The 125,855-nt window shown below is 38.5% G+C and overlaps 6 protein-coding genes across 9 annotated transcripts in view; 3 read left to right on the forward strand and 3 right to left on the reverse strand.

The window, feature by feature from the left end:
- Positions 1–299: 299 nt before the first annotated feature.
- Positions 300–7,172, reverse strand: LOC139137164 (putative methyltransferase DDB_G0268948). The gene is made up of 6 exons (XM_070705143.1): positions 6,748–7,172; positions 4,100–4,260; positions 2,412–2,622; positions 2,047–2,138; positions 1,377–1,508; positions 300–418 (listed from the first exon to the last, which is right to left on the reverse strand). Exons 1-6 carry the CDS (start codon positions 6,859–6,861, stop codon positions 316–318), a joined length of 813 nt encoding a protein of 270 aa, XP_070561244.1. The 5' UTR covers positions 6,862–7,172; the 3' UTR covers positions 300–315.
- A 9,044-nt stretch (positions 7,173–16,216) lies between these two features.
- Positions 16,217–18,493, reverse strand: LOC139137168 (cdc42 homolog). Its single transcript, XM_070705147.1, is given in 5 exon segments — positions 16,217–16,443; positions 16,446–16,515; positions 17,070–17,128; positions 17,408–17,487; positions 18,450–18,493. Coding segments are annotated over 5 exon segments (480 nt in total).
- Positions 18,494–18,720: 227 nt separating this feature from the next.
- LOC139137160 (circularly permutated Ras protein 1-like) lies at positions 18,721–78,139 on the forward strand. 2 transcript variants are annotated; one of them, XM_070705136.1, is made up of 18 exons: positions 18,721–18,797; positions 33,710–33,887; positions 34,827–34,889; positions 36,804–36,926; positions 40,716–40,901; positions 41,940–42,093; positions 42,966–43,218; positions 44,510–44,558; positions 44,902–45,058; positions 45,719–45,803; positions 46,725–46,928; positions 48,297–48,492; positions 49,008–49,250; positions 49,749–49,868; positions 55,212–55,307; positions 55,759–55,850; positions 56,847–57,003; positions 75,588–78,139. In XM_070705136.1, the coding sequence occupies exons 2-18, from the start codon at positions 33,732–33,734 to the stop codon at positions 75,834–75,836; spliced, it is 2,583 nt and encodes an 860-aa protein (XP_070561237.1). In that variant the 5' UTR covers positions 18,721–18,797; positions 33,710–33,731; the 3' UTR covers positions 75,837–78,139. The 2 variants fall into 2 exon arrangements, with proteins under 2 accessions (XP_070561237.1, XP_070561238.1); XM_070705137.1 differs by having other exon boundaries at positions 36,858–36,926.
- Positions 78,140–86,246: 8,107 nt separating this feature from the next.
- On the reverse strand, positions 86,247–106,558 carry LOC139137162 (putative methyltransferase DDB_G0268948). Of its 3 annotated transcripts, none has more exons than XM_070705141.1 (6): positions 106,428–106,557; positions 91,292–91,452; positions 89,704–89,914; positions 89,116–89,213; positions 88,656–88,790; positions 86,247–87,178 (listed from the first exon to the last, which is right to left on the reverse strand). In XM_070705141.1, exons 1-6 carry the CDS (start codon positions 106,539–106,541, stop codon positions 87,076–87,078), a joined length of 822 nt encoding a protein of 273 aa, XP_070561242.1. In that variant the 5' UTR covers positions 106,542–106,557; the 3' UTR covers positions 86,247–87,075. The 3 variants fall into 3 exon arrangements, with proteins under 3 accessions (XP_070561242.1, XP_070561240.1, XP_070561241.1); XM_070705139.1 differs by lacking the exon at positions 106,428–106,557 and adding an exon at positions 92,679–92,838 and having other exon boundaries at positions 86,252–87,178; XM_070705140.1 differs by lacking the exons at positions 86,247–87,178; positions 88,656–88,790; positions 89,116–89,213; positions 89,704–89,914; positions 91,292–91,452 and adding exons at positions 100,921–101,378; positions 101,794–101,928; positions 102,472–102,569; positions 103,619–103,829; positions 104,977–105,137 and having other exon boundaries at positions 106,428–106,558.
- LOC139137158 (uncharacterized) lies at positions 92,886–98,591 on the forward strand. The gene is made up of 3 exons (XM_070705133.1): positions 92,886–94,231; positions 94,767–94,954; positions 95,288–98,591. The coding sequence occupies exons 1-3, from the start codon at positions 93,630–93,632 to the stop codon at positions 96,409–96,411; spliced, it is 1,914 nt and encodes a 637-aa protein (XP_070561234.1). The 5' UTR covers positions 92,886–93,629; the 3' UTR covers positions 96,412–98,591.
- Positions 106,559–118,951: 12,393 nt separating the features above from the next.
- The window catches only part of LOC139137172 (cytochrome P450 10-like), a 20,794-nt gene continuing 13,890 nt past the window's right edge, over positions 118,952–125,855 (forward strand). Inside the window, exons 1-3 of the mRNA XM_070705149.1 lie at positions 118,952–119,295; positions 123,116–123,226; positions 124,110–124,340. Of these exons, the coding sequence (XP_070561250.1) occupies positions 124,121–124,340 (220 nt within the window). The 5' untranslated portion in view covers positions 118,952–119,295; positions 123,116–123,226; positions 124,110–124,120. The remainder of the gene's footprint in view (positions 119,296–123,115; positions 123,227–124,109; positions 124,341–125,855) is intronic.

Genomic DNA, 125,855 nt, shown 5'->3' on the forward strand with positions numbered 1-125,855 from the left:
CTAATATTCTTATGAGATTTACGCCGGCTGCTTAAATTTCGACATATATGCATAAACAGTAAAAGTTCATTTCTTTCTATTAAAGGATTGGTGAAACCAAGAACTTCTTTGTAAATAATGCATAATTTATTTAGTTAGTGAAATTAACACAAATTTCATATTTAGTATAAACTCTTAAGTCAACAATACTGTGAGAGTGGGATGTATCCTGAGTTTGATAGAGATGCTGAATATCACCATACTGCTTGCAGTCACATGATTATTACCAAAGATTACATCATCATTCAATATGGTATGAGTTACTTATCATAGCTGCTAATTATTGGGCTTTCTACCGAGGAGGAGGAAGATTGGATAGGAGACATTCATTGTTGTGAGGTCAGCTGACTTGGCATCTTTGCCAAAGGCTCTTGTAAATCTGGAATGGAAAAAGAGCATTGAAAATTGAGATTAAAGCTTGTATGTTTCACTTGAAATGGTGCAAAAAGGGTGCTGAAGCAATTTTATTAATGCTGAAGATAAGAGGAACCTCAAAAACAAAAATTTTAAAATGTAATATTACTTCCTTTCTAAATAAACTTCATTAAAGTTTATAATTACTAAACATATAGAGGTCAGCTTAATTGAAATTTTGGGTATGAGAATATCAAATCAAACTATTTGATACTTATATTTATGAATCCAAATGGCCACAATTCTCCATGTTAACTCAGTTTTGAACAATATTTTTTTTAGTTTTTCACAGTAACGAGACGAAGCAGAGTAAATCTTTCTGTACAAGTTTCAAACTGTGTCCACAAAAGCCATAGTAAGCACATATTTAAGGTAGCTTGCACCTCGAAAATGAGAGATTTAAACTTTTGCTCAAATCTTCGTCAAGAAAACTTTCAACCATTCTCTTTAAAAATCAAGGATCAAAAGTAGGGTTCACCATGCAAATTTTGGTACTAGAGAAACAAAATACCCAATATTTACCAACATTTGAAATTCAAAACTGCAGTGATTATGTGTTATCTCTATGGAGTAAAATAAAATTACTTATTGTAACAAAGTATGGTGGTGGAACCTTCGTTTAATCCACAAACTTCAAATTGAGCCCCCACAAGTGAAGACCAAAAGAATATTGTAAAAATTTGAGAGACTGAATATCTGTCCCCAAGGCACATTCTATTTTAAAGTCCAAATACTCCGTTCCCATCACACCCCGGCCTGAGATGTAAATGAGGCAAGTATAGGACTGTGCCAAAGAACGACAAATATTTAAATGAAACATGGAAAGAATTGCAAACTGTATGGGAATGGACAACAACAAAAAAGTGGTGAATGCGGACAGAAAAAAGTTGTGAAAAAGACATTGTTTTCATCTTTTTTCTTACTTTTCAAGTACTGTTTGCAGGGTGTCTTCTTCTGGGTGAAGTCTCTTGTATTCATGAAATGCTGACCATGAACTGAGGAAGCCAACAAAGCCAGATACTGTATACTCCATTTCAATGGCCATTGAGTGATCTCTGGAAATTGAGAGAAGGAACAAAGTTTGTTGGTCTGAGAATATTATTAGCATTCCGTAGAAATGGTCTCTGTGTACATGTAGATACTGCAGCACTCAAGGGGCATTTGCAGCTTGAACCCTAGATTGGCCTAACTGTGGCATTTACTTCGGTGTGTGCACGTAATTGGATGTGCGCAAAATACCACAAACTGCTATGAATTCTGTCAAGATTCATATTCATTATTCATGAGGTAAGATGTCATCACGACCATGCCCTAAAAAAAAAAAAAATATATATATATATATATATATATATATATATATATATATATATATATATATATATATATATTTTATGTATATATATATATATATATATATATATTTATATATATATATATATATATATATATATATATATATATATATATATATATATATATATATAACAGTCACATATGCACATCATTCATATGTATTTATTCATAAATATACTTGTATGTGTGTTATGTGTTTCTGAGTATATCTGTTTCATGTGTGGCGCTAGCTATCCTAACCTTATAGCATCACTGTATGGCAAATGGATATCAGCGTACAGATCGTCAACATACTTCCGTCTGCCTTCCCAGTATCCTTTGAGAGAGTAAAACTGGATGAGAAATGTGGAAAAAAATCAGAAAGGGAGATAGAGCCAATTATGATAGTTTATGTTGCCAACTGATTGTGAAGTGTAGAGCTCGGCAGAATTCATGACATGTAGTCTACAATTTGAGCCTGTAACTTTACATTAATTATTAATCTTTTTCGGAATGTACTTTTGTTAGAGTACACTCTGATTCTGCATACTTGAACAAGTTATCAAATATCAATTCATTAATCAAGAGGTATGTGTGACTTCACAGCACTGTGAGACAAGAAGTACCTCGTTACAAACTTTCTGAAGTTCTGCTGCATTGGAATTTTGATGAAAATCTGCATTTCCATATCCATAGAGGGCTAAACAGCCTCCTGGCTTGAGTATCCTGTCAACCTCAGAGTAAAATGTTTTGAGATTGAACCAGTGAGCAGCTTGGGCAGCAGTTACCAGGTCAACTGATCTGTCTTCAGCTGGGAGTGTCTCGTCATTACCAATCCTGCAAATCGAGGCGACATTTGATAATATTTTCATTCTTTTGGTTTATGAGAACAACGACCTTTAATTCTTCTCCTTTGAAGGGCCAGTAGCCGTAACTTTTGATGATTGTTTTTCACTATTTTTGTTTTTTTTATGTCAACTACAGTTTCTTGCTTACTCCCCAAAACATGTTGAGGTATCCAGTATTCAGCCTATCAAGTCAGCTGGTACATGTGTAGACCACATTGTATTTGTTGACAAGTGACTTCTCCTCTCGACTAGAATTCGAATGTAAACAATAATAACACATGCTGACAAGCTAAATAATCAGGGTTTAAAGGGGAAGTTACAGGACCGTGGGTGCACAATAGGGGGATTACTCATGACACAGCCATTTGCATACACTGGGCGGGAGTTTTTTTAATTCTCATAGCATCGCTTTGACTGTATGATAAATTTGAATAATTATGATAAGTACGTTCGTGACATATGCAAATAGGGGTTAACTTGACACAGGAAACACAATTTGCGACACATATGCGCTCTCCGACAAAAACCGGAACAATTTTTCTGTTTATTTTCGACTCAAGTTTAGTCGCTATATATTCACAGACATCACATGCAAGATTCAATGACAATGAAAGCCTAAAACATGACAAAATTCTGGGATTCTGGAACCAAACATGGCACATCCGATAAGCAGCGTGGCTTTTTTTACATTTGCATAAATTTACGATGATCCGGCTTTTATAGGGGAAGTTCCTGTTTAAACATGCTTTGAGGAGTAGAACAAGAAACTATATTTGACATTAAAAACAAAACTAGTGAAGAAATCATAACAAAATACAGCTACCAGCCCTTAAGTGTGTCGAAACAATGGAGCATTAGAATTGGAAGCATCACACTGCTCAATGCAATGTAACTTTTGAGAAATAAATTCTGGTCTGAAAGTTGCCATTTTGGCAATTGTCATGATTTTGGAAGTCAAATAAAAAATTGTATATACAAACAGGACATAAATAACGGAAAGTAAATCATATGTCACAGCTGATGTAATTTTAAAGTAGGCATGCAAATGAAAAAAGGTTTTGTTTGATATAAATACGGCAACTGATTTATGACATGTCTTGAGAATGGTGATAGACTGGAGATACAGCAGCTGCTTGTTGAGCTGTTTTCACCTCAAACTTGACAAACTTTCCCGTAAAGTTTGAAAAACTAGCCCTACACCAAGCTATGAGAAAATTCACCATTGGAACACTCTGAGCTACCATTTGTACTACCCATGTTTTGTCATAACAAACTATTACACTAGTCTGAACAAATAATGAAGTTCAAGGGTCTGTGGATTACGTATTGGCTCAAGAACAGAGTACGCTGATCAGGATAAAAGTATTTTTTTATCAGCTGCCAGTTTCGCAAGACTATGACAAAACAAAAGTCTGTGGGACATTGGGCAGATGGACGAAAAGATAGAAAATTTAGGCGTACCTCACCTGTATTCAATATTAGCAAGCTTCTCTGTCTCTGTCGCCTTATTAATCTGAGTTTCACTGACATCACAACCAATTACTTTCTCAAAGTGTGGTGATAGATTTCTGGTGCTCTGGCCTGAGCCACATCCCACATCAATGGCTAGAGTAAGTGGCGATTTATGCTGATGGGGAAAATGGCTAAAATGAAATCCTAAAGATTTTGTGGTTTTATTGAAAAATGCGACTACGAATCAAAAATGGGAGTTGGACTTTTGTCTTGATTACGCACCATGGGGGGGGGGGACAAAAGGACACTTTTTCCGACAAATGAAAATGGAAAGAGATTATCACCGAGTGATTTAGGAGAGACTTTTTCGGTAGCTGAAAGAAATTGTCGATAACTTTTCGGTAGCAGACATGGTAACGAGTTATTTATACTACAGCGCCTTCAAAGGCACTTGACCCGTCGCTTTTCGATCGGCACTGATTCACAGTAAACAGCGAGAAAAAGCTCTGTTTACTGTGAATCAGTGCCGATCGCGAAGCGACGGGTCAAGTGCCTGTGAGCGCCTTTGCCTAAGCCAGTTGAGCATTGCACGTTCTACAGACGCGTTTGCCAGGTGCCGCCAACTGGTAAATTTCATCAATTTCGCAAAATTATCACAAAACATGTTTTGAAGGCTGATATACTGATTTTACTTATTTTTGACCTTGACCTTAAATTTGGAGGGGAAAGTAGAGCTGTTCGTAACTGCCCTCCCACTGGCATAAACGGAAAATGTGCCCTCCCACTGAATTTTGATGCCCACTGCCCTCCAGTATCTATGGTCTGCCCGCTCCCCACTCCCAACAACAATGCAAGCTCCCCACTGCCCTCTCCCCACTACTGAAGTTCCCCAATGCCCACTAGATGCCCACTAGGCAACTCAGATCAACGCAAAACCGTGCGAGCAGCTAGCAGTATACCTTGGAACATTGTTCCCCTCTGAGTAAGGGACCGTTCAGTTTTTATGGCCTGGGGGCCGGCAAAATCTTGTGGCCGGTGTTCAAAAAAATATAGACCCCCCTGCATTTTTTGTGAAAAAAAGATAACCCCCCCTTTGTCAGAAGAAAAAAATTGATGACCCCCCCCCCCGCTGAAAAATAAGCAAAACTCATATGTCAAATTTACCTGCACAGTTTGGATTTGAACTCCGGTACGCGGCGCACTTTATTCATGCAGCAGGGATGCCAGTGCACAAATTTCCCAGCCACATCCATGCAAACGTCTGTTAATTAGGACAACTGTAAGGCAATTTTTAACTTCATTTCCATAGACAACTTATATACATGGACATTGTACAAAGTAAACTTTATTGGAGTGGTTCACCAAAGGCAGCCCTCCGGTTAAGAGGGTCATGGGCCATTACGTAAAGTCAACTTTATTCTAGTGGGCCACCAAAGGTGGCCCGCCGGTAAAGAGGGTCGATCATGGCCATTGCATAAAGTAAACTTTACTGGACAGGGCCGCTAAAGGCGTCCGGCCCTTAAGATGGTCATGGGCTATTACATAAAGTCAATTTATTGTAGTGGGCGGCCACAGGCGGCCCGCCGGTAAAGAGGGTTGATCATGGCCATTGCATAAAGTCAACCTAATTGGAGTGGGCCACCAAAGGCGTCCGCCCATTAAGAGGGTCATGGGCTATTACATAAAGTATATTTATTGTAGTGGGCCGCCGAAGGTGGCATGCCGGTAAAGAGGGTCGATCATGGCCGTTGCACGAAGTAAACCCAATTGGAGTGGGCCGTCAAAGACGTCTGCCCATTAAGAGGGTCATTGGTAATATATAAAGTATATTTATTGTAGTGGGCAGCCGATGGCGGCCCGCCGGTAAAGAGGGTCAATCATGGCCATGGCATAAAGTGAACTTTATTGTAGGTATTGTGTTTTTGAAAATGTGGTGACCCCCCTTTTCCTACCAGTGAAAAAGCGATGACCCCCCCCCTTCGCGGATTCCAAAATCACGATTACCCCCCCCCCCTGGATTTTACCGCCCCCCCCCCCGGCCGTAAAACTGTACGGTCCCTAAGGCGCTCTATCCCCCCCTCAAGTTCTATCGACCACGGCTTTCCCCTCCCTCTACGTATTTTTAGGTACCAACTGTCAAAAATTTTCTCCCCGCCCACTGAAAATAATGAAATTTCTTCCCCGCCCACTGTAAATATCGATTTTTCCTCCCCGCCCGCTGATTAGTTTTTAAATTTACCCGCCCGCTGAAGAACTGCGCACGAACACCTTTTTGCACGAACAGCTCAATAATTGGCGGCACCTGGTTTGCATAAATGTATAAGGTCAACTTTTTCGACTATAAAGTTCAAGTTCAAGTACACAAGTTGCTGCAGTTCCGTGGCCCTGCCACTCCCTGGCTGTTTGTATGGAGGAGTGGGGGTTATCCCACAGTCACCTATGGTCTATTCGTTTCCGCTATGCGTCTATGCGCCCAATAGCTACAGTACAGTAGCTCGAGGTTTTGCCTGGGTATTTGTGCCGTCCGACCCAAATACCCAGGCAAAACCTCTAGGTAGGTGGAGGCCGTATAAGGCCGGGAACACACAGACCTGTACGCAGGGCTATACAATGTTCATGAACACAACTGGTGTTCATGCCGCGTACAAACAGTAGACCCTACCTTTTCTTGTAAATACTTGACGATTCTGTCGACAACTTCTATGGGGTAGGTAGGCCTAAACTTTTGGTAGGCTTCGGATATCGCCGCATTGACGAACAACTTAGTGAAAGACATGATAATATTATAAGGGCTCAGCCCTTGGTGTCGCGCCAGGGGTTAAGATTGGCAATGTTATTTGTATTGATTCATGATAAACTGTAATTGTTACTTCATAAACGTTTATATGACAACTATGCCCAGTTTCCCTCTGATGAAAGCAGTTCACGTACTAAGTTACACGACGTCAAACCCTGCAGCAGGGCAGGTATAGATTTTCTGTAGCGTGTAAAAATTTTGGACAAAATTGGCAATTTTTACAATGATAACAGCCTATGGCGTTAAACAAGGGACGTATTATGCAATAATTATCATTGCAATGGTAACCGCACTACCCACCTTCCACTTGCAACTGAAAACTATAGCGTTCCGTCTAAAAACTTGCAATTTTTGAATCTAATTATTGACACAGGGGGCGCTCTTCTATAATTCAATCCCAGCATTCTTTGCGTATGCCCCCGTTCATGTGCACGACAGTTTTCTCCGTTTTATCTATATCAACGATACTTTGTATCAGCGACAAGGTGTATAATAACATTTACTGGCTAATAAAAGAGGTATATTTTATAAAAGGCATGTTATATCATGGTAATTTGTTTCGTATTTGTTTATTTACGAGTGCTCAAAAAAAAGCATGGCGGCGCCCATCATGAGAAAGAAGGGTACACTTCCGGTTACTCGCATAGTATATTATGAATAAGCGCATGCGTAGTCAGTAAGCCGCTGGCGCGACTAATAACAAATTTCAGCGAGCAGACGCTGTTGACGCTGTACAAACGCAATACGCATGCGCCACAATCAGTTGTTGGCAGCATCTTGTCTGGTTCAATGCCCCTTTCTACCGCTGGCTGCGCTACACTCACGAAAAGGGTCAGGTATGCGGCACTGGTTTGAAAAACCTTTCCTTTTCTCCTTCACTTATTATAATTATATAATTGTATAATTTCACGTATTTTGTCCTTTCGCAATCTCACGCGAACTTTTATCACATTATCGCGTCTATTAATCATTATCCGGTGTGTTTGATTGTCTAATTACTCCAAGCAAGAGCGTAGGGGTTGCCTGCGTGTCCGTTCCCAGGGCTGGGTAGGTGTTTAGCTCTGCATGGCAGGGCTGTGTGTTACCGGCGTTATATGGCCTCCCACCAGGCCGTATAACGCCGGTAACACACAGCCCTGCCATGCAGAGCTTGGTAGGTGTTTTGTTGTATTGCTAATAAAGGTTTATTCTGCCAACCTTTGGTGTTTTGGTCTTGCACTACCCTTAAAGCCGCACTTTCAATCCCAGGTTCTCGCATTAGTGGAGTTCTCCCCCCAGTCAAACACATGGCCAGCATGACGTTTGATTTCTATATCATTAATTACACAAACTGATCTCAACCTTTTGTCACATTTTGCTAATCCTGCAAACATAGTTTATGCAAGCTTTTGATTGACGGTCGGTTCAAATCGCCAACGGTCATTGATTCCCCACCACAAACGCTTGAATTTCCTAAAAAATTGTCTTCCAGTCGCGTTAGACTTTGAATATAACCGCAGAGTTCGATCGGCAGCAACTTCACGCTGACCGCTTGGCAGTCTGTCTGTGTTTTTGCGGCCGGGGAAAACTAAAAAGTGGCATTTTCTGGAGCGTGTGCCCGCGTGTTGCCTGTTTGGTGTCCACTTACACGATGAACGCCGCCATATCTTGGCGTCCTTTTAAAGGGAGGCTCCGCCTTTAACAATCTTGCGTAAACATTTTGTCAGCATACCGCAACTATTATCTGAAGAGTTTGAGTGCCTAATTCGCCAAAGTAAGCAAGGGTAAATTACTAATCTGTGGACGCTGTCACCAGATTACCATTGGATTAACTTTGACAAAGACAACAACGAACGCGCCAGCAAGGTATAACACCTTGCTGGTGCGTTCGTTGTTGAACTTGTCAAATTTAATCCGGTGATAATCTGGTGACAGAGTCCACAGATTAGTAACTTACCTTGGCTTACTACCCTTGCTTGCTTTGGCGAATTAGGCAATCAAACTTGTCAGATTATAGACTCAACACAGTGACAAAACTTCGCTTAAGATTGTCAAAGGACAAATACGGAAAAAGAAATCGTTACAAAACCAGTGCTAACATAAGACAAAGACACCAAAGCTGCTAAGAAAGGTTGGTGGTATACATCTTTATTGGCAATGTATATCATAGTCAAATGTATTAAAATAAAATAAACCATAGCAAGAAGAACCTTGTCCTGAGACGAAGACACCCCTACCCCTGGGGACGGACTTTGGTGCAATTCCCTATTGCAAGAGTATGCCTGAGTTACTAAGAGAGCGCTCAGTTATTATGGTCGGGATGGGCCGGCATTTTCTTCGTGTGCATCAGTCAATATAAGTGACCGCCCCCTACCCACTGCACGAAAAAATTGATGGACCCCCCCTTTATGATTACAGGATTCATGACCCTCCCCATTTGCTTGAGTAAAGCTGCACTCACAAACAGTTCTGGAGAAGGTGAGATAGAATAAAAAAAAAAATTCTCAGATTTTTTTTTAATTACCCCCTAACAAACTCACAATGAGTTCACATTCAAATCTCCCTTTTTGCTATAATTTTTAAATCCCCCTCAAAGGAATGGGGCAGAAACTACATGTTGTTTGCAATTTTTTGCGCAAGTATTTTTGAAGGGTCATGAAATTTTGTGCATGCCTTTTGGGCAGGGTCACTATTTTGCGAAACTATTAGAAGGCAAAATGCGGCTGATATAGTGCGTCATCCTAAAATATCAAATCATAATGCGTGGGAGTGTATCGGGCAAACGATTAACATTTTCCCATAAAAACAATCTATATCTGTACATTTACTTATAAGATGATTTATATAAATGTACTTTGCTTGCAGTAGCAGGTAAAAAGTACGTGCGTGTACTAAAATATTTGGATTTAATTGATATAATGTTGATTCCCTATACTTGGTAGTCTATGAGAAAACTATGAATACTTTTTTACAATGCTAAACTAGCTAAATTTGTGCTGTTATGGGTGTTCGACAATTGCTACAAAATGTACTAGCTTCAGATAGGGTGTTTGAAAGTTCAAATGTGGACAAATAACGATATTGGAATTTCATCTAAAAGTATTATTTTACTTTCAATGGTAGTCAGATCTAGATAATTGTACTTTTATTAAGATTTACGGTTAAATGACGCAGGGAATCATTTTTATTTCCCAGAATATTTTTGGATTCTGAAACTGCCTTTTGACGGGACGGATACTTATGAAAATTATAAACTATTTGCAATACATATCAAAGCCAAACATATTAAGATAAACAGTGTCAACGAGAAACCTGTGACTAGACTGAGACACCTCTGTCCCAACACCTAACTCTGGGGACGGACATGTAGACTACCTCCTTTGCCTAAATTTATAAGGTCAATGCAATTGTAAGGGGTCGTTGATAATTAAAGCATGCGCACGGTAAACGAAACTAAGTGCGTTTGGCCTCAACCCCCTCCCCTCCTTCTAAACGAAAGTTTGGAAGTGCGAAAATCCAACTCAGCCTCATTCTGTAAGCTTATCATACCTATAATCGGTTGTTACGTGGCTATGAATATACGGTGTTTTCAATCGGGTTCGAACCCACAACATAGAGCATCCAGTCACCTAGTGGAGAAGCAACAGATATACTCGGCCAAATCGCGCATCACGCATACGCGCTCCCACCACCACTGGTATACCCCTCTAAAATCAATCTTTGTTCAGCGCCAACTCGACAATAACGCAATATATCCAAAATGGTTGTTACGTTATTTTATTTTTACACTGAACTGCATGTCAAAAGAATGGTGTGGCGCAGGTACACGCCAAACAGAATATTTTGCGATACAGTAAAACGTGCAGCAAGATGTTGACAAGAAAACATGTAGTGAAAAACAAATAAATAAATAAACAAACAAACAAACAAACAAACAAAAAATAAACAAAACAAAAAATAACCAAACATACAAACAGGCATACAAATACATAAATAAATAATAAACAGACAGACAAACAAATAGATAAACAAACAAACAAACATACAATATTCTAGAACGTTGAATAAATAACAAACATACAAACAAATAAACAAAAATGCATACACAAGTGCACGTATACAAATAAATAAATATATAATGTATATATATATATATATATATATATATATAATATAATGTATATATGTGTGAGTCGTAAGAGACAACAGCGTATTGAAAAAACGATTTAAATGATTGACTGAACAGCTCATGCAACATATTCAAGATGCGACGACAGTACCACTACTTCCCAAAGGGATGTAGGGATGTGACTTATAATGGTTGCTTACGCCAAGACATTGCCGGTGACATAATTTTTCCTACCGCATATAAAATGACCGTCTAATCGCAAATGAGTAAAAATCCATACCAGTTAGGAAGGACATGAATTGGGCTCTCATGTTCAAAAATTGCTTTCTTTTTGATCGCACATTCATTTTAAATGTTTAACATGAGAGCCCCATTGACCTCAACTATACGTATATGCCTACAAAACTAACTCCAAGACTCTTTGCCTGACTTTGAACTTATTTGAATTTCACCGAAATGTTGATTCACTATACATTGTAGTCTATAAGAAAACCATGAATAATATGTTTCCAATACAAAATTAGCTAAATTTGTGTATTTATAGCTGCTTGATTGTTGATATTAATGTACTTGATTAGACTAGAGTGGTTCCTGAGGTGCACATGCCAGGAAATCCTAAGAGGATTTGACCGGTTGACCTCGATGTTAATTTTATGCAGGAAATTACAATAACAATGCTCGGTCGAATGACGCAGTGCCTTGAGGGTGGGATCGCCAGTGGTATAGGGGGAGGAGTACCTTCCCGATAGTGATAAGTGGTGCAGATTACCGTAGCCTAAGTGACTGGCGTATACGCGTGCCAAAAGACACCTATGGTTGATTTCCTGTTGACCAGTCGGATGGCAGATAGAGTCGCCTTTTGACGCTTGCGTTTCGAAACCCGAGTGTGGTTTCTCATCAGTCGCAGTGTAGATTCTTTCCTTAGTTTGTGTTTGTGAAAATTTATTTTAATGCATTTTAGTGGTCTTGCTTTCCGATCAGCGAGGCAAGTATATTAATTTTGATCACGTTGTGAGTCCGTTTGGTGGTTCGGTTTGTTTGTTCTATATTTCTTTACTTCGGTAAATTTTGTTTTGACTGGTGTGTCTTTTAGATTTTTGCGGAGGTTTGTGAATTTTTAGGCAATAAGTACCACTGCGGGGTACGGATTTTATGTTTATTGGATCAAGATACTTACAAGTATCCTGGTTGATGTGCTTGTTCTCGTACATTTTGATTAATAGTTCGTTTACTTTGTTTACTGTTTGTTCTGGCTTGTTGTGTATAATACTGAGTGTTGCGTAATTGCCTTTCGCATTCGAGTACGTCATCGTTTGTGTGGACAATAACGAAAAACCGACCCTTGTCGAAGGGTTATTTTCCCGAAATTTGTCCATTGTTTGCAAGCTGGTTTATCGCGATTCTTTTGGCACGCGACATGTTTTGTTTCCTTGTTTGAAAGGGTATCTCCAGAAGTGCGAGTTTAGCAGCTTCAGATAGCTTTCAAGTTTTTGTTTTTTTGTTGTTCGTGGAGTCCAATTTGACTTTTCTTTGAATTGGTGTTGCAATTGTTTGTGTCTCACGATGTAGCGTTGTCACATTATATTTGTTGAAATCGTGAGGTGGTTTTATTCTGTTTGGTTTTGTTGGTGTCCGAATGAATTTTAAGGCTTTTGCCTAGTACTATTTTTCGGAGTTTCATAGTTTGAGCGATGATAGGTTGTTGTTGAAATTCATGTTGTTGTCGGCTTTTCTTTGGAAATAGGTGATTTATTTCCACGGCCATGTTTTCTGTTACGTTACGGTGATTGTTTATTTTGTATTTAATGTTGTGTTTCAGTTGTTTGTTATGTGTACGATTTTTGTTATTTCTTTTAAGTGTTTGTGTGTTCTATGTCATTTTATGGGGTTTTTTTGGTAGTTCTCTTTTTTGAGTATTTGAAAAGGGCCGCTTGGTATGGGTTTTTGTTAGCGCTTGGCGCGTTTTTTTTGGCGATGAGCCTAGCTTTTTTATGCTTCTTTTCGCCGATTCGATGAGCTTGGTGAGTAGGTGTTTGCCGCCTTCTTGTCACTGTGTGTGCGTACATGGACAGTCTGCATAGCCCTTGAATGTGGTCTCGATTTTGATCAAACTTACAATTTAGGAGTATATATCAAAACTGATAAATTATTATGTGATTACTGTAGCTATAGATTGGCTACATTCAGGACGGGCAGCGACAGGCAGTAATTAGTGGGCAAAACAGGTGGTTTTCACCGTGGGCAGAACTCGGTGCAATGATACTGAACATTAATAGTAAGCGGTAATGCTGTAGGTGAAACAAGGACTTCAAACGCACGATGGTACAAACAACACCACAATTGCTACTACCTCCATGCGTACACATAGAAATACACGCGTTCCTACGTTGTGCCCACCCGGGCCACGCGATTAAAATATGACTGATACTGCTGGATAGTGTTAATTGGGTCGGTAAACAGTCAATTAATAGTTTAATTGACTACCTGGGTGATTGGCAGGTCGTGTCCAACGACGCATATGCAAAGCAGGCCAAAAGACAAAAGCCCCCAAAGATATTGACAGCTGGCCAGGGGTCACCATGAATACGTAATGACGCTTCACTACGCAGAAACTGCGTAGTCAAGCCCTTCTTAACCGGTCAAATCCTCTTGGCATTTTCCCTCATGCAAGAAATTTGATTTTAGAATTTCACTGAAATGTTGATTCCCTGTACATGGTACCGTAGTGTTTGAGAAAAGTATGACTAATTTTTTTCCAATACAAAACTAGCTAAATCTATGTTTTTATAGGCTATGGATTATTGATATTAATGTACTTGATTAGACTAGGGTGCTTACAGGTGGCTGTATGTGTAAAAAATTTGATTTCTGAATTTCACCCAAATGTTGATTCATTATACATTGTAGTCTAGTAGGAAACTATGACTATTTTATTTCCAATACAAAACTAGCTAAATCTGTATATTTAAAAATGCTTGATTGTTGATATTTAATGTACTTGATCAGACTAGAGTGATTACAGGTGCATACGTGTGCAAGAAATTTGATTTTAGAATTTCACTGAAATGTTGATTCCCTATGTCTATGAGAAAAAGTACGAATCATTTTTTTGCAATGCAAAACTAGCTAAATCTCTGCTTTAATTAATGTTTGACAATTGATGTATGTGATGATGAGAATAGGGTGTTTGAAAGAGCAGATGTGAACAACAAATATGATATTGGAATTTCACCCAAGTGATGAATTGTAAAGTGCAACAAGGATTCATTGAAAGTTCAAATGTCAAACGAGAAATTATATGTCAATTAAGATATTGTCAATGCAGACTGACATCTGAGGGAGGGTCACTGTTTTTGTGCATGAACATTGGGGAGGGTCACTCTGTTTCTTGCAAACACTTTTGAAGGGTCACTATTTTTCACCCGTGGGCCTTACGGTGCAAAGGGTTAATGAATCAAATCTGATGATTTTTTTTTTTTTTTTTGGGGGGGGGGGAAGAGTCACATTTTACAATTGATGAATTCATGGGGGGTTCCCATGTTAGAAATTTCATTTGGAGGGGTTGCTTGTATTTTTAATTTGTAGCTTACGTTCCACTGAACCCCTCCCCGCAAAATAACCCCGAATGCTCCCTTAGGTATCTGCTCTATCATTTTAATTCAGACACTGTATATTTACCGGTTTTCCTTAGCTTGGGTATCCTTTCCTTCTTCAAATTAGTTCTAGTAAGTTCTTGTTCATTATTTATTGTGACTTATGGTTAATGCTGTCTTATTCCATGCCGCTCGTTTTTGGTAAATACTAAACATGTTGTAGACGGCAGGATTTTCACTACTGGTGAGAATTGCATGTTGTAGATAAATTTATGGATAGATCATAGTTTTGGCTTGTTATTGGCCCGTTTCATCTAGTTCAAGCTCATTATTGTCCATTACTTTAAAGTTCAATATTGCACTCTGTTGACAGCTTCTTGTAACAGTCTAAAAAATGAACATTAAACAAAGTCTGTCACAGCGGACCCTTAGTATAGTTAATTGCACGAATAAGTGTGGTGTTTAGAACTGTAACAGCACACCAACGAGGTGTGATTAATGACTTATACCAACACAAGCAGGCCAATCTTGTCTAAAATTTGAAAATTACTGTCAATAAATTGCCGAGATTTGATTTGAAAACCCACAATAAAATTGGATGACCCATTGTACCAAAAGGTTCACAGAGGCCATTTATGCACCTGGCATGTAAGTTTGGGAGTTTGACCTATCCTAGACAAGTATGTAGGAGAAGGGCTCCAATCAACTGCAAATCTGCATATGAATAAGGGATGTATATATATATATATATATATATATTTATACATATATATATATTATATATATATATATATATATATATATATATATATATATATTTATACATATACGTCTTACTATGTTGTATCGGCTATTGGCCAGGGAGAAGGCGTTCAATCTTAGTATAGATGCATGTTATTGGTCGAAAGCGACTCAGTTGGCGCATATTTTGATGATGTACTTGCCTCGTGGATGGCTCTCCGTGTCTTTTTTGTGTCTTCGACTGGTCAATATGGACGTTGTCAACTTCTCTGATCTGATCATCATGGTGACTTCTTACAGTTCCATGGACGGCCATGTAAAATCAACAAGTGTGGATTTTACACGGGCAAACTGCCTTATTAGAACATCCACCACTACAGAAGAGCATCAAATCCACGACGTGTAGTTCAACTTAGAAAAAAGTACTCTGCGGTGATACCACCAACAGAGCCGTTCTATCGACGATCCTTGCCAATTATAAAAAAGGGATAATAAAGTTCTCCCAGAAAGTAAGTGTGAATACTCTTCGTCTTTACACAAAAGCAAATGTGCAAGGTGGCTGGGATAGAAGGCTATCACACTGGAGGTTCTGGCAAGGTAATTTATTCTTTTAAGATTTTTATACAAAAACGAATTTTTTAAAGTTATAAAATTTATTCCATTGATCAATATGTTTTGTTGTAGGTGAGGCAATATCACAGAATTTGTTTCGATTATTCCATGGGTGTAGTAAAAAGGCTTTACTTATTTTCATGCTATTTGTGACATATTTTTGTGCTTGGGAATTTCAGGTGACTGCGGCAACATATCTCTACAATCTGGGATTCGATGAGCAGCTTATCAAAGAACGGAAAGGTCGTCACAGGTCAGATGATAGTTTACGAGCCTCCACCTAAGTGAGCGCTGAGCATTCAACGTACAGCTCCGCTCCCAGCTCGTTTGCAGCCCGCATACCTTGTGCATGCGTCACCGGCTTGTCCACACCTTTTACGCTTTGTTTGCCATAGTCGTTTCGCCGAAGGTTAGTTTGTAGTCCCACCAACAAGAATGGCGTGTTCGGGTTGTACAGTTTTATTTCGGGGATCCCTTTTCCATAGACGTTCTCCAGCGAGGACGGCTCACGACAGAGAAACACACAAGGAAGATGCCGGTCATCGTATAAAATAAGATTCTGAGGCGATCACATTCCTCCTGGGGAAATCGAGAATGTAGAAAGTGTTAAAACATCATGGGAAGTTATCCACAGTATCACCGCAGCAGGTATTTTCTTGGCTGAAATGAGACCAAAGCGAAAGGGAACCGACATCCGGCTTTCGAAATCTTCAAGTTAAATTATTCGAACTTGACTAATTTTGTAACAGTTTAACAAAAATTGGCATCTTCCGTCTCATTGATGTGAAGAGAGAATTCTTTCCAGTAACGTAATAATGGGGAAATTGGCAATCAAATTGTAGTACAATATTAAATTTGTGATCTTTGGCTTTTCGAAATATTACACAGTGACTCTTGGTCGATTTACTTTCTCCATCAGTGGAATGTTTGAAGGTTTTTCACATTGTCAGCTAAAATGTTTGTCAGTGTCAGCTAAAATTTTCGAGGTGCGCACTATCTTAAACTCTATCAATCTTTTGTTTCGAGGTAAGCCGTCTATTAACTTCATGGTTTCCACTAGTTGCTAGTCGGTCTTAAATTATTCACGTATAAATTGACGTAGAATTTCCTTTTCGCTTTAATTTTTCGCTCACCTGTCCAGCTGTATCGAAAAGTTGAAGAGTACGGTGCTTTCCTGCGGTCGTTATGGATACTGTTTAAAAAACGGTAGCGTGGCGATTGTACAACACCAAACTTGAACATCGCGAGTCAGCAGTCATCCTCGATTGGCCACGCAACTTTTAAAAGTCTGTCTGTCTGTCTGTCTGTCTGTCTGTCTCTCTCTCAAACCACTCGTCACAAATGAAAATAATGCTGAACTTGAAAGCAAATGGTCGCCGAGAACTTTGATATGTAAAAGTTAAAGACTTCATTTTGCTGATAATTCAAGTGGTGACAGTAGAGAACTTAATCTGCAATTTTAAAATCTTACCTGCATAATTATCAAAAACAGTTGGTATGTGGTCAACGGGGAATCTGTTTGTAGCGTAGCTGATAAGCATACACGTCTTAGGGACGAACCATTAGATCTTGGGAGGGGGTGGTCAAAAACAAAAACAAAAAAAATTCAGCAGAAAGTTAGGAAAAAAAATCTTCAAACTAGTTTGCACAATATAAAGTAAGAATACAAATGCGTAAAAAAAATCTGCAAAAGTCTTAAAATCTTGATTTTTTTTTTAGATTTTACCGATAGGAAGCAGCTTTCTGTATTTTTAGTACATCCTCCAGGCACATTTTTAATTCTATTGTATACATTTAGAGTGACTGTATCCCTTATACTGGAAGTTGCGATCATCTTATCTTTTCAGGACTTTTGTATTCTGATCACTTGAAAATTATAAAATTATAGAGCCTGTTTTCTACTTGTGTCCTGCGTACAAACCATGCAGGTACACTAGTTAAAACATTGAAACTATGGTATGGTTGTCAAGATAGAAAGTTATATTTGCCTTTTAAGATCAAGGTGAACAGATGCAGGCCACATCAGGTTCATTTTTTTCACAGCATTTTATTGCAATGATGAATGCAAGAACGGGTGAACAAGATAAATGTATGTCTGTCGCTATGTTTTCGTTTAAAAAAAATGTAATCTTCATTGAAATCAGTGAACTGGAATAAAAGTTATGGAACACTGTCTCAGATTTCTTTTCCTTTGAGTTTTTTATAGGAAAAAAGCTGAAAAAATACTCCCCAAGTGCCACCAAATAACACCAGTTTAATCTCTGTTTTTCAAAAGCTCCAACGGTAGGAGGGGGGACACCACCCTCCTGACCTCTCCCTGCGACCGCTTACGCGGTCACTTGTGGTTCTTCGCACCACGTCTTTGCCCTCTTATAAAAAAATTCCTGGGGAGAACACTGTTTCTCTATACCAAATACTGAATAAATCTTTTTAGAAATTTACAATTGAAAAAAAAAAATGTTCACAATTTCATTGTGACCATCCCCTCCCAAGATCTAATGGTCCGTCCCTTACCAACGGCACCGTCGCCGACAACTAAACGCTTAATAAGATACATGGTATCGAATTGGAACCCCTTCATGGCTTTTTTCGAGGGAGAGAGGTTGTAGGTGTGAGAATATTTACGTGTATACACTCAGCCCACGTACTTGACACAAATATAGATAATACGTCACCGAAAACTCTTAGCCAATCATAAAACGCGACCTGTGGGGTCACGCCAAATCGACCAATCAAGCGCTCGTTCTAAAAATAGCCGGTGAGTCCAATATAAAAAATGCGCAGCGGTGTTTACATACACTGAGTGAAAGCGACATTCGACGTCTGAGAAGCGAATGTAAATATATGTGCTCGCTAATCTGGTAAGTGTTTTTTGAATCTGTTGCTCCCCAAACAATTCTTCTGCATTGCATCATATCTCACGTGGGAACTGGACAAGGGTCAAAATGGAGGGAAAATTTCAGGAACGAGACGGCAAGTTCTTGGAACGCAGGTAGAAAATAAGGCAAAGTGATCCATTGCGAGCGCTGATTGTCAAAGTTTGTCGTTTCCGCAGCTTGTAGTGAAAGTGGGTGGGTGCTTGTAAAACATATTTCCCATGGTAAGGCGAAACAAAAAACCTGTGCTGTCCCGATAACCCGACCTACCCTATTTTTACCTGCAGACCCTAGACTTTTTAGAGCTATGTAGACGCGGAAGTAAAAAAGAAAGAAAAAACCTGCAAAATCACGCAGGCAAGAAATAAAGAGAAAATCACTAGCGCGAAACCCATTCATCATTGCACATACGTTACAAACGGCGGCCAGCGATATGCACAACGTATACTGTATAACGTACGTTTTGCAAATGCGATCTCGACAAGGAAAGATTGTTGTCTGCTGTAAATCGGAAACGGACTTTCGAACAAATTCTTGAGGAAAACGACCAAGGTTTTTCTCAATCTAAAACATACTCCACTCGAGTTCAATTTGCCAGTCTTGCGGCCGGGCCGTGGTTTGAAATCCAGCAGATAAATATCCAAGTTGGTGACCCGAATTACGAGAGCCAAGAAAACTGTTGATACATTTAAACTAATGGCGGGCGACCGGCAGTTTGCACCACCCATGGACGTAACCACGCACCACCGAAGACAGGCAGGTCTGAAACCGGAATGTGTACAATTTGCTGTCAAAGAATTATACTTCAGACAGTTCAGTTTCTATGACATTCAAACAAGCAAACATGTCAACCATTAATCCAATCTGATAATGGAACTGTTAACAGCTACAGGGTTTGAACCCCTGAAAAAAATGCATATTAAAATATAAAAGTATTTTGAAAAAAAGATCCCTACCGACCTACCTATCCTAATTTTGAAATCCATGTTAGCGGAACAGCACAATTTATCTGTTTTGGCCTATCATCGGATGCAATTATTGCCTAGTACCATAGACCACTTCTGTTGGCATGGCGACGACCGCACCGATTAAGTCGCAAGTTAATTAAAATAAATAAATAAATAAATAAATAAATAAATAAATAAATAAATAAATAAGTAAATAAGCAAACACTTTTGTCAGTTTTTCAATACTCTACTGCGTTGTGTACGTTTTATCGAAGCAGATTTGACATGTCAGCGCATTTGCTAACTCGCCTTTCCCATGATATATACTTTTGACGAGTGCCTTCGTAAAAGAAGTTCGAATGAGCGTGAAAAGTTCCGAAGACAGGAATAATCGCGCGCTGGCATACTGCAACGTATAGCTGCAGTACCATACCTCTGGGTTTTGCCTGAGTATTCTGGTCGGAAAACAAAACCAGATTTTCCGCAAAACCGGATTTTTCTGGTTTTGCCGCCCGACCAGAATACCCAGGCGAAACCTCGAGCTACTCAGCTGGAACGGATTTAATGGACATGGTCACATGACGTGCACCATTCTACCCGTTTCTGCATGTTATTTTATTCGCTCGATTAACGAATGAAAAATGGTTGTTTAAAGTTCAAAGTTCATGCCAGTCTTTTCCAACAAACTTGTTTTTATGGCGACTGTCGTATTAGACTCTACATGTTTTCTCCGCTCTTTTACGAGAGCTTATTTTCAAAGGTCGGCGTCAGGATGTGAAAGGTCAACGTACTATTCAGCCAAAAATGCTAAATTTGCGATGAGGCATTTGTTTCTAGCTGACTTTCTGTATTATAAATTAAACTATACACAAAATACGATTTCATGTGTCTCTGTCTTGTAATAGGGAAATGCGCTCTTTCAACATTGTATTTTTCAGAAGCCTTGGGATCCCTAGAATACGAAATGGAATTTTATCAGAAAAAATATAGGGATGGAATAGCTGTTATGGTCATGTTTTGAAGGGTACCGCAAAATCACAATTTTGCAACCCAATTGCATTTTCGTCAAATCTGTCTTCTTGTAAGTCATCTGCTGAGCTTATTTTTTAACATAACCTCACTTGTTTGGTATCATTAGAAAGGCAATTTATTCCTCTTTAAGATGACATATTGCAACAAGCAATATATTCTACAATTTTTGTGAAATATGACCAAAACTTACCCCATACCCCAAAGTTTAACATTGCAAATTACAGTAAATCTCAAATTCTACCAATTTTTTAGCTAGGCATAATAAAAAATACAATGCTTTGTATGAAATTGGTTTTATTTGGTACAAGGATATGTCAGAAATATTAAATAGACTTTTAACAGAAAAAATATTGGGTCTATACAGCTGTAACAGTCATATTTTGAAGGGTACCGCAATATCACAGTGTTGCAGATTTGCATGCATTTTTGTTAAACCTGTCTTCCTATAAGTCATCTGCTGAGCTTTTTTTTTAATATAATCTAATTTGTTAGACACCATTAGAAAGGTAATTTATTTTTCTCTAAGATAACATATTGTAACATGCAATATCTTGTATAGTATTCATGAAATATGACCAAAACTTACCCCATACCCCAAAGTTTACGTTGAAAATTACAAAGCAAATTACAGTGAATCTGAAACTCTACCATTTTTTTTCCAATTTATTAACTTTGTATACAAAGGGCAATGCCTGTATGCAACCTATGAAATCTGTGATTTTGTTAAAAAAGTATGTAACAAATATGAAATTAACTTTAAACAGGAATATAATATGATTTTGTAGCCTTTTGGATCATATTTGGAAGGGTACCCAGGTATCATGGCAAATTTGCCGAAACACATACATTTGCTATATATGGGTTCCCCCTCCAAAAATGATCCAAATGGCTACTAAATAGTATCATCTTCCCGTTAAAAGTTTATTTCGTACTTTTGACATACTTTTGTAACAAACAAATCAGATTTCATACAAGAATTGCCGTTTGTATTATGTGTAGCAAAAATGGTAGAATTTAAGATAAGCTGTAATTTGCCATTTGAACTTTTGGGGTATGGGGTAAAGTTTGACCATATTTCAGGAAAACTATGAAGGCCATTGCATATTACAATATGTCATCTTGAAGACGAATAAATTGCCTTATTATGATACCCCACAAGCCAGGTTATGTTACAAAATAAGCTCGGCAGATGACTTACAAGAAGAATAATTTAACAAAAAAGGTGCCAGTCTGCGGTACTGCAATTTTGCGTTACCCTTCAAAATATGGCTGTTACAACTATACAATCCAAATTTTTTTTTGTTAAAAGTCTATTTCACATTTCTGACATAACCCAGTACCAAATACAACAGATTTAATACCAAAACAGTGCCCTTTTTATCATGTCTAGCTAAAAATTTGCGGAATTTGATCACGTTAGCTATGACAGTACTTTCTATATAAACTATGGGGTATGGGGTAAGTTTTGGTCATATGTCATGAAAATTATACAAGATATTGCATGTTACTATATTTTATTTTAAAGGTGAGTAAATTACCTTTTTAATGATACCTAACATACCATGTTGTATTCAAAAACAAGCTCAGCAGACAACTTACAAGAAGACAGGTTTAACAAAAAATCATGCGAGTCAGCAATATTGTGATTTTGTAGTATACTTCAAAAATGACTGTTACAGCTATAACATCCCAATATTTTTTCTGTTAAAATATTATTTTATATTTCTAACATGTTTCAGTACCAAGTAAAACAGATTTAATACAAAACATTGCTGTTTTTATTATGTGTAGGTAAAAACTCTGTAGAGTTTAACGTTAGCTATGACAGTATCTTTGGATATACACTTTGGGGTATGGGGAAAGTTTTTGTCATATTTCATGAAAACTATACAAGATATTGCATATTACAATATGTCATTTAAAACACTACTTAATTACCTTTCTAATGATACCAATCAAGCCAGGTTATAATCAATAACAAGTTCAGCAGACGACTTATAGGAAGACGGATTTAACAAAAACGCATGCGGGTCAGTAATACTGAGATTTTGCTGTACCCTTAAAAATATGACTGTTACAGCTATATAATCCCAATATTTTTTCTGTTAAAAGTCTACTTCATATTCTCAACATGTCCCCGTACCAAATAAAACAGATTTAATACAAAACATTGCCCAATTTTTTTATGTCAGCGTAAAAAATTGTTAGAATTTGATTTTAGCTATGACTGCAATTGTCAATGTAAACTTTGGGGTATGGGGTAAGTTTTGGTCATATTTCATAAAAACTATACAAGATATTGCATGTTACAATATGTCATTTTAAAGACTAGTAAATTATCTTTTCAATGATACCTAACAACTTACATTATATTCAATGAAAAGCTCAGCAGATGACTTATAAGAAGAGAGTTTCAACAAAAATGCATGCAAGTCAGGAATACGGAGATGATGCCGTACCTTTCAAAATCTGACTGTTACAACTACAGAATTCCAATATTTTTTCTGTTAAAAGTCTATTTCATATATCTGACATATCCCTGTACCAAATAAAACAGATTTAATAGCAAAAATGGCCAGATTTTTTGTGTCTAGCTAAACATTTGTAGAATTTGATTTTAGCTATGACTGCGATTGTCAATGTAAACTTTGGGGTATGGGGTAAGTTTTGGTCATATGTCATGAATACTGTACAAGATGGTGCACGTTACAATATGTCATTTTAAAGACTAGTAAAGTATCTTTTTAATGATACCTAACAAGTTAGATTATATTCAAATACAAGCTCAGCAGATGACTTATAGGAAGACAGCTTTAACAAAAATGCATGCAAATCTGCAACACTGTGATATTGCGGTACCCTCCAAAATATGACTGTTACAGCTTTAGAGTCCCAATATTTTTTCTGTTAAAAGTCTATTTCATATTTCTGACATGTCCCTGTACCAAATAAAACCAATTTCATATGAAGCATTGCATTTTGTATTATGCCTAGCTAAAAAATTGGTAGAATGTGAGATTTACTGTAATTTGCAATGTTAAACTTTGGGGTATAGGGTAAGTTTTGGTCATATTTCACAAAAATTGTAGAATATATTGCTTGTTGCAATATGTCATTTTAAAGAAGAATGAATTGCCTCTCTAATTATATCAAACAAGTGAGGTTATGTTAAAAAATAAGCTCAGCAGATGACTTACAAGAAGACAGATTTGACGAAAATACAATTGGGTTGCAAAATTGTGATTTTGCGGTACCCTTCAAAACATGACCATAACAGCTATTCCATCCCTATATTTTTTCTGTTAAAATTCCATTTTGTATTCTAGGGATCCCAAGGCTTCTGAAAAATACAGGTTTGTTATCCTGTGGGAGGGGTGCACGTAGACCCCCTCTAGCCCACGGCCTACACGTACGTACTTGCTTTTTGGATCTGGCATAGTGATCGCATAAAGAACTCAGTATGACCACGTCCCTGAATAGATTGCGGAATAAAATGAGACTAACGAATTCCAGTGAAGCAAACAGCTGTTTAGGCCGAACAAAAAAAGTGTACTGTTCCGATAACCCGACCTACCCTATTTTTTTACCTGCCGACCCTAAACTTTTTAGAGCTACGTTAACACGGAAGTTAAAAAAAGGAAAGGAAAAAACCGTAAAATCACGCGTTCGTTACTTGGCATTTGAGATTTTGCTTGAACGAGGATGTCCATTATGTTTTTTCCCCTTTGCTATGTATGATACATTTTTCTGGAAAAGTTGTGGCCAGTGTTTGAACGCCCTGAACCCCGAAAAATGCATATTTAAAAATATAAATATTTTGGAAAAAAAATTTCTGCCGATCTACCTTCTCTATTTTTGAAAACCATGTTATCGGAACAGCACAATCTATTTATTTTTTGGCCTTATGCAACCAACTTCCTTGTCTGCGGACGACGCCCGGGACGGCGCTGTTGAAAATGTGAAAGTTCCCACCAAATTTCCAATTAGGCTACCGTACAGTCTCTTCCAATTCAAAAGTAAGCAAGTGTACCTCATAGATGTCACACAAATGAACTTTCAGCAATGCCACAAGGCTTGATAGCACACTGTGACAACCGTTGGCACCAGACCATCTAAAAAGCAGTGAATCGCCGTGAAAAAGCGCGACAGTCGAAGTTGCTTACGCACACACAATACTGCCTCCGCTGAAATGAGGTCGATGCTGAAATTATTTTCGTATTCGTTTTCGTATTCGTTTTCGTATTCGTATGGGAGTCGCTGACAGTATTTTTTTATTTTTAGTCCAAATTTCGAACCTTTATATAAAAGTTCTGTCTTTGTAGAACATTATGGTCTTTTATGATAATATATCAGTACAGTATATGAGAATGTAAGTTGAAAAAAGATCTAATCTTTTTAGGCCCTAGATCGAAAAATATCGTTGCTATCATTAGAGGAGATATTTTAAAAACAAACGGCCAGTTTTCTTTGGAGGAGAGATTTTTTAAACAAACATCATTTTCGTATTCGTATTCGCATTCGTTTTCGTATTAACTTCTATCACAACAAACAACTTCAACATTCTGTTGACATCGTTAGTATCGATAATGGAAATTTAGCTGACCCTCCCAATTTGTCGAGCTGTAAAGGTAATTTTCTTGTTTTAAACTGATATCTCTAAAGTGATCGTCATAAAGACAGTGAATGCAGGGCTCAAAGATAACATTTTCAGTTGGTCACATGCCCCAAAGTCGAAACCTTAGTGGGAAGCCTTAAAAAAATTAGGGGCATTTTGTATTTTCACGAAAACCGTAAAAATAAATATGACATGCTATATTTTGACTGCTGTCGCAAAGAAAATATCATTTCATGTGATGTGGGAAAGCGTCATAAAAAAACACGACGAATAAAATGGTATCATATATTCGGATCGGTAGGCCTACATTTGTTTACATAATAAAGATTGAATGAATGTATGAGCTTTTGGCTTTATCAAGTGTACTTCCCATCTCTTTTTCTTTCCTTGTGTCAACTGTCATTTCTAGTACACGTCGATCAACTGACGTATGGAGAAATGTGTTGGAAAAAGTTCAGTCGCAAAATGCGACTATCGCAATATCTCTAAAGTGATCGTCATAATGACAGTGAATGCAGGGCTCAAAGTAAGCTGACTGATGACCTGTTGAGGTTAAACTGCAAACAGCAGACCAGCTGAGATTCTCGGATGTTGTAATGAACGGGGGCCAATCGTCTGAGAAACTGCATTTTCGGACTTTGCACAACATTTTAAGAGCAAAAGCTTCACAAGGCAACAATTAAGAAGGGCCTAATAAGGCAGATCTGATGGCTAGCTTATCAACCATCAATAATGCAGTGGAGATACAGCGATTTAAATGGTAGGAGCAAGTAAAATAGAAGGTTTTCAGAGCCGTGTAGAGCGGATTGGCTGTGTAAGCTGTCCACCTTCCCCTTTTATATACTCCTAGTATATTGGACACCGCGGCCGGTCACCCATGTCATACATAACTCATACTCATACAGCGATTTTATCGAGTGCTGCTCTGCAGAAAGGAGGCTCAATCCTGAAGAAATACTAACTCGCTTATGTGATAACAATATTTCATAATTACGATTTATTATTTTTAATAATTATGAAAAAATATCATATTTTAGACTATTGATTTCCAGTTGGCCTGTGGTATTACGTCTGGCCATATGTGAATGGGGCAGTGTTGAAGTAATAAGGCCTCGGCGACTATGAGCAAAAACAGTATTTTGCGTTCACACAGTCTAAACATGCTGATAACTGTCTAAAAATTGTACGGGGTAAATTACCTCATTAAGGACACCGGCAATTCCATTTTTTAGGGTGAATGACATCCGAATTCGACAAAATTAACAAAGATTCAATGGTCACTCTCTGTATGGCTAGGGCGCCCTTCGTTTGAAATAATTTAGCATTTAAATATTCAAATAAGGGTGGCGAGAGTAAGACTGAACGGTGGGAAGCATACACACGTATGACTGAAAAGAATTGCTGCCTCAGCAATAACCGTTGAACGTCGCTTTCCTCGGAGCATTACCACCTATCATATGGAAGCTGATATTATACAGTAATTCTGGTTGCTCTTTAGTATTTACAGAGGTGCTCGCAATCAAATTGTAGAGAGAACAAACTAAAACATTACTTAGCTGAGTATCCGAGAGAACGAAGTATAATAATTAATATAATATTATAATAATAATAAGTATTATAGAAATAATAACGCGAATAATAACGCGAATAATAATAGGTTCAATTTCCGTGAAAATTTCAGCATAAGGGTATTTTGGGTCGAAAAGACCAAATATGATATCGATTTCACTGCCCCATGTTTCCATGGTAACGATTTTAGGGGTTGAAATTTTCAGTTTTTCTAATATCCAATGAAAAGTTACTTTGATTGATATGAAAATTATCTAGCGGGGGGAATTCGGGTCAGAGAACACAAAAACCAGACTTGTTTTAAGGTTTTGAGTTGCCATGGTAACTATTCTGGGATTTAAATGTTACTTTTTCCCTAATTCCTATTAAAGAACTATTGATTGATGTAAAAATTGATAATAACGGTTTTTGTGGTTAGCGCACAAAAAAAATCACACTCATTTTAATGTGAGATGTTTCCATGGCAACCGTTCAGGATTAAAAATTACCAGTTTTTCAAAGATTCCATCTAAAATCCAGGAATCAACAGAATGTGTTATATCAAAGGGATATTTTGGGTGAGAAAGACCAAATATCCAGTGTAAAAATCCAGTAATCAACAAAAATATTATACAAAAGGGTTATTTCGGGTTAGAATGACAAAATATGATATCCATTTTTACTGCCCTGTGTTTCCATAGTAACCTATTTGCGCTTTAAAATGAATTTTTTTTTTCCTAAGTCCATTATAAAAAATCCCAGTTACTATGCAAATGTTCTCCTAAGTGTATTTATAACAGCATGAACTCCATGTTCATTTCTGTTTTATGTTGCCATAGTAACCATTTCGGTAACCACAGTTTTTTTATTTAAAACCATAGACCCTCGAGAGGGTCTATGTTAAAACATAATTCACCGTTTTTTATTTATTTTATTGATTTCTAAGTAACAACTTTAACATTTGTTCTCTAATAATAATAATAATAATAATTGTAATTTCTTTGCCTTCATTCTAGAAAGAAAAATAAAGATAATGTATATTGGGGCCATTTTGGTCAAAATTCTGTTTTCCGTTAATTTTAGTGTGTTAGAATTAATTTTACATGGACAAGAAATAATTTTTCAAGCATTTTTAATTGTGTTTTCATGCAGTCATCCCAAATAAGTGTTATGTAGTATATTACTAACTTATTATGCATTTATCGAATTAAGTTTATGCCTTCAAATTAATTTTATGTGCTGAAATTAATTCTACTAGTATCCGAACCCAATCTTCCTATCACCCAATGTACCAGTATATTTATAACAAGCAGTAACAGTAGCGCACATTTTTTTTGTTTTATTTAAAACATTATTCACTGGTACTTATTTATTTTATGGATTTATAATTAACGACGTCTAATAATGTTCATTTTATAATAATTTATTTTGATTTCTTTGCCTCATTCCAGGAAGAATAATGAAGACAAATTATTTCTGATTGTTTAACTAAAGTAAAATTATGGCCATGTAGTGGTGCATTATTTTTGTGTGACCTGGCATGACCCCATAAACTCTATGATTCTGATGATTAGCTAGATCTCCCCTTTCCATGGTAGCAATGGCTAAATTTGAACATGGTCCCTGTATACCGGTAAACATTGTTTTAAAACCCAGCAGGCCAAGACAATGGGAAATATTACAAGTTAAATGTTTCATGTTTAATATTGCCAAGGGCTCGAAATTAACTTTTCCCCCTGGTAGTCCACTTGGGCAACCATATTCTGAAGTTGGTAGTCCGGTGACACTGGCTGGTAGTCCATGCATATTTTAGATCAGGGGTATCTAAGAAAGGGCTATTTTACAAGGTTCTGCCCATGAAGTGAATTTTCTAGTCTTTCGATGTGTATACATGCACACCTTTAATGCCCAAGGAAACAGGTGTAATGGACGACAGTGGGACTCAAAAGTTTTGTGACCTGTAAACAACCCGTTTCACTCTCACAGTTGTTTGCAAATTTTAAAAGTCGCCATGACAACATGACAACAATATGGCCTTTAGCAGGGCTAAAAATAGACCATGGCCCTTCTGTTGGGAGGAGGCATAATTTCCGTGTCATTGTGATTGATACATTATTATTAAAATGCAACGAGAATGCGTTTTTATTGGCCATCGTTTCCTGTGCCTGTTATTCAAGTACGTCAGTTTAGATATGGAAACTTTGTTGCAAAGTTCCACCGCGGTCGTCCCAAAGTGACGGACGCATCTTTCAACCTTTCAGCTTGGTGAAAAACGCATTTATTGATTCGCCAAAGGCCTGTGGACTCGCTTATTTTTGCACAAGTGGTACATGGACGTAGGAAAAAGTTGTTGAATACTCACTGTTTCAGTGAATCTGCCATGATGAGAGTTCTCAAATCAAAAATGTTGCCGAGCTCGAATACAAATGTCTTCTAATTAAATTACGTCATTGTTATACAAGAGTTAGCATTCAAAAGTCTGTCACCCTGATTTTTTCAAAGTTTGGAGAAGGCCGGCATTTCCATCTGAATAATTGAACGACGTGAAACGCAAAATTCCATCGCATATTATCTGGCAATATGTACAGTAGAAATACTGTATACCGTCGCTCCAGGTACGTATAAGCTTATACTCCACAAAATGGCCACAGGCGGCGTGAACTTTCTGAAAGGATTTCCTAAACCTCCTACTTGTTACCTTAGGGACTCACTTGGGATGTCCTGAAAAGTATTTTCTGCAGTAATTCCAGTTTCTGTCAACATGCAAAGCTCAACGACAAAATTTATAGCACGAGACGTAGTGTATAGACTACACATTCACGCGCAGGTAAATTCAATTGCGCATGCTCATATTGGCAGACTACACTGGCAAACGAGTGCGCATGCGTGAAGGTATATTTGCAGCAAATACACTGGCATAGACTCTCCACAGTCGCTATGCCTTGTTTTGTGCGCGCCAACGACTGCCACGATGGGCCTGCATTCGAACCTCTTTTTCAGAATTCCCACAGCTTCAATGAACTATTAGATTTCTATATAATACTTATAGCCCCTAAACTTGTAATAATAATAATAATAATAATAATAATAATAATAATAATAATTATTGTTATTATTATTATTATTATTATTATTATTATTATTATTATTATTACATATGTACCACAGATTACCAATCTGTTGGCAGCGAAATAAAGTTGGTTTTTTCACAGACAGAGATAATGTAGTCCCTGTATATTTTTTGCATTTTCTGAAAACTGTGACACTTTCCTCATTATTTTAGCATTTGATTGAGCTAATTATCACTGCTTTTAAATATTTTACTAATTGTTTGCTTTAAGCAAAATATTTTACGTGTTTTGCCAACTGCAAAGCATTTTGAAAACAGGTCATGTGTCATTAAATAATGTTTACATAGAAAACCATGGTTAAGAAATCATTTCACGGTAAATTATGCAAATTAGTTATCATCCCGTACTACTTTCTATTTCCTTAAAAGTTCATAGGCACTTTACATGACACTAAAAATCGCAGTACAATGCCCGCAAAAAAATAGTCAAAACCACGTAGACAAAATTTCAAAAGCTAAACTCTGATATTAAGCCACTTTCAAAAGATAGCTCTTCAGTTTTGTCTTAAAAGTCACCAGTGTATCACATTGTCTAATATCTAGAGGGAGCTGATTCCATAAACAAGGTGCAGCCTTTGCAAAGGCACATGTACCATAAGACAACTTAGAGGGTAAAGTTCAAGAAGAAATTTTGATTTTGAGCGGGGATTTTGTGTTGGTTTGAACAGATGAAGCAACTGTCAGAGATATGGCGGTGCCTGATCATTTATCGCGTTATATGTAATAAGTAGTAACTTGTATTTAATCCGCTCAGATATTGGAAGCCAATGGAGATTCTGTAAAAATCCTGTGATATGATCGTATTTTCTGGTTTTAGAGATCAAGCGAGATGCAGTATTTTGTACTTGTTGATTTTTTCGGACACTATTAATTGGAATGCCATAGGCTACAGTAAACTGTTCCCATAGTCAAGCCTCGATGTTACAAATGCATGGACCAATAACTTGACTGTATTCTCAGTGAGATATTTTCTTATTTTGCTAATGTTTCTTATGTGAAAATACGCTGATTTGCAGACTTGTGTCACATGATTCTCCATGTCCATTCGCATATCAAGTGTAGTGCCAAGGTTCCTGGCTGTTGTTGCTGGTGTGATGACATTTCCATTCATCTGCAGCTGCACGGATGGCACGGTCAAGGCAGACAAGTTTTGACGAGACCCAAACAATAGCGGTTCGGTCTTATTATATCCGCATTGAGTTTCAAGAGATTATCTGTCATCCAACTATATACATGTTTCCATGTGTGAACAACTGTAACCAATGTTTGCTATTTCAAATAAACTCAGGTACAATTAGGTACATTACATTAGGTAGCCGACCAGAACCCTGGCCCAATCCTATAACAAAAGGCAATATCCTTGAGCGAAGTGATAAGGCTTAAAATATTAAGTTCGTCATCCCCATCGTCCCATGCAAGTTCCTATGTGGCTCAGCTGCATGTGTTCTGACATATTTCTACGGATCCCGTACAGAACTTTCACCGCATGACTGGAGATCCTTTCACCTGCCTTCTCTAATGCCCTCTCGATTCCAAAAGCGAGGAGGGTCCTCTATTTTGACCTGTTTCCAATTAATTAAGCTTCAAAATGACAACAGACGGAAGAAAACCCGTGCAGTTTGACTGACATATAAAATGAGTGGTGTCGATGAAACACAAGAGGCCTTGGGCCCTCCCTCTATGGCATTGTTTGTGACGAGACTCGAGAAAACCTTCGGCCTCATCTTTCGCGTTGATTTCATGACTACTCAAGATCGTAATAGGCGTTTTGTTTCAGATTTTGAGCAGAAATCAAAATGTAATGAAAAAATGACCTATGAAATGACAAAAACATGATAATCCAGAATATTCAGGTAAAGAATTAGCCCCCACTTCAACCTGCACGACATGCATATGGCTTGGAATCCACATGCACCAACGTAAACGTGACATGCACAGGGCATGGTGTACCGGGTATATTTCGAACCCTGATTAGCTCACGTGTACTTATGTCGAAGCGATGTCTGTCTCTGTGTGTGTGTGTTTACCTGTCTGTCTCTCTGTGGGCTCGATATCTCAAAACGGCCCATCAGATCAAAATCAAATATGTACATATATTCAGCTTGGAAACAGCAAGAACCGTTTTTGGGGGATTTGGCTTGCTTACTTTTTGCTCATTTGCATAACTAATGGTTTTAGAAAAACAGACATACATTGAGAACGACTGCACACAATTTGATGAGATTTATTACAAATGATGATCACAACAAGATATATCAGCCATAAAAGGTATTAAGGGATGACATGAAAGATAATTGCTAAAGTGCATATTTAATGAACTTTCCTTATTAGGGATATATATCTGAATAGGCCGGATCAAAATTGACGAAACTTGGCATGTTTATGGAAGATACTATGATTTAACATTATTGAAGGTCATTAAGCATTTTTACTTCAGCCAATTCCTAATTTGCATATTTAATGAACTTTCCTAATTAGGGATATATATCTGAACTGACTGGAATAAAGTTGACGGAACTTGCTACATATATTGAAGGTACTATGATACAACATTCTTTAAGTTCATTAAGCATTTTTACATCAGCCAATTCCTAATTTGCATGTGTAATTAACTTTCCCATTAGGGATATATATCTTAATTGACTCGACCAAAGTTGATGAAACTTGCTACGTACATTAAAGATACTATGATACAACATTATTGAAAGTCATTAAACATTTTCACTTCAGCTAACTCCTAATTGCATATTTAATAAACTTTCCTAATTAGGAATATATACCGGGATTTACTAGACCAAAGTTGGCAAAACATGCTATGTACGTTGATGATACCAGGTTAAAACAATATTGAAAGTCATTTCGCATTTTCATGTCAGCTAATTTATCATTTTTTATATCTAATGAGCTTTCACAGTTTGGCATATACAGCTTGAAGGACTCGTCAAAAGGCAGTTACACTTGCTATATAAAGTGGTGATACAATCACAGCAGTTAGAGAAATTTACTATTTTCATTTCAGCTAATTCCATATTTGTATACCTAATGATCTTTAGATTTAATTTATGGTGATTATTGTTAATGTTGTTGATCATGACACGTGTAATGAAGTTGCAAACATGTGGCAAAAGTTTAAATTTACACACAACTGCAATATATCATGAAACACGTGAACATTTTCAGTTCATATCTGGATTTATGACTAGAGGCAGCGTATTCAAGTGACAAGGCAGACAATGGACCACTCTTCATTTTGTTGTAAGAGTTGTTGTTATTGTGTTTGAGAATCTGCGGCTATCTGGAATGAAGTGCACAACGTTCAAAAACAAAATATATTTTAGGTCAAAAGTCCTGTTACAGTGTGGTACATTTGTAAGAAAACAACACAACACACAACAAAATCCATTTATACAGCTACTGTTTATTGGATAAAAAAAATACATTGATATTCTACAGAATATGTGGTATCCTTAGTCCTTGAATGTTGGCATGCAGTGTCTTCATCGCAGAGCTGTACAAGTCTTTGTGTTTTATATAAAGCTATCCTATAAAAGCCCTGGTGGGATCCAGTGACTCATTGGAATGTGGCTTGACCTGAATGAACTTGACCTTGTCTGCTCCATTACAGAAGACTTATTGGCAAGTATACCATGAACTTTGGGAGTGAGTGTATCTACCTCCTTCCGGATGGGGAAGAGGAGTTGGAGACTATTCCCGACGACGAATACAGGTCACCTATCCAGTACCGGAACATCTCAACTCGAAGGACAACATCGGCCAGTGAAATTGATGCTGATAATGAAGAGGTATTTCGTAGAAATATTACAGAATCCAAGATATGTGGTGTATACTTAAAGGGATTTATGAAATTTAAAGCAAATGTGGTCTACTGTAAAAGCATCAATTATTCACAATTTTCGTTGAAACATCAAATCTGCCAAATTAAATCCCAGTGAAAATGTTAAATAACAATACAGTGGAATTTGACTGAGTGCCCGGTTTGCCTTGCAGAGCTCGGCAAGTCTAAATGTTGCTTATCAAAAGAAAATAAACATTCGCAGCAAATTGAGTCTTTGGTGTTACCGACTGTATGCTGAAGAGACTATTGTCGTGATTGCTGACATCGAGAGCAGAAGAAAAGTTTTCTTTTGAAAAGAATTTACTTTCATAAAGTTCCCAAATAAAAATAAACACCTATAAGAAATCTTTGATGATGTGTATGTAGTCAGCAACGTTAAGCTTGTTGTGAGTGACACGCTGAAATGATTGTCGTGATTGCAGACCAGACAGTGTGTGGGAAACGTTCGCTGCCCGCTGTAATCTAACACCAAAGACTCAATTTATTGCAAATGTTTACTTTTCTAATGATAAGCAACATGTAGACTTGCCGAGCTCTGCAAGGCAAACCGTACACTCTGTCAAATTCCACTGTAGAATGTACCATTTTACTGGCCAAAAAGTGAACTTAAAATCCTGGTGAAATTTCTCAAAAATCAAAACAGTGAAATTAAATCCCTGAGAAAATTAAGGATTTTACAGTATATTCAAATTTGGTATCGACAAATTTAATTTACTGTTGAGTTTTGTACAACTTCTGCGCTGATGAAAGATCTACAGATGGTTTTAGAATTTTTCAATTTGCAAGTGAAGATTTAGGTAATGTACAAAATAGTTATGAAAGTATATTCCCTTTGTTGTTGAAATGCTAAATATTTACTTTTCATGGTATTTCCTCTGTATTCCAGGTGTACCTGTTGGATATCTTGGACACTGCTGGCCAGGAGGAATTCTCTGCTCTCAGGGAACAGGTAGGCTGTAAACTCTTTCATCACCATGATTTGGCCCAAAACCGCTGTTACCATCGGTGAATGTGGATCTGTTCACTGGGCATTAGGGATGAGCAGGTTGTAACCCTTTAATGACCACACTTTGGTATGGCCCTATTATTTTTTATGGAAAAGCTGAATCTTTGAATTGGGAAATGGGAATGAAAGAGTTATAGAGACATAGGAAGCAAGAGAGAAAGTGGAAAGGGATATTCAGCTCTGATATATTTGAACAACCAAACTGCTGTTGCCGTGCTAGTTCATTCACATTTGGCCCTCAAAATATCTTGCCTTATCCCACTTTGCATTTTCTTATGGAAGGTTCCACACATACCAAATACGAAAGTAATTGTCTGTAATATAATATCATATAGGGCTCAGCCCTTTGTGTCGTGCCAGGGGTTAAGATTAGAAATTTTATTTGTATTGATTCATGATAAGTAATAGTGAAGGATGAAATAGAATCATTTGTTAAGTTTGATATAAATTGCAGTTTTTCCCATGATAACTACCTATTGTGTTTAATAAGGGACGTATTGTGTCATCATTATCGTTGCTATGGTAACTGCACTGCCCAACTTCCAATAGCAAGCTGAAACACAGGGTTCCGTCTAAACACGAGCAATTTTTGCATCTAGTTATTGACACAGAGGGCACTTTTTTTAAAACTCAATCCCAGCATTCTTTGCACATGTCCTCGTTCATATGCACGACAGTTTTCTCTCGTGTTTTATTTTTTAGGTGTGATAGGACGCTTTGTATCATTAGCAATGTGAAAAATGATAATTACTGGCTAATAAAAGAGACATATTTTATTAATGAAATGCTATAAAATTAGTCATTACACGTTTCGTGTTTGTTTATTTACGAGTACTCAAAAAAACAAGGTGGCGCCCATGGATGAAGCCGGGTACACTTCCGGTTACTCGCATAGTATATTATAAACCTACGCATGCATAGTCAGTAAGCCGCTGGTGCGACTATAAGGCGCTTTAAATAAAATCTGTGTTTGCCGTCCGCGTGCTGAAAGGTTTTCAGAGAAAATTACGAATACAAACACAATATTAACATTATTACAAATAAAAATATTATTTCCAACATAAACCAAAGAAAAACTGAGCTCCTATACATACCGTTGTGTATTTTGTCTGAATTTTTTTCCCCTGGCTGGCTGGTAGGTTTTTCAAAAATCCAAGGATGGCGAACAAAGAATTTTTTTTAATGGCCTAATAATTTTTAAGTACCTAGAAAATGGGTAACAGATATTAAACAGAGAAAAGAGCTTTATGAGAGCATTGGGTTTTGTTAAGTACCATCTTTATTTTGGAATGGGCCTGGAGTTAGTTGGTGATATACTGAACGGTTTCCATACTTACCCAGTCCTGTGAAGCCCTTCAACTTTTGCGACGTAAAAGTATATATATATATATATATATATATATATATATATATATTATATATATATATATATATATATATATATATATATATATATATATAAATATATATATATATATATTATAAATAAAATATATATATATACATATTTTATATATATATATATATATATATATAGTTATTTGTGTATATATATGTATATACATTTGTATATATTTTATTTAAAATGTATATATATATATATATATATATATATATATATATATATATATATATTTGTATACATATTTTTTCACTTTAGGTATATATAATTACATATGTATCTATATTATGTTTATTTGTATACAGAATTTTCATATAACATATATAAAATATATTCATATATATATGTGTGTGTAAACTGAAATGCATTTTTTATTTGCATTGTGAATGTTTGCTTTGATAAGAACATAAATATCTCATATTGTAAAATCATGAAAATGATTGCTTGCTTTGCAATATGTTAGAACAGCAGAATCCTTTCTGATTGTGTATTCTATCACATCTCACCAGTCATTGGATGAAGCCTCTGCAATATACACCTGGATTTTGCGAGTCAATAATGTGGAGAGAGCATCAGCAGTGAGTATATGCAGTTGGATTGCACAGCATGTTTATGCTTCTCAAAACAAACATTTTTTCATTCATTTTTAGCTCACGTGTTCACACACGTGAGCTAATGTCATAGCGATGTCTCTGTGTGTGTGTGTGTGTGTGTGAGAGAGTGTGTGTGTGAGTGTGCGTGTGTGTGTCTGTCTGTCTGTCTGTTTACACGTCCCTCAAAAACGCCTGAACAGATTCAAGTCAGATTTTGTAGACAGGTACCATATGCTAATTGCAAGAGCTGAATAAATTTTGGTTATTGTGGCTTGCATATTAATGAAGTTATGACATATCATTTTTTTCATATAATGGTTTCCCTATGGAGACAGTAATGACAGTGTCGACATATATCAAGAAATATTGCACAAAATTTCATGAAACTTTTTACGGACGAGAATCTCAGAATATTATGATGATACTGTGAGTGTCATGTCAATTATCTGCTCATTTGCATATATATGAACTTCTGTAATTAGTGACATAATTCTGAAAGTCTATCACCAAATTTGATGATACATGCAACAAATATTGATCTGATATATATCTAATTGTACGGAGAAGCATTGGGCAGAGTCAAGTTAATAAATAGCTCATTTGCATATTTTATGAAAATTTGTAATTGGTCATATAACTCTGAAATAAATGCACCCAATTTGATGAAATCTGCTGCAGATACTGATCGGACAGATATCCGACTGTGTTGTAAAGCATTTAGTAGTGTGAAGTTAATTAAGGGTTCATCTACATATTTAATGAACTTTGTAATTAGGTATATAACTCTGAAATTAGGCCACCAAATATGGTGAAACCTGCTACAAATATTGATCTGATTAATATCTAATTGTGCTGTGAAACATTGACCAGTGTCAAGTCAATTAATGGTTCATTTGCATATTTAATGAACTAAGTGATACTACTCTAAAATTAGAGCATTAAATTTGATGAAATGTTCTACATATTTTGATCTGATAGATATCTAATTGTCCCATGAAGCATCGAGCAGACGTGTCAAGTTAATAAACAGATCATTTGCATATGAAATAAAGTTTTGTAATTTGTGATTTAACTCTGAGAGTACTGTACATTTTGAAAACAGGTCATGTGTCATTAAATAATGTTTACATAGAAAACCATGGTTAAGAAATCATTTCACGGTAAATTATGCAAATTAGTTATCATCCCGTACTACTTTCTATTTCCTTAAAAGTTCATAGGCACTTTACATGACACTAAAAATCGCAGTACAATGCCCGCAAAAAAATAGTCAAAACCACGTAGACAAAATTTCAAAAGCTAAACTCTGATATTGTAAGCCACTTTCAAAAGATAGCTCTTCAGTTTTGTCTTAAAAGTGACCAGTGTATCACATTGTCTAATATCTAGAGGGAGCTGATTCCATAAACAAGGGTGCAGCCTTTGCAAAGGCACATGTACCATAAGACAACTTAGAGGGTAAAGTTCAAGAAGAAATTTTGATTTTGAGCGGGGATTTTGTGTTGGTTTGAACAGATGAAGCAACTGTCAGAGATATGGCGGTGCCTGATCATTTATCGCGTTATATGTAATAAGTAGTAACTTGTATTTAATCCGCTCAGATATTGGAAGCCAATGGAGATTCTGTAAAAATCCTGTGATATGATCGTATTTTCTGGTTTTAGAGATCAAGCGAGATGCAGTATTTTGTACTTGTTGATTTTTTCGGACACTATTAATTGGAATGCCATAGGCTACAGTAAACTGTTCCCATAGTCAAGCCTCGATGTTACAAATGCATGGACCAATAACTTGACTGTATTCTCAGTGAGATATTTTCTTATTTTGCTAATGTTTCTTATGTGAAAATACGCTGATTTGCAGACTTGTGTCACATGATTCTCCATGTCCATTCGCATATCAAGTGTAGTGCCAAGGTTCCTGGCTGTTGTTGCTGGTGTGATGACATTTCCATTCAGCAGACGTGTCAAGTTAATAAACAGATCATTTGCATATGAAACAAGTCATCGTTGATGACACAGTCCCCACTTGTTAATGGGTACTTTGATTACAAGTCCTCAGAGAGGATAGAGTCCTCTTCATTAATTAGGTCTGTGATAAAAATACTTTGATACAGATGGCGCTCAATGGCCAAGAATGAGTTCCATGGTGATGAAAACATAAAACCAATGCAGGTCACCATCCTAAAGGTCATTAAATGAGTCAACTAGGAATTAATCAACAGGATGTTGCAAAACATTTTTGCATCCTATCATAACACTGATAGATTATCACCAGTACCATATTTTATAAAGTTTGATGCAGTGCTTCCGGACATTCACCCTAAAAACAAAAGTTCATCATGTAAATGCAAATTGGCAATTAATTTAATTTATTGGATCGTATCACAAAACTCAGTACATGAAAAAATCGTAACAAAATGGTCGCACAGCAGCCATATTGGATTGTATCACAAAACAAATTGACGTGCATATCTATGACATTGGTCAATGTCCTTGTACCAACTTTGAATAAAATGGGTTGAAACCTGTCTGAGTTTAATGGCTCCGTACATGAAAAAATCGTAATAAAATGGCCGCCTGGCGGCCATATTGGATCATATCACAAAACAAATTGACGTGCATATGTATGACATAGGTCAATGTCCTTGTACCAACTTTGAATAAAATCGGTTGAGATATGCCTGAGTTATGGCTCAGTACATGAAAAAATCGTAATAAAATGGTCGCACAGCAGCCATATTGGATTGTATCACAAAACAAATTGACGTGCATATCTATGACATTGGTCAATGTCCTTGTACCAACTTTGAATAAAATGGGTTGAAACCTGTCTGAGTTTAATGGCTCCGTACATGAAAAAATCGTAATAAAATGGCCGCCTGGCGGCCATATTGGATCGTATCACAAAACAAATTGACGTGCACATGTACGACATAGGACAATGTCATTGTACCAATTTTGAATAAAATCGGTTGAGATATGCCCGAGTTATGGCTTTGTACATGAAAAAATCATAACAAAATGGTCGCACAGCAGCCATATTGGATCGTATCACAAAACAAATTAACGTGCATATCTATGATATTGGTCAATGTCCTTGTACCAACTTTGAATAAAATCGGTTGAAACACGTCTGAGTTATGGCTCTGTACATGAAAAAATCGTAATAAAATGGCCACCTGGCGGCCATATTGGATCGTATCACAAAACAAATCTACGTGCATATGTATGACATATGAAGTAATCCTTGTACCAAGTTTGAATGAAATCGCTCCAGGCATCTCTGAGATATCTGCGTGAACGGACGGACGCACGGACGGACGGACGCACACACGGACATGACCAAACCTATAAGTCCCCCCGGACGGTGTCCGTGGGGACTAATAAAGTTTTGTAATTTGTGATTTAACTCTGAGAGTACTGTGCGAATGTTGATGAAACCTGCTACTTATAATGATATAACAGTTATGTGATGGTTCTGTGATGCGTACGACTATTAATGAACCTGTTGTAAAACACGTGAGCACATTCAGTTCACATCTGGTCTGTGCTAGAAATGATGTCTGACTTGGCCATCACTGTGTCTTTTGAAAGGAACATAGAATCAGTGTACAGAATCACCATGACGTAACCCAAATATCCTTCCCAGTTCATATGTCACCATCAGGTCAAGTTCGTTCAAACACTTTCAAGTGAGGCATAACATGTCCCAAATGTTACACTTGAAAAAAGACTAAAATTTGAAAGCATCTTTTCTCCGTATACTCTCCAGATTCTTGTTGGCAATAAGATTGATTTAGAATCAGAACGCCAAGTGTCCACTGCAGACGGACAGGCTGTGGCTAAGAAACATAACATTCCGTTCATGGAAGTCTCTGCTAAGACAGGTGCCAACGTCAATCAGTGTTTTGAAGAACTGGTGAAGCATACCCCCGAAACTGATTCTGACATGTACAAGGTATTTTAGATGTTTGAATATGGGATGTCATTTTCTCTGTAAGGACTGCACATCAGTAAAGTTTTTGGTATTTTTGTCATTCAGAGTTTCGGTTAAGTATTCTGAAACAATAATATTTACAGGGACAGTCTGTAACTTTTGACAATATTTTCATTATTTTTGTTCTGGAGAAACGTTTTTATTTTCTTCTTCCCAAAGTGCATTGACAGAAGAATCATAGTCTGGGCTACATAGTTGTTGTCAATGATAATGGCTGACAGTGAGTTCCATATTTATAGGCTGTCTCGCCAAGTTTGATCATATGCACTTTTACAAGAGTAGAGGAAAAAGCTGTATTTTACAAATGGAACAAAAAGGCAGAAAAATAAATAATGTAGATGGCTAGAATTATCTGAATGATGCTGAATAAAAGTATGTTTTCAGCAATCCAAGCTGCTTTAACTCATGCCTGCCATTCCTGAACTTTTTTCTTCCCTACTGAGCAAATCCCTTGATATTTTGGAGTACTTACGGTAGTATGTGCCTTGAAAGTGAAAGACTTAAACTTTTACTCAAACTTTCCGTAATGAAACTTTTAACCTTTCTGTCACTAAATAAAGAATAAAAATCAGGGGTCACTGAGCAAAGTTTGGTACAACAGAAACCTGTTAAAATATATCTATATCTGAAATTCAAAATGGCCGCCATCAGTGTGTTAATAACTCTACAAAGAAAAATTAAATTTTTGATTTTTACTACAGCTAGACCTTTAAAATGACCCCTCACAAGTGGTAGATCAGAGGAGAATTGTAACAATTTGAGAGTCCAAATATCTGTCCTAGAGGCGCATTCTACAGTAAACACATTACACAAGCCCAGGTTCAGAAGCAAGAAATGGCTCGGTAGAACATGAAAAATGCATTTACCTTCCTGAATGCTGACAGGAATAGTCTGAGAACCTGATACTTTTAGAACAATACAATCGTGTTTTTACTAAAAGCTACTCTGAAGACGTGTTACCATTAAACATTTGATTTGTTGATATTGACAATCCAACAGGTGGTCGTTCTTGGCAGTGGTGGTGTTGGAAAATCCTCCATCACAATAAGGTTTGTACAGGATGTGTTTGTTGATTGCTATGACCCAACTATTGAAGACAGCTATAGGAAGGAGATCAAGGTCAAGGGTCAGGCCAGGAAACAATCAAAGAAAGGTAATATGCACTTTATGCATATTATAGATGCCAATTTTGTTCAGTAGTGCAGGTGCAGCTTATATTAGCTTCTTGCTTGATTAATGTATTTTTTTCCGCCAAATGTTTAGTGGAACTTTTACCAATTTTTACAATTTTTTTGTGATTCTCTTGATAATTTTAGATCAAATGTACATAACTTTTCATTGGCTACAGTTTTTGATCAAAACAGGGAGAAAAATCTAAAAAAAAATTCTAAAAAAGTTGCTCACGTTAAATTTTTTTAAAGGTCACAAAAATTTACTCTATCATTCAAAGGATTAACTGTCACTGCTAATCTGTATTGAAGTCTATCATACTTTGTTTTGGAAATTTATTGTGTGACTGTACAAATTATGAATGCAAGCCTGTGCTTTGCTATTACTCTTTTAAAAAAATGTTCATTTTTTAATATGTATTCACTGCAATTTTACAAAACATATCTTCATTTTTGTAACTTTAACAGTAGTGTTTTGCAGTTTTACAGGGAAAGCTTCACCTGTTATCAGACAACATTACAAGCATATGGGGAATAATTATGAAACCGGTTCATTTTGTGACCCTTTTTTTAAATCTCTCAAATTCCATCATATTTAGGTCAAACTGCACTTCAGAAGATGACAATGTTTTTGATCGAAATTATTGGGTGGGGATAAAAGGGTTTGGCCCTTATGTCACTGAATTCTTTCTCTATTTATGAAAAGATGGCTGTATGAAATCAGGAAACTTATTGTGATGCAAATTGACATCACACTTCTGTGACGTATCAGTGACATAGTGACCGGTGAAAATTATCTGCTGAACTTTCCTTCTCAAGTAGTTATTGATCATATGTTCATCTCATCACTTGTTAGACGCCAAAGGTTCAAAGAAGACCAATCAAGCAGCCGACTTCGAGCAGACTTCAAGCAGAGTTGTGTCAAGTGGAGTCGTGAAATGCCCCAAAGGTGACGGCAACGTTCTGGTGTTGAGTCTTGGCACTCTGGAGAAAGAACCCAAGATAGTGACGGGGGATCCAACTCTCTGTCAGCAGTGTGGTGCTATCTTCTCGGCTCTATCAGAACTGATGGATCAAGACATTGCAGATTCCTTGCCATCATGGAAGTGGCAAGTAGTATATATTAAAGGGTTTTTTTTATAGTTTTTACAAATCATCCATCAAGTATTGTAATACTAAAGTCTGACAGAGAATATAACATAATTTGGTGATGGAAGGATCACAAGGGTAAATCAGATTCACTTTTCCACCTACCAATAGTCAACAGCAAAAGTAATTTCCAATTTTTGCCAATTTCTGAACAAGTTTTTATTTTTTTTAAAATTGGGCTTGTAGGTGAGTATTTCATTACACTATACATAGCAAATACGTCCAGTTGAATTTTTACTGTGTGTCCTTGCACCATGCTCCATCTGGATTACTCAAATACCAGTTCCAATTAACCTCTCCTGAAGACAACCAAAAAAGAAATTGAAATTGAAAAGTGAAAGTGTAAGTGTCCCTATTCTTTCCTCTCAGATGCATGGAAATATACATGTGAGACTCTATACAGACAGCCCCTGAATACACAAAAAATCATTGATCTCTTTGTTCAAGATATGGATTTTTATTATACATCTACCATCGAGAACAATAGAATTTTGCGTGTGCTAAAAAGGCCACACGGAACGCCCGTTCCATAACACGTACTGTTTCAAGTCACCCCATCCCCTACGGCTGTATCAGTTGAACGCGGACTCAATGGACGAGTGCCAGAACATGTCTCCCGCGCACTCTGTATGTATGTACGTGTGTAGTGCACACACACTATCAAGAACTTGCAGAAGTGCGTCCGAGCACAGTCCCTAGCGGTCTATTCCGCTCTGCATCTATGTGCCCCATAGACGTGTGTACATATGCCTCAGGCATATGTACACATGTCTATGGGGCACAGAGACGCAGAGCAGAATAGACCACAGGGGACTGTGGTCCAAGATAGCGTTCCACACTTGCGCTATAAATCAGAAGAAAAATTGTTGCTATTGCACGAAAACGGTCATTACTCTGACAATTTGATGCCCCAGTCACAAATTATTACGAAAATACTGCAAAGGATGCACTGGGACATTGGCATTACACATCGCCCTCCGCTCTGCGTCGGGCGATACGCTGCACCAATGTCCTTGTGCATCATTTGCGGTATTTTCGTAATAACCTCATAATATTTAACATATCTATGAGACAACTGTCATACCATGATGTAAAAAATCAAAAACAATACCTGTATTTTATCTGCTGATTGTATTTCTAAAAAATTAAATCCAAATAAGCGGGAAAAAGTTGATTCAATAAATTATTTACTGGAGTTGAAAGTCAAAAATCTTCAAATACCTAATTCTTTGTACTTTTTGCCGAACACAGTGAATTTTGCGAGCATGAAAACAAAGACATTGACATTCAGAAGGAAGAGGTAAGTGAATTTCTTGTCAATTTCTCTTCACTGTGAATGTCTGGTGAAATATTGAGTAGTGTTATTCCTGTGTCATTCCACAGATCTGTCTCTAAGCAAAAGTGTTATTTCCACCGATCCGTTTCAAAGGATTGAGATATTGTCTAAGTATGGGGCTCGCGCCACAATCGCAATTGTAGGTTTACAGTCATCCTTTTCACCACCACGACTTTTCCCAAATCAATTGTTATCCATTGTGAGTATGGACCTGTTTACAGGAAAATGTAGCAAATACAGTGAAAGCTGGTGATTAACTGTCCCAAATACAGCTGACTGGATTCCTTTAATACGGTACTTCACGCAGATTCCAAAGACCGATCAAGTGGATTTTGTCCTGGCACCACCCGTGGCTGTTGAAAGTGACCAAACTGAAGCACCAATGACAAGCCAGGGTATCGTTGTGTACTGCATGGATGTCAGTGGCTCTATGGACACCACCATCAAGGTACCAGATTTGCAAGGTATAACTTAACACCCCCCCCCCCCCCCCCCCCACACACACACACGCCAGTCCAGGAATGTCGGTTGAACTTTGTATTGATTTCAGTGTACATGTAAACTACTTAACAGGGTTTAACAGAGTGTGATTGAGTGAATGGCAATTACTGCAACATCATCAATTAGGTAATTAACAGATTTGAGGACAGATGCGTAATAGAATGGAAACATAGCAATCTGTCAAATATTGTATTTACTGTTGTTTCTTTGTTTCCTCTTTTTTTAAGTTGCTCAAGCATTCTTGGTATGTGTCCAATTTTTAACCCATGAAACATTTTTGCTCTCTCTCTATGTAAGCATGGTTGAAAATCTTTTGTGAACTGCTTTTTCAACTTATATGTGACATCACAATATACTTTGACAGACATGATGCTGAAAATAAGCCAATGCCTTGGTTTGACTATTGTTTATTGTCTCTTTTTTCACCCAGATACAATTATTACATACATGTACATGACAGAATATATATTGTAAAAGTACTCTATGAGGAGATGATGTATTGTAGGTCAGGTTGAAGTGACTGGAGCTTGGGCACTGGTAGTCAGCTGCTTGACAATTGCGAAGTTTGAATTCTTGTCAGTATTTCATAAAAAATTATCACTCCTCATTGACTTTCTTTTCAGCACATTGGACTGCACTCAGAAGTGATGGCATCAGGAGACGGAGGGACATCACAATACTGGAGTGTGTTCAGAGTGCAGTAACAAGGTAAGAAAAAAGCTTACACTCATTATTTGTGTTCGTAAAGTCTCTCAGTGTATATCAGTTGTATTCCAAGTGAGCTACATCAAGCACAGATAGACAAGGAGGGAGCCTAGAATAACCCTGGTTAGGTGTACATAGGCATTGTGCAATATTTGTAGTATAAAACCTAATTGTTTAACAAAAAGTTTTGCAATTGAGGCACCAAATGAATTTGTTGAAGTATCAAATTTTTAGCTCCCATTTGACCATATGTATATATGGCGATGTAGGAGTGAAAGGCTAGAAAAACGTCTGTCTGTCTGTCTGTCTGTCTGTCTGTATTTATGTTTGTAATTGTATGTATGGATGTATGTATATATGTATGTATGTATGTATGTATGTATGTATGTGCGTATGTATGTATGTACGTATGTATGTATGTATGTATGTATGTATGTATGTTTGTCCGCTCGTCCACATAAAAAGTTAAAACCGCTTTACCTACTCTCTTAGTATTTGATGTGCAGGTGCATCCTAGGGTGGAGATGTAAATTTCTTCAAATGGGATGTAGTGTGTGTTTGAATCTGCTTTCTTTCCCTCTTTGGCTGCTCTTTAATATGCATGTAACCCTTAATGTCTCTCTTTTCGTTACACCAAAATTGAATTGATATTAATTACAGGGATAAAGTAATGGAACAATTGATGGAATTGAGGGCAAGTAAAATTGAAAATTCACTTTCCCCATGGTTATTGATTAACAAAACTTGAGGCCTGAACTGCTACAGAAAAATAAACATAATTGTAAAACCTTTTGGCCATATAGTTTTTCTGGCTTTCACAGAAGGAAATCTGGTGCGTGCGATGGATTTCTAGAAATCTTCTGACTAAGCCTCTGAAAACAGAAGTTATACTACATTTTGTACATTTTCTCTACCCAATCACAGACAACTCGAGAGATTACAGCTGGAATGCCAAGACAAGCAAGTTGTGCTGGTCACGTTTTCCAACATCATCACAATCTATGGAGACGGGCATGGCTGTCCAGTGAAAGTGCCAGAAGATCAGTTGAAGGATTACGATGCCCTGTTTCAAACTGGACAGTCAGAAGCCAGAAAGTGGAACTTGACGGCAATCAAAGATTCATTTGGGTGGGTGAAAAATTACGTCTTAAGATCATTGTGGGTTTGTGTTGCTGTAATATTGAACGTCACTGCCTGAGCCAGTTCATCCCTCATTGCTTAACATTCTTCATTCAGAGAACAACTGGCACAAGATCGCTAATTCACTCCAGAGACCAGCTCTGGAACTGTTAGTTTTTGCTCACTTTCCTTCTTTCTTTCTTTCTTTCTTTCTTTCTTTCTCTATTTCCGGTATTACTATCATAGAACATGCTATACACAAATTTTACCTTAATTACCCAGAATGCATTGCGACACGCTTATGACGTCATCGCTCAGCTCGGACGGGTTTTACGGGCATTTCTTGTGTGTTTATTTATTTATTTTTTATTCTGCATTGCTCAACTATCATATTGCGTTCAGCTATTAATAATTCTAGCTTTCTTTCGCTTTGTTTTTTGTTGCTTTTTGATTTTATTTTTCTCTAAAAATCGCCGTACGTGGCGCTATACTGTTTCGCCCGAATGTTCATGAGATAACAATGGCGGATAAAATCGCTTCGCTCACATGGAGATAGAAAAGTAGGCTTTCCGTTAGTTTACAAGCGCGGCTGGGCACATCATGTACCTAGGCGAGGTGGGTGTACTCGAAAACGAAGATCAATGCAAAATTTGGATTCAAAATCGGCTGTTTTGGCGGAGAAACTGCCCGCCGTATTTCTGAGGAGCCACCAGCAGTTTTTCCTATATCAGTCTGCGAGGTCGTTTAAAGCCGGTAACACACAGCCCTGTCACGGCAACGGCACCGGCATGCGTTGGCTGCACGTAAAAGCAGCTCAACTTTCCAAGATCAAACGGTCAGTATCTTGTGAAAACAGCGACATTGCAATGAAAATTGTTTTAGTCTATGCTTTAATCAAATGAAAATGAATGTGGCCTCGGTTTTCAATTTCAACGGTCTAGGTCCGATGTTTCCTCTCGTCTGATCATCGTCGTAATACACGCGCCTCTTTACGGCAACAACTCAGCGCTACCCGTCAAGCGATTGATTTTTGCGTAGGTCAGCGGAGGGAAAATATTTGCTCTGGCTCGCGAGAATGTCGTCTGATATACATTTCCGTGCGTTGTCGCCCCCATATGTATCTGTTGCGTTTTTACCGTACATGTAGGCATTTGTAATCTGTGGACTGCCTTGCTTTTAGTTGTATTATGGTGTTTACTGCTAGCAGCCCTAACTGTTGGCATGCATCACGTGTAACAAACATACAATAGATGATTTTTTGTAACAAACATACAATAGATGAGATGAACTCTAGCTTATTTTGTCACATATTATATATATTGTAGTGAAAACAATGTTCAAATTTGATGATGTGACGTTTTTAACTTTCCAAAACAGATTACTTCGTGATAACATCTCCACCCTGGAAGAAGGTGGACGCACAGCTCTTGGGCCTGCATTGGCAGTGTGTGTAGGATTGACATCGGAGAGATCAGGTGCTGAGATTGTCCTCTGCACAGATGGACTTCCTAATGTTGGTATTGGGACGCTGGAAGGAAGCATGAGCAGAGCTGACCCTGAATACTATGCCAAGGTAATTTGAACTAGAGTCACATGCACCAGACTCTTAAATCTTGATGCTGCATGTATGGCCAAATTTACATATCTGCAGTTAGTTACATCCAAATTTACATTACAGCAGTAACACTATTAAAGTTGTTATTTTCTCTGAGCAACTTTCGAATAGACATAAAATACACTTTACTAGTGCAATGGTAGGATTTCTACCAAGGGCTGTCCTTGATACATATTCTAATGAAAGCTTTTCAGAAATTCCTTGCAGCAGTTTTTTTAGCCATACCTGGTTCTGGTGTATTTATTTTATGTATTATCTCATAAACTTTGGCTTAATTAAACAATTTCAGTTCTTTAAAACATTTCAAATATTAAATAAATAAATAAATAAATAAATAAATAAATAAATAAATAAATAAATAGATGATTGGGATCTGCATTTGCCCTTACTAATTAATTTAGATCTGCATCTGCCCAGATTGATTAATTAATTGGGATCTGCAATTACCCTGTATATCACTACGGTACTTTCAGGTTGGTGAATTTGCCAAAAATCAAAACACCACTGTCTCCATCATTGGTATCGAAGGTGAAGCTTGTTTGATGCACCACATAAAGCAGTGTGCCAAAATTTCTGGTGGCACCATCAACATTCTGCACCCGCTGGAGCTGGCGAGAGAGATCCGACGGATTCACCAGAACCCTGTCGTGGCAACAGAGGTTGAAATGACGGTCATGTGTCATCCTGCATTGTACATTATGCAAGAAGATTCAGAGGTAAACAGTGCAGAATTTATGTATATCATAAGAAAGCAAACATGGGGGATCAGGAATTTTATATGACAGAAATATTTCACAGCTTTTCGCATAATAAGTAGTCTTCAGTCTTTTCTCGGCCCTTATGTCCTAATCCCATTGTATCTGTCTTCCTAAGAGTACTTTAACCAATTAGAGAAGACTTTATTAATTGCCGCTCTGGTATTAAAGGAATACAGTCACCTGTAATCTAAATATGCCCATATATGGTCAAAGGGGTGTTCCTTGGTATTCAAAATGCCCATGTGAGGGCGCTGTTTTAAAAGCGGCCACCCACTTAAAATCTGTGATTGGTTAGCTTTTCTCTTTCCATGGTTACTGTGGCAAAATTGGAACAGGTGACAGTATACCTTTAACCCTGTCACCACCAGACAGTGTTTTTTGATTGGGTGGTTAGGACTACCTGCCTACAGGAAAAGTGGTTAGATTGTTAAGGCAACTTCGCTTTTTCTTTTCCAGGAACAGAGCAGTAAGATTACAAGGAATGTTGGAACTGTCACCAGAGAACATGACGTCTCATTCAGAATCAAGTTACGACCGGGACAAGATGAAAAACATCTAAAAAAGTTGCCATTCCAGGTTAGTCTTGGAATTATTGAATTCTCCAACCTAGCGTTTTTGATGAGTAAATGTACAATCAAAAACTGCTGCTTCCACTGTGAGGCCCCTTAGCTGCAGTTGCATCAATAAGGGCCTGGTTATGTTACAGACCTGGTTATGTTACAGGTCTTGTTTTTGTCATGTTTTAGGTTGTAAGCACCTCAGAACTGAAAGCACAGGGAACCCAGAAATCTGGTTGTTGTTGTTTGCATTGTTGTTTATGTTTATGTTAGTCATTTTGTTGTTGTTGACCTATAAAATTCAACAAACATAACTATTGCTTTGTTTTTTCAAAGTTAATGTAGATGTCGTAAGAAATACTATCACTATTTGATATCCGTGGCGGGGTTGACCTTTGACCCACATAAAGACGCACGCAACCCCGCCAACAGATAGCTGCGTTTCCACAGCTATCACTATTTGACCCAATTTATTCCTCTCCCAAAGTACACTCTCTGCACGTAATTAGACAAGAGGTGCACACTAAGCTAGCTTTCATCTAACCCATCCAACTTTCCAAGTGCTAGAATAACACTCTATTCACGAGCAATCAAGTGAAAAGTAGCATGAACAGAGCTCGAGATTAACTTTTTTCTCTGTGAGTCCACTTGGGCTACCATTTTCTGAAGTTGGTAGCCAGTGACAATGGCTGGTAGCCCATGCATATTTTAGTATAGGGTTTTTGTCTTTCATTAACCAGACAAGAAAAAGTAATTTTTCAAGATTCTGCCTATGAGGTGAATTCTGTAGTCATTTAATGCGAATACTTGCACACCTAATACCCAAAGGAAACAGGTATAAAGCCCCCCCCCCCCAAAAAAAAATGTTTCTGGTCCATGACATTCAGCAAAAGAGATGTGGCAACGTGGTTTTTTATTCCTACAGCAAAAAACAGGATGGTTGGACAGTCTCATATACATTACGTTTACTTTTTTGTACGTGACACACAATTTTGTAGATAACATTGTAGATAAAAATAACCGACTCATTTGAGTGTCTGGATAGAACACACAAGGGAATTGCTAAATTACTAAGCTACTGCAATAAAACTGCTTACACTAATTAGTTTCAGCTGTAGCCAGCTGGCAGATTGGCGTGTAGTGTGTTATATTATAAACTGGGCAGTTTCTGTTTCACCCGTGGCCACTTTAGTGTTGACCAAGGTTACTTGATACAGACAAAAAAATTCTACTTGTCCAAAGGCAAAACTAGCTCTGTCTGGGGTTGTAAATGGAAGTTTACGATTGTCACCCTGTGTTCAAGATTAAGATACAATGTAACATTACCATCACTGGTCCATGTACAAATCTTGTTTATTTCAACTTCCCCAGACAAACTGTCTGCATGGGACATACAATGTTGTCGACTTTGCCAGCTGGATACAGCTGAAACTAATTAATGTGAGCAGTTTTATTGCAGTTCACTGCAGTAGCTTAGTAATCTAGCAATTCCTTGTGTGTTCTATCCAGACACTCAAATGAGTCGGTTCTTTTTATCTACAATGTTATCTACAAAACTTGTGTGCCACGTACAAAAAAGTAAACGTAATGTATATGAGACTGTCCAACCATCCTGTTTTTTGCTGTAACAATGCTGGTTTGGCACTATTGATGCAAAAGTCATGTCTTTTATCACTGGCTGCATAATACTTCCGTTTTCTTTTTAGCATTTTTGGGACATGCAAACAGGGATGTCAAGGATAGCTGTACTTATGAGTATGTAACCCCTAAAATTGCAATGACGCGCAGGTTCTGAAACCTAATGGACTAAGTGATACTCACAAGTTTGGTGACCTATTGACAACTCGTTCACTCTAAAAGTTGTACGCAAATTTTGACAGCCATCGTGACAATTACCGCGACCTTCTCAGCATGACTAGACATACCGTAGCAGGGCTTAAATAGACCATGGGCTTTCTGAAGGGAGGAGGCATATTGACTGTGATTGATACATTATGATCAAATGCAATGAAAATGCGTTTTCATTGGCCATCATTTCCTGTGCCTGTCATCCAAGTACATCAGTTGAGATACTGAAACTCTGTTGCAAAGTTTCACTGCACGCTTGTCTTTGTAATTTGCATAACAAAGGCACAGTCTGGTCTTACTCATGTTACTGTGTCCACGGTCCGACCGCGTGCTGCGTCCAACTGGATTTGACAGCAATTTAGCTCGTTTCAAAGTGACAGACCAGATATACCACGCCAAGTACTGACTGAATTTTATGTCCCGGTCTTTGGTAGTCCGTGCGGGCTACCATTTCATGGAAAGTTGGTAGTGTATGGATGCGGGACTACTGCTATTTTTCGAGTCCTGATGAAGTTTAGTCATCAAATTAAAACAAAGGTGATCAGCACAAATGTTTAATTTGAAGACTAATACTGTATTTTCCCAGGAGGCCAATGTTCGTGCGCTGATTGTAGAGAGATTTTACATTGTCTACGTAAATGCTTAATTCATTCAGGGTATTTTAGGGAAGAATGACATGGTATACCTCGGTAGCCCCGTAAACATCATGTTTCTACATTAAAATTTTGAATGAAGTCGAACAAGGATATCGTAGTGAAGAAATGCAAACCTACAAGAATGTTTGTTGGGACGAGCCTTGTCATGAATTTGTAATAATCATTACATCATAGCTGGCCACTGGGTTTCCTTTACAGGCAACGTGATTTGCTTAAATTTCAAAAGCCCAGCGACATCTGAACTGCATCAGCAGCCAGGAGATTCAAACTGAGTAAATTTGTCATAGTACAACGTGAAAATTGCCTAAATTAGCTTTGTTATATCTATTTCACGTCTTGTCATGCTACTTTTCACTTGATTGCTTGTGAATGGAATATTATTCTAGTGCTAAGAATGTTGGATGCGCGAGCTGGAAGCCAGCTTAGGTTGCACCCCTTGTCTAATCAAGGCAGAGAGTGTACGTTGGGAGAGAGTTGCATTGAGTCAAATGATGATAGTATCATAGTATTTCTTGTGAATTATCTACATTACGTTTGAAACAAGAACAACACAATAGTTATATTTGTTGAATGTTATTGGTCAACAACAACAACGACTCATATGAACATAAACGAAAATACAAACAACAACAACCAGATTTCTAGGTTCCCTTTATTGAAAGACCTAAACTTTTGCTCACACTTTCCTCAAAGAAATTGTCAACCATTCTCTTACTAAATCAAGAATGAAAATCAGGGGACACGGGGTAACCATACAAAGATTGGTACTGAAGGAACACATTACCTAACATCATTGTTATGACACCCATCAGGATGAAATTAAAATTGCCCAAAAAGTACACATAACAGGATGAATTTAATATTGCCCAAAAAGTACACATGTAATACAGTCGGCAATTTCGTACATGGGTGCTCAATTATCGAACTCATCGCCTTATGTCATCAAAGAACACACTTCCAGGTGTAGTTTCACAAAAGCATTGAGAGGGTATCTGTTACAGGAATACCTTACTATGAAATAATTAAGTCACAATAATTGTTACACAATTTAGTGATCGATCGTTAAAGCAATTTGACTGGCCCCCAGTCACCTGGCTTTTCTCAGTAGCTGAGTTACTAGCTAGACAAGCGTCTGTGGGCCAAGGCGTTTACCCCGTGATCTACGCAACAACCTACCATTAGCATCTCGGTCTGCTGATGTTTCGTCCTTCAATTTATTATATGTTTTGATACTTATATGCCCACAGACTTGGAGCAAGTGTATACAAAGGTGTAAGGTCTCAGAATAATAAAATTGTTTTACAGGAATAATTTACTCTGGTATCGAACTTTATCTCATAAACATGCAAAAAATACCGCAATTATACAGTGTCGCTCAAATTTGATCAGAATTGGTACATACCAAAGATCAACAATAAGTGTTGTTTCTATCTGTTCAGTGCAGGAAAATTCTACGTTGATGTCATGACAATGATTTCTGGACAGTACAACCAGAAAAACAACAACAAATATTTAAACCAGAAAAACAAGAATGACAAAAGTAAATAAGGTCTCAAACTTTAGTTACTGGAGGTCAACTTAGCAACATGCATAGCAGAGAATGTTTCAACCATGGATGTACAAAAATAGACATCCATGGTTTGAGCAGATCTGTTAATATGTCAGAGTTCATAAACAATGACAGGAAATGACTTATAAGCTGTTCCAGTTACTGCCTCCACTCCCACACATAATAGGTACCCTGCATACAAATAGGTTAAAGGTCAACAACCTCTTACTCAGATGTGTGGGCTGTTTCAGTTACTGCCACCACTCCTGCACATTTGCAGGATTTCCCCTTTTTCTTACCTTATTTCATATTTTTTACTCTGACATGTTCATATGAACAACGTCACATCTCAACCCCTGCATCTACCTGTACTCCAAATACTGAGATGGTAGCTTTGGTGGTATGGGAGCCTTTGTATGTGACGGACATACATCCGCACATACATACCCACATACATACATACAGACGCCATCTACTCACGATATAAAGTCTTTTTGGTATTTATATACATACCAAATATGAGCTAAAAATACTCGCAGAACTTTGTATAACAGCACACGTGTTTATCTATGCAGTGAAAATTTCGTAAATGGGACAGGTTGAACTTGCATAAAGCTATATTTCTGGCTGCATTTACCATTGAATTGTAAATTTTTATCTGCCTTTCATGGACGTGAAGTGTAATATCTTCCATACCATGGTAATACAGTATTAAATTCATAATGGCTGCCATCCCTGCGATAACTAAATGGCGAATAATTTTTTTTAATTTTGAAAAACTAAGATGGTGAAAATTTTTCTTATGCCAAGAGCTTTAAAATAAGCACCTACAAGTGGCAGACCAGAAAAGTATTGAACACATTTGAGAACACAAATATCTATCTCTAAGGCTCATTTTAGCTTCAACGAAGGGTTGTAAATTTTATAAATTACAGAGTTATAAACTCTTTTCCTTTCAAGACAAAGATCTAGTGATGTTTCTGTTCTTGATACAGTTACTTTATCTTCTAATATATGAACGACATGACAAGTGCTGACGTCTGTATAGCTTCATAAGGAGAAAGGATGAGACAATTTGTATGAATGAAGCTTTTTCTACCATGTCGCTGCATGCATGACAATTACCGATAGATGTGGAATTTGGAAACAGGATAGGTCTTGTTTCCATGGGATAGATCGTAAAGATGTCCTTGATGTTATATGAAGGATTGTTTTGTGATGATGGTGATTTAATTTCATAAGGATTAGAAATGATCAGGGGTAATACAAAGTTGTTTCAAATTTATTTATTTGAATTTGAACTTGACAGGTTCAGTTCAAGTACACGACGAAGGATGGAATGAAATATCAAAGAGTGCTCACAGAGTATAAGGGAGGAACTACAGACAGAAAGGAAATGGAAGAGGTGAGTGGAATTTGTTAAACACTTTCACCTCTCTTTTGTTTAAACGATCAAACGACGCTTTTGTTTATGTTTTATTTTGAAAGGGGCAGCTGTTGGATGGTATCAATACATCGAAAGTATAGCAATATTTGACACTAGAGAGCAGTCTTTATACAAGTAAAAACTTTCACCTGCTCCTCTTGTTCAAGCCTTCTGCACACGAGAGAACTTAGCTGAGCAACATTTCATTCAAGGCTATTTGTTCAGCCATTTTATTCTCGTGTACAATGCGCAATGGTTCAATATGTGGCGAAGGCCGCTGTATGCATTCAAAAGATAGGTTGATCTAGCTTGCCTGCCATGTATTTTTACGGCCTTCACCATGTATCCAACTAGTGTTCAAGGGACTGTGTTTTCAATGGTACAGGCAATGATGACGTGGAACAATATTTCCACTGAACCTTTTTTACAGAAATTAAATATTGCAGTGGTTGGACTGTCTGCAGTTCAGGAGTCAGCCATGATGGCAGAGAAAGGAAATCATAGGGAAGCCAAAGATAATCTGTAAGTTGAAAAAAAGCATTTTGAATTTCTAAATTGCCGTGGTAGCATGTTTTTTGTCTTTCATGTCAACATGATCAAATTAGATTACAAGAACTCATGGTGATTAACTTGTGGTCTTGACCTGATATCCTTTCATATAACTGTTAACATCTTTAATATATATATCTTTACTTAGAAATCGACTTTTTCAGACGTTTCTTAACAGATAGATAGTAGGAAGAAATTTAAATCTAATATTTCCGTTTAGCTCAAGCTTAGTCACAAACAATATGGTTTGATTGATAATAATGGCTTGTTTTCTTTGTTAGATTTTTTTCAGCTAGCTCTTCTGTAAATTTCTTATTTGCATTTCCAGTGCCCTGTGTAATTTGCTGCTCCCATTGTTTTAGTGAGCCCCTGCTTGAAAAGGGTTGCAATAAATAATTAAATAAATAAATAAATAAATAAATAACTCTTGAACTGAAATCAAATGTAGCCATAAAGTAGCCATAAAGTAGCCATAAAGTAAATCCCAGGGTGTTATCAGACATGTATGCTGTTACACAAATTTGTGATTTGGAGAAATACCTGAAAATGAGAAACGAACATGCAAACTTTCAATGAAAGCACACACAGATAAGGTTGATGTATGCAGTTGTGTTTCAAACATGAAATTACGAAAAAATTTGTCAGCTAGGTGCATTAACATTTTATTGCACAGCTATACAATGTCTACAGGATGTTCTGCATAAAATAAAGCAGAATGTTTTGTTTTGTCAACTTTGTACTGTTTGAACTGTACCTAGAAATTTGGTTGTGGTGGTGGGGTTTAAATTAGCCTGGCTCCTGCTAGAGTCTTCAGACAAATGACATGTTGAGTTAAAACGCATCGATGCATTGACGCTGAATCATTTTTCTGGCACCCTGCCAAAATGAACGACTTTACCCCTTGCAAAGGACAAATGATTTCCACATTTTTATACCAGTGATGAACCTAAGCATTGTTCTCATCTACAGACGGAAGGTGGACAGATTAATAAAAAGTTCTGCTGAAAATTCAGCGGTTGCTCTGGACGAGTATTACAGCTACTGTGTAGCTGGTGAAGCCTTGGACAGAGAGCTTCAAGATATATTACTAGAAGATCTTCAAGATGGATACTTTGCTGATGATCAGGTAGGCTTTCAAGTCACTGATCCCCTGATTTCTGACTTGAAACCAAATATAGCACTGCAGGTATGACTTGGACTGTTGCCAAAGGAAGAAATTTAGAGAACTTTGTACTTTTCTGGGAATGTGTTGGTAGTTTGTCATAAAATCACCTGACATCAGATTTTGTTTTGAGATTGTTGTTGCCTCACTTTAATTGTTGCGCCAGCAGCTTACTATGCATGCGCAGATTCATAATGTACTATGCGAGTTACCGGAAGTGTACCGACTTAACTCATGGGTGCCACCATGTTTTTTTGAATGCTCGTAAATAAACAAATACGGAACGTGCAAAGTATTATTTTATAACATTCCATTAATAAAATATATATCTTTTATTAGCCAGTAATTATTATTATCCACCTTGTCACTGATACAAAATATCGTTACTATCACGCCTAAAAAATAAAAGAGAGAAAACTGTTGTGCATATGAACGAGGACATTCGCAAAGAATGCTGGGATTGAATTTTAGAAATGTGCCCTCTGTGTGAATAACTAGATGGTAAAATTGCCAGTTTTTAGACGGAATGCAAGTTTTCATCTTACAATATCGGAAGTTTGGCGGTACAGTTACTATTGCAACGACAATGATGGGACAATACGTCCCTTGAAAAACAATAGGTAATTATCATGGTAAAAATTGCCATTTATTTCCAACTTTTTGTACACAAACAGAAAATCTGTACCTGCAGGGTCTAACATCGTGTACGTGAACTGTTTTCATCAGAGGGTAGTTGTCATACAAAAATATATAGCAAGTAACAATTAATTCTAATTTATCCTTTACTATTACTTATCATGAATCAATACAAATAAAATTTCTAATCTTAACCCCTGGCGCGACACCAAGGGCTGAGCCCTATATGTAATACTAGTGAGTAGTAAGATTATATTGACCTCTAGGACAAAATAAGAATTTTACACCATTTTTATTCATTTATCTAAATGGAGCGAAGGAAAATTTAACCATCCATGTAACTAAAGTGCGACCCTGACCTATATATGAACTCACACGCAACAGCTGTTGCGCAGCAGTGCATTGTCCTGAACTAAGCAGGGAAATTCCCTGCTGAGTCAGGTCCTGGACTTGCGCAATACAGTAGCTATGACTCACCCCCACTGAGCAAAACGGAACGACATTCTATTCTCTCTCTCATTTGTTAGATAGATTCTGACTGAGCCGTACCGGAGCCGGTCTGCTCTTCAACCCCTACCGGAACACTGTTGTGCAATACCCCTATCGGTACGTTTTCAGGCAGGAACTTTCCAGGAATTTCGCAATACCGCTTTCGCAATACCGGGCTTCGAATGTTGCTTAGTAACTTGTGATGTCATGTTCAATGTCTGTCATTCTACAGTTTTCAGAAAAATTTTCTGAACGACTCTAGTTAACTTGTTCACCCGATAGATAAAATTTTAGTAATTTCCTCTGAACTTAAAATGTGACGGAAGACCATTACTTCAAATAATATGAGACGTTTCAGATGAATGGTACTGATATCTAAAGTGTTCACTCTTTTATCTCTACGTACAAATGTAGTTCCTAAGTCGTTCTCTATTCTATTCCCACCAACAAACATTCAATACTCATTTCATTGCGATCTTTATCGATACTTATGATAATGTCACAAGATGTTCTGTTATCTGTTTTCATAGCATAATATCCAACTAAATCGTCAAACTCGTCTCCCGTAGCTAACTTTACACATCTAATGAGAACTGTACCATGTTGAAGTATTTTCATATTATCAGTCATCTGTTGATTTACAGTCTGTAAAGTGAGAGCAGCTGCCTCATCACCGACACTTTTAAGACCCAGTTTCTTTAAAGTTGTGTCCCAAAATAATCTAACTGGAACTCCGCTAGCTGTATACGAGCAATAATTCTCCCCCTCGTTTATCCACCTTCTTAGTGTATTATCTGCCTTCATTATTGTATTAAGAGGACTAATTTTAAGGTGAATCGGTATACCAAGAAGTGCAATGTATGGATTCGTAGGAGTAAGCCAACTACGAAAATCTAACAACTTGTACTTGTTAACATTGCTATCGAAATAAATAACATTTGGAGTTCCTGGCAGTTCAGCAACTCCACCACTAATTTCACTATTCAATATATCTAAGATGTTACGCGGTACATTATAAGGCATGAATTTCTGACTAGTCGAATTCCACGTCAGTGCAAAAGGAGTAGGATCATTCGAAGCCTTTGTGGCGTCAATTACGGTTTCATCAATGTCTGTAAGTTCAGAAAATTCTACAGCATGCTCGTGGGGCGCCGCGGCTAAAACGAAATATTTCTCGCGGTCCTTGTAACGAAGGACATAATCCTTATTATGATTAGTAGCTATCTTAGTATTATTGTTCACTTTAACATCACTCAGATCTTCAAGCTCAAGATTTTGTACACGAATTACACCTAGACCGGAGTTACTTGGACCAGACATGATTAACCTATATACAGTGAAAAATAAATAATACCTTGTAATAATATACAACGTACAACGATGATCATTGAGATTGAAAGCAAAACAGGCAAACCGGTTACTATGTATTTTAACCCTTGCATTGACATATCACAGTTTACGAAGATAAGGCTGCTAGAGTGTGGACTGTACAATTCATGGCATAACATAACATCGACGAATAATGTATTAAAATACCAAGAAGGTGACCAACCAAAGAAGACTAAATCAATACGTCCAGGTAACTACAATATCGATACGTTAAACAAAGCAATCGGATTGAAGCAAAAAATTAATTTTGAAAAACATCTGCCGACAGGCCACGTTCTTCTAACTTTGGCTAAAGATATTAAAGTCTATTTCAATGCCACAGGTAGCTTCGCCAAAGTAGTCGGCTTTTCAGATAAACCTGAGAACAACCCCGTGACAAAAAGTACTATGAGTCCAGGTCGAGCGGATTTCTTAACAGTCACTAAATACATAGTTCATTCAGATGTCATCGATGTTTCTGGAAGTTATGTTGGCTTGGGCTCTGACGAATACATACAGGGAGTATTATCAGACTCTTTAAAAACACTTCCCATTCAGGATACAAAAGAAATAGGTGAAAAGGTCACCTATAATTTTAAAGACTGCTCAATTTCCATGCCATTGAGAAAAGGTTCAGACCATATGAGTTCAATGCGTATTTGGATAACAGATCAGGATGGAAAGATGATCGATTTCAATAACTGGCCAACTAGCTTTTGTATTGAATTATTGTAGTCGTTCCACCTACCGGTACGTTCTGAAGGAACCCTATCGGAAGATAAACCATCCCACGACCAATCCTCCAGCAATATAGATCATCTCATATTTTTTTTGCTCTTGACTTGGCTGATAATAATCTGAGAATTGAACTGCCCCTTCGGAACGGCTTTGCACCGCTTCTGCTTCTTCTAGGATTTCTGCATCTGTATCTCTTAATTCTGCCGCAGCATGTGCGTCCTTTGCCTGATTTTCTCTTTCCCAGTCAGCCTGTAGTAATCTTTTTTCTGACCAGACGTTGCGATCATGTTCAAATTTTTCTAATGCTTTATCATGTCTAATTTTCTCTTCAATAAGAGCATCACCATTCCCAGAAAGCTTTTGTCCGATAATATTTCCACCTGTGAATGCCGTTGCATTTAATACGGCACCGAGAACTGTCATTCCTATTGCTGAGGCCATAGCTAACTGTATATTATTACAAAGTATAAGGTTCTGCAGGAATAATATTTTTCTGTTCAAGATCTTTGGTTGCTACCGCTGCAGCAGTTGCACCGCCTAATTTTGCTAATCGAATTAAAGTTGGTCGACTTGGATCACCAACCTCTATTTTCAGAAATTTGCTGGAGATCATAAGATATCCCATCGCAAGTCCTGCGATTACAATACCATCGTACATTGTGTTTACAACTGTTTTAGTATCCATGATTGCTGACTAGTATATAAAATAAAAAATAAAAATAAAAAATATGGGGAGTTAATCCATCTCATACAATGTAGAGGAGCTGGCCCCCGGAGCCGCTACTGGCTCTGTTTTTTCCGCTTTCTTATTTTGGGGAGGATCTTTCCGATCTAGACTCGATCGATTAACGGGACAAATATGCCGAGCACGCCCCCAATATAGCCCTAATGCAGTCAATGAAACTCCCACAATTCCTAAAACAAGATAACATTTATTATACCAGCGTGAATTATTATCACACTGTTCTTTCATTGTAGGTGGTAGGTCTGCTTCAGTCGCTACCGCATCGCTATCATTAATCATTGCTTGGCGTTTCTTCTCCTTGTTTTTCCTGTTCCATTCCGCTAGTCGCTTCCCTGAAGCAACTCTCCCTGGATGCTTCGGCGGTAACGTCACTTTCTCTATGTTGCGCTGTGTCGGAATCGTTTCCGTTTCCGGTGTGGGCCCCGTCGGCGGGGCTTCTGACGGAGTCCCTGGCGGAAGCGTTTGCTGAGTCGGCGAAGTTGAATCCATTTATTTCAGGTACTATATTAAACCCGATTTTTTTAAAATTTAAATGTTTACCCGTAATTAAACCGGTGGAAATTAGTGCAAGTATGGGCCCCCATGTGTAGGCTATCCGTCCTGATAATCGTTTTATTTCACTGTTTAGAATAAAATCCTTTTTAAGATCAGTGGCATAGTTATCTCGGTCATTGATTGGAACTACCTGACTTATTGCGCGGGCTCCTAGATCTATGAAACTTTGAGTGATATTATCACTTATAAGAGAACTGTATTTCGCTTCATAGACTTTAAATGCTTTATTCACCGTTTCATCTCCCCATTTTTCTACGTCAGCAATTGAAATCTCCTTACCAAAAAATAACTTACTTTGACCACTTGCGATGACACAGAGTATTTTTTCACGTTTCGTCTCTATTATGGATCGATTATTGTCCGACGCTGCGGTTGGTAGTGCCACAGTTGTATTTGCCGATGACTTTATTAAATTCTCCATTGTTTGCAGTATGTTATCTATTCTTAGTAAAAAATAAAAATTCGTTTAAACCTGAATCCGAAATATAATATTAACATGGTCTGGAATGTTAGTACGATTCCGAAGTATGGAAAATTCTCCTCCATTAAAATCTATATGTATATAGAAACACAAATAATGAGTACAGACCTATTCCCAGTTGCTTTTCAATTGAATAAGACGAGCGTACCGACAGTACAGCATTCTGATATTCCTACCAAACCGAATGGAGGAATAAAACCTATTCTCATGGACTTAGAAATATATGTAACACCGACCGAAAAATTTACTTTTCATCCTCGGGATGTGTTCAAAGATAACGTAATCACTCATCGATCAGCGAAAGAAAGTAATGTCTGGCTGGGCAGCCCGCATATGAAATATTGGGACCAGCAACTGAATTTCGCTGTATGGTGTAGCACTACTGGTTGTGGTATATCATTCGCCCATCTCTTCGGTTCCGAAGGGAAATTTCCTCCGCAAATACGATCATTCTGCCGTTTCCATGTATATTTTACAATACGTCGTATTCTTCATGAAATGGGCGTTGCACTTCCAGACGATACCCCCACCTTCAAAGCGGGCGACAATCCGTACAATCTCGTCCAATATGAACTTCTATGTACTGAATTTGGAAATATAAGTCCAACGAAGTCCGACTTTCGATATCGAAAAGGCCAAAATAAGGGTCTTGGTTATGGTTATGAATATTATACTAATCGTGGGCCCGTTAGACAGCCAAAAGCGATATACAACGGTCATGACTTTTTCCTCTCTGCCGACGGAGGCGTTTTCTATACACATACCATTTTTGGAAAGAAAAAACATGTACTGCCCGACAAAGACAGACCACACTATTATTTCTTCCGAAATGATGGATCGGAGGGACAATACAATAGTTTCATTCCTCTGAAGGGAGACTCGGGACTAACAAAGGCCGGTCTCGCTCGCCTCAATGAAAGCCTTGAAGCCTACGTATATTGCATACTTGGCGCACAAGCGAATATTCGTAGTACCATAGTGGGCGATACTGGCAGTGCAGAGCAAGTTCGAAAAGAATTTGGCGTTCTCCTCGAAGATGAAATTCGTAATACCGACAAAGTAATCAGTTATCGGCGATATCAAGACACAATAACGAATACTGGTGTCCACCTTGATATGGCCGTTTCGCCCAATTTACTTCTCTTACCGTCTAAGATGGTCATTCTTTCGGGCCCGGCGATCTCAGGTTATAATAATGAATTGCAATACGCAACAGAATCTATGGTCTTCGGGGTAAATGATATAAACACGGAAGTTCGAGAAAGTGCTATACACGAGATGGAAGGTGGGGGTCCAGATCCTGTGAAGTGGCAGGACGAGCCCGGAGAGTCACCTCACAATGACACGACTCAGGGACCTTCCCCTCCCTTATCGTCCCTTCGGAACACTTCGGAACGGAAGGCAGCAGCCGTGACCGGCGCAGACCCTATTCACGAATATGGTAAAATTGGTTTGTTATCTTTAGCAATATTTATTACATTTATTTACAGTATATAGATCCGTTCCGATGACAATATACGCGACCCCACCATTCAACATGATTATAAATGGACCGATAGGTTCTGGCAAAACAGAATTTGTAATGGACCTCCTCACCGGTCCGTACTTAAGGAAATTCGAATATATAGTTTTCATTTGTCCGACATTCATGATTAATAAAACGTATAATAAAAGATTCATTTTCGCCGATGACCAAGTGTTTGTGTTTCCGGTCGACATCGATGCTGTGGATGATACACTACCTACGTACGGAACGAATGGGCCGGTACAAACACTTTAATAGTACTCGACGACTGCGCCTCGTCCAAAGATATGAAGAAGCGCAGTGACAATTTAGTCAAAATTGCTTTCAGCGCAAGACACGAAGGATTATCTGTCTGGGTTCTGACTCAACAATTTACTAGTATTAGTAAACCATTCAGGGAAAACATACAGATGTTAGTACTATTTTTCACACCGAGCGATATAGACATCAACTCTATTATAAAACAATATGGAATGAGGATGTCAAAACAGAAGGCAGATTCACTAATCAGTCAATTGCAAAATACACATTCAGTAAACTAGTATTTCGTTTACGGTATCCGTACGGCATAAATTTTTTCGTATAATATAGCAATTATGGAAGCTGAAGCCGAAGGTACTCTTAGAGAATTATATACAACCCAAAAACTGGTTTTGGAGGTGTACAAAAATTATATGACGCAGCACGGGCCAGCGGACTCCACGTTACTAAGAAAGAGGTGCAGGAGTGGTTAAAAACTCAGCTAACTTATAATCTACATAAACCGGTCCCTCGTACTCATGGAGGCCGGCGCGTTTTTGTAACATCGATAGACGCCCAGTGGGAAGCGGATCTCGTGGAATTCCCTCCCCCTTCGCAAAAGAGAACCGTAACATTCGATACATGCTAACAGTAATCGATGTGCTCAGCAAATACGCATGGGCCAGGCCGATAAAGTCAAAAACAGCGGATGATACATTACAGGCACTACAAGACGTGATTAAGAAATCCGGGAGAAGGCCCGACAAACTTCAGACAGATGAGGGGCGGGAATTTACGAACCGAAAAATGCAGGGGTGGTTGGAGGAGGTGGGAATTCACTGGTTTCACACCTACAGTGACAAAAAAGCTAGCGTCGTTGAACGTTTTAATCGGACTCTTAAGACGATGATGTGGAAATACTTTACATACAGACAGACACGTGAATGGCTTTCTATTTTACCAGAACTTCTTGAGAATTACAATAACACCGTTCACGGAAGTATCAAAATGAAACCCAGGGACGTAACAGAGGAGAACGATTGGCAGGCATTTTATACACTATTCGGTCCTGAGTTGGCAGCCGGGGGAGTTAACCCTGAATTCAAGCCGGGAGAACGGGTCCGAATTACAAAATACAAGACCACTTTCAAGAAAGGATATTTACCAAATTGGACAGAGGAGATTTTCGTGGTTTCAAAAGTTGTGTATGCGGCTGGACTGGGAACGCCGCCAGTTTACAAAATAAAAGATCTGAATGGAGAGGAAATACTCGGCACTTTCTATTCTGATGAACTTCAGAGCGCCCTTTCGGAAGGTGCCGACGAGCTGTACAGAGTAGAACGAATTTTGAAGACGAAAAAAATTAGGGGAAAGAAATATTATCTGATAAAATGGCGCGGTTATCCGGAAAGTTTCAATAGTTGGGAGCCAGAGGAAAATGTTATTAGTACTTCGTAAGTTCCTGTCAAGTACTAACGTAAGTACTAACGTAAGTATTTACGAAAGTTATTCAATAAGTACCATGGAAAAAGTCTTAATTTCTTGAAAGAAGAAAGTGTCAGTTTACCACCTCGCTTCCACCCACCTGGCCAAGTATTTATCATGTACTGTCGTAAGTAATGTTCACTTATTGCATCTTTTTCGGCAGTATGTGGATGAGGTGGTACCTCAGTTCCTGAACATATTAAGTTTGCAAGATCTTCAAAGCGACTTCTCATGTTGCCACGGTCCGTTCTTTCCAATCCTCCTTGTTCAGCTTTATCGATAAGTTCTGGCTGAAGTATAATGTACACAACTGACATGAACCATAGACAAGTAACTCCAAAGTCCACCCTTTTCATCATATCAAGTGCCCGTAAGTCAAACGGAGCATTATAAGCACACACTGTTTCACAAGCATTAAGAAGTTTGTGTAGGTTCTCGAGTGAGACTCGAGGTTGTTCTAGTTGTTCTTGACCAGGTGGAAAGTAAGCTTTTTCAAGTTCCTCCTCCTCGAAACCGTCTATTAAAAATCCCTGGCTGCCGCCGGTCCATGCAATTCCAAAGTCAAAAGCTTGTGGAAAATCTACTGGTCCGACTGTCTCGGTATCAATTGTTGGATTAAGTATATTCTTGAGAACGAGGGGCGTAAGAGCGTTCCGAATTACCAAACATGGAAGCCTGTAGTCGTGGCAAATTTCTAAGAAAGTCTGTTTGAACTTGTTGTGAATCTCTTCTAGTTCTTTTAAGGCGGCTATTTCGTACGACCTGGCTCGAGTCAACACATTCCGCCTGCAATAATCCCAAGGCATATCTTTGAATATGATAATGAAACTAGGTAAATGGTCAAATGCTCTAGAAACAATCTTTTTTTCTTCCGCTGCCACGCCCCGGATTCTAGAAAAAGTTAGATGTTGAATTATGGAAGAGTCACAAATAATGTAGCGTTCTGAAGGGAGGCCCTCCCCAGCCTGATATTGTAAACTAAGAGTATGTTCTATAAACTGTTTCTGAAAATCGGCAATCGAAACGTGGCGCCCATTATAAAAGTCGGCAATGTTGCTAGAAAAACTAGTGTCAAATTCTGGTACGTGAGTCTCTGCCAAATTTACTGCATCGTAACTCTTACCACTTCCAGTTGGTCCATTTATGAATATGTATGACATTTTGGGGATACTATATCATAGAAATTTTTTTTTTTTATTAAGATATATACGATAAGACAATGACAATCCTTTCTATTTCAACTGCAATAAAAATACTTGAAACCGGAGAAGAGAATATTCAAATCAGTGACGGCAAACTCATATTTGGTGAATCTTTGGTAGATCCTTTCATATACGTAGACAGTGAGCTAGAAGTGGTTTTTCCCATCGGACCTAAGTACGGTTCGGGAGGAGATCCTGCTACATGTGATGGGGTGTGTGTCCGTTGGCAACCGAGTCTTCAAAAGTTTACTGATTTAATAATATTCCGTACCCTAGGTGAAAGTTTCGATGCATCTACTGCTAAAAGTTATGCTCTAAGCCTGGCCGCTCACTCCAAGAATAATTCCTGCGGATTTTACAATCCATCTAAAGTGTATCAGAAGCGAGGGAGCGAGGGGCCTCAGCCAGTGGCGTATTTTAATTTCAGTTTAAAAGAGGGAGAAATCACGATTTCGCTACATGTATTGATATGGTTCAGAAATTGACTGCGGTTTTAAAACAGTGAGTCCATTGCCAGTCCGAGAAAATCCTGCTATTGTACCTCGTAATATCCGAAAAGGTAGTAAGATAGAATTCTTAGCATTTAAACCGCGCTTAAGTAAGCGTGCTCTTTCTTTCACTGTTGAGAGGTTATTTTGTGCTGCGCCTAATAAACCAGAATTCAAGATGCGGAAGAACTAGTCGACTTAGAAAGATTAGGTGAGATATATAAACAAATAAATGCTGACAAAAATATTATAGTGGATTTTGATGAATTAGAATAGATATTTTCTTTAATAAATTTATTTATGATATATATAGGACAGTACAATGGATCCAATCGTGAATGAATATAAGATAAACCAATTGGTCGATATACTTGACCTCGATTTAAATAGAGGGCTAGACACTCAGAATTATCTGTATACCATGACTCACACAGATTTAACAGATTCTTCAGGTAAAGGTTTTACTCTAGAAAATCCCTTCGGTAAAAAACCATGGATAGATTTCAATGATCTTAGAGAAGAATTGGTGAAGAAATGGGAGAAGGTGCCGCCGCAGTTTATTCCAAGGAGACTTACTGTGCATTACAGCATAAAAAAACGTCGCTTACGGAGAGCATTCAAAGATGTAGTTATAGAAAAAGATTTTTCCTACGAAGTCAAGCGAGTCGAGGATATCGCGCAGATTGATATCGAAGGTATGGCCAAAGAAAGAAAGATGTACCGTGTTTTTACAGAAATGGAAGTCAAATTCAAAAATCCAAAAGATCAAAGTGTGCAAAATCGTACACACTATGTTAACTATAAGGGGGGTATATACACAAAAGATAAGGAGGGGCGGCAGTGAAAGAACAATTAGTAAAAGACTACAAAGAATGGCTTGATAAAACTGAAGCTGTTGAGGGCTCTGGTCTAGTTCTCGAGGAGATACTTAATTTTAAAGTAAGACTGGTAGAATTACTACTTGGTGCTGGCCCCGGCCCCCAACTGCCGGAATGGTTGAAAAATAAGAAATGTGTGAGCGACCTGGTCCTACTCAGAGGCGCCGAGGACTGCTTCCAGTATGCCGTCGTAGCAAGTTTAAAGTTAGCCGACCCCGAGTTTCGTAAAAAGAAGGCTGGTAATACCAGAAAAAATTGGAATACGTACTCTCCATTTATAGCCGATTACTGTTGGGAAGGAATTCCATTTCCTACACCCGCCGATCTGACTGTGTTCAGGCGCTTCGAGCAGCAAAATCCAGGCATCAGACTCAAAGTATTTCAGATCTACGAGTCCGATCCCGATCCGTCCGGTATAACTGTGTTTTATAGTGCCCCTGTCGGAACGGAAGGTGGAACCCGTCCCGGAACCGTCCAGACAGCGAAGATTTTACTAATAGTCGGCGAAGACGGCAGGGCCCACTTCGTACCAATTACTGCGGAAAATCGCCTTCTTAATTCTAATAAAAATCGTAAGAATGTGCACAGACGGAAGTGTATTTGTACGGTTTGTGGAAAAGGATTTGCGTCAACAGGAGAGTTGGAAGAACATGAGAATTATTGTGGAACAGACACTGCCCAGCCAGGTTTTCCTAAGGAAGTATGTCAATTCGAAGGACATCGGAAGAAGGTCCCCGCCCCCTACGTCGTCTATGCAGATACTGAGGCAATTATTGAGAAGGGGACCGGTCGACATATTCCAATTTGTCTTTCGTATGTTATGGTGGAACGGTGGGGCGAAGGGCGACCACCCACTGTTTATGGTAAAAGAACATTCACGGGGCTCTCCTGTGTTACAGACTTTCTGAAGGATATGAAAGAACGGGCTGAGAATTATTCGAAATCGTATTATTTGAAAATAAAACCAATGAAAGATCCTTCTAATTACGGCATCCAGTCTGTATTGCATGTGGAGAGCCGGCAGGATACCGAGACGGAACGACTTTTTATTGTGAAAAGTGCCGCCCGTTGAGAACCATTCCTATCTACTTTCACAACCTCAAGGGATACGATGGTTCTTTTATTTTGAAAGAATTACATGAAATCGACGCCGGAGGGGGACCAGAGCCTAAAATCATAGCTAAGACGAGCAATGGTGGAATTATGGGTCTCTCGAAAACATTTATTTTTCACGCCTCAATTGTTGTCGATGGGGAGATAAAGAGACGCCACTTTTCTATAAAGTTTATGGACAGTGCTCAGCTGATGATGGGGTCATTGGCGAAGTTGGCAAAAACTGTGCCGGAGGATGGGTGGACGGCGGCCCCACTTTCGTACCCGGACATTCAAAGAGCGAAAGGTTTCTTTCCGTATGAATATTTAGATTCTCCAGAGCGATTGGAAGAAGAGGAGCTACCACCGAGGGGCAAATTTTATAGCGAATTGACGGAAGAGGGGATTTCAGAATCTGATTATGAGCATGCATTGAAGGTATGGGACGAAGTTGGATGTAAGACGATTCGTGATTATATGGAATTCTATTGTGAGACTGACGTTCTACTTCTTGCAAATATATTCGAAAATTTCCGTGACACATGTTTAGAAGCATATAAGTTAGATCCGGCCCACTATATGTCGGCGCCCGGTCTAACATGGGATGCTATGTTACTTTATACGGGTAATAAATTTGGGCTCATTCAAGATGCTGAGCAGATGAATTTCGTACAGAGGGGAATTCGAGGCGGTATCAGCCAGTGTAATATTCATTATTTACAGACAAATCATCCAGCTTATGCAACAGATGAGGTCGAAGGGGAAGCTGGTGGGAATTACGATCCGGAGAAACCAGTGACCGAAATAAAATATCTCGATGCAAACAATCTCTACGGCTGGGCAATGAGTCAGGCAATGCCTACGGGCGGACTTCATTGGATGACGATGGAAGAGTGGGAGGAATGGTATGCCCGAGACGGTGGAGCTGGCGGAGCGTGGGGACCTGGCGCCACCTTTCCACCAAGTTTTCTAGAAGTAGACTTAGAATATCCCCCCGAATTACATGAAGAACACAGCGATTTGCCATTAGCGCCGCATCACTATGATTTCCGAGGCAGGGCGGTCGACTGATTACAAGTGTGATGGATAGAGAGAGATACGTCTTACACTACAAGTTGCTGGAATTCTATCTTCGGATGGGAATGAGATTGAAAAAGATTTATCGGGTGCTTGCTTTCGATGAGGCTCCATGTCTCGCGAAATATATTGACTTTAACACTAAAATGAGGACAAAGGGGAGGACAGATTTCGAAAAGAATTTCTATAAGCTGATGAATAATGCAATGTTCGGTAAGACAATAGAAGATGTTCGAAAGTACAGAGACTTTAGATTTGTTTCGGACTGGAACGGCACGGATAGTGGACGTAAAAGATTCAGAAGTATAATCCAAAGATGAAACATATAACTTTCATAACTTCCGAAGAGGATGGCGATTCCTGCGACAGTGTCCTACTGGAACTGAAAACGGATGAGCATAGATATGTAAAACCAGTTTTCATCGGCGCCGCAGTACTGGAACTTTCTAAGCTGCTTATGTATGAGACGCATTACAATTACTTTCGGGCCCAGTTCCCTGGAATACGATTAGCCTACATGGATACTGACAGTTTTGTTTACAGTGTGCCGATCCCGGACCCGGACGTAACTTTCAATGATATAGTCCGAGAAGATGTGGAAAAGAATGGTGAGAAGTCTATATATGATACTAGTGGGATGAGTGGGCCCAACTTTCCGAAGATTAATAAAAAGTGATGGGTAATTTAAAGATGAGTTGAATGGTGAACCTATTCTTGATTTTGTCGGCATACGCTCGAAGTGTATGCTTTTCGAACTCCCGTTTCCGAGACGAAAAAAATAAAGGGGTGAAAGATGTTTGTGTTAGAAAACATTTGAACTTTGAAGATTATAAAGATCTATTTGAAACTGGGAAGGAGCCGGAGCCGGCACAGTTTGTACAGTTTGTACGGAAAAAGGCTGGAGAAATCCGTAGTGAAAAGCGTAGTAAAATTATGATGGCGCCAAATGATATCAAGCGTGTGCAGTTATACAATCCAGACACGGGCGAATGGCTGGCAGAAACATGGCCGATAGGAATGACGGGTCATGGTTAAAATTGAAAAGACTTTAATCTACTATTTTCAACAGTGACCTGGGCATCGCTAATAACATAAACGTGAGCAATATATTGTCATCGCGAGCGTCGTCGGCACCCTTAACTGAGGTGTCTTTCTTCAGAATTTCAAGTTGAATTCCGTCCTTTGTGTTCATTACTCTAAGACCATTTCCATGAAACTCAATATCTTTAAAACTACGCAGATCGATAAACAGACAGAATTTATTCTTCAAATATCGACCTCATCTATATCAATTTCACACCAATCTTTATCTTCAGCAAAATACCGTCGCACCTCTCGCCAAAATTGTCTTGGTATCATCTTCTGAGCGTACACTTTATTTGCAATGCCTTCAATCATTACAGACACAGATTCAATGGATGGGTTAAAGAAAAGTTCACTGTTCAGTTCTGTCTGATTCTGATTTTTAGTGAAGAGTATAGCGATACCTCTCATGCTACGTCGTGGTACATTTATATTTTCATTGATAACCGTGGTTGATTCTTTGAATGGGATTGTTCTAAAATAATGTATATGCTCGTAAAGGTAACTTTTCCCACTGTTGTAATAACCAGCAGTTGACCTCGCGAGTACGGAATCAGAAATTGTTTCGTATTCCATTTGAATGTTTTTTAATTTATAATTGGGTGTAACAACATTATTACTGACAAGTAATTGGGAGGTGGGTGCCAACGTAATTTCCCATTCGATATGACTCCCTAACGCTTCTGGATATGCAACTCCATGGCCTGTTATGAGGGGGTGAGTGAGACGAATAGCATATTTTGTTTTATATGTGTCGAAAAGTAAAATATCGTCCCATTTTGAAAGCCTGTCGGCATTTGCATCGGCCGCGCCACTTCTCAATTTTCTTAGATTTTCGTTCTGAATTCCGTACAGTGTCATGTTCGTTCTCTCCTTTTTATGTTTGAAGAGATCGCGATAATTCAATGAGATTATATTTATTCAAATTGAAAAGTTGCTGCCCCTCAAATGTGAGAACCATACGCTCCACCAAATTTTTTGCAACATTTTGTACTACTCGGTTATCTTCATGTCCCGTTACTTCGAGATCAAAAACAGGTCGAAAGTGTTAGGAACTAGTACTACTCCGCTTTCTAACTTCGGACATCGTATGATAAGTGTCTGGCCTGGATCTGCCTCACTTGGATTATGGGCAATCACATGATGAGTTCTATATGACTTCGTTCCATTCGGTATTCGGTTGGTGAAATTCGGTAATAATGTTCTATCGTACCCCATTTTTCGTGTAATGTATATAGTAGAAGAAAAAAGAAAATTAATCACATCTTTACGTAAATATTTCCGTCTGCCTGAAAGATAAATCGATTACCTGTGTCGCGAATCAATCGAAGAACCCAATATTCTTGTAAATGTTGGACTTCCATTTCATCATTGTCAATCTCCTGAAAGACGTTTATGAATTCTAGTCGCTTAAAGAGTTAGTCTTTTGACATTCCTTCACGAAAGCTAAAATGTTATGATACAGATTATCATCTTTGAGTCGGACACCTGGATTTGCTCGAAGGATAGCATGGATATGGCGATTTACCCGCCGAAGTTTGCACCATTCCAATTCGACAGAGAAACCAAACAGGTCTTTATTTTTAGAAAGAAACTTTGCAATATTCTTTTCACCAAACATGTCGATGCCGTAGGGGTGTCATATATTAATACATAATTTTATTTATAATGACTAATGTTAAACCAGTTAAAAATATCCATAGCTGTTCTCCGACAAATCCGACCACCGATCCTGCTGTTTTTAATAGAAAACTGACGAGGGAACCGATTAGACCGGGTATTGCAGCAGCACTTTTTGCAGCCAATGTTTTTAACCATTCACCAAATTGCTTTACAATTTCTTTCGCTTTTGTATATACTTTGGGCGGACCTGAACCTCCTGCGTTTGCTCCTCCTCCCCCTGCTCCCCCTCCTCCTACTTTAGTCACAGCCAGGGCAATTGTTGATATTGCCATTCCAAGGGCAGTCAGTATTGCAGCGATTGTTATACCATTTCGTTTAAATAACTCTGTTAGCTTCAGTCTGAGTGATAATTCTGGATCTGAAATTACATCACGAAGAGACCTAGTCGACGCCAGTCTTTCACGTGCCCCGCTAATCTTACCATTTTCGTATTCAATTCGATTGTCAATTTTAGCTTCTCTTGTTATGAGTTCAGCTAGTAGTTTTTCAGCTTTTACTTTTGCTTGGGTGTGTTCTACAGGAATTTCCTCTAACTGTTTTTCAACTTCTCTTTTCTCTAGCCTTATTTTAACTTTTTCATTGTTAAGCTCGCCAAGACGCATATTCGCAATCCTTAATTCATCATTAATAGCTCTATATTCTGGGTTTAGATTGTTCCATTGTTCGATTTTATTTTCAAAAGCTTGTATTTTATCTGCATTACCAGAAGCATCTTGCCGTAACTCTGTCAGTTTATCTTTGTATATACCCATGTCTTTTGGCGTCATCTTCTCAGCCGGTATTTTATCTTTTCTCACATCTTCAGAATGCAATTCACGTCTCACATATTCGGGCTCTGCGCTGTCCTCCATCTTACTGTATACTTTAGTTACAAATTCAGATCCTCCTTCTACTCCTTTTACTGTCTTGAGTGATCTAAATCCACGTCCTATATCTTTTGATAGCCTGAGGTTTTTATAATACAGCTTTCCATCCTTAATCTTTGCATTCAAAATTAATTCGTTTCGTGCTGCTTCATCAGTAATATTATTCTCATCTAAGAATTGTTCAGCCATATCTATTTCAAGTTCTACTCTCTGTCCAATCACACGATCTACCTGCGGGCTCCGCGCGCTTGAGCTAGCAAGGAAAGGATCAGCTTCTGCAAGGGCATTATCATCGTCTATAAAGAATGTTTCAGCAGTAGCGTCATCATCATTTAAATTTGCATCATCGAAATCCTGGAGATCTATATTTTCTTCTCCTCCTTCTGCCATATTGTATTTCTATATTACTACAATTATTTTTATCATCCCTTACATATACAGTAAAAAAAAATGCACATCTCAGTTGTTGAAAGCGTTGAACAATTGGCCGACTATATCGAAAGAACTAGCGCTGCATATCGACGAAGTTATAAATTAATGGGTCGAATTGATATGGCTCTTAATATTACTAAAGGAATTCTTGTAAGTTCTGCTGTAATAGCAGCAATTCCGACAGTTCCAGTTCTTTTAGCTTTAACTCCTATACCAGGTGTTATTATTGATGTGGTACAAGGAAAAACGGGTGTAGCAAAGAGACGAGAGAAATATAAACATTATTATGTGCAATATAAACAGCTGCTTACACAAATACAAGAAAAAGGTGCAACAACAGAAAACGGGTCAGAACTTATTCAGGACATATTTCATCAGGCGCTAGAAATTCAAAAACAAGAAGGATTTAGTCCACCTCTGGAAAGATACCTAAGACATTATGGATTGAATGGATATGAAAGTTAGTTAACTAGAGTCGCTCAGAAAAAAATTCCACAGAAACCTATCGGAACGATTTTCTGAAAACTGTAGAATGACAGACATTGAACATGACATCACAAGTTACTAAGCAACTGGAACGGTATTGCGAAATTCCTGGAAAGCCCCTGCTGGAAACGTCCCGATAGGGGTATTGCGCAACAGTGTTCCGGTAGGGGTTGAGCAGACCGGCTCCGATACGGCTCAGTCAGAATCTATCTAACAAATGAGAGAGAGAATAGAATGTCGTTCCGTTTTGCTCAGTGGGGGTGAGTCATAGCTACTGTATTGCGCAAGTCCAGGACCTGACTCAGCAGGGAATTTCCCCGCTGAGTTCAGGACAATGCACTGCTGCGCGTGAGTTCATATATAGGTCAGGGTCGCACTTTAGTTACAATTTTCCTTCGCTCCATTTAGATAAATGAATAAAAATGGTGTAAAATTCTTATTTTGTCCTAGAGGTCAATATAATCTTACTACTCTAGTGCAAATAATGTATATAGGTTTGTCAATAACTGCACTGCATTTTCTTTGTGTCCCCAAATTCAAATTCAAATACAAAAGTATTAGCTGTGTCGACACAATCCATTACATGCCATACTCAATGCTGATAACTGAGTTCTAATCTGGACTAAAATTCAGTACTTAGATATTGGACTTTACACACATTCAAGTTTCATTGAAAAGTTGACACTGAGCATTTTTGAGAGTATTGCAAGTACACTTCGCAAACAGAACAAAGAGTCTGGGAATATGCAGCCTGGATTACACTTAATGGGGCTTTAAGGACCCCCTATCCCTCCATTGAATAGTCAGACACTACGCATTCTGAGATTATTGCAAGTATACTTTATTTGGCTTTATGGCCCCCTATCCCATGCCCAATAGTTCTCTTTATAGCTGGAGATCGTGTTTATTTTTTGGATAATGTTCACTTGTCTCATTCCCATCATGCTAATTACATGTATGGTAGGTACCTCGTAATGTTCTCCTGGCTCAACATTGCAGGTGGGTGCCCATGCTCGCCGAAAGTCAAGGTCACAGCCGTCACGGCATCCAGAGTATGAACAGAAGAGTCCTGAGAGACCCTGGACCACAAGACGCTGCCATTCAGATCGCTTGTCTAACGTCCTCCACAAGAATGCAAGGTCATCCCTCGCGTCATTCAAAGGTGGGAGGGACAAGAGAGATGTCGTACGGTCACGCCGAACCAGCACTGATGTAGCCGATGAGTATTACAATTACAAGTTCAAGTAACGCAACATTGACAGAAGACCATATTACCAGTACTGAAGTTTTAAAATTTGAAACATCTTTTTATTTCAAGAAACATGTTATGTTATGTAAAGATCTCATTAAAGGGAACTGCAGTGTTTTGCTCACCTGATCGGTCATTTCATCTGGATGCTGACTGTGCATGCATGAAATTGTAGAAAGATGCAGTCAAATATTTTCAGAGATGTTGTTCTTATCAGTGTTCCAGATTTCAAGGTAATTATGTAAAGATTTGATTTAGAACAGATTATTTCAGATTCATATTCACTCTGTGATGTATGAGGCAAGCTATACATCTAACCAACAGAGATACAGGGCAAGACCCTGTAAAACATTGGCACTTGACAAGCCTGTCATTGGTAACAGGTGTTATGTAGGTCATTCTCTCCAACCAATAACCTGAAATTAATTAGTCTAGAACATTCTATATATACTTTTGAGTATGTGTTTTACTGCCATGCTTTTGCATGGTCTGTGTCCTCATAGATTATCTGCTACTATTTTAGTCCCAATTATTAAAGACAGAAATAGTAACATTACTGACACAAATCGGCCAATTGCATTGTCAACAATTGCTTCGAAAGTCATGGAATTTGTTATTTTGGGCAAGATTGATTGCTATCTTGATTCATCACACTACCAATTTGGATTTAAGCCCTCTCATTCTACTGACATGTGTGTATTTGTTTTGAAAGAAATCATTAGTTATTATAGGAAACGAGGTAGCAATGTTATTATAACGTTTATGGATGCTTCTATAAGCATTCGATCGAGTTAATCACTGGACACTGTTTAAAAAGCCGATCTCTAGAAATGTACCAATTCTTTTCGTAAGGTTTCTCCTTATCTGGTGAGGAACTCAGAATATTTTATTCGTTGGCCCAATTGCCTATCTGACAGTTTTACAGTAGTCAATGGTGTTAAGCAGGGCGAAGTTTATCTCTGCAGCTTTTCAATGTCTATGTTGATCATCTGAGTACAAGACTAGTTAATTCAAAAGTGGGATGTAACATAGGTTGTGTTTTTATAAATCGCTGATGATATCTGTTTGATCAGCCCTTCTGTCAAAGGAACTCAAAAACTGGTTGACATATGCAGCCACTATGGCGACCTGCATGACATTACTTTTAATACGAAGAAAACACAATGCATGTGTGTCATTTCAAAACACACTCAGATTGTATACACTCAATCTGTTTATCTTAACGGTATGAAAATTACATTTGTAGCAAAGAAAAAGCATCTTGGGTATTTGTTGACGGATCAGTTTAGTGATAATGAAGATATTGAGCGTCAAAAGAAACCGTTATCACTAAACTAATGAAGATATTGAGAGTCAAAAGAGAGCATTATATGTAGCTGCAAATATGCTCTTGAGGAAATTTTCTTTATGTTCTGTGAATGTAAAGTGTAATCTTTTCAAAGCATATTGTTATCAATTATATGGTGGTAATCTGTGGGTTAATTATATATACTGCTGGTGTCTTGAAAAAAGTGAAAGTTGGTTACAATAATGCAGCTCGCATTTTTCTTGGCTATGAGAGACGCAGTAGTGCAAGCTCTATGTTTGTTTCTAATAGGATTGATAGTTTTGATGCTCTTTTTACGAAAGCAAATGTATAGTCTGATGAAAAGAATATTTTACAGCGAAAATACAATTGTAAGAATGGTCAATGATGTACTGTTTTACAGTTCTGACTTGCGTAACCTGTGGAGAAAGTCGATCTTTCATGGTTAGTGAATGAATTTATATATGGATAGTATATCCAACACCAGTTGTATTTTTGTATCACAGTATCTGTAGTTCCTTTGTGTAATTTATATGGACGAATGTAGTCCGAAATAAACAAGTACAATACAAAAAATTAAGGTCATTCTCCATGACCTTGAGTTTAATTAGTTCAGTTTAGAACTTTCTACAAGGTCATGTTTACTAAAGTCAACAGAAATCCTAGATTGTTCTTATATTCTGTAGATAGACTCATTTAGTATAAATACAGGGCGGTACAGATTTTAAGGCAGACTTTCAAGATCACGTAAGTCAAGACTATTTTCGACCTTGACACTCACGCTGGACTTGTTCTTTGAACTGAGACTCGATTCGGATCCAATCAAGCCTGCAAGCCAGAGAAGACCCACTTCCTTGGTCACCAGTGTGTCTGACTCAACTCTGGAGACTTGGAGTTTTGTCCTGTCCCAGCTGAGATAAGCAGCCTGTTAACTTTAACAGTTTGTACTTTATCACTTGACTTAGTGATTAGTTTTAATAAATTTATTTCAAATAATATCGCCAACTTCACAGTTTTTTCTGTCATAACACAGGGCTCAAAACTAACGATACTCCTGTGTGTGGGACAACCAAAATCTACCTCCAACAACCAATTTCTAGTAATGGATGTTCGATGGGACTTCCACCTATCTATCCATGCATGCCATAAAATTAAAAGGTAACGTTCACCTGAACAGGGTAGATGACTTTTAGTGTTGGAACTGAGATGACATATGTGTACAAGATTTTTAGAACTACCCATTTTATGAGATTCTTACTCAAACTAATTTGCATATAAAATACTTCTAAGAATCTTATAAGATTCTTATTAGCTCGAATAAGAAGAAATTGTACGGGCATGATATGGACAAAAATAACATTATGTCGCGAAGGAATTTTCAGCTTATCAGTATATCAAAACTGAAGGAAAACACAGACTATAATTGTTCTATACAAAAAACATATATGATTATTTTGATACTGTGTGCAGTGTGGCACCAGATCATCAAATTGACCCTGTGGCATATCTGATGGCCAGCCTTTTGATGTTGGTACATACTGATTGTGTAGTGTGGTGTGGCAGCAAGTATCCCACACTGTCGCCACAAAATTTATGCTGGTAGCTTAAATTTAGACATAGACGCATAAACAGTAAAAGTTAAACTCTTACTATTAAAAAAATTGATGAAACTGCCGGCCCAGAACCTCTTTGTAAATACTGCATAATTTATTTAGTGAAATTAAACATAAATTTTATATTTGGCACAAACTCTAAAATCGGCAGTACTGTGAACGTGGCATGTATCCTGAGAGGTGCTGAATATCACCATTCTGCCTTGTAGCCACAGGATTATTACCAAAGATTACATCATCATTAAGGGCTCGAAATTAACTTTTTTCCCTGGTAGTCCACTTGGGCTACTAACCTTTTCTGAAGTTGGTAGGCCAGTGACAATGGCTGGTAACCCATGCATTTCCCTAATAACCAGGCAAGAAAATACCGATTTTTCAAGACTCTGCCAATGAAGTGAATTTTCTGTTCATTTGATGTGAATACTTGCCCACCTTTAATACCCAAATGAAACCAGTAATACCGTATGAATTGGACAGCAGTGACACTCAAAAGTTTGGTTAGCTATTGACAACCCCTTTCATACTCAGAGTTGTACACAAATTTTGATAGTCGCCATGACAACGACTTTCGCTCAGCCCAGTGCAGTGCATAAGACATAAACTGTAAAACAGCAGGGCTAAAAATCGAGCATGGACTTTCTGTTCAGGTATATAAGCTTTCTTGCAAAATTCCACTGTACTGTCCTCTTTGCAATTTGCATAACAAAGTCATAGCTGCTTTTCTGTGTCCGTTTATTGCTGGCGCAAATAACTTGGAACACCGGAGTCCCTATATACATAGGAAAACCGCTGGCGATATCCCTATATCGCCAAGTGATTAGCCAAAGCAGTATCGCTAGTGAGTTAGATCATCTTACAGTTTGTTTATCGAAATCACTGCGGGGTGCCCATACTGTGTTTCATAGACAAAAAGCCATAGCAGAGGCCGTTCAATTTGCGTGAACGATGGTACAAGAAAGGATTGACGTTTTGAGTAAAGTTACTTGGGTAAATTTCGATGAGCAGGGAACCTGTTGAAGCAACCGTTTTGACAGACTTTCCCTCAAAATGAAGAAAGAGTGCAGGTGAGAAACGGTAGGTGTTGTCATGGAGTTCGCTATCGTTTGGCTTCGTTTCGTTGTGCAGGCGTGTCATCATAAATGCCGTCATTTCCACTATGTAAATTACGCCCGGCATTGTGGTTAAATCTGTATTTTTAACTTTCATTTTTATAAAGTGATCAGCTTACGTTGAGGTTTAAAATGTGCGTCTCTTTCTTTTATGTTGTACATGGACCTTTAGGCCTATTCACGTTTTTAATACACCCATCGAGCGATGTATATCTCGAACATGTACTTCGACAATTTTCATTCAAAGCGACAGTGTTTCCTTGAGTGAAATTCAAAGTCGCTAAATTTCTAATTTCGTTTCGAAGAAACCGGTTTGTCCATAGACCCTCGTTTCTCGAGGATCTATGGTTTGTCGACCGGTGTAAAGTAGATGCATATTCTAAGTGAGGAATAGACGGTTGTGAAAATAACCAATGGTACCGGTATACCGGTACGTTACCGGTACGTTATCGGCCGTGCACCGATGTAAGTTGCTAGGTAAAACTTCCTGGCTTTGACGTGTTTTTATCCGACATGTCGTAGCGAAATTGTGTGAGAACTGATACTGGCAAGGCTTCGGTTTTCGGAGAATTTCAGTGTATCAGCTGATTATCAAGTTGAAATAAAGCGCGAGCGTGGATGGTCAGACTTGTTGCTGGCGCACGGCGTGGCGCATGTGGCGTGGCGGGGAATCTATGTTACAAGCATCCAACTGTCGGCCATAACCTCTACGGTCGCCATCGACGGCTTTCGTGATTTTGAAGAATAAAGTAAACCGTAGATGAAGCTAGACCTTTTCTCAGCTTTGTTTCTGAAAACCTCTCCTCATAGGCAAAGGCGACGTAAACGTGTCCGAGTCTCGGCCTTGACATGACACAAGAAAGTCATAGTTCAATCACATTTATTTGCGTGCGTCATACAGATGATATCATTATTCATAGGGGTATCCGCTTGAAGTGGGTACATACTATTCACAAGAAACGTACGATGAAAAAGGACAGGCTAAATAAAAAGGTTTCAATCATATCATCAATTGCAAAGAACGCTGAAATGCTGCAGATTTTAATCGCTATGGCAAAGTTGTTTTTTGACCTCAACATTATCCGATCGAGAACGTAAACTTGGTTTGACCCAAAGTTTGAAAAAGTGTTTTCTGATCTCCCGCGGCATGGCCCGCAGCCTAGCCAGTGACGTCGACGTTTCGTACTTCGAATTCTGAGAGCTACATCAAATCGCCACGATCAGCGGACAAGAAATTACTATTTTCAAATCGCCATCACCAAAAAATTACAGAGAAATGAGACAACACGGTGAGAAAAAAGGCATATCATCAATGATGTTGATAAACCTACATTTTGCTTCAAAACGGGTACCTTTTCAAACCACCCAGATTCCCGATACCAACTCGCCCGAATTCAATTTGTTGGGCGAGCCAACGATATATTTTTCCTGCAAACGTAAACAGACTTGCACTGTGCACTGAAAGGAATAGTTGGCGATATCTTTACCGAAACTGAAAAAAATAGCTAAAGAAGTAGCCATCTCTCAGGCAGTACACGGCCAAGGTAAACCTGAGCGTTCATATTCGACTATAATGGAGCATTTTCAACGAAAACGGCGATGTCCAGGCGATGACTTATTTTTAAAGTTGAAGAAAAATGCTTAAAATTTTGGTTGTGTTAGTCAATCTATCGAAATATTTTTGTTCTAACTGATAAAATCATAGACAGTCTCGATTATACCATCCATAATTAATATTTACAGACTAAATCGACGGGGGGGGGGGGGGGAACGCGGTACGAACGAACGTGTAAACTCAAACAACGGGCGAGTTGTTTTCGGACCAATATGACTAAAATCAGATGTAGGTTCCCTGGTCATTGAAATTTACCAACGTAACTTTACTCAAACGTCAATTCTTCATTGTACCATCGTTCACGCAAAATGAACGGCCTCTGATAAGGCGTTTTGTCTATGAGACACAGCATGGGCACCCTATGGCGTGTAATCCATGCCAAATTAACACCTTACATTTTGAGCCAACCTACATGCAACTCTCACGAAGGTACATGCAACTCTCACGAAACTGCATGCGATTCACAAAGCTACACGCAACTCTCGCGAACGTGCATGCAACTCACGAGGCTACATGCAACTCACGAAGCTACATGCAACTCACGAACTTGCATTTTGAGCCAACCTACATGCAACTCTCACGAAGCTGCATGCGACTCACCAAGCTACATGCAACTCTCACGAAGCTGCATGCGACTCACCAAGCTACATGCAACTCTCACGAACGTGCATGCAACTCACCAAGCTACATGCAACTCTAACGAACGTGCATGCAACTCACGAACTTGCATGCAACTCACGAAGCTACATGCAACTCGCGAACCTGCATGCAACTCGCTCGAACCTCATGCAACTCTCTTGAAATGCATTCGCTTTGCGCTGCGACTTATTTGAATCGGACTCCCTAGATTACCTTTGAAGCCCACTCATTTTGCTTGAAGCTCGTTTTTGAGCTGAACGCATTCGTGTCGGGGGACAGTCCGTGTGAAGGGGGGACTTTGTTGGGGTAAACCAATTTTAAATAGGGTCTGCTGCATGCTGCCTTCGATTTAAATAAAGGCACTTCTGGGTTGAGAAAACCATACGTGAATTGGAGTACACTATGTCGGTTAACGTGTGTGAATGAGGTTCTATCGTATTTTATTTGACTCTCATTTTACTTCAAGTAGACTGTGCCACAATGTGGTTTACAATAAACCAACCCATCATTAAAGTGACTAACTTTGCTCCGACAACACGGAAGCTTATGAGACGTCACAACGCGTCATACCAACGTCATATGACGTATTCAGATGTGTTCTGCCAGTGAGCCAGGGATCTGAAAAAATGACCCGACATATAGTATATGCAGTGCAACAAGTGACTTGAGTTGCCCGTCGCGTTGCCTCGTTTGTACGATGTCATCGTGTCACTCGATTACCATGGACTAAAACAACAATTGTCTGCGCAGCGTAAAAATCTCCGTGCTGTGTGAATTTATCTCTGCGCTCATGGAAATTCTCCGCGCTGTGTAAAAATCTCGGTGCTCTTAAAAATCTCCGCTGTGTAAAATAAATCGTGGCGGTGTGTAAAATCTCGGCGCTGTTGAAAACTCTCCGTGCTGTGTAAAGATCTCTGCGTTGTGTTAAATATTCGCGGCAGTGTGTAAAAATCTCGGCGCTGTTGAAAACTCTCCGCACTGTGTAAAAATCTCCGCGCTGTTTGAAAATCTTGGTGCCTTTTAAAATTTCTCTCTACTGTTTAAAATTTCTCCGCAGGCTGTTTTAAATCTCCCTGCTGGGAGACAATTCTCCGCACCGTTTCAAATTTCTCTCTACTGTTTGTTCTCTGCGCTATTCACTTCCGTGACTATTCAATAAGGAAAATGAGGGCAACTTCACACAGCGTATGCGTACAGCTGGCGATGTTTTACGGGTCGAGTATTAGCCTGCTAAATACGTAGTCCTTACAATCGCCTTGTCAGACGTAGACAAAACAAAAGTCGACAGGAAATGGCCCAAGGATATATCCTTTACAATCGAATTAATGTAAGAGAACAATTTACAAAAACACTGAACATTTGCAATGTGCAGATTGCCTTAAAGGATGGTTACTTATGTACACTATGATGAGTGATTCCTGGAGATTCCAACATCACCGACAGCTTCAGATTTTATAATTACTTTCTGGGAGGTCGTTCACAATTATTTGTCCAGCGGAGGCTTTTCATAATTTTGTTTACCACCTGATTTTTTAAGTTTCATACTTCAACTCGGACAATGTGCGTATATTGCGTACTGTACCCTGCCTAAATCATCAAGTCATACAATATTTTCACAGTACTTTGACCGTATCGACATCGATAAAATACGAGTCGGGATAAAATAGAGTAATATATTTACAAGTTTTTCCTTCGCGACCGGTCGTAGAGTCGTGGCGATAAATGCCAAGAGAAATAGAATATTTTTTCAAAGTTTTTCTTTGAAGAAAAGGTCGTTGGGTCGTGGCGATGCATGTCAGGAGAAAGTTAAGTAGTTTTTCAAAGTTTTTCCTTCACGACCGGTTGTGGGGTTGTGCACATGCACATGGAGAGAGTGTACGTTGGTATACATCGCCCCATCGTGTCAAAGAATGATGGTATCCTTGTAGCGTTTCTAATGGCATCTACATTGCGTTTGAAACAGCCACAACACAACATTAATATAGTTGAATTCCATTTGTCAACAACAACATCACGACTAATAAACATAAACAACAATACAGACAACAATAACAACAACAACTAGATTTCTTGGTTTTATGGTTTTAACATTAAACTAAGAACAGGCAGAGGTCATAGCCTGCCTGCCAGGATCGCTAGTCTCGTCTGATTAGCATGGCGACCAGCGCGGCCTCTCATTTTGTAGGAAATCAGATCGTTAATTTTGACACCTACCATAACGCAAGCATTTAAAGATTTAGAAAGTACCAATTTCGATAAAGCTTATATGGAACAACCTCTCAGTTCATTCTGAGTTCTGCTATCTTTCCGGATTTGCAGTGAATTGCCTAGAACCCGGCTGATTAATTTGTGTCACAGAGAGTGCTCAGTTTTACATGATTTATAAAATAACTCAAAGGAATTTTTTGGAATAAAATCAATGAGCGTCATAGTTCAACATGTAATTTACGTATGTGGTAAATGTCATGTATTTTGAGCGCATTTTTATGTTAGATTTTCGACGGCAAATCCGAATCGCCCGGTTTACAGTGTAGTCAAAAGTTTTGCACGTCACTCGCGATCGGTTGATAGTGTCTATATATGCTAATGAGCGCTTGGCTGTCTGACTGTCTGTGACTTGTAGAGCCGATAACTATCGGCGATTTCGGACTTAAACTATGATACCAGACGATACTTTGTCAAATCGTGGGTAAATATCGGATGTATATCGGAGATTTCACCACCAAACATATCTGACCATCCGACCACCTCTGTCCTACTCTTAATTCAAAATAGCATCCATGGTCGGTAGTCAAGAATCCTGCATGTTTTACACTATTAGATTTATTCATGCACGAAATACAATTTTTACATTTAATGCATTTTTCATTAAATGTCCACACGAAACTTTCATACACATTACTATTTGAACTTCGTCGATAGGGACGATCGGATATCATATATCATCGAGAGTTTGGGAGGGCCTAGCACGAAATACATTCTTTACATTTAATACATTTTACTCGATGATCGGGACCGTTTGTGACTTGGACAGAGGACCGATTGGACATCATGAGAAGTTTTGGCTGGTCTTGCGCGAAATACATTCTCTAGGCCTACAACAATAGACTATACTAGATTTTTCAAATCGCGGGTAAATATCCAATATATATTGGAGCATTCCTCACTTTACAGATCTGAGCAAGCCCGATTTCCTAAGTTCGACCCTAACTTCGAAAAACAGACGATATTATAGATTTGTCAAATCGCGGATAAATATTTCCCGATATATCAGCCATTTCGATCTGGCCAAGTTCGATTTACATGGTAACACATACAATCAGCCAATCATTCCGTATCATTCACGAACCAAAAATTAATATTAAGCTACTGATGAAGAAAACTGTTTTCGAAATGTAGCGTTGAAGGATCGCAGGGTCACTTCAACTTAGTGTCTCCAATCAAGTTCGGGGTCTGTACAAGTACAGTGGCTCCCTCCACGGAATCATATACAAAACGCAAACAACCAAGATATGAGTGGAGATGCTTTCCCACTATTACACATCTTGGTTGAAATTGGTATGGTTTGATTTTAGTCTGGGAAAGTAATAATCGATGTCAGAAATATAACTGTCCTAACTCTCTATAGTCGTCTTACGTACGCTCTGAACTGTTGACGCATAATTACAGTACTCCTCTCCCTGATAGCTCCAATCGTCTGTATCGCCGATGACGTCAAGCATGCTGCTACCATGAGCCCTTTCGCAATTAGATTCCAAGCATAAATGTAGTCAACTTCAACTTCTCTTTTCATCGCGCCATAGTTGTCAGCGCGTGCAAGTATGTGGCAAATTTGAGCTGTTTTTTTATTCAAGGGTTCTATCAGAAGGGATAAATGATGAAATTCGCTAAACTTAGGTTTCCCTTTTATGGGGGCTTTTGGCACATACCTTTATCATGTACGTATGGCAATTATAGGTAGTGGCAGCCCTAAAAAAACCTATTGAGGCGGATCTGAAAAAAAAATACCATGCTGTGGGCTCCTTTCAAAAATGGTTCACCCCAACCAAGCCCCCCCCCCCCCAAAAAACAAAACAAAACATGGATTATCCCCCGACACGAATGCGGTCAGCTCAAAAAGCAACGAATGCAGAGTCATCAAATGAGTTGAGCTTCAAAGGTAATCTAGGGAGTCTGATTCAAACGAGTCGCGGCGCAAAGCGAATGCATTTCACCAGTTGCATTGAGTTTCGTGAGAGTTGCATGCAGGTTCGCGAGTTGCATGTAGCTTCGTGAGTTGCATGCAAGTTCGTGAGTTGCATGCACGTTCGTTAGAGTTGCATGTAGCTTGGTGAGTTGCATGCACGTTCGTGAGAGTTGCATGTAGCTTGGTGAGTCGCATGCAGCTTCGTGAGAGTTGCATGTAGGTTGGCTCAAAATGCAAGTTCGTGAGTTGCATGTAGCTTCGTGAGTTGCATGTAGCCTCGTGAGTTGCATGCACGTTCGCGAGAGTTGCGTGTAGCTTTGTGAATCGCATGCAGTTTCGTGAGAGTTGCATGTACCTTCGTGAGAGTTGCATGTAGGTTGGCTCAAAATGTAAGGTGTTAATTTTGGCATGGATTACACGCCATAGGCACCCCGCAGTGTTTTCGATAAACAAAGTGTAAGATGATCTAACTCACTAGCGATACCGCTTTGGCTAATCACTTGGCGATATAGGGAAATCGCCAGCGGTTTCCCTAAGTATATAGGGACTTCGGTGTTCCAAGTTTATTTGCGCCAGCAATAACTAGCTGGGTTTAGCTCTTCCCTTAGTGACCGACTGAATTTCATGTCCCAGGCTTTGGTAGTCTGTGTGGGCTACCATTTCATGGATTTTGGTAGCCCCAGGGAAAAGTTGGTAGTCTGTGGAGGCGGGACTACCACTAATTTCAAGCCCTGTCATTGAGTGTGGCAGGAGTTTACTTATCATGGCTGCTAACTGTTGGGCTTTCTGCCAAGGAGGAGGTAGATTGGATAGAAGACGTTCATTGTTGTGTGGTCAGCTGACTTGGCATCTTTGTCAAAGGCTCTTGAAAATCTGAAATGGAAAAAGAGCATTCAAAATGCAGATAAAAGATTGAATGTTTCACTTGAAATGGTACAAAAAGGGTGCTGAAGCAATTTTATTAACGCTGAAGATAGGAACCTCAAAAGCAAAATGTATATTATATTCCTTTTCAAAGTAAACTTTATTCAGTTTCATAACATTAAATAAATCGTGGTCACCTTTATTTAAATTTTTTGTGTTTGAGAATATAAAATCAAAGTACTTGATACTGATGTTTTAGAATTCAAATGGCCACAGCTGGGGTTTCAACCGTGCAATTGTGCAAATTTTGAGCCATTGTCTGCCCTGAAATATTTACAGACAATGCAGAATCGCACACAAAACACAACAAAAATCAAGCAAAGACGTCCACATAGGGTGACCTAAGCACATAGTGTAGCTACCTGTGAATTTGCTGTTGTTTCTATTTATAATACTCTCTCCGAAAAGACAAAATATAAGAACGGCAAACAACGTTGTTTATGTTTTGATAGCGGTAAAGCTTACAAGCAGAACTTGAAACACTGTATCAATGAGGGAATTATGGATATTCCAGCTTTAGCATTGTGTGGTCACACTGCAGTGACGATCGATCTCGATCATAATGAAACACAATTGTTTGATCGGTGCCTATCAGCGCATATTTTTGTATATTTAAAAAATACATCAAATTCCGAGTCGGGGGAAACCTGCGGGTGACAAATCAACAGGAGATGGAGAGCAGCCGAGCATATCACAAGCTGGCAAACATAATGTTGTTGATGTTAGTACGGGTGCTGTATGTGACTTAGACGACACAACTGAACTGGGTGACAATCGTAATGATATCGAGGAAGTGCTTCCAAGGAAGACAACATCAAAACTAACTGCCCTTATAATCTCAAGTCTGCCCCTAATTTTGATGAATGGGGAACAAAATGCCCCTTTCAATGTTTATGCAGAGGAAGACTGGCTACACTTCTCTGTGTTAAAACTGAGTCTCATGAACACTAATGTTTTTAGTTTTTCACCATAACGAGATCAAGCAGAGTATATCTTTCTGTACAAACTTGAAAATGTGTCAACACAAGCATATATTTAAGGTAGCTTGTGCCTCAAAAATGAAAGATTTAAACTATTGCTCAAACTTTCCTCAAACAAACTTTCAACCATTCTCTTTCAAAATCAAGAATCATGATCAGGCGCTTCATGCAAATTTTGGTACTAGAGAACCAAATTACCCATTATTTACTAAAATTTGAAATTCAAAATGGCCATCATCCTTGTGTTATTTCTATGGGGCAAAATATAATTCCTGATTTTTACAAACTTTGTTTTCTTTACATCATGCCTAAAATGTAAATGAGGCTAGTATAGTACTGTATCAAAGCCTAACAAATATTTAAATGAAACATGGAAAGAATTCAAACTATATGGTATTTGACGACAGAAGAAAGTTCTAAAATTTTTTTTTCATATGTTTTCTTACTTTTCAAGTACTGTTTGCAGGATGTCTTTCTCTTCTGGGTGAAGTCTCTTGTATTCATGAAATGCTGACCATGAACTGAGGTAGCCAACAAAGTCAGATACTGTATACTCCATTTCAATGGCCATTGAGTGATCTCTGGAAATTGAGAGAAGGAACAGATTTTGTTGGTCTGGAAATATTCTTAGCATTTCACAGAAATGGTCTGTATGTAGATATTGCAGTACTCAAAAGGTATTCTCAGATTCAACCCTAGATTGGCCTAGCTGTGGTTTTTACTTCGGTCTGTGCATTTAATCAGATATGCCCGAAATACCACAGACTGATGTAATGGGCAAGAATTCTGTTAATATTCTGTGAAGATTCATGTTCATGAGGTACATTTATTCATAAATAGACGTGTGTGTGTTATGTTTGTCTCTGAGTATGTCTGTTCTATGTGTGTCGCGCTAGCTTTACTTACCTAACGGCATCACTGTATGGCAAATGGATATTAGCATACAGATCTTCAATATGCTTCCGTCTGTCTTCCCAGCATCCTTTCAGAGTGCCATTATAAAACTGGAAGAGAAATGCAAAAGAAACAATCAGAAAAGGAGCCAAGGGTTATGTAAAAATTTATGACAATTTATGATGCCAACTAATCATGTAGTGTAGAGGTTGGCTGATTCAATGAAGTGTACTATTTGAGTATCTGTAACTTTACATTGATAGGTTAAACCTGGATTCTAATGGACTGTGATACAAACAAAATACATGTCCAAATGCGCATAAAACTTCATGTATTTCCACAAGCGTTTGTACACATGGGTTTGTTTGTACTGCCATTACGTGATCTCCTGCATACTGTGGCTGTAGAACACATCGCGTCCTTTTTATTCCAGGATAGAACCATTATCAAACTTTTTCGGAATATACTCTGGTTAGATATGATGTAATGTTCACATAAATATTTAGTACTCTCTGATTCTGCAAAGTTGAACAAGTAATCAATATACATACATTAAGGAAGAGGGACGTGTGAATTCACATTTTGTGAGACAGGTCATACCTCGTTGAAAACTTTCTGAAGTTCTCCTTCATTTGAATTTTGATGAAACTCTGCATTTCCATATCCATAGAGGGCTAGACAGCCACCTGGCTTGAGTATCCTGTCAACCTCGGAGTAAAATTTCTTGAGATTGAACCAGTGAGCAGCTTGGGCAGCAGTTACCAGGTCAACTGATCCATCTTCAGCTGGGAGTGTCTCGTCATTACCAATCCTATAAATGAAGGTCACAGTTACAAAGGTTTGCATTGAATTGTGGCGTTACAGGAACTAGGCATACTATCTAAATTGAGGAGCTGCCAACACTGTCAGGTGTAACTATCATATCTAAGCGGTAATATCAGTTGATCACAGAGAAATCAACTCTGTGAAAGTTGAAACATTGTCTTTAAAGAGGTGACAGGTGTAATAAACACAACAAAACCAGATCTGCACAAATGACTTGCAAATGATGTGTTTTTGACAGTTAGCGGGTCAGATGTGTGTGGATGTGTGGCGTTGTTTTGACTTGGTGTGACTCTCTTCAAGGCAATGTTTCAACTTTTGCAGTGATGTCAATTTCTTTGTATTTGACAATTACCACCCGCGAGACGATATTTGCACCTGACAGTGTTGGCAGCTTCTCAATTTAGACAGTATTTCTAGTTCCTGTATTGCTAACCTTTCAATGCAAATCACTGTAAATCATGAATCACGTCAAGTTGGAAAGTTGGCAGGACTCAGTATGACTAACATGAGTAGGCTTCAGTATCGGTATGCCTCTTTAAGGGATAGTAGCTAGTTGCATGTTTGATAATTTTTGTTTTAATTTTGGTGCTAGACTTTTGATAACATTTTCACTTTCATTTGTTCAAGAGAACAGCTACTTTACTTCTCCCTTGAAAGGCCAGTAGTGGTAACTTTTGACAATTATTTTTCACTAATTTTGTTTTTTTAAGCCAGCTGCAGTTTCTTGCTTACCGTACTCCCCAAAGCAGGTTTAGATACCCAGTATTCAGCTTCTCAGCTCAGCTGGTATATGATAGACCGAGCTTTGTTATTGTTGATAAGTGAATTCAGGTCCAGGCTAGAGTTCAAATGCAAACAATAACACATAGACGCTGCACTAACAGGACGTACATATACAGGATTAAATCTAAAAAGTTGCAACTTTGGCAATTGTTATTAAAGCAGGCAAATGAAAAAACTTTAGATTGATATAAATATGGCAATTAATTTATGAAATGTCTTGAAAGGGGTCTGGTGGATGACAGCAGATAGTAGCTGTTTGTTTTCACCTTACACTTGACAAACTTGGTGTACTGTTTAAAAATTAGCCCTACACCAAGCCATGAGAACGTTCACTACAGGAATATACACTGAGCTCCCATGTGTAAACTATAACACTGTAGTCTGAACAAATTATGAAGTACTGGGGTGAGTGGATTAAGTCTAGGCTCATCAACAGGGTAAGCTGATCAGAATAAAAGTTTTTTTGTCATTTTCGGCTGCTGAGTTTTTTAAGACTACAACAAAACAAAAGTCTTTGGGACCCGGCCTGTACAATATTCAAAGGACTCAGAGTAGAAAATCTAGGCATATCTGATCTCACCTGTATTCAATATTGGCAAGCTTCTCTGTCTCGGTTGCCTTTTTAATCTGAGTTTCACTGACATCACATCCAATGACTTTCTCAAAGTGTGGCGATAGATTTCTGGTGCTCTGGCCTGAGCCACATCCCACATCAATGGCCAGAGTAAGTGGCGATTGATGCTGATGAAAAAAAGTTGACAAAGAAATGAAATCCTAAAGATTTATCGATTTATACCAGGTTGCAAGTAAGTGAGCAACATACCAAAAACCAACTTGCATAGGGCTGAATACTTGATGAAAAATGTTCAAAAGATGGCATTCACAAACAATACAGCATAATAATAATTTACAGTGGCAGCTGCAAAACTTTGTTACCATACGTCGTCTGCCATCTGAATAAGCTAGGTAAACTTAAATAAGTAAGGGACCTAATCAGCGATTGGTGTTCACAACTGCACCCTTCTCTTACTATCTGGGAATTAATGTCCTTCCCAGTGACTGTTATATCATTGATGTAAAAAATGAGGGATCTATTTTTTAGGTCCATGGTTATACCGACTCCCACCACCCCTTACCCCCACCACAATTTTGTTTCCCCCGTTCGACAACCCAGTCAAACAGCCGAATCCTACTGTCCTAATTTCCTCATCCAACCGATACAAATTGTACCTTTGCCAATACCGGTGAATTTTGTGACGTCACACCCTCAGATCGATACTGATATAGCTGTGGAAATGCAGCTATCTGTTGGCGGGGTAGCGGGCATCGCTATGTGGGTCAAAGGTCAACCCGTGGCGGGGTTGACCTTTGACCCGCAAATGACGCAGGCAACCCCGCCAACAGATAGCTGCATTTCCACAGATACTAGTAATACTGATAATGCATCTGATTATCAAGCATTTTGGTCCCAGATGTTTTCTACATCTAGAAATTCCCTGCATGCCAAAATTATAAAATAATAGCCCCTCCAAGCCTATTCAGGACTAAAGCAAACTTTGCACTCCAAAATGTACCCGGCTTCGCCCCATGAATCACTAATGTCGTGCAAAGTTTGCTTTCGCCCGTTGGCCGGGAGGGGGTTTTGCCTGGGGTTGTGGGTGCATGCTTGGGCGACAACACCAGACTCTCAGCCGGCAGCCCCGGGCACAACCTCGACCTCCTGTACTGCAGCTAGCTGAGCAACTTCGAGCATATATGCAGTGCTGTAGCTCGCTTGAGGTTTTGCCTGGGTATTTTGATCGAACGGCAAACCCAGGCAAGACCTCGAGCTACAATATTGGCACACCTAGCTCTCGTGGTAGGGCTGTGTTACCGGCGTTATACGGCCTCCATCCCGTATGATGAGAGGCACACAGCCCTGCCACGCAGAGCTATGGCACACAAAGAATACGAAAAGTAGACCCTACCTTCTCTTGTAAATACTTTATGATTCTGTCAACGACTTCTATGGGGTAGGTTGGCCTAAATTTATGGTAGGCTTCGGATATCGCCGTATTGGCGAACAACTTCGTGTAGGACATATCAATCACAAATTTCAGCTTGAGCATACCCTGATCACTACTTCCATCTAGCGCGGTGAATTATGGAAAATAAAATAGGGGTCACAGGGTCATTCGTGCCAAAGACGCTCTCAGCGTCCGTAGTTACAGAAGAGCGGCACCATCGTTTCGCGGCAACTTCAAACTGCGTCAAGGCAAAGTAAGTATCTTTCACTATTTATCAGTACGTGACAGCAAATCTCATGACATCAGATATATCGAACATAATTTCCCCTCTCAGAATACTTTCTCTGTGAATCCTAGCGAAATTTCTTTTCCTTTGCACCGTGACATTTCAGATTGACGCCGCCTTCGTGTCGTCTGCTTTGTTTACATTCACTTTGGTAGCGCCGGCTACACCAATATACGGTACGATCATTACAGAAAACAAACAAATTATATTTTTAATCAAAAGTGTACCGTAACCGACTGACATAACCTACTTTTGACCTGGAGAGTGGGATGACATTTAATGTCACAGAAATCAGAATATATTTTGTTTACAGTGAAAAAAGCTGCGGTAAACGATCGTGTAAGCACAGTCCCTATAGAGGGACTGTGGTGCCTATCCAGTGCCTGTGGTGCCTATCCAGTGTACAGAGAAACAGTGAACGGTGAAAATGTAGCCGGTAAAGCCATGCCTATTGTAGATTAGTAATATACATAAAAATTTATTTTTTTTTTTGTCGCAGAATAAAATGCTTTTATTTGGGAGAAGTCAAAACTTATTTGATTTTGAAGTTTAATCACGTTTTATTAGACTTTCCTGATTGTTTTATAAACGACATATGATTTTACCGTTTTCCACCAGAAAAAAATATGGAGAACCGTGAATGCCAAGAAGTCATGACACCAGCAATTTTCCAGACCTGGACTGTATGCGCGCTTCAGGACTATGTGTTTAAGAGGGGACTAAAAAAAGACGGGACAAAAGCGATGCTCGTTGCAAGAGCATTTGCCGCATGGGAGATGGGAATACCTTTGAACAAGACACAGCAGGAAATTATTGAAGAAAAGGAAAAAGAGTATTCTACTCTCCTGTCAACCTCATCGGGTCAACTGCCAAATCCCCTTCTCATTAAGGATGGGTGGGTGGGGGAATCCGAGGGTGGAGTGAAGAAATGGCCTCCTATATATTTCAATGACATTTGCCAATTCGTGATGGTTGATCACCCGGGCAGAAATGTTGACTTCACCAAACGAATGCTTAATGAATATAAGGAGGGCAAGGCATACAGGTATTTTCAGGCTGAGTGGATGAAGGAAATCTTCCTACTGGATATATCCACTGAAACTGAATACGTGTTTTTACGTGCGAACTGCACGCCATCGCAGAGAATAGGTTGTCCACCTCACCATTGTTGGATTTGTGTAAAGAGAGATGGTTCAATACACTCTGCATACTGTACATGTACTGCTGGGTAAGCTTTCCAAGTTATTTTATAATGATTGTTCGTCATCATGTTGACTTTCACCGTGAAAGTAATAGGTACCCGTCTTAGGCGAATCTCGCTAAATAAGCATCGTCGCGATAACTAACAAGTGGAGAATAAATTCAGTTGTTCGTTCGTTCGTCGTTCTCTCTCTCTCTCTCTCTCTCTCTCTCTCTCTCTCTCTCTCTCTCTCTCTCTCTCTCTCTCTGACTGAACAGTGTTATACATATCAATGTACGGGTAGATAGCGGAATAACATTAAATGTAAAAAGTTTTCCACTTGTCTAATATGTTTAATTATATATATATATATATATATATATATATATATATATATATATATATATTTGAACATGTGTTAAGCTTACGAGTTGTATCGATTTTCAGTATAAGGATGGTGTTGTGGTTCATCTTTCGCGTTCAATCAGGGGACACTTAAAATAAAAGTGGTCATATATTGACTACTTTCAAGTATTTGAAACAAAACTTAATTTTAATATTATTTCTGTTTTATGTTTCTCAGCTTAGGGGAGACTTGCAGTCATGTGACAGCACTGCTGTTCAGGGTTGAAGCTGCCAACAGGACTGGTATGACAAACCTTTCATGTACAGAACTGAAATGCAAATGGAATGTACCCAAGAAGAAAACAGAAATAACCCCTCTTAGAGTGAAAGAAATGGATTTTAAACAAGCCAAATACAATGCTTCAGGTCAGTTAACTATGACTGCTAATATTTAACATATGATATGTCTTTTATAGCTTCATTAATGTATAATGAGTTATCACTAAATGTCTGCTTATAGGAAATCTTAAAATTATAATAGCTATCTGTGTGATGTCACCAGTGACTACATTAACGGCGGGAATCTATATTTAGTATATCACTACATGTAATTGAAACTGACCTAAATATTTTCGAAAATTAGCTATTAACTTTATTCTACATAACATATAATTATTTTTCAATTACAAATCCTGATGTCTGCAACTTTCAGATTTGTTTTAATCTGTTCGTTTCAATCCGTTGTTTTTATACTTTTAGGAGATAAGAAGAGGAAACTTGTCGACTCAAAAAAACGGCTATTTTCTCCTCTTCATGAGAGACATCAAGCTTCAAGTGCCGAGAAACAAAATCTTTACCAACAACTCCGCGAATCTGTACCAAGGGCATGTTTGTTCACCATGATTGAAGAGCCATCGATATCTATGACTAGCGATGATCCCGAACCAGGACATGGTGATAACACAACTATCCCGGACTGCGGAGCCATAGCCGAAACATCAGCTATTCCAAATTCAGAAAATGACACTGATTTGCCTGGTCTAGATGACCGCGTAGCAGGTTTACAGTGCACAGAGGCAATCAATTTAATTAGTTTAGCTAAAGTTTCTACAAATGAAGATCGTAGTTTAGAAAGTAATTTAAGGTCTTTTCTTTCTTTATTTCCGAAATATTCAGAAGATGATATTAATATGATCGAAAGTTATACAAGGTTACAAAATCAGAGTGTACTGTGGCATGACGTTAGAGCTGGAAGAATAACTTCTTCTAATTTTTATTCTGTATATACTAGAGTTAATACATTGCGAAATGACAAATCAAATCGTTCTAAGGATACGACTAGCTTAGTGGCTAGGTTGATGGGTTACAGACCTGTAAACCCAGACTTACCTGCTCTTAAACATGGCCGCAACATGGAGCCAGTCGCAAAACAAAACTACACCAGTATTTTAAGTCAAAACCACAGAAATGTCACAAGTAGGGAGTGTGGTATATTTATCGATAGAAATAGACCCTACTTGGCTGCCACCCCTGATTTGTTGGTTTCTTGCGAGTGTTGCGGCCAAGGTCACGTTGAAATTAAGTGTCCTCGAAGTATTGCTCACATTGCTCCAGGGGCTGGGAGTCCTGATTATCTGGTGACGGAAAATGAGAAAGTCACATTGAAACACAACCATAGCTATTACGCCCAGATACAGGGACAGATGGGAGTAACTGGGCATAAATGGTGTGATTTTTTTGTATATACATCCCACGGTTACCACCTTGAAAGAATTGAGTTTGATCAAAGTTACTGGATTAATATGCTGGAAAGACTCGATTATTTTTTCTTTAAATATATTGCTGTAGAACTAATTACTGGCAAAGTGAAACGTGCTCTGTAGATAACTGTATGTGGACTTTCAGCCGTCAATATTGAATGTTAGAGCCAAAAATATATTTTTTCTGTAACATGCACTTCAGAAATAGGGTCGCTAGGTTTTTTATGTGTTTTTATTTTTTTTTCTTATTTATGACTCGGCCGAAAGAAAATACTGTAACATTAAATTCTGTTACGATAGGAGGAACGTGTTTGCAATGAGATTGGGGACAGTAACCGTGTTGGAATTGCATAAAATAAATGAAAATTACGTTTAATTTCATATTTTAACTAATCTCGTGTAATCTAGCTGGGTTTTCTTCTTAATGGCTACAAAAAGTTTAGGGTGGGGGGGGGGGAAACTAGGTAGGTCGGGTTACCGGACACACATTTTTTTCTTGGCCTAGGACTATTTGATGTCATATCACGAAGTTATGTGATAATTATGTCAAACTCGGAAGAATCGTGTAAATGTTTATAAAAACTATTACATTTTATACGTTAGTGAAATAAAAGATTTGTACAATATGAATTTAAACATACAATATAATTTATTTACATTTAATCAAACAGTAAAGTTTACATCTTATTTTCAGATATGTTGTACGTAGTGGCAGAAGCAGCTGATACGTTTTATGTACGTAGGCGTTTGTATATTTGGTAAAATCCTAGCGGGATCAACAGAATAATATTATAAAAAAGTACAATATTTTTTTTATTTACACAGAGGCGGATATAAATTACAGAGAGCAGCACAACAAAAAACTATGTCATCTAAATGGTAAATTAAAGAAACTGGCAACTCATGTTTTAATATTCTGAACGTTTTCAACCTCCTTATGGCCATCTCTATATAAATTCTTCGGTTTGCAATTTTCTTTGTTTTTTGGACATTCGCCTTAGACATTTGTTCTGTCCCCCTACGACCTGGTGGTATATACAAATGCGCACGCCGAATGAGAAGTTCATCCCCTATTTGAAACCCCCTATCAGCCATTACCATATCCTGCTCTTCCACTATATCAAGAAAACCCGACTGTTTTACAGTATGAATATCGGAAGTACGCCCACCCCACCCACATGATACAAAATTGAATGCCCCGGTTGGTATAATACTCAGCAGATATTTGATTGTATGGTGGTGTTTATAATCTGACCATGTGGCAGCCTGAATTTGCAAATCTCTCGGTGTTTCAATAAAAATCTCGGTACAATCAATGATATGACGACAATCTTTAAACTGAGCATTTGAAAACTTCTTTGGAAGATGCTGCCAAACAACATGCCTTGGGGGGTTAAAAATCATAACTCTCAACTCTTTTGACAGAAATTTTAGCCACGTTAGAAATATTTTGCTAACAGTATTAGCAGAAACGCCAAATCTGTAGGCTAAATCCCTATGTAGTAGGCCTAACCTTAACTTCATTAATACAAGTAAAAATTCATCTTTCCCGGACAACTTCCTTGACGGACCGAACTTCTTGGGAGGTTTGATGAAATGTCGTGGCACCTTTGAAGATATCTTATTAGGGCCTTTCCAGTAGTTAAGTTTAGGTACCCTTCCTGAAATGTGGCCATACAAATTCTCAAAAGTTGATTTGTTTTCAATGCCCGTGTAAAATTTACATTTACTGTCACTGTCGATCTGGTCATACCCAAAATGACACGACTCTGATCTCTTACTGTGTAGTTCATTTTCATAAAACTTAATCTTATTCTTTAAATTCGAAATTAAAAGATCTAATTTTTTAGCTCTATTTGACTTAATTTTACATTGATTACACTGATTATCATAATCCTGAAAACACAAAGGATCATTGTCATTATAATTATCTGGTAAAGTTGCAGTCTGAGTTGCATCGGGCAGATCAGCTTGGTTGTCCTCGGCATCAAAGCGTCGCTGGTCCTCCCTTACAGTCTCGGAAACACTTGTTTTAATGTCACTTCTTGTCTCCTTTATCTTTCTTTTCTTCTCTGGTACGTATGCCGTTCTGTGCGGAGGATCACGTTGCTTGGTCGTACCCGGCGCCTTATACCCTAAATCAAGCGTAGGGTCGGGATGAACACCACTTGGTTGGCCACCAACAAAATGTTTTGAGCAAACCCTTGAGTTATAGTTGGGTTGCCAAAGTTTTCCCCGTGAGCCTTGCCTGTTTATTAGTTTTATCCAGCGTCTCCTACCATCAGGATCCCTCGATGTAGTTGGGAACGGAAAAAGAACAAAAGGCGGTGTGCATGTACAGCAGCCGATGCCGTGGTTACAGCCATGGATTTCACATACAGTTTGCTTCCATTTATTGAGCCGATACAAACTGTTGGCACATCCATACACGGAACAAATTCTATGAGACATCTGAAAATAATATGATAAAATGATAATAAGAGACCAGCTAACCAGCCGGGCTCTTGTACGATGCGCGCTGCCTACCTTAGCCGACACGGTTAAAGTTGGTTTTGCGCGGAATTTGTAATATAAAATGGTTCAATATAGCCATAATCATCCCACTCTCCAGGTCAAAAGTAGGTTATGTCAGTCGGTTACGGTACACTTTTGATTAAAAATATAATTTGTTTGTTTTCTGTAATGATCGTACCGTATATTGGTGTAGCCGGCGCTACCAAAGTGAATGTAAACAAAGCAGACGACACGAAGGCGGCGTCAATCTGAAATGTCACGGTGCAAAGGAAAAGAAATTTCGCTAGGATTCACAGAGAAAGTATTCTGAGAGGGGAAATTATGTTCGATATATCTGATGTCATGAGATTTGCTGTCACGTACTGATAAATAGTGAAAGATACTTACTTTGCCTTGACGCAGTTTGAAGTTGCCGCGAAACGATGGTGCCGCTCTTCTGTAACTACGGACGCTGAGAGCGTCTTTGGCACGAATGACCCCGTGACCCCTATTTTATTTCCCATAACTCACCGCGCCAGCTGGAAGTAGTGATCCGGGTATTGAGAACGGCCTGACCTTTAAACTCATACTGCCACCAGAGGTGATCAATTTACTTCTCTTGTTTTTTCTCCTTCCTCCCGGTATCCGCCTTTCATTGTACACGGTCGTTGAACAAGGCATCTACCAAAACAGAACGGCATACGGTAGAGTTCTGAACACTTCAAGGAAAATGAGGAGAAGTTACGCCTCATATTTTTCATTTTTAGCTACTATAGACAATAGTCTATAGAAGCTATTGGGGTGGGTATCCGTCCAGCGTCCGTCGTCAGTCAGCCTGTCAGTCAGTCAGTCAGTCAGTCAGTCAGTCAGTCAGTATGTCCGTTTGTGAGGCGTCCGTCCACTCAAATATCTTGAGAACCGCAGTACTTACTGATTTGATATTTGTTGTGTAGATGCAAAATATGATTATGAAAACAAATTCTTTTCATTTTTTAAATTGTTGAAAATATGCAAATAAGCACAAAAAAGGCGTTTTTGGTAAAAAATCTTCTTCTTCATAACTGCTGGTCAGACAGCTATGATATTTGGTGTACAGGTCCCTAAGGATAACCCAACTTAGATTTGTTCAAATTGTGATGAAATATGCAAATCTGTATTTTTAAGGAATTTTTTTGTCATTTTTGGTCAAAAAGTTATTTCATCAAAACTTCTCATCTGACAGCTTTGATATTTGGTATACAGGTTCCTACAGATAAACTAAATATGATATATTGAATATATGAAATCTGCAATTTTGTATTTTTGGCGCAATTTTTGCCATTTTTGTTCGAAAAATGTATTTCACATAAACTACTTGTCTGATGCCTTTGATATTTGGTATACAGGTTCCTAGGGGTTGTCTTAGTGTAATATATTGAAATTTGATGAAATCTTCAATTTTTGTGTTTCTGGGTCATTTTTTGCCATTTTTGGTCAAAATCTTTGTTTCTCAAATGTTACTCGCCTGATAGCTTTGGTGTTTGATATACAGGTTCCTAGGGTTTATCTTAATGTAATGTATTGAAATTATGATGCAATCTTCAATTGTGACTGTTTTTTTGCAGCTAATTTTGCCATTTTTGGTCAGACCATCCTGAAAAGAGCTATCAAAGATACTCACCTTTGCCAACACGTGTCAACACGTGTCACAAAAAGTTATTCTCTACATAACACAGTGGAGCTCTGCCGACTGTTAGGTTGCTTGTGTTTTCAAAACCGCTGGTCAGACAGCTTTAATATTTGGTATACAGGTCCCTAGGATGACCTTAGTGAGATATTTTCATACAGACAGGAAATGCTTAATTTGTATCCATGTCTATAGTAGCTTCAGGGACATTGGCCCTATGTTTTTTGTTTCAAGACAAGAGGAAAAAGACCATTGTTAACATTATGCTTCCCCATTGTTGTGAACAACACTTGCCCGTAAATGATTTGTGGCAACAGCTCAATAGAAGCATTTCTACAGGAGCGATTTTTTGCGATGCATCGTACAGCGAAAATGACAATATGATGACGGCACATGCACTTTTTTACAATGCAGTATGTTTCTCATAGTTTAATATGCATTGATGATTCATGAAACACGGTGTTTGGAATCCATTATGGTTTAATTTCTCATTTTCTTTATCCATATACATATCTATAGGGTGTTTAAAAACATTTCTGTCGGTTTTCGACAAACCAGTCATCTAATTTTAGAGTTTAATTTTAAGCAACACACACAAATAAGTTGATTGACATCAAAGACAAAACAGGAAAAACCCCAAACAAACGAAACATTAGAGACAATCTCTTTTATGTTTGATATTGACAGAGTCATGTTCAAGATTAACTATGATAATAAGGTCCCCTACGTCCTGATTTTCTCAGTGTCACTGTGAGGTAGACATCATACTTGGTGTGCCGAGGCACATTAACATACTGCATGGTGTTTCTCTATGCCTTGTCATCTACATAAATTTCCAGGTTTTCGTCCTAACAGAAGGAAGACTGGAAATGATATGTGTAGCGGTGTCTCGTCAGGGGATTTTCCATCATCTCCAAGTATTTTCATAAAACTGAAATTAAAAGAGCAGAAAAGAATTATACAATATGTTTGCAATTCTCTTTACCAGAAAGTTAAATTATAGTACTCAGAGAGTGTAACTAACACTATATGAGATTTCTTAGTTCTACTGACCAAGTTTGATTGGAAAATATTTCTCATAATGTGACAGCTCAATCAAATGCACACACTTGCACAAACACACTAGTACAGGCAACATAGCTCATCTGGCTGAAGTAGCACGTCATTTACCACACAGACGAAAAAAATATTTGATGGTAGAACTTAAAATTATACTACTACTACATCTAAAACCCACAACTAATTCTACTTCGGGCTTTGCTGTATTGGTTTGACACACAAAGCAAATGCACAGCCCCAACCCTGAAGATGCTGAGTGGATGAAAAGTGCTATGCACACAGCTTACTTGTGGAGTACTCGCTGTAGGAGGTCTTTATCGTGGGGGTTCTCTCTCATGTACGTGTGAACCGAGGAGGATGAACTCAGATAGCCAATGAAGTCAGACATGGTATATGTTATTTCCAATTTCAAGGAATCGTCTCTGAAAACATGGAAGAGACTCAGACTATTACACGCTAATTTGTTGCAACGTTTGAAATGAAAACACACATCTGCTTGTGTATACATTCTGTCTTGTGTCAGTTTGCATGAAATTCCCAAAACCATAGCAACTTACTGCTTTCTGATCTTTGTAACGGCCACAGAACTTACCACACTAGCAGACACCAGTCAAAACATTTAAAGAATGATATCCACTCTCAGTCATTGCACACAAAGATGTAGATGGATTTTCACAGTGGAAAACTGACACATTACACCATCATTCTGTTTCTGTATCTGCTTATGCTCTCTCTGTCTGTATCCCTTTACTCTTTATCTCTGCATGTCCGTCTTATCTGTGCATATTCATCTACATCCACTCAACTATCAGTATATCTGTTTGTTTGTCTTGTCACTGTTTCTATATTGCTTTCTTTTTTCTCTGTGTAAAATCACTTTCTCTCTCTCTCTCTCTATCTGTCTGTCTGTCTGTCTGTCTGTCTCACTCTCATTCAGACACATATAATGCTGATGATGGCAACACCTTTCAGCATCTGAGTACGGTAGCTTGATGTCTCTGTACAAATCTACCACGTGTTGTCTCACGTCCGGCCAGCATCTTCTCAGCACATCATCGTAGTGCTGCACGATAGAATGAAATTTATTTGAAAAATGAGTGTAAAAGTATATTGTACATGAATCTTTATAAGAGTGGTGAAATGGAATTGATGATATTGAATCTAATTATTTTAGAGCATAATATTACGAGATTTTACTTTAAAGATATTGTTATTTTTTAGTATTTACCGCACTAACTCTGTGCAATTTGCTGTACAACATTCGAGTCGTTTGGCTTGTCTGCTTAAAATAAGTGTGTCTCCTGATTGTCATTTCATTTCCTGAGTACCAGAGAAAGGAATTACCCATATTTGGAATTCAAAATGGCAGCTGTTAATGCTGTTGGCCCTGTGTTAACTCTTTTGGGAAAAATACTATTCCTAATTTACACAGAACTTAGACTGAAAGATCTGTCACTTGAGGGCGCTCTCCACACTCCCCCGGAAGAGGGCCCATGAGCAATGGATCTTTCAGTCTACACAAAACTAAGCTGGTGAATTTTATTTACTCCATAAACTTCAAAATAGCCCCCACAAGTGGTAAGCCAAAAGAATATTGTAAAAGTTTGAGAGACCAAATATCTATCCAGAGGTGCATTCTTCCTTAAGCAGCTTAAGGTAGTTCGCGCCTCGAAAGTGAAAGATTTAAACTTTTGCTTAAACTTTCCTTAAGGAATCTTTCAACCATTCTCTTTCAAAATCAAAGCTAAAAATCGGGGGTCACAGTGCAAAATTTGGTACTAGCAAAACATGTAAACAAAGATTTACTGATATTTAAAATTCAAAATGGCCGCCATCCCTGTGTTAACTCTATCACGGTCCCTGTATCACCAGTGATAGAGGGACCATGACTCTATGAATTTTCAAATTTGGACTCGAGGAATTTTCGAATTTCGACAAGCCCATAAAAGTTTTCTTTCACCAAGAGCTTTAAAATGAACCCCCACAAGTGGTATATCAGAAAAGAATTATAAAAGTTTGAGAGTCCGAATATCTTTCCCCGAGGCGAGTTCTATCTTGAGCATGGAATGTTTGTAGCTTTCTTGTAGCTGTTGGGTAGCTTCTGTTACACACCTCATCAAAGACTCTTTGAAGTTCCCTTCCCTTTGGATTGTTATGAAACTGCACAATTCCATAGCCATAGAGGGCTAAGCAACCATTTGGTTTGAGTATCCTGTCAACTTCTGTGTAAAATGCCGTACGATGGAACAAATGAGCCGCTTGGGCAGCAGTTACCAAGTCCACTGACTCATCATCAGCTGGTAATGTCTCGGCAGCACTTACTCTGGAAATAAAATGAATATTTTGTCACATTCCCTTGGACCATGATATTTTTCTGCTGTATATTATTGCCTGAATACATGGGTTTATGTGCTCGGGAGCCGGTGACAATTTGCCCGACGCCAGGAGGGCAAACTCTCTCCCGCTGAGAGGGCACATAAACCAATGTATTCAAGCAATAATATTTTTATTACATGCCTCTTCTCAGTTAACGCTATATGACATTTAGTTACATGCAGGGCATTTTCAGACAATTTGCTACTATCGACCAGCATCAAACAGATTTTAACGAAAGTCAAAATAGCACTGCGTGCATGGATACTTTGCATCTAGCGTTAAGTGTCTACTTTGACGTCGAAAACGTTGAAGGGCTTCACTAGAGTGGGTAACCATGGAAACTGGTCAGTACATCGTTCACCGGCCTGCTGACTTCCCAGATGTTCCTATTCAAAGCAATGCAATGATTTGCACTCACATCGAGGCATGTAATAAAGAATTTCCAAAACACAGCCATGGCAATGTTTAAAAGAACACATTCAATCATGTTATACTTTTCATGTTAAATCTGTATGCATACATAATTGACATTTTGCAAGTCTTTTTTTTCATGAAAGTTCCATCTGCTGAAACACTTCACTTTCTGCTTTATCTCAGTTCGCAATAAGACTAAAGCCTTTCACCACCACAGTTTGGCAAAACCTATCATTATAAATCATGATTGTGAACATGTTTTACAGGAAGTGGTTTTTTTACCAGTTCCATGATGCAGTGTGTGCCAGGGTATATAACGCGTACTTTACTCATAGAACTTTTTTTAGCTCTATGGTACACGCAGGGTATATTGCTCATAGTTCTCACTCTATGGCAGATTACACCCTGATCTATATTTTTATCATTGATAGATGGAATATACACAGGGCATTATTTGGCATTGCAAATTTGTGTCATTCTTCTATAACAATCCGTTGCACAACACAAAATCAGTATGTTTTCTTTGTCTCGAGTGTATATACTGTGTTTGATGTAGCCACAGCAATGCATTGTGGGATAACCAGGAAAAGGTCTATTGCTGTGAAAAGTTCAACTCCAATGGATCCATTTGTAATGAAAACTACAGTTTCTGCCCATGTGATGCCACTTCAAAATCTCACCTGTATTCCACGTTTCTGATCCTCTCGTTTTTTGTTGCTTCTTCTATTTGAGTGTCGCTAACATCAAATCCAATTACCTTCTTAAAATACGGAGAAAGGTTTCTTGTGCTTTGACCAGATCCACACCCGACGTCAATGGCCAGAGTAAATGGTGCTGGTTTCTGTTTTAATCAAATAATGGAATAGCGTTGATCGTGATTTCAGGTTTGTTACTAAATATAGCTGCATGTGCACGACTTTCGGACAACGCTGCCTAAAATTCGGACAAACTTTGTTGTTGCATGCGCAGCTGTTGTTGCAGCTTGTAGTCTGAGCCATAAAATACCACGAACTAGCGTGACTTCTAGTAACTATTGTAACGCTAGTAGGTTTTATTTTAATCGTTCATGCGGAAAATGCAGACAAATATTTATTTATGCATATTAATGAGAGAGAACAGTGACGTCATTTGCTATCAGCGCTATTGCAATTTACTGTGAGGGCAAGCATAGCCTGTCTTCTTACATGGCCACTGTGCTTCTTATTCGTGTGGACAACTTCCATTTGCACAGGTCTATTAAGTATTATTTGAGATGATTTTTCCTATTATTATCATCAAAATGATTATGAATATTAATAATTCATTAATATGTATGGTAGAGAATATTAAAACTTTTTTTTTACGGACAATGTCGTCTACTTTGTGTAAATACTGTCTGGAAACCCCATTGTTGTGATTATTATGATTATTAGTAAATTATGATAATGAATAATAAAGTCATATTTTTCACATTGTAATCTCTGCTTACATAAACAACACTCTGGAAATCCATATTTAGTTCATGATATATGCAAAAAGCATACAAATGACACCGTTGCGCAGGTTCAGTCTACGGCGAGAGTTACTACACACTCTTTATATACACTGTGTAGTAACTCTCGCCGTAGACTGAACCTGGGCAACGAGGTCATTTGTGTCATGTCGTGCAAAGTTTCCTTTCACCCATGGGCTTGGAGGGGGTTTATCTTGCGGTTGTGGGATCATGCTGTACCTCAAAACAAGACCCTCAACCCAAGGCACAACCTCGACCTACTGTACTGCAGCTGGCTGAGCAACATGCAACACTGAGCATCTGTAGCTCGCTCGAGGTTTTTTATATACCTGGGTATTTGGAATATGGCAAACCCGGGTAAGACCTCGAGCTACTACTCCACTGGCTGACCCACAGGTTATCGTAATGTTGCTTGGATAGTCGTTCGAGGCGGGCGGCGACAGGTCGCCGTTTACTTGGAAAAATAGCCTATTTTTTCCAAGTAAACGGCGACCTGCGGCGGCCCGCCTCGAACGACTATCCAAGCAAAGTCCCTCTAGACTGTGATCCAAGCAACATTACGATAACCTGTGGGCTGACCGAGCACTCGGAGCAGTTAAATTAATTCTAACTCGAAGCGTTACGAAAAGTAGATCCTACCTTCTCTTGTAAATACTTAATGATTCTGTCAACGACTTCTATGGGGTAGGTAGGCCTAAATTTTTGGTAGGCTTCGGATATCGCCGTATTGGCGAACAACTTTGTGTAGGACATATCAGCTTGAGCACATCCTGACCTTCGAACTCATACTGCCACCACAGGTTGATCAATTCACTTCTCTTGTTTTTTCTCTGCGTTCCCGTATACATTGAAGACCATCATTGAACCACAGCACACCGCTGCGATATCACAGCTAATCAAAGTACGGCATACGGTAGAGTTCTTAACACTTCAAAGAAAATGAGAAGAAGTTACGCATCATATATTTCATTTCTTGTGTTCCAAGAAAAGAGGAAAAAGACCATTGGTAGCATTATGCTTCCCAATCATTATGAACCACACTCGCCCATAATGATTTGCGGCAACAGCTCAATGGAAGCATTTCTACAGGAGGAGCGATTTTTGCAATGCATCGTGCAGAGGAAATGAGAATATGACAATGGCACATTCACTTTACAATGTAATACTTTTTTTATAGTCATGCATTAATGATTGATGAAACAAGGTGTTTGGAATCTATAATGCTTTAATTTCTCATTCTCTTTATCCACATACATTTCTATAGGGTATTTAAAAACATTTCTGTCGGTTTTTGACAAATCAGTCCTCTCATTGTAGAGTTGAATTTAAGCAACACACACAAATAAGTACATTGAAGTCTACGACAAAAAAGGGAAAAAAACTCAAATAAACGAAACGTTAGAGAAAGTCTCTTTTAACTTTCCAGAGATACAGCTAGGTAATGTTTAGCTCTGATGATGTTGTTCACTGTATAATGGTTTTACCAAAACAACTTTTACATAAATTTACATCGAAGGTTTATTTCGGGTATATCCTGGGTATTATTCTTTAAATGGAAAAGGTAATTTATCAACTGTCACGCGTATAAATGCACTGTGGAATTGACTGAAGGCACAATGTTTTCAATCGCAATAGTTTTAGTTACATATATTTGCATAGTGACTTTCCTCTTGAAGTTCTGTGACATTCCCACCAGCTATAGGTAGTGCCGTCTTTCTGACATAATTCATACACACTCATCACACACATATTAAAATGGTTTTGATATTGAAGATAAGACTACGATAACATTGCCCCTACGCCCTGATTTTCTTGGTGTCATTGCGAAGTAGACAGATAATACTCCGTGTGCTGAGGCGCATTAAAATACTGCATTATGTTTCTCTATGCCTTGTCATCTACATCAATTTCCAGGTTTTCGTCCTAACAGAAGGAAGACGGGAAATGACACGTGAAAAGAAGTCTCATCAGGGGATTTGCCGTCGTCTCCAAGTACTTTCATAAAACTGAAATTAAAAGAGTAAACAAGAATTATACGATATTCTTTCAATTCTCTTCACCAGAAAGTTCAAATTATAGTAATCAAAGAGAGAAGCTAATTTAACACTGTGTGAGATTTTTGAGCTCTACTGACCAATATGAAAATATACCTTGAAAAAACACCTTCATACAGGCAATATATCTCATCGGGCTGAAGCAACATTTCATTTACCACATAGATGAAAACATTTATTATATAACAAAATCTGAAATTATACTACCGTTATAAATACATCAAAAGCCCAATATTACTCCAAGCTATGCTGTATAGGTTTGACACACAAATAAAAGCAAATGTACAGAGCATTAATGCTGAAGATGCTGAGTGGATGAAAAGTGCTATGCACACAGCTTACTTGTTGAGTATTCGCTGCAGAAGGTCTTTATCGTGGGTGTTCTCCCTCATGTACTTGTTAACCGAGGAAGTTGAGCTTAGAAAGCCGATTAAATCAGACACCGTGTATGTCATTTCCAATTTTAAGGAATCATCTCTGAAAACATGGAAGAAAGACAACTTATTACGTGCTGATTTATGCCTTATCTTGGTGTTTAAAAATTACCTTTTTTCTATGTAAATCACTTTCTGTCTGTCTGTTTGTCTGTTTGTCTGTCCGTCTGTCCGTTTGTCTGTTTGTCTATCTGTCTTACTATCATTCAGACACATATATTGCTGGTGATGTTAATACCTTTCAGCATCAGAGTACGGTAGCTTGATGTCCCTGTACGAATCTACAGCAAGCTGTTTCACGTCTGGCCAGTATCTTCTCAGCACATCATCGCGGTGCTGCATGATAGAATGAAAACCTTGCGAAATATAAGTATAAAAGTACCAATACATATATAGTTATAAGAGCGGACTGGTACAATGGACTTGGTGATATTGAATCAAAGTATAATATTAAGAGATTTTACTTCGAAGAAATGGTTATTTTTTAGTATTGACTACATCGCTCTGTGAAACTTGCCGTACAACATATGATATAGAAAGACTACAAAATGTCATAAAATATTGTTATATGTTCCAGTTACCGAGTTTAAGTTACCGAGGTTAACTGCAATAATTATCGGGTCGTTTGATGCGGTCCGATGACGACTTCCTTTATTTTTACACAATATCTATTTTTTGGTTGCTTAACGTTTTGTGGTGTTCATTTTTTGAACCATCTGTGCAGCCCTGAAGAAAACCAGCTTTGCAAGCCGAGATGATGGTTTGAGTAGATTTTATCGAAGACGAGAGCTCTCGTCGAACGTACATTTATTCTCCTCAAACAGCTATTTACACCTGCCTTTATTTTTTGAAAATGTTATTATTATATGATGGGGATCCATAAAATTATTATAAAACATTCATTTAATCGTGCCCGCAGCCTTCTTGCTCGTCACTGAAGCTTTTCTCGTAGCACATGTAGGAAAGTGATCACTGATGGAGTAGTTAGCTATAAAGCTTTAATATTCTCGGGTTGTGATACAATGATGTGATCGATTAAAGTTTCATTTGCAGATGCTACGCGGGTGGGTTTGGAAATCGCCTGAGTGGAGTCATGCTCATTTTCCATATAGTCCTGCCATAAGCAAACTTTCTTATTGTCCTTCAATATAGGTTAACGTTGAAGTCCCCCAACACGGTAACATCCTCGTATTTTCGAGTAAAATTTTATGTCATGTATCACAGAAAGGATCAACCCCAAAAGTCGAATTATGGCACACAGTCCATGTAGCCGACAATGAGATGCTAATGATATGCGTAGTGTATAAGTTTAAGGTCTGCTGGTTGCTCACTTTCTACTATATTTATAGTATGTTATACAAAGTCACAGACTTATTCTACCAGCAACTTAAAACTGATGGTGATTTTGTAGCTCATTCTTTACTATTTTTTTTTGGATATAATTAAGTTTTATTTGCACTATAGGCCTCCGGCCCTATGTGCTAAATTCATTACAGAAAATACATTTCAGTCAAAGGAAGAAGTGAAAAAATAAAAATATTTAAGTTTGTACAGTATCCATTTGAAGTTCACTTCGTGCTTTGAAAGCAAAAAAGAGAAATTTGCTGACATTGCGAATAATCTCTGTGGTCTCAATTTGTAACAAACGTGTAAATTTAGAGAAGCTTGGAGGATTGTGATAAACGATGGGTATGTATTTCACTCTTAACTTATTATATAAGGGACAAACCAATAAAAAATGGAATTCGTCCTCAACAGTTCTATGGTCACATAAACACACTCTTTGTATTCTAGGTAAATGTTCGTGTCTCCCCTGTTCTATAGCTAGGCTATGACCGGATATACGGAATGGAGTCAGACAGAGTCTAAAAACAGGTTTCATTGAAATACAAAGATGCTTTTCAATACAAAGAGAAGTTTTATACAATGAATATGAGGCAAGTCTATTATAGTTATTGATTGTGTCATGCCAGTTCTGGGTATCAATATCTCTATATCGTTGTCTGAATAAGGATAAAAACAATGCCTCATTCCCTACTCCCTGGCTGTACCAACTTTCAGCAAAGCCATAAGAAAACAAAACTTGTCTTAAATTTGATGCCCAGCAATCTTTTCTATTTTCAGCCATGCTATATTGAACCTGATAAGCATGATAAATAAGTCTGTTCGAGTTTGTATGTAATAGCTTAAACCAGTATTTTACCATTCTAGGCAATCTTAATGACCTAAGTGTTGGTCTGCCAAGCTCGCCTCTGGCTGCTACATCTATGACATGCTTTCTTTGGAGTAATAAATGCTTACAAAACTTTACATGTACTTTTTCTAAATGTTTGCCTTCAATATAACCCCAAATCTCACTGCCATAACTTAAAATAGGTCACTTTGTGTCGAATATTTTACAACAAATAGTGATTGCACTGTCCCTTAAATTATGTAACTTTGAATTAAGTGAGAAAAAGGCTTTAGAGGCTTGATCTGCCAATACCTCTTGCGCTTTGCTCACATACCGCTACAAGAAAAGACAACACCCAAATATTTAAAACAGGAAACAACAGCTATTGCTTTTCCTTCATAGTACCAGCTCTCGTAGTTACGAAGCGACCACCATTTCTGAAAACTACAATTTTTGTTTTGTCGAGATTGACTTTCGTCTTGTACTTTTTGCAATACATAGACAATTGGTTTAACAATCTCTGTAACTTAATTACACTTTCAGCAAAAAGCACCAAATCGTCTGCAAATAATATGTAAAAACGTTTAACCATACCAAGAGAGCAACCTTCAACCCATGTATCTCTACTAAATTCTTCATAGATATCATTTAGAAAGAAAGAAAATAAAAAGGGGGAGAGGATACAGCCTTGCCTGACTCCAAAAAGACAATTAAAAAAGTCTCTCCTACCATTGCTGCCAAGTACACAGGCTTTGACTTGAGTGTATACAGCCATCAAGGCTTTAAACATCTTACCCTGGAGTCCTGCTTTACCCAATTTAAAGAACAAAGCCGTTCTATGAACTCTGTCGAAGGCTTTCTCAGAGTCTACGAAAGCACAGTAAAAACGCCCCCCCCCTTTACAGCTTAAGTATTTCTGAATAAAAGTGTGCAAAAGAAAAACATTATCAATTGTGCCATACCCTTTCCTAAATCCAGCCTGTTCTTCTCTAAGTGGAGCGGCGTTTTCTTCCTAGAAAAGTAACCGATTGTACAGAACACGTGTATAGATTTTACTATTAATAGGTAAAAGGGTTATGCCCCGATAATTTTAGCCACAGATTTATCGCCTTTCTTGTGAATTGGGAAAATAACACCCTGGCACCATGAAACTGGGAATACACCGTTACTGAAAAGGTGGTTAAATAAAGTATGTAAAAGGGGAACAATAACATCACTACATTGCTTAAAAAAATTCTGCTGAAATACCATCGATACCAGGAGATTTGTTGTTTGTCGGACACTTTAATAACTTTAACTTCAATAATTTCTTCTTGTGAAATGGGTTGGTCAATGGTATCACTGATGATGTCATCAGAGTCATCGATCGGAGTATATGATGCATCTCCATTCATCATATCCTGCACAACATCATTCATTTCTTCCCAGAGTTGACGATATGTATCACTGTGCTCAGTCTGTTCCGGATTGAAGAATGTATAAAAATACTCGAACCAGTCTTTGTTTGTAATTGAGCTTGGGTGAGAACTCCGTGAAGTCTTGAAAAAAGACCAGAATTTGGAGGAATCGTTGACCTCTAACAAAGACTGAATTTCGTTGATTCTACTCAAATTGAACATCTCTTTCTTTTCTTTGATAAGTTTCCTATAATTCTCTTTAACAACTTTGTAACTTAAAAGAGCTTGCTGACAATGCGTACATCTATATATAGATAGGTGTTTAAATTAGCAAACACTTTGTTCCTGGCATTTCGACACTCGTTGTCAAACCAGTCATCGTAGGTCGGACGAGGGTTTCTATGGTTACACACTGGTTTGGAAGCATTATAGAATAAAGCATTGAATTTGCTAACAGCATCATCCACATCACCTGTATGTACAGCTTCAGTGAAGTTTGTCACAATGGTTTGCATATCTGAATTTTAAAACTCATTACAAAATTTCTCTGCATTGAAGCGATACTTCTTGAAACTGTTACTTGCAGTAGCTGCCAAATCAGTATTGAAGCTTGACATTAACTCACAATTATCACTCAAAGTACAATTGATTGTAAACTCTATCGGAAAGTGGTCTGACTCTAGTCTATTGGTGACTTTAATTTTAAAATCAAGAATATTCGTGAACCATGAGATAGACACTATAAGGTAGTCTACAACACTTTGACCTGCATTTGACATGAATGTAAATTCGCCGGCTTGATCACCCGGCATTCTACCATTAACCTTTACTATTTTTCATAGTATTTGATAGCCGGTATCAGGAGTTCGTGTTCGTTTCGGCTACATAGACGATCTGCCCGAATTTTGTTCGGGGACTCGATGAACAAAAGGTACGAGTACAGGTTTCGACTTGTCAGCCGGTGTCTCCAGGGCAACCATCTCAATATTTCCCCGCTCAAGACCATTTCCCCTCATGAATATAGAGACGGCGACCCCTGCCCAATTGGGGTGAAGTTCACGTCGCTTCTATCATTCTATCACGTCTAATTCACTAGCGTATAACCCGATATGGTCTTCAACCATATTGTTCTTCTGGCCCCACAAGACGATTTTCAATTCATCCAGTTTCGTTAATTTATCAACTACGGTTGAGTAAAATGCACTTCAATAAACTACTAAGTTTTCACAACGAGGGAAAGAGATATATGGTCTATATGGCGATGTTGTCTGCAAAGGCGGACTTTATGACCTGCGCAAAGAAAGCCAAAACTGTAGTGAGAGTCTGCATCGTGCCGTGTTATCAGAACAAGTTGACACTGGTGGCGCTGTCGCGGTCGAACTGACATATATGCCTGAAGGTAATAGTTTTGGCCCCCTAGTACTTTCATCTCCTTACTAAAGTCTGGCAAAATTACCCATTAAGGTAGTATGCGCCTTGAAAGTGAAAGACTTAAACCTTTGCTCAAACTCCCCTTAAAGAAATCTTTCAACCATTCTTTCAAAATCAAGAATAAAAATCGGGGGTCACCGTGCAAATTTTGGTACTAGAGAAGCAAATTACCCAAGATTTACCAATATTTAAAATTCAAAATATCCGCCAGCCCTGTGTTAACTCTATTGGGAAAAATACAAATTTTCGAATTTCGAAAAACTAATCCGGTGAAAAGTTTTCTTACACCAAGACCTTTAAACGAACCCCAACAAATGGTAGATTAGAAAATAATCGTAGAAGTTTGAGAGTTCGAATGTCTGTCCCCGAGGTACGTTCTACCTTAATTTGGCTTGTAGGCACAATCTGTATATCATGCAAGCGTATCATGCGCTCTGCTTGTTGAAAACTACATTCTTTCCCTGTTTACGTTGTCTCGTCAACACAACAGCTGCATACACGAACATGTTGCATTGACAAGACAATCGACGGATATTTTGGCGGCATGAGAGCAAGAAACGGAGCTTGTCATGAATTCACAAAGTGAAAAATTATCAATAGTTGCTTCAACTTTCCTCTAAAAGCATGGAACAAGAGATGCAGATTTAATTTGAACTAAAAATTAAATACCGCCGTACATGTTATGGTTTTATTATTATATCATCTGCGGACCGATGGTACAAAGACTGAAAATCTAATGAATTTAAAAGAGAGAAACTGTGAAAGAAAGATAGTTAAAGCATTAAAAGTGCCAAGTTGAGTTTTGCATTATATTTCAGTTTGTCATATCAATAGAAGTGGCCGATACCTGAAGTTTTATTTGACGTTGGTTCGATAAAAAATATACACTTTAATCAATAGTTGCGTTCGAGAAATTCTCTTTTGTTTTCATGGTTATTTTGCACTTTTGCAGTCTTTGAGAGTCTGATGTGAAATACATGTGGTTTCCAACGGCATGGATTTGACGCGTTTCTAGAATTGTCTTCCATTAGTCTGGGCTGATGGATGCACGCTGCGCTACATTAAATGTCAATATTATGATACGTGCCTTGGTGCAGGCATATTGCCAGACCAATGCGCATTCTGTGCATTTTTAATATAATACAGCAATTATTATGAGTTTTGCCTGTACATGCAAAATCTTCCTGTTTTGGTTTGCTTTATTCTCGTCTCCGAGGGGGAACCGCGCATGATCTTTACCTAAACCGATTGCTTCTTAAAAGAAAAATAAAAGCGATATGGTGCAATTGCGCATCTGGGCCGTCACGATCCTGAAGTGGCTACGTGAAAGCCACCGAAATGTTGGTATGCTTGTTCACGTAAATTCTTCAACATGAAGTGACTTTCTGCGTGTGTACCCGCAAAGTAATCAGGAAAATGGACGAGTTTTGAAACGACCTCAGCCAGGGTGAGGTTATTATCTTTTTTTGACACATACCGCTTTAGATCCAATATATTGTTCTATTTTTGACCCTCTAATTAAAAGTTCCCGCGGTCACATTTCATGCCTTTGTAAGTTGCCACTAGAAAACTTTGAAGTTACTCACGGACAATTGTTCCGCCTTTGTCTTTTTATTGGTGTCTATCAGATCGGTAGCCTTGACAATAACACTGTGAATGGTTCACCAGAGAGCGGAATTAATGGGCGTGTAACATCATAAATGAATCCATCAATTTGGATTTGTGTACCTTGATCAGGGGCAGTAAACTAGCCGAATTCGAGAAATCCTGACTTTGTAACTAGACTAAGACGAGTCTTTATGTGTGATTTGAAAATTCCCACGCTATAGCCGCCAGCAACCCACGCCTCCTTTCTTCCGCTGACAAACTCCGAACAATTGCCATTTTTTCTTCTTCAAAAGCTCTCCACTGCCTTAGAACTGCCTGCTATGGTTTTGCCCTCTTCGTCGGCAAACTCGAGAGAAACGATTACAATCCCAAACATACTCCCTGCGCACCATCCAGCTTTTCAGAGGGCCCGGCGAGCAAGAGGACGAACTTTCCGAAATCGCTGTGTTATTAGGCTGCCCCGGGTTGATGAATGCAGTAATGGGAACATTTGGTTTAAGAGATTCTTCCGCTTCGCACTACCTATATGATTTGGTATGCGCTGCAATACTAGAAGCAATGAGTACTCTTATAGTAAGTCGCTGTATTCGTTCTCCGTTTCTGATGATTCTTTAAGGTATACAATGCGCCTCGAAAGTGAAAGCCTTAAAATTTGCTCAAATTTTCATGAATGAAACGTTTTACAATTCTGTTACTAAATCAACAATAAAGATCGGTGGTCACCGTGAAAAGTTTGAAACTAGCGAAACAAATTACCAAACATTTTGCGATATTTGAAATTCAAAATGGCCGCCATTCCTGTGTTAACTCTATGGAGGGAATATTAAATTTTGGATTTTTGACAAACTAAGCCAATGAAAAGTTTCCTTACTCCCAGAGCTTTACAATGAACCCCAACAAGTGGTATATCAGAAAAGAATTGTGAAAGTTTTCGAGTCCGAATTTCTGTCCCCGAGACGCATTCCACCTTAACATCGTCACCAAGCAAACCAAGGTGGCTCTTATTTCGACTGAAAGTTTCAGTTTTGTGTATGGGTGCATCGCCGTGATCGGAGATGGCGAAGCACCTCGCGTACACTGAATATTTCAGTCTGCGCTCCTACCGCGATCGTCGTACCGCGTTTAGAAACTCTTGCATCGGGCTATACTATTGTTACCGAACGATAAAAGTCGGGGACTTTTTTATCTATAAGGTTAGACTGGTTTCAGTCGCTTGGCTTTACTCGCCAGAAGCCATCGCATGCACCTCAAGATTAACGCAAACCTAGCCAAGGTATATTGCTTCAATTTTCGCTGTCACCTCACCATCAACGCGACATGTGACAGCCTGCTGAAGTTTCTTCCTTCAATTTACTTTGTTTTGATATTTAATTTATGTGTCCACAGACTGGCAAGTCCACTGTAAAAGGTGTACACCGGTAGCAACGTTGAAATTACATAATGATTCAGCTTTCGGTTGCTTTTCACTTTCACAAAGAAAAGACAGTTCATCACTTCAGAACAAGTAAAGTCCCCTACTATATGTGCAGGACGTTAAATATATAAGACAGTATACCCCACTGAGAACGTCAGCTCGGCTTAGCTTTATACAGCCGCACTCCTTTCAATGCATTGTGAATCTTTGTATGCCCCACTTTTCAAAATATACTGCGGTCGCACTGGACTCTTCAACAGATACCAGCTCCCATTATGTACCTCTACTCAATTGCTCTCACAGAACAGCAGCTAAGTACCTAAAAGAATTCCAGTGGCCGCTTGTAAACACATGGTGTGCCAAGGTATGTTTACGCATAATATCGTCTGTATTTACACGAACGACAGAAAGGTGTGACGCCAATTCTATTCCTGTAACGCTATGAATAGCAGAGCACTTCTCGATGGAGTGTTTGCTCGCTTCGTTGGCAAAGAGCTACGTTGAGTAGCCCACTCAAGTACAGGGGGCTCTTGGTTGAAATCTAGTCACACAAAGTTGTTGAAATACCGCCCGAAGGTGTTGGAGGTCAGGAGAACCTCGTAAGCATTCGATTTAGTCGCAAAAGTTCGACGCTGTCGAAATTTCTGTACGGTGATAAGATGATAATGATGATGATAATGGACGGAAATATAATCATGATGTTTTTGTTGTTGTTATCGGTGCTGTGTTGATGGTGATGGTACAGAGGTTGTTGATGTTGGTGATGATGATGGTGATGATGATGATGACGATGATGATGATGATGATGATGATGATGACGACGACGACAACTTCGATGTTGTTGTTGTTGTTGTTGTTGTTGTTGTTGTTGTTGTTGTTGTTGATGATGATGATGATGATGATGATGATGATGATGCTGTCCTCGTCACCATCATGGTGACGAGGACGACGAATATGGTCATGGCGTTGTGGCAATGGTCATAGTGATAACAGTGGTTGTTTTAGAAATGTAGATGACGATGAGGACGCGGACATTCGCCGTAACTTTTTGCGGCAAGAATCCCATGTCTCATCCATCGATATCTTTTTAACCAAAGTTGCATGTACCCTGTGACTTATCTTATTCATTTCAGCACAATTTTCAGAAACTGGTGCAGAAACTGGGTCACTATTTGAAAGGGACGGTCTGCAACAATAGTCCGGGGATCTCTTAATAAAAGTAAACTTTCTTGACACCGAATTCTGTGTTTGAAGGGGTCCAAACCATTTCATAAGTGACCTTAGTTATAGAGTACTTCATTTAGACGGTAACTCCCAATGCCGAGTATTAAAAATGTCGGATTTGTTTTCATTGTGCGTGAAGTGGTCTAGTTGTGTCTGAATTCATAGTTTGATGACGTAGGAACAAGGATTTGATACGTAATGTGCTTTCCAACATGTCTTCCCACACAATCAAAAACACCGTGTTTTCAAATTTCCTTGAATAATTAAATTACCTTTGGGGATAGCGTCTTCCGTGACAACATACGTTACAATTCATGTCACTGCGCATCATGTATGTCCCCTTATTCCTAGTGCCCCTGAAATATTGTATGCTTCGCGTTGGTAAGTACAACAACGAAATTGTTTTTGCAATGAATGAATTGTCCCGGGGACATCTGAATGAGGCTACTATTCGCTGTCTCCATCATGTAGCCAGGATATAGTCAAGGCTTTATCGCTTCTTCGGCCACTTAATCCGTGACGTCGTTTTGAATTAAGACGGGGCGTTGATCCTCCAGTGTGCTCTGAAAGGAATAAGATGCATAAAATTCTTTCGTTTCTATTCCGTGTTGTGCTTTTCAAATCCACCGCCTCTCTGGGGATGCACCAACCTAAACACACAAAAAGACTGGAGCAAGGGGAGAAAAAACGAGCTTATCTCTCAGACTGAGGAAGAAATTTGCGTAAAACTTTATGGACGAACATGTCTTTGGCTTGTTTATACCGGTTTTTGAGCACTATTGCGCAACGTTTTGCTACTATAGGCGTGAGGGGGGAGGCGGAGGCGGGGGAGGGGGATTAGGGGCAGGAGCATTCGAAGTGTTTTTATGACTTAGACGAGTTTTTAGGGCAAGTTTTAATTACCTCCATAGTGTCTAATTACGTATACAAATATTGCTTTCTGAGGTTGGTCAGTAATGCCGATGAAAAAATAGAAAACGAAACGGTCGTCAGAACTGGGCCTATGCGAGATTCTTGTTTACAAACAATGTATTTCGTACACGATATCTAGATGCACCTCATCATCATACCTGCAACATTTAAATTATACGATGTAGATTATGACAGATATGTTTTAACTTTCATCAATCACCATCGTACCTTGAATACAGTGTTTACATTTTTGGTAGAAAAGACGAGAAAACCGCTCGCATAAAAAAAAAAGTAAAAAAACTTCAAATTCGCAAGACACAAACATTGCGAATAATATCATAGACCTATAACACTGGACGGGCATCCAGACATCTAGGCACGTATATTATATATATGACTGTAAGACCCCTACTGGTCGTTGTAATAGTATAGGTATCTATGGAATATAGTGCCCGGTAGCAGACATTCCGGAATGCTAAAATGTTCTGGGCTGTGAAGATCTAAAATATGTTCTTCATTGACTTCCTTGCGACTCATTAGATGGAGTTCACGCTCCCTGTGGTATGCGTTGTATGAGAGGAATGTACTACAGTATTCCTGCTATTGTGTTCCCGGTTGACCAATGACCGAGCGAATCGCGCCGCAGCCCCCTTTTTATGAACAACCGCACTCTCGTACTGTGGCACTGTGACCGCGGACACGAAACAACACCCCCGGACAACAACACGCTCATACGGCGGCAGATGAGGCCTGGCTGTCGACGCAATGGCACCGCCAACGGTATCCGAGTATATGTGTTAAACTGCCGTCGAAGACAGAAGAGAGAAGATACGGCGAAACAAGTGCTGTTGTTGCCACAGGTTAGTCAAGGGCGAGTACTATGTATGGTACAAGAAACTGAACACGTAATTATGGTGTTTCTCCTGCGGCCCACTTTCTTATGACATGCGCATATCCCCAGCGAAATCGCGTTCCGCAAACATAACATGAAACCAGCGAACCAACTCCGCAGACAAGCAGACCGCATGCACGTGTCAGCGGATCTTTCAAACGCGAACGTGTATCATTCTCACTTGAACATGGCCCTCGGAAACCGCAGCACACTTGACGGAAATTTCTCGAAACAAAAACACGGAGACATTGGGCCTTAAACGCACGCAAATCTGAGCAGACAATCAGCTTTGCTATATCGTTGTACAAAAGGCCTGCGGTATTTTAATCCTAAGCATGCAAGCCAAAGGCTCTCAGTACATCGTTTTGTGAAGAAAATATCTAGATGTGTTCCTTGAAGTTCAGCGTGTGCGAGTGTACAGGACTCTTACTTTTCCACGCCGACTCGAGTGTTGCTATGTTTCATATATAAACGGGTAGCGGCTCTAATTTTAATCCCTTTCACCGAGAGAGAGTCATTATGAAATTCTATTCAAAGCTACCAGATGGGCCGACATAAATCATCATAATTTACTGTTACACGGATCCAGGGTAGTGCTTTGCCCTGCCTTTCGTTGCCTATTGCAGCGTTTAGTCCTGTGAATTTCAGACGCTTTTATGCAAAAGTTGCGCAAAAAAGTTTCAAAAGTTTTCCAATGCAGCTCTCAAGGACACATAAAAACCACTCTTACATAATCTAGAATAACAACCGGGGACCCTAATGCCTTGTTTTGCGATTATACTGCCTCAAGTAAAGAGGGCACTTGAAATTACAAATGGCTGCCTTTCTCTGTGTTAATCTAACATGAAAAAAATTCAAGTCGGATTTTGATAGAAAGACAAAGCTATGAAGACTTTTGTTTTCTCAGCCAAATTTTAAACTGAGGCTGCGCAAGCTGCGGCCCAATGAAGAATTTGAATATTTTAAGCGTGGTTTGCAAACAACAAACTGTTTCACCCGAACTTATAATAATAACTGAGTTTCTTTCACTTGTCATCCTGAGCGATGAACTCAGCGTGTTTCGTCGTGCTGCGTGGTAAGAGTCTCCTCATGTAAACATTGAACTTCATGTTTCATTTATCGAATATCACGGTAATCTGATCTTGTAAACCCAAAATATAAAATAAATAAATATATAAATAATAAATAAATGAATAGATAAAATTATAAATAAAATAAAACATATGAAAATTAATAAAAACCGCGACGTCGCCGCATAATTTTTTGAGACCCAGGAGTAAAAACAGACCTGTAATTACTGAGTTGAAACGGTGGTCGTATATTTTCACTGGTCGTTTATCAGAAGTTAAATTATCTTGCAAATGCGTTTGGCAGCCATTCGTCACCATGATCCATCATATGAAAAAGCTTTACAAGAATTATATTTATAATGGAAAAAAATGCTTGGTAACAGTAAATTTACTAGGAATACGCATCACGCATTTTGCATCGTCCTCACGGACATACGGGAATGGAGTGAAAACCCGGATGTGTGTTTTCGTTCAGTGAAGAATATTTTGTAGAAAAGGTCAGTAACCTTGAATCGTCGCCGCAGTGAAATACATGTAACCTATATTGATGTTCATCAAACCGCAGAGGGCAGGAATATATTACACACATATATGTTTACTGAGAGATCGGATGATCAGATGTTCCGGTCCCGTCTCTTGTTGATCCGATAAACGCTGTCTTCAAGCATATTTTGCTTTCAAATTAGTTCTTCAAATTCATACTGAGGATCTGTGCTTGATATCAATTGCCATCGGAAAATTTCAGAACGGCGAAATGATATGAATCGAAAATGTGACGACAGCGCTTTCGAGTGCTTTGTTTTGTTTTGGTTTCTGCGAACGTTTTCCCAGGCCACATAATGACACAAGCTGGTAAAAAATTATTAGGATTTGCACATAACACTACCAGCTGTGCATGGCAACCGTCAGCCTGTTTAGTAATCGGAAATGCATCTACGCCGCCTATCGGGTATGTGAGAACAAGTTAAAGGGACAACTAGCTAAAACTTTTCATATTTTCATTATGTTATGATGTCTGTCTCTCTGTCTTTATGCGTAGGTAGGTAGGTAGGTAGGTAGGTAGGTAGGTATATATTTATCAGTTATATATCCACGTATCTATGTATGTATCTACATGTATGTATCTAGTATGCATCAATGTATCTATGTATGTATTTAGTATCATGTATCAATTATGTATCGATATATCTTTGTATGTTATCTTTGCATGTATCTAGTATGTACCTATGTATTTGCGTATGAACGTATGTAACAATGTCCACCTTGGCATCCTACGTACGTGTGACTAATAACGTTAACCTGCACGCCATTTCGATTTTGAAGAATTATAATACTGACCAATCAAAATCTTAGAATTGAGAAATTGGCAAGGACATGGGAAGATATGACGTAATCTTCCTCTATGAACAAATATGTGACGTCATAACTTCATACGAGTTTGCTTCCTCTTTGAAATATACATTAATATTAAGGGCTAGACAATCTGATATCCCCCGGAGGGGTAAGCATGCCCGTAGAATCCATGTGTTTATACCTCATAAAGCAATATTTTATCCAGTCCTGAACGTCGTGACATTGTCTATTTTTGATCACCGACATATAGCTCTACCCTTTGTCTTGCAGTAAAGTCTGTACATGTAAGTGGCATTTGTTCCTGTCATTGTGTTTCAGGGCTAAAAACTCGTATTTTGGCTTCAAAGAACAAAGTCAATCTTTTTTACCCTTTTTTGATATAAAAAACCCTCAGAATACTTGCATAAAACACTCAGTGTACAAAATGACGATGGTACATAAATACCAATGTGTCAAAATACCCTTTTACTGCATGCAAACCGACGATTTTGTTCGTGACCACAAGACAAAATGGATTTTTCCTATTCTGAATTGCTCTAATATGACAAATGAACATAAGGGAAGGCTGCTTTTCTTATCGATATGAAACGCGCCACCAATAAAGATTTCATTACATCGTCTGGCTGCAAGCAGAGTTGAGATTGCGGATCAGCATTTCAGCATGTTTCAAGAAGCCAAACAACTCAAACAATAATTTTCATATCAAACAAAATTCATGCAAAAAGCTCAAAAAGCGAGCTTGTTGCTTTTAGATTATGGTTTGAGCAACAACAATGTCAGAACCAGGCAGTATTTAAGTTATTAAATTCAATGTCCGTTTAACGGTAAGCCAGGAGGGTATACCGAGTATATGAAAACAGCTCATAATAGCATCGCAACAAAAACACGACAACATGTCATGATAATTACAATATTGTGTCCTTATCCGAAAAGTGTAACGATATGCTATGGAGTAACTGCTAATATATCATTCGCTCGGAGTCTTCTGATGGCATCTTTGTGTCATCTTGCAGACTATGGCAGGACGATTTTCCCCAAGTAAGGCCCCTCTGAATCTTTAACCAAGCCTCCTCCCCAGGCTGTCAAATGGTTTAGCCCTAATACTTCCTTCATGAACTTTCACTTCCTTGCATCTGTTCTGAAAAGAGAGGGAAAAAGTTTATTGGAAATATAGGGGATCGTGTTTCCTTTCATGACTTTTTGCCAAACAAACGGCCTTCGGGAAGAGCAAGGCACAGATGGAAAGCATTAGGGTGGATATCGTCAGACCATAACTCTAATTATCTGTTGAGATGATCCACGCATTCATCTCCTAAGCTATATGACCTGACTCCCACACTGTCTTTCTGTCTTTCTGTCTTACAGACTGTTACGTGTTATTGTGCAATGGTCAGCCGTCAATGAGAGTCGCTCTACTTTGGTGTCCACATTACGCAGTCCAACGGCCTCAGGAACTATCCCAGCATTACGCAGCGTGTAAGTAGAGAAAACGATCCGATTTCTTTGCCAAGAAATGGAAAATCACGCCTTTCAAAACGGCTTGTCACTCGGCAGTATGAACTAGACGGCTTGAAATTGAATTTCAACTTGGTTGCCAAGCAACTCGCCAACTGTTTATTTTGTACGCAAGCCGTGTATGAAAGTCCAGTGATATCTAAATTCGAATTTTTTTAAAGCACTGATGTATTTGACAAACACCCGCCCCGGGTAATTGTATAAAAAGTTGTAAGCTTTAACGTAAAGAAAGGCAATATTTGTCAAATGCTATCGAAGAGCCTTTATAAAAACAGCAGAGGCCTGACCTCATGTCCGCTGAATAATTATGTGAAGTAGGGCTTACATATATAGGCCTAAAGGTAGAACGCGCCTCGGGGACAGATATTCGGACGCTCAAACTTTTACAATTCTTTTCTGATATGCAACTTGTTGGGGTTCATTTTAAAGCTCTTGGTGTAAAAAAACTGTTCACCAGCTTAGTTTTTCGAAATTAGAAAAAAAATTCTCTATTAACACAGGGATGGCGGCCATTTTAAATTTTCACATATCAGTAAATCTTGGGTTATTTGTCTCTCTAGTAGCAAAACTTGCACCGTGACCCCCGAATTTTCTTCCTGATTTTGAAAGAGAATGGTTGAAAGATTCCTTAAGGAAAGTTTGAGCAAAAGTTTAAGTCTTTCACTTTCGAGCCGCACACTACCTTAAAGTTATGACATTAACTATACTATTGGACGAGAACGCAAACGTAGTGGTCAAAATATCGGCGAGATAATAAGTCAACTCTTCTTGTGCAACATATCGTAAAAAATTTAAAATTACAATAATTGTAATTACGACTTCTTTTTGCTCTCTCGTTTTCTAGGAACCGAAAACATGACTCTGAGGCGACTGGTTAGATTTTCATGGCGACAGGAACTTCGGCGTCAGCGAGGGATTCCTAGGTCATGCCAAAGATTATCTAGCTCTGTTGCATTAGAAACGACGAAATTTAAGGTTAAACAGGAAGATCGGGACACGGTTCGCCCTTTCAACGAGATACCCGGACCGCGCAGTTTTCCTGTATTCGGTACGATGTTAGACTACACACCATTGGGTAAGTCTCATACTATGTAAGATTGCACACAATTGGCTGTCGTCAAATCATGTATAGATAAGTGTTAGACTGCGCGCTGTTGGGTAAGATTGATCTTGTACGATGTTAGATTACACACGCTTGGGTAATACGAACCTCGACGCTTTTCCCGGTGAAAGTTTTCACACAGACCAGAGACTCTAAGCCCTAAGGTTAGCTCTGTGTCAGAACTTTGGTGTCTTTTATGCACATGACCAGATGGAACCATATCGTGAACCGTTTCTTTTTCAAAACTGCCGAAGATAACATACTTTAGCAACTAAAATGGGAAGGATTCGGCCTGAGGTTTAACAATGCGACCCAATATGGGCACTTCATGCACTTCGCGGATAGATATTCGGACTCTCAAATTTGTACAATTCTTTTCTGATCTATCACATGTGAGGGCTTATTTAAAAGCTCTTGGAGTAAGAAAAGTTTTCCCCTTTTCAGATTTTCTACAATCGCCAATTTATTTTTTCCCGAAGAGTTAACAACTTGAAGGGATGGCGGCCATTTTGAATTTCAAATGGTATATGTTAGGTAGTTTGGTTCTCTTGTACCAAACTTTGCATGATGACTCCTGGTTTTTATTCTTAATTTTGAAAGAGAGCGGTTGAAAGTTTCACTGGGGAAGTTTGAGAAAAAGTTGAAGTCTTTCACGTTCAAGGCACGTACTAACTTAAAAACTCAGAAAAGTTTCTGTCAAAGTTTGGATTGAGAACAGACGATAACGTGTCACGAACAAATGTGGCTGACCGGCAGCTATATTGCCATGACATTTGAATTTCCGGAGTCGCGTGCACCACTCGGACGACTCTGGAAATAGGTTCGCGCTTTGAGCTAGAATATCAAACATGATGAACGGGTCACGGTCGGGGTATATGTCTGAGCCCCTCTGTTCAGGTCAGTCACTTAAACATGCAATGACCGACTTCGCCAATACTCAGCAGTGTAAATGGTAGCTTGGCAATTTGTAAACCTGTAAACCTGATAAGGACACCCCATCAGGCATTGCGCTGTTGATAATGAAATATGTTGGAGGAAATGGTAAATTTGCATAAGGAGGTCACCAAGTGAACTGTAATGCGCAGCTAAATGTGTTATTTTCGGGGTTTGCGCAGCCGCAAATGATCGGTCAGATTCTAGCCTGAGCATAGTACTTATCAAAACTGTTTACATAAGCATAAACTCCTCTCTAGTTCAAGTGCAACACTGAGTATGACAAAATATTAGTATAGGTCATATTTTCGAATTTTACCCGATAAGGTGGCATTGTCTAACATTGTAAGTCCAACGCTAATGCACGTATCAAATGTCCTTGTATAAATGTCGATCAAAATCGTTCGTCAAAAATTATCACACCCTGTGAAAATTAATAAGGAAAACAAAATGAGAAACTAACAAACCAAAAGAACTATGTTTTCCCATCATGTTTTCAGGGACTGTAAAGAATTATAACGCTAGTAAGGTAAACACAAGTAATTGTGTTTTGAC

Source organism: Ptychodera flava, chromosome 7, assembly GCF_041260155.1.
Source record: "Ptychodera flava strain L36383 chromosome 7, AS_Pfla_20210202, whole genome shotgun sequence".
In the NCBI taxonomy this organism is placed as follows: domain Eukaryota; kingdom Metazoa; phylum Hemichordata; class Enteropneusta; family Ptychoderidae; genus Ptychodera; species Ptychodera flava.

What these genes read in the sequence shown, in the direction of transcription:
- LOC139137164 (XM_070705143.1), bottom strand. Translation starts at nt 6,861, where the DNA reads ATGTCTTTCACTAAGTTGTTCGTCAATGCGGCGATATCCGAAGCCTAC. An exon ending in TCAAGTATTTACAAGAAAAG is followed by an intron (nt 4,261 to 6,747) that starts GTAGGGTCTACT and finishes TTTCCCCATCAG; the next exon opens with CATAAATCGCCACTTACTCT. An exon ending in CCATACAGTGATGCTATAAG is followed by an intron (nt 1,509 to 2,046) that starts GTTAGGATAGCT and finishes CTCAATTTCCAG; the next exon opens with AGATCACTCAATGGCCATTG.
- LOC139137162 (XM_070705139.1), bottom strand. Translation starts at nt 92,819, where the DNA reads ATGCTCAAGCTGAAATTTGTGATTGATATGTCCTACACGAAGTTGTTC. An exon ending in TAAAGTATTTACAAGAGAAG is followed by an intron (nt 91,453 to 92,678) that starts GTAGGGTCTACT and finishes TTTTTTCATCAG; the next exon opens with CATCAATCGCCACTTACTCT. An exon ending in CTTGCCAATATTGAATACAG is followed by an intron (nt 89,915 to 91,291) that starts GTGAGATCAGAT and finishes CTTCATTTATAG; the next exon opens with GATTGGTAATGACGAGACAC.
- LOC139137158 (XM_070705133.1), top strand. Translation starts at nt 93,630, where the DNA reads ATGGAGAACCGTGAATGCCAAGAAGTCATGACACCAGCAATTTTCCAG. An exon ending in TACTGTACATGTACTGCTGG is followed by an intron (nt 94,232 to 94,766) that starts GTAAGCTTTCCA and finishes TATGTTTCTCAG; the next exon opens with CTTAGGGGAGACTTGCAGTC. An exon ending in AGCCAAATACAATGCTTCAG is followed by an intron (nt 94,955 to 95,287) that starts GTCAGTTAACTA and finishes TTATACTTTTAG; the next exon opens with GAGATAAGAAGAGGAAACTT.
- LOC139137160 (XM_070705136.1), top strand. Translation starts at nt 33,732, where the DNA reads ATGAACTTTGGGAGTGAGTGTATCTACCTCCTTCCGGATGGGGAAGAG. An exon ending in ATGTGGAGAGAGCATCAGCA is followed by an intron (nt 36,927 to 40,715) that starts GTGAGTATATGC and finishes TATACTCTCCAG; the next exon opens with ATTCTTGTTGGCAATAAGAT. An exon ending in CAGGAAACAATCAAAGAAAG is followed by an intron (nt 42,094 to 42,965) that starts GTAATATGCACT and finishes ATCACTTGTTAG; the next exon opens with ACGCCAAAGGTTCAAAGAAG.